General features: G+C 33.9%; 1 protein-coding gene across 1 annotated transcript; it reads right to left on the bottom strand.

Moving 5' to 3' along the window:
- Positions 1 to 27368: 27368 nt before the first annotated feature.
- Cth (Cystathionine gamma-lyase) lies at positions 27369 to 121643 on the bottom strand. Its single transcript, XM_065509899.1, has 6 exons — positions 121424 to 121643; positions 78103 to 78299; positions 77952 to 78042; positions 53895 to 54162; positions 27643 to 27970; positions 27369 to 27577 (listed from the first exon to the last, which is right to left on the bottom strand). The coding sequence occupies exons 1-6, from the start codon at positions 121571 to 121573 to the stop codon at positions 27427 to 27429; spliced, it is 1185 nt and encodes a 394-aa protein (XP_065365971.1). The 5' UTR covers positions 121574 to 121643; the 3' UTR covers positions 27369 to 27426.
- Positions 121644 to 125167: the final 3524 nt, after the last annotated feature.

Here is a 125167-nt window from a genome sequence, read left to right on the forward strand (position 1 = left end):
TTTTCATGACATCAAAGTTTGAATGGACCTACCCCCCACGTTCAAGTTTTTCCAAACATTCTTTGTATGCCATTAGATTCCTTGAGTGTCCGCTTATCGTGCCCGTTCCCAGATATGATGCCCAACGCCTTGTATAATTATGGCAATATATTTTATAATTTTAAATTTTTCATGAAAAATTTGTTCATGACATCAAAGTTTGAATGGACCTACCCCCCACGTTCAAGTTTTTCCAAACATTCTCTGTATGCCATTAGATTCCTACGGGTGTCTACTTATCGTGTCCGTTCCCAGATATGATGCCCAACGCCTTGTATAATTGTGGCAATATATTTTCTAATTTTAAATTTTTCATGAAAAATGTTTATGATATCAAAGTTTGAATGGGCCTACTCCCTACGTTCAAGTTTTTCCAAACATTCTTTGTATGCCATTAGATTCCTATGAGTGTCCGCTTATCATGCCCGTTCCCAGATATGATGCTCAACGCCTTGAATAATTGTGGCAATTTATTTTCTAATTTAAAATTTTTTATGAAAAATGTTTATGACATCAAAGTTTGAATGGACCTACCCCCACGTTCAAGTTTTTCCAAACATTCTTTCTATGCCATTCGATTCCTATGAGTGTCCACTTATCGTGCCCGTTCCCAGATGTGATGCCCAACGCATTGTATAATTGTGGCAATATATTTTCTAATTTTAAATTTTTCATGAAAAATGTTCATGACATCAATGTTTGAATGGACCTACCCCCCAGTTCAAGATTTCCAAACATTCTCTGTATGCCATTAGATTCCTACGGGTGTCCACTTATCGTGCCCGTTCCCAGATATGATGCCCAACGCCTTGTATAATTGTGGCAATATATTTTCTAATTTTAAATTTTTCATGAAAAATTTGTTCATGACATCAATGTTTGAATGGACCTACCCCCCACGTTGAAGTTTTTCCAAACATTCTCTGTATGCCATTAGATTCCTACGGGTGTCCACTTATCGTGCCAGTTCCCAGATGTGATGCCCAACGCCTTGTATAATTGTGGCAATTTTTTTTCTAAATTTTCATGAAAAATTTGTTCATGACATCAAAGTTTGAATGGACCTACCCCCCACGTTCAAGTTTTTCCAAACATTCTTTCTATGCCATTCGATTCCTATGGGTGTCCACTTATAGTGCCCGTTCCCAGATATGATGCCCAACGCCTTGTATAATTGTGGAAATTTTTTTTCTAATTTAAAATTTTTTATGAAATATGTTTATGACATCAAAGTTTGAATGGACCTACCCCCCACGTTCGAGTTTTTCCAAACATTCTCTGTATGCCATTAGATTTCTACGGGTGTCTCCTTATCGTATCCGTTCCCAGATATGATGCCCAACGCCTTGAGTAATTGTGGCAATATATTTTCTAATTTTAAATTTTTCATGAAAAATTTGTTTATCACATCAAAGTTTGAATGGACCTACCCCCCACGTTCAAGTTTTTCCAAACATTCTTTCTATGCCATTCGATTCCTATTGGTGTCCACTTATCGTTCCCGTTCCCAGATATGATGCCCAAGGCCTTATATAATTGTAGCAATATTTTTTCCAATTTAAAACATTTTTTCATAGCATCAAAGTTTGAATGGGCCTGCTCCCTACGTTTAATTTTTTCTAAAAGAAGTTAGTATGCCATTCGATTGCTATGAGTGTCCACTTATCATTTCTGTTTCCCGATATGATGCCCATCGTCTTGTATAAATTTGGCAATTTTTTTTCTGTATATATAAAAGTTATTAAAAATTTTTTTTATGATTATTTTATTTTAAGGTTATGTTGCGGTTTGTTCATGTGTAACAAACTTCATTTTGACATTTTAACAAAGTATTACAATAACAAATTTTATTTTTTATATTCACTACACCAAAACAAATAAAAACATCTTTAGCAACTGTTGTGTATGCGTATGATATAACCCGTCAGTATTATTAAACATATTATTATTAAACATATGGCAACTCCTTATCGACATTTGCTGTCAATACTTTTTTTTTATTTTAACTTTACTTTGAATTACTTCTTTTTATACACGCGCTTATAACCTAATAAAAATGAATTTATTGAATTAATAAAATATAACTTTAATTTCGAAAATATAAAAGCAACAAAAACAATCAGCTGTTTCCGGTTTGTTTTCTCCGGGTTGTTTTGTTCACGGGCGTTAAAAAGCCACAGAGAATCAGATGATGCGCAAAAAACCACCAAACAAGCATCACAAAAATTGCTGATGCATTGTCTGTGCAACAGCATCAGCTGATTTGTATCAGCATCGCAAACTAATCACAGATGCGTATCAAATGCAGTGCAGTGATGCATTTCCGAAAAGGCCCTATGTATAACATAAAATTAAACTGAAATAAAGAAAAATTTAAATTGAAAAAAATACAACAGTATGAATTTTAAATGGTTCCCCATCCGCAATATAAATTTACAATGAAAAATAAAAAATAACAGTAAAAAAGATAACAAACAGTCCAATATGCATGAAATAAAAGTGGATAAGTAGTTAAATATTTAGTAAACAGCAAAATGTAAACATTATTTAAGAAGCATTCTGTCGAAAATGTTCCAGCAATTTAAGCCTAACCTGGCGTTTACACATGCAAGTAACAGTGCAAGTAATTTATACGTTTGCACTAACACAATCACTATGCATGTGTAAATTTACACAATTGTGTTAGTGCAAAAGTATGAATGTGTTGAGTTTTTGAAGCTGTTACTTGCATGTGTAAACGCTAGGTAAAGGTATTAATACAGTGAGAAAAATACGCAATTCACACGGCAACACATTCCAGCAACGTGCAATTTTTACAACAAAAGATCTTTCATAGAATGAATTTGAGAACCTATGAATTAAAATTTGAGGATTTTTATTTTGCTGAAAATATACAATTATTAAAAGAATATTTATTTAATATGTAATTTGTACAAACCTTTTATTTCTTCATAAATATTTTTAAAATGACAATACATTGAAACACATACACAAAGATATTCGAAAAAGATACCTAACAACAATAGTAGAATTAACATAGTTTTTTGTTAAAATGTGTTGTATAAATTAAGTATTGGCATAGGTAATACAACTTATTTTTTTAGTTTCATATAAAAATAATTTAACTTTGCCAGCTAAGGCAATGTTTTTTTGTGTGTAAGATTCGACACAGCCGAATATAGCTCTCTTACTTGTTTTCTTTAGTATGTATAGAGATTGTTTAAAATAGTAAAAACGAAACGCACAACTTTTCTTAAATTCTCGAATTCATTCCTTTAAAAAAAATGTCCCTATCATTTGACAAATCTCTTGGTATTTGTTTATAATTCTTCGGATATTTCAAGGTTTTTGTAAATTTTCCCAAGAAAATAGGACATTTTTTAAATATGCTACTTTTTCATCACCAAAGTCGTAACGATTTTCTAAATAGATAAACGCTGTTTTTAAAAATTTTTTTCAAAATGCTTGGTGCTAAAAATGTGTTATGTATTCTACATTTGAGGCTATTCATAAGTACGGACATTATATGGTGCAACTCTAAAACTATCCATTCTGCATTATGTTGTACATAAAATATAAATATGCTTCTAATAATCCTTCACTTTTTCATACTTCTTCTTTTTCATTGACATGATTATCAGAAAATCCATATGATACGTATTATCATAAAACTTTTTGTCATTTATTTTATCGTTTGTTCAAAAAATGTATACACTATTTTACATAAGTTATTACCAGGGCAACCAAAAATATGCTCTAAAAAAGAGTTTTATGCGCATAAAATATGCACATAAAAATTAAAAATAAGCTCTTAAAATATAAAATTGTGCATTTAAAAATAGTTGGTTGTTTTATTTTAAAGTTGTATTAATAAAATATATAAAAAGTAAAACAAATATTGACTTGGGCATTACACAAAAATAGTTTGGTTCAATTAAGTTTAAACATTTTCAAACTAAATCTTTGTTTTAGATTTCCGTAGTTAATCAATTGATTCGTCTCATCTTTTAAAATGACTAATACTTTTTTTAATAATTAGTAGCATAATATTTTTCATTCTCAATCCATGTGCCCCAATGTTTACAGGATCAGTAGGGAGAGGATGTTCCGTATAAATTTCTCGAGACGTTTCTATTCTACAAAAAGCTTTAAAACCCACTTTTTTAACATTTAAATTATGTTTCAAAAACTCTATGGAGAGCGTGTAATTTTTTATTAAAAAATTACAATGGATTTTGGAGCATTCATCATGTATGTATAGTTTAACAATTAAATAAATTCGTCTTCCAAAATTTAAATAGATATATCAAAAAGTCTTACAATAGTGGAGTGTTTTGTTCTATTTAAGACTGCGGCAAATAAAAAACTTTTTGTTGCAGTTTTATCATTGGGACTCAAACTACCATCACATTTCCTATGGTTCTTCCTTTCTCATCCATTGTTTCGACAATTGATATCCATGTATATTGTTTTTTTAATGATTTCTTAATATCTTCGTTACAATTTTTGTAAATCTATCAAAATGCTTTGAACGCGAGGTTTTCGATGGATCTTAATATTCAGAACCTGTGTTGAATAGTATATTTTTTTTTTTTTAAAAAGAGAAGTAACACTCAGGCAATTAATATGCCTATATATAAATGTGTTACTTTCTTTGGAAAGGGGATAGAGTGTAGAAGAAAAGGTGGTGAAAGGAGGAGAAAAGCTTTTAATTGACAACTCTGCAATTGCGCGTTATGTTTGTTATTAGTGCAGGTTGCAGCGCCTCTGGTGGTGAGATCGCGCCTTAGTCAAGCCAACAACCTTTATTTTATTATTTTACTTAGGTGGCGTTTTAGTGTTATACCACCGAAGGAGGGCGCTGTGATAAATATTAGTTATTAGTAAACTAGTAATTATTATAAACTGATGTTGTTGATTGGCAGCGGCTGGGATTCGAACCCAGGCCACAAATACCATATCATGCTTAATAATCAAACGCGCTAACTAATTAAGCCACAGCACCCACTAAAACATTTTAAATTCTCTTTTGAAACTGCATTCGTGTCCACAAAGTTAAGTTTTTGCTTTTCAGTTATTGACATTTCTGTACAGAACGAATACGAACGAATAAATGTGGATAACACACTCAACAAAAACTTCATGTACATGAAACAGGGTACCCTTTTCCCTTTCATCATCAAACTCAAATGTTTTGCAGCAAATGTTTCACAGTATGGATGGGGACTAATGCCATAACTGCCTCAACCTTACGTATTTTTTATTATTTGTTAAATTTTGATATTTGCGTTTGTATATTTTTAATTTAAATTAAACAAGCAATAAGCACCAAAGCCCCAAAAATTCAAGCAATTGAACATTTTGTTGGAATTTGACTTGACTTGAATGAAAATACAGGTAAGCCTCCATTTATGCTGTACTTTATTTACGCGAATTCGGTATTACACGAACTCAAATTAGCAACCATTTTTTCAAATACGCAATTTTGTTTGCGCGATGTTTATATAACGCGGCAACAAACAACGAGAAACGAAAAAAACACAAGTGAATAACAGATTTCTTTTTTGAAAACTTCGTTAATTTTTATAAATTTTTTGTTATGTTTATGTATTATAATATTTTGTTTTTTTAATTGACATTTTTTCCTTAATTTTCGATAAGAAATATTTTTTTTAGTTGAGTTCTTTTACTTTACTTTTGTTTTAAGTATGTTTTTAAAAGTACAAATAAAATAAGTTTACTTAAAGTATATATCGTCCGGGAGTTCTCAGTCTCCCATCGGACGCGTTCCAGGTGGCGGATAGGGGGAGCAATTGCCTAGTCTAGTGATACTGTTTTGACAACAGGTCATTAGCCATAGGGTAACATAGAGACGAGACGTAATTGTCAAAAACCTAAGTCTGTTGTCAAAAACCTATCTCTAGCAACAACAAAATACATGCTAGTCAATGTATTTTGTTGTTGTATCAAACATATGATTTGTTGTATTTTTGTTTGACAAATCGGAGTGTCTCGTCTCTATGTATAAATTCTCTATGTCATTAGCCTTGACAAATGCTCAAGCGATGTCAATATCTTAAGATACATTTTTAACAAATGGTCTAAACTTCTTGACATAGCTAGGTTAGTAAACGGAACTGCGTTAGCCGACTATCATAATACTGTGATGCATTTTATAACAAATGGTCACAGTAGGATGTAATTGGTGTTAGGATAATGTTATTACTGGTGATACATTTTCGACCCCGAAACTTCCGGTGTTAAGCTGGAAGCTCCGCAGGATATGGTATCTAATATGATGCGTGCCGCAAACCAGGCCAGAACTTCGGTAATTATCGGAGCTGACGCAAATGCTCACCACACAATCTGGGGTAGCTCAGATATAAACGAACGAGGTGAGTACATTCTAGACTTCATATTATACTTTAATCTGGTAGTTGTCAATCGAGGTTCAGAACCTACTTTCGTGGTAGCAAATAGGCAGGAAGTTCTGGACATTACGCTTGTCAGTGCAAGCCACTCGCACCTCATAAGGATTTGGAAGCTTTCAGATGATTGCTCTCTATCGGATCATAGGTATCTGACATTCTTAATAGAATTGGAAGTTGAAAAGGAAAAGCCTTTTCTAAATAGGAGGAATACCAAATGGGATGATAATAGGCGGATCCTTTATAGTTTTCTTCCCTCACGCCCTCTTATAGGTGACACTAGTGACATTGAAAGCGCTGTGGAAAAGCTCACACTTTCTCTCAGTGAGGCCACAAGACGTACATGCACTCCCTCTGCACGCAGAGGAAAGGTAAGACCTCCATGGTGGTCTTTAGACATAGCGAACACTAGACGTAGTTGTCGTAAACTATTCAACGAGGCGAAAAGATCAGGCAACTGGTCAATGTACAAGTCAATATTGAACAGATTTAAGAATCAGGTCAGAAGCGCGAAACGTAAGTCCTGGAGGAATTTCTGCAGCGGCGTCGAAAGTTCCTCTGGGACAAATCGTCTACGCAAGATCTTGTCGAAAACACCAACTGTTCAAGGTAATATTCAGAAATAGGATGGTAGGTGGACTACTGATGGACGTGAGACACTAGAAGTACTCATGGACACTAATTTTCCGGGGAACTTGCCTCCAGACATGACTAGTGCATCCCAACCGAACAATCGGACAACTGCGTCAAATATAATTGACGAACATCTCATAAAATGGGCCAAGTCAAAACTCGTGTCCACAAAGTTAAGTTTTTGCTTTTCAGTTATTGACATTTCTGTACAGAACGAATACGAACGAATAAATGTGGATAACACACTCAACAAAAACTTCATGTACATGAAACAGGGTACCCTTTTCCCTTTCATCATCAAACTCAAATGTTTTGCAGCAAATGTTTCACAGTTTGGATGGGGACTAATGCCATAACTGCCTCAACCTTACGTATTTTTTATTATTTGTTAAATTTTGATATTTGCGTTTGTATATTTTTAATTTAAATTAAATAAGCAATAAGCATCAAAGCCCAAAAAATTCAAGCAATTGAACATTTTGTTGGAACTTGACTTGACTTGAATGCAAATACAGGTAAGCCTCCATTTATGCGGTACTTTATTTACGCGAATTCGGTATTACACGAACTCAAATTAGCAACCATTTTTTCAAATACGCAATTTTGTTTGCGCGATGTTTATATAACGCGGCAACAAACAACAAGAAACGAAAAAAACACAAGTGAATAACAGATTTCTTTTTTGAAAACTTCGTTAATTTTTATAAATTTTTTCTTATGTTTATGTATTGGAATATTTTGTTTTTTTAATTGACATTTTTTCCTTAATTTTCGATAAGAAATATTTTTTTTAGTTGAGTTCTGTTACTTTACTTTTGTTTTAAGTATGTTTTTAAAAGTACAAATAAAATAAGTTTACTTAAAGTATATATCGTCCGGGAGTTCCCAGTCTCCCATCGGACGCGTTCCAGGTGGCGGATAGGGGGAGCAATTGCCTAGTCTAGTGATACTGTTTTGACAACAGGTCATTAGCCATAGGGTAACATAGAGACGAGACGTAATTGTCAAAAACCTAAGTCTGTTGTCAAAAACCTATCTCTTGCAACAACAAAATACATGCTAGTCAATGTATTTTGTTGTTGTATCAAACATATGATTTGTTGTATTTTTGGTTGACAAATCGGAGTGTCTCGTCTCCATGTATAATTCTCTATGTCATTAGCCTTGACAAATGCTCAAGCGATGTCAATATCTAAAGATACATTTTTAACAAATGGTCTAAACTTCTTGACATAGCTAGGTTAGTAAACGGAACTGCGTTAGCCGACTATCATAATACTGTGATGCATTTTATAACAAATGGTCACAGTAGGATGTAATTGGTGTTAGGATAACTGGTGATACATTTTTGACAAATGGTTGCCTAGTGCTAACACTAGTGTTACAACCCGCGTACCAAAACTGTTCTTTTCTATCTCTACTCTTTCTTTCCCCCCCACTTGTAAGGTCAAAGTGATGGTAGCAGTGCCGAAGACCTGAATGGCTATTAAGTGGTTAAAGAAAACTAGTCGCTAACAGTTCCCCTCCGACACCAGGGCACGGGTCGGTTGTAATACAGTTTTTGCCTAATCCATGTACGCCGTCCCTACATGGAGTGTCCATCCCCTTACGCGCTCACTCGTGGGAACAAAATGAATAAAATTACTAAAAACACACAACAAAAACAAACGACAGCAAAAGGTCAGCAAGGGAAACCTATGCTGGCTGATTGCAAACAGTCATCTGTCCAACATTCTGGTGACAATTTGATTTAAAGCAGCGAGGTAGCCTTGGATTTCAAGCCGAGCACCTCTAAAGCTGCATTAGCCCTCGCTGGTAATACACCAGCAACAACCCCTTTGTTGGACACTGTCGAACCAGAAGTCGGGTCCAACCACCGTAGCCCCACCCGCCACTACGGCAGAACCGAACTCCCCCATTCGCAAGGAACCATCTAGGAGGGCTTTCGTGAAAAGGCGTGCCGCCATGCGCATTATCGATCTGCTTGGATCCAAGTCGGCCGATGCGCTTAATATCGACGAATTGTCTAAACTAAGCTGGGCTAAGGCCCAACTGGCTGAGCTGGACAGTTCAAACCCTCCTCCAAGCGCAGATGCAGCGAACCAAGGCGCATCTGCTGGGCCCAAACGGCAACGCGCTGAGGAGGAGCTGCTCCAACAGCAAAATCCACAGCCGAGGACTAAACGTCCGAAGCAAGAGGCTCGTGTGGTAAGAAGTCCTTACAGTGAAGGTGCTCGCAATCCACTTGTAAGGGCGATTATCAACAGGAGTGTTGAGGACGGAGCTATCTCCCAGGAGAAATGGCTGAAAATCCGTCAGGGTATGCTGGGGGTATACTGGAAGATTCTCAAGGAGAATCCCGGTCCATCCCCGCAAAATGATGATGCTGGCTGGTATCAAGGCCATGTAAAACTGCTAGCATGTACCAATGACCGCTCAGCTCTACTGATAAAGTTAGCAATTGCGTCCCAAGGGGAATTGTGGCCTGGCGCGAAACTGTACGTGATCCCGGTAAACGAGATACCTCGCAGACCAAGATCAGTCGCAGTTATTCCGGCGGAACCACATGAACCTGAGGAGATTCTGGAATACATCCAGAGCGGTAATCCCATTCTACCAACCCATAACTGGAAGGTGGTTAAGGTTTCCGCTCCTGAATGTGCGCACAGAAAGATGGTCGTAGTCCTTAATGAGGAATCCTTGGCTGCGCATCTACCGTGGTGACGACAAGCTCGACCCCGAAACTTCCGGTGTTAAGCTGGAAGCTCCGCAGGATATGGTATCTAATATGATGCGTGCCGCAAACCAGGCCAGAACTTCGGTAATTATCGGAGCTGACGCAAATGCTCACCACACAATCTGGGGTAGCTCAGATATAAACGAACGAGGTGAGTACATTCTAGACTTCATATTATACTTTAATCTGGTAGCTGTCAATCGAGGTTCAGAACCTGTGGAAAAGCTCACACTTTCTCTCAGTGAGGCCACAAGACTTACATGCACTCCCTCTGCACGCAGAGGAAAGGTAAGTCCTCCATGGTGGTCTTTAGACATAGCACTAGACGTAGTTGTCGTAAACTATTCAACGAGGCGAAAAGATCAGGCAACTGGTCAATGTACAAGTCTATATTGAACAAATTTAAGAATCAGGTCAGAAGCGCGAAACGTAAGTCCTGGAGGAATTTCTGCAGCGGCGTCGAAAGTTCCTCTGGGAAAAATCGTCTACGAAAACACCAACTGTTCAAGGTAATATTCAGAAATAGGATGGTAGGTGGACTACTGATGGACGTGAGACACTAGAAGTACTCATGGACACTAATTTTCCGGGGAACTTGCCTCCAGACATGACTAGTGCATCCCAACCGAACAATCGGACAACCCCGTCAAATATAATTGACGAACATCTGATAAAATGGGCCAAGTCAAAACTCCGATTTGACTCTTATAAGTCTCCGGGCCCAGATGGCATAATACCCGCTGATCTACAGAATAATATAGATATAGTCACTCCTTGGCTGATAACTATTTATGTCTTGCATGGTCGTACATACCAAAACGGTGGACCGACTGTGACATTCATTCCGAAAGGAGGGAAATTGTCACACACCAAAGCTAAAGATTTCAGACCAATAAGTCTATCACCATTCTTGCTGCAAAACCCTTGAAAGAATCATCGACATCCACACATCCACGTGTCTTTGAAACAAGGATAATTATATCCTTCTCAAAACGCCTACATGAAAGGCAAATCTGTTGAGACAGCACTTCACTCCTTAGTGGATATTTAGAGAAATCCCTTGAATTTGGTAATTTCTCATTAGTGGCCTTTCTGGATATAGAAGGAGCCTTCTATAACGTAGAATCTGCAACTATTGTTTCAGCTCTACAGGATCTTGGTCTAGACCAATCAACTGTAAGGTTCATCACGAACCTTCTACGATACAGGATCATTCGTTCCGAAAAGGGAACGGCAGTGATCACGAGAATGGCCGCCAGGGGTACACCTCAGGGAGGCGTCTTATCACCACTTCTGTGGAATCTGGCCATGGGTTATAAAACTATCGCCTACGTGGATGACGTCGCGGTGGCAGTCTCTGGGATCCACTTGGACACGATATCACAACGCCTGGAACACGCACTCAGTATACTAAGTCGGTGGAGTACGGACAGTGGATTGAGTGTTAACCCAAGCAAAACTGAACTTGTACTGTTCACAAGGAGGCGATTGATTCCTCATTTCTTGCTTCCCCGATTAAATGGTGTTGAACTAACACTATCGGACAATGCAAAATACTTAGGAGTTATTCTGGATAGTAAACTATCCTGGAAACCCAATACCCTTTCAAGGACGCCAAAAGCCTTGACGGCTATGTATGTCTGTAAGAAGGCGATAGGTACGCAGTGGGGTAATAGACCCCAGTTCGTTAACTGGCTATGTGATACGGTCATTAAGCCGACACTATTTTATTCGAGAGAGTTTTAAGAAGAATGGCAATCCTGATAACATGAGCTCTAAGAACGACGACAACAAAGTCGCTCTTTACTATATTGAACTGGATCCCTGTAGATCTAATGGCAAGAAAAATGGCATTTACTTCTGCCTTTAGGCTAAACGCGATTGGGGCTTGGAAACACGCTCCATACGGTCACGCCAGCATAATAGGTAGTATTCATACTCTTCCGGAGAATATCAATTACTGCATTTCTAGGCCCTTCCTACGATACGGAAGCAATGGATGGACCTTTACATGACACAACGGGTCTCTCAGTCTATACGGACGGTTCTGTGAAGGGAGGTCGAGTTGGCGTAGGTGTCTACATTCGGGAATTCGACATTAGGTTATCTTTTAGACTTAAAAATGAATGTATTATTATTCAGGCTGAAATATCAGCCATCAAAAGGGCGGCTAACTGGCTTAGTTATAACAAGATATCAGTCAGGGATATTCGTATATATACTGACAGTCAGGCCGCTATAAAATCTCTGTATACACAACATCTAATTTAGTCCAGGAATGCCGGGCATCCTTAAACAGGATGGCGAGACATTCAACAGACGTACTCAAGTGGGTACGGGGACACGGGGATACTACGGGCAACTGTGTTGCTGATGATCTGGGGATGTGGGATTCCGTTATCCAAATGCAAGCTTCAAATTAGTAACTTCTAATATGAGCTCGCTCAGGCAAGATGGGGTTGTGAACCCACATGCACTATAACCAGGACGATATGGCCCCGACTGAATCGGGGACGAACAACACATCTTCTTGGCTTTACACACTCACAATTGAGTGGTGTAGTGGCGGTCATAACTTGACACTGCACCTTTGGTAACCACGCTAGGTGTAGTGTGCACACATAATTGTTGCACCAAAACCTTTTATATGCCACACACATAGTTATTGATGCATTCTTGTGTAAGTGATCTTTTACTTATCGTAGTTTTACTTTGGAGTTATTGACTTCCAATTTTTGCTAACGTAATGTGTTTTAAAATCAAACAAAGCGGTTGACCAAGAATTAGGTCAACAGCTTAACATTACAATTATGAGTGAAAGAGTTTACAGCTAATTATGCTCCTCCTTTATTTTTACATACTGCACAAGTATGCATGAGTACAATAATAATTGTAAGATAAATGTAAGTATAAGTAATGAGTAGAACATAAGTTAGTGAGTGATTTAGGAATCACTCAAGATTAGCTTTTAAGAATTTTAGTTATAAGAAATAAAATTCAAAAATAAAATTTCAATTATTAATCTGAGTCAGAGAAGACAAAACAAACATTTGTTTTTACTAAAAATTACAAACACTTAACTGTACATGGCGATCCTGCCAACTCCTGGATTGAAAAATATAGAAGATCCTGCCAACACCGATTATTGGATTGAGAACATACATATTCTACACAACATATTCTAAAAAAAAAATAGTAAATATAAATTTAATAAACAAAACATTTGACTAGAAAGTGCATTGGCATGTCTGGCAAATGCTAAATTAAACAAATTTTTGAAGAATTTTGTGCAAATAATTTAAGAAATAAAAATATTTTTTTCTTTCTTTGTTTTATTGTCGATTCAATTTTGCAAGTTATGTGCATAATTTGTTGTTTAGAAAAGTTGAGTCATTACTACACCATTTCCAATTGTATTTCAGAAGTTTCTAATTGTATTTCAGAAATTTCCAATTGAATTTCAGAAATTTCTAATTATATTTCAGAAAATTCCAATTCAATTTCAGAAATTTCCATTTATATTTCAGAAATTTCCATTTATATTTCAGAAATTTCCAATTATATTTCAGAAATTTCTAATTATATTTCAGAATTTTCTAATTATATTTCAGAATATTCCAATTATATTTCAGAACTTTCTAATTGTATTTCAGAATTTTCTAATTGTATTTCAGAATTTTCCAATTGTATTTCAGAAATTTCCATTTGTATTTCAGAATTTTTAATTTATATTTAAAATGTTTCTAATTGTATTTCAGAATTTTCCAATTGTATTTCAGAATTTTCTATTTGTATTTCAGAAATATCCATTGGTGTTGCTATTAGAATTTTCTGAAATTCAAATGGATATTTCTGAAATACAATTGGAAAATTCTGAAATACAATTGGAAACATTTTAAGTATAAAATAAAAATTCTGAAATACAAATGGAAATTTCTGAAATACAATTGGAAAATTCTGAAATACAATTGGAAATTTCTGAAATACAATTAGAAATTTCTGAAATATAAATGGAAAATTCTGAAATATAAATAGAAAATTCTGAAATATAATTAGAAATTTCTGAAATATAATTGGAAATTTCTGAAATATAAATGGAAATTTCTGAAATATAAATGGAAATTTCTGAAATTGAATAGGAATTTTCTGAAATATAATTAGAAATTTCTGAAATTCAATTGGAAATTTCTGAAATACAATTAGAAACTTCTGAAATACAATTGGAAATGGTGTAATATTGAAGTGATCATTGATATATGGAACAACCACTGGAAGAAATATTAGAGGAACTGCATGCTGCAGAGGAAAGATGGTCAAAGTTACTGACACAAGAACAAGATAGTGGAATAGAATCAAAAGTCGGTCCAAAGCCAAGATACATCAAGATAAAACAGAAGAAACCCTATGAACCAAATATACCGAAGATAGAAGTTCCAAAATTTAAAACCAATAGAAGGGATTTTGTAAGCCGCAGAAAGATACAGCTTAATGTATTAAAATCAGAGCTTAGTTACACAATTTGCGAAGGAAGAAAAGAGGCCATCATCAAAGAGATAGGAGAAACCAAGAAACAAATTAAAAAGTTTAAGAAAGAAAAACTAGCAGTAATAAAATATAATAAGAGGATAAATATTTCAAATGAATAATAACAGATATCAATCAGTGCAGAATTAATACCTTCAATATGCGTGGTGGCTACAAAAAAAAAATAATGGTAAAAGATTAAAGAAATAAAGTAGATAAAAACAGCAAATGGCTAGTGTCTTGCAAGATTGATAGGGCTTATGAAAGACAAAGAAGGATAAAAATATTCACATTTGTTTTTGTAATAAATAAAATCTAAAAATAAGAGTAATATATGTATATGTAAAAATATAAAATTTTTTTTATGCACATTTAAATGGTAGGTCCTATTTGGGACAATAAGATTAATTACAATATGGGTAAGCCACAGAGTAAAGTGGAAGTACAAGAAAACATTATAAATAATGGCAACGCCGAAAATACAAAGGACGTTATGCCAGATTATATTAAGACTTTAATTATTGTAGTATTAGTATTATTTATAGCATATAAGATAAACAAATATTTTAAAAACTATGTAATAAAACATAGAAACAATAATAACACCAACAACACTATAAATGAAATATAGATAAAAATAGTATTATAATAACAAATTAAATACATATATATGGGGCATTTCACGTCAAGTGAACCAACTTTTGAAATCGATGTCTTCCGATCGCGATGAAATTTGTACCAATGTTAGTTCTATTGGATAGTAATTCGGACACCATTTTTCAACAAGATCGGTCAAGAACTCTCTGAGTTATAGGAGGTCAAAATTTGACATTTTGGCCAAACAGGTGTTTTTTTTTATCCATATAACTTATTACCTATTGTTCTTAGCAAAATGTGTCCCAAATAGTTTAGATAGCTATTTATGCAATCTTTCGAAAAAAAAAATTAAAAAAATTTAATAAAATATTTTTGATTTTTTTTTTTAAATAAAAAATATTTTTGACTTTTTTTTCAAAATGGGCCCTTTTTATTTTTTTTTAAGAAAGCTTAGGTCTTTTCCTAAGCGACCTATATGGTCGCTTAGTGGGATGCGAGTGGGATATCTATCAAAAAAAATATTTTGTAACTCAAGATTTAAAATTTTTGAATTTTTTTGCAAAATCAAAAACTTTGTTGACTTTTTTTAAAAAAATGGACCCATTTTTTATTTTTTTTTTTTTGCTCAGAAGAAAGCTTATGTGTTTTCCTTTAACACTCTTTTTGTCGCTTAGTGGGATGCGAGTGGGATATCTATAAAAAAATGTTTTGTAACTCAAGACATACAATTTTTTACTTTTTTTTGAAAAATCAAAAACCTTTTTGACTTTTTTTTTCCAAAATGGACTCTTTTTTTATTAATTTTTTTCTCAAAAGAAAGCTTAGATCTTTTCCTTTAAAACCTTTTTGGTCGCTTAGTGGGATGCGAGTGGGATATCTATCAAAATAAATGTTTTGTAACTCAAGACAAAGGTTTTTAAATTTGCACTATTTTAATTTTTTTCATATTTGTGTGTAAACCTTAAAAATTAAACTTACGCAGAGAAACTAGACACATTAGCCTTTCCGATGGTATGTAACATACCCAACTAAAATTTCATAGCCTCGATACTTATACTAAATCTCTAATAACTCAGTTTTATCAGCGAGATGATATGAGTCGCCTGATGCCAGGGATGAAAGACTGGATGTCTGTACGAATCGATGGCAAGAAAGTTCAAATGCAGAAGAGAATGGTTCTCTGTAACCTGAATGAATTATTCGCAACATTTCAATCTGAATACGAGGATGTCAAAATTGGATTCACAAAATTTACACAACTGAGGCCAAAACATTGCGTTTTGGCAGGAAGCAGCGGAACTCACACAGTATGTGTTTGTATTTACCATGAAAATGTTAAATTGATGTTGAAGGAAATCAACTTAAATTACTTAAAAGATGATTCATCAGAAGATTTACACCATTACCGCGATTGCCTTAAATTGACTATGTGCCCTAATGCTACAACTTCTTGCCACTTGGGTGAATGTTCGAATTGCCCGGAAACCACATCCATCAAAGAAAATTTAATCAACTCTTTTGATCGAGAATGTATTGAGGAGTTAAAATTTGAATCTTGGCTTCAGACTGAAAGATGCACACTGAAAACCATAATTTTAAATGTGGATGATTTTGTGGAAGAACTGTGTGGAGGATTGCTAAATTTGAGAACCCATGACTTTTTAGTCAAAGAGCAGTGGTCATTCTTCAAGGACTTGAAAACACATTTGAAGTCTGGTGAATTCATTATTTCATTTGATTTCGCAGAGAACTATAAATATGTTCTTCAGGATTCCATACAAGCATTCCACTTCAATAACGACCAAGCAACTATATTCACAGTAGTTATTTACTACATGAAAGAAGAAAACCTGGAACACAAAAGTATGGCAATCATATCCGACGATTTAAAACATGACACCGTTGCAGTTTATGAGTACCAGAAGATAATACTAAATTATCTAAAATCAAAATTTACAGTAGAAAAGGTATACTACGTTTCGGACGGAGCTCGTCAACATTTTAAAAACAAAAGTAGCTTCGCAAATCTTACAGCTCATGAAAAAGATTTTGGAATGCCAGCTGAGTGGCATTTTCATCCTACTGCTCAGGGTAAAGGAGCATGTGATGGTATTGGAGCAAACCTCAAAAGAAATGCAGCGAAGTATAGCCTCCAGTGCTCTCATCAAGATCGCATCTTAGATGCAAATGCTTTATTCCATTGGGCAAAGAATTATTGTAAAGAAACTAAAATAGTTTTTAGTAGCAAAGAGGATCATGAGGAAACATTGAAAACACTAAAGAGCAGATTCGATGCTGCGGTAACAATCGATGGCACTGCTCAATACCATGCTTTCATACAGCATGTCGATGGAAGACTCAAATTAAAAAAGTTTTCTGCATCTACTCAACGCGATTTCTTTCCAAAGCCAAAAAAGAAGCCAGCAGCGAAATCAGTAGCTGAATCTAATAACGCCAAGAAAGGATTGACAAAAAAAAGCAGCTAATAAAGGTGACAAATAAGGAGGATAAAAGTATGGATATTTGAAAATTTAAAAACTTCATAAATTAAGTGTAAAAATAGTTATTATATAAATTGATCTATTGTGATTAAGATTAAATTTTACTAAATTTTTCATCTTTTTATTATTATTATTATATATTAAATTAATTATTATTACAAATAAATAACAAAATTAAATTATTCAACATTTCCATAGAAAAAAAGTGATTTTTATTCCTGAGGTTAACATATTGTTACGAAATTGTACTTGAATTCAAATATAACGATTTTAACGGCTGATTTAAAAGTAGTATAATGCTTTCAAGTAACAGTGCTGTAAAACTGTAACATATCTGTGGGCATTTTTAAATAAAAGCTTTCAGTTGATTTGATTGTAAGTTGGCAACGCTGTATTCGAGTTCGAATAATCAGTTAAAGAACATTGTAGAAAGTACACCACAGATGGCGTATGATCTAGAATATTCGAACTTTGACAGTTAAAGAGCTTTCTAGATGGTAATGCAGTGTTATAAATAGTGGCAGAGGTTGCAGTCGTGAGTGAGTTGATCAGAGACGCTTTTCGAAGAAACATCATCTAAGTGCCTTAAAGTGTGTTGTGTTTGTTTCAAGTAAATTCGTGTACATTATAAATTGTGTCTGTAATTCTGAGAATTTATAAACGTGTATAAAAAAAACATTGTGTGGCTATTTAATTCTGTTGTTGTTGTACATTTTAAAGAAATAAAGAGTTGTTACAATTTTTAAACTACTAAACGGCTTTTATTTGCAATCAAAAGTATCCGGTTTATTTAAAGGAAATAAACCAGCGTTTTGAAAAGGTTAAAACGTAACAATTGGTGTCAGAAGTGGGATTGCAAATTAATAAACATGAAGTTTGAAGAACTAAAAGTTGAACAACTCAAGAAAGAACTGAGTAAGTTGGAGTTACCAACAGCAGGTAATAAGGCGGAATTGCAGAAGAGGCTCATAGATGAATTTAAGCGCCGTGATATTGACATCGGTGCTTACGAATTCGAGTATAAGGAAGAAATGGAAGTTTCTACACGTTCAACAACAAGCAGCATGGATTTAAGCACAATGTTCGCGGCTATGATGGAAAAAATGGAAACAGCCAACGAGAAACTTCTGTCAGAAGTTAAAGCAGAAGTTCAAGAAACTTCTAAAGTAAACAACGAGAAACTTCTAGCTGACGTTCAAGAAATTTCTAGAGTCAACAACGAGAAACTTCTTGCCGACAATGAGAAACTTCGTGCTGAGGTTAAAGCTGAAGTCAAAGAAACTATCAAACACTTAGCTGAAATGGAAGCGAAACTTCAAGAATCCTCTAGAGCTACAGATGAAAAAATTCAGGAAATGTCTGTGGTTATTAACAGCAGAGTGGATGTCGTTGACAAAAAGGTGTCCGAATTAGAGAGCGGCCTAGAAAAACAATCCCAAGATGTTGATAATAAATTTCTCGATCTGGAAATGAAAATTAATAATCTTCAATGCCAAGACGGACCGGTGCGAATTATTTCAGAAACATCGAGTAGAATAAAGGCTCCTAGTTTTGATGGCAGCACACCATTTAATGTTTTCAAGTTCCAGTTTGATACAGTTGCCAAGAGAAATGTATGGAGTAATGAAGAAAGAGCTATAGAATTGATTTTGGCCTTGAAAGGGAACGCAGCAATAGTTCTTGAAAGCGTACCAGCAAGTAACAGAAATAGCTATGATGACATAATGGATGCTCTACAACGTAAGTATGGTGGAGAACACATGAAAGAAATATACCGAATGGAATTGCGTGGTAGAGTACAAAAACCTAATGAGACGCTACAAGACTTTGCGGCAGAAATCGAACGTTTGATGCAGCTTACATATCCAGACGAAAACCATCCGTTATTGGACCATTTCAAGATTGAGGCATTTGTGAATGGGCTTCGTGACCCTGATGTAAAACATGCGGTTTATGCCACACGGAAGTCAACATTTGCGGAAACCGTTTCATTCGCGCTGGTACAAGAAACATCAAAGATAATTTCAAAACCCCAGGTGTGTAATGTGCGGAAAATCGAGGTTGTCGCTGAAAATGATAGAAGTATGGTCAACGAATTAAAGGAATTAATAGAGGCAGTTTTAGAGGCATTAAGTAAGAGACAAACTAAAGCCAAAGTTAAATGTTATAACTGTGGAAAAATGGGTCACATTCAGCGAAACTGCAGAGCAACAATAAAGCGAATCAGATATGTTTCAGCATCAAGAAATAACCAGCTGGCGAATCATCAAGCATTACAGGAGCCACCTTTAAAGCGAGCTTGCACTGAGGGACAGGATCTGACACCCACACCTGATGGCCTTACCATCTCCATATCAGTACTGCAGCAGGAAAATAACAATCTTACTGCTAGTGGGTACATCAACGGTCGGAAGCACATCCTTACTATGGACACGGGAGCGTCGCAGTCTATCATCAGAACAGATTTAGTAAAGAAATCGATGGAACCAATTTGCAATGTAAGTCTACGCACCGCTACTGGAGAGCCTGCCACTGTCCATGGTAAAGTTAATGCGAAACTAACTATTGGTGGTATTAGCGTAAATCATGTCTTTGTTGTTGCCGATATTGTGGATGAAGTAATCATTGGTGCAGACTTCATGATTAATCACAGCATTACTTTGGATATGGGACAAAAAGTCATGAATTGGCGAAATGTTAAAATACCCCTTGACGTCGGATATGAGAGCAAGTCTTAAGTAAGAAAGTTAGTTTTCGTTGAGCACAAAAGGTTGCCACCGCAGTCAGAGGATTTGGTGTGGGCCCGTGAGGAAGTGGAAGATTGTATAGACAATGGTTTGTTGGTGTTGGAACCAGCGGATGTGAGAAGTGGCCATGTAACAATGGAGGCCCTCGTTGAACAGTGCAACGTCAGAATGGTTCTTGTTGGAGAGATAGGTCTGTCCCGCAGAGAAAAGATCATCAGGCCGGGTTCCAAGATGGGTGAAGGTGCTTCAGCAGAAAAAGAAATGCATGAACTCGTTCGGAGCCGAATTAAAATGATAAATGACCAAATGAAAACCAGATATAGCTCACAAAGTAATAAGGGTTTGTCATCCAAATTAAGGAATCACTGCAAAGGATCACATAGGGCAGTTAAGAAATTGGACGACATGGTTTATAGAATACGGAAATGTGGAAGACTGATATCGGGAATTAAGGTCGTACATCTAGAACGACTAGCTGCATATGGGAGAAGTGAATCTATGCCTATTGTTACTAGTGTTACGAAATTGTACTTGAATTCAAATATAACGATTTTAACGGCTGATTTAAAAGTAGTATAATGCTTTCAAGTAACAGTGCTGTAAAACTGTAACATATCTGTGGGCATTGTTAAATAAAAGCTTTCAGTTGATTTGATTGTAAGTTGGCAACGCTGTATTCGAGTTTGAATAATCAGTTAAAGAACATTGTAGAAAGTACACCACAGATGGCGTATGATCTAGAATATTCGAACTTTGACAGTTAAAGAGCTTTCTAGATGGTAATGCAGTGTTATAAATAGTGGCAGAGGTTGCAGTCGTGAGTGAGTTGATCAGAGACGCTTTTCGAAGAAACATCATCTAAGTGCCTTAAAGTGTGTTGTGTTTGTTTCAAGTAAATTCGTGTACATTATAAATTGTGTCTGTAATTCTGAGAATTTATAAACGTGTATAAAAAAACATTGTGTGACTATTTAATTCTGTTGTTGTTGTACATTTTAAAGAAATAAAGAGTTGTTACAATTTTTAAACTACTAAACGGCTTTTATTTGCAATCAAAAGTATCCGGTTTATTTAAAGGAAATAAACCAGCGTTTTGAAAAGGTTAAAACGTAACAATTGGTGTCAGAAGTGGGATTGCAAATTAATAAGCATGAAGTTTGAAGAACTAAAAGTTGAACAACTCAAGAAAGAACTTAGTAAGTTGGAGTTACCAACAGCAGGTAATAAGGCGGAATTGCAGAAGAGGCTCATAGATGAATTTAAGCGCCGTGATATTGACATCGGTGCTTACGAATTCGAGTATAAGGAAGAAATGGAAGTTTCTACACGTTCAACAACAAGCAGCATGGATTTAAGCACAATGTTCGCGGCTATGATGGAAAAAATGGAAACAGCCAACGAGAAACTTCTGTCAGAAGTTAAAGCAGAAGTTCAAGAAACTTCTAAAGTAAACAACGAGAAACTTCTAGCTGACGTTCAAGAAATTTCTAGAGTCAACAACGAGAAACTTCTTGCCGACAATGAGAAACTTCGTGCTGAGGTTAAAGCTGAAGTCAAAGAAACTATCAAACACTTAGCTGAAATGGAAGCGAAACTTCAAGAATCCTCTAGAGCTACAGATGAAAAAATTCAGGAAATGTCTGTGGTTATTAACAGCAGAGTGGATGTCGTTGACAAAAAGGTGTCCGAATTAGAGAGCGGCCTAGAAAAACAATCCCAAGATGTTGATAATAAATTTCTCGATCTGGAAATGAAAATTAATAATCTTCAATGCCAAGACGGACCGGTGCGAATTATTTCAGAAACATCGAGTAGAATAAAGGCTCCTAGTTTTGATGGCAGCACACCATTTAATGTTTTCAAGTTCCAGTTTGATACAGTTGCCAAGAGAAATGTATGGAGTAATGAAGAAAGAGCTATAGAATTGATTTTGGCCTTGAAAGGGAACGCAGCAATAGTTCTTGAAAGCGTACCAGCAAGTAACAGAAATAGCTATGATGACATAATGGATGCTCTACAACGTAAGTATGGTGGAGAACACATGAAAGAAATATACCGAATGGAATTGCGTGGTAGAGTACAAAAACCTAATGAGACGCTACAAGACTTTGCGGCAGAAATCGAACGTTTGATGCAGCTTACATATCCAGACGAAAACCATCCGTTATTGGACCATTTCAAGATTGAGGCATTTGTGAATGGGCTTCGTGACCCTGATGTAAAACATGCGGTTTATGCCACACGGAAGTCAACATTTGCGGAAACCGTTTCATTCGCGCTGGTACAAGAAACATCAAAGATAATTTCAAAACCCCAGGTGTGTAATGTGCGGAAAATCGAGGTTGTCGCTGAAAATGATAGAAGTATGGTCAACGAATTAAAGGAATTAATAGAGGCAGTTTTAGAGGCATTAAGTAAGAGACAAACTAAAGCCAAAGTTAAATGTTATAACTGTGGAAAAATGGGTCACATTCAGCGAAACTGCAGAGCAACAATAAAGCGAATCAGATATGTTTCAGCATCAAGAAATAACCAGCTGGCGAATCATCAAGCATTACAGGAGCCACCTTTAAAGCGAGCTTGCACTGAGGGACAGGATCTGACACCCACACCTGATGGCCTTACCATCTCCATATCAGTACTGCAGCAGGAAAATAACAATCTTACTGCTAGTGGGTACATCAACGGTCGGAAGCACATCCTTACTATGGACACGGGAGCGTCGCAGTCTATCATCAGAACAGATTTAGTAAAGAAATCGATGGAACCAATTTGCAATGTAAGTCTACGCACCGCTACTGGAGAGCCTGCCACTGTCCATGGTAAAGTTAATGCGAAACTAACTATTGGTGGTATTAGCGTAAATCATGTCTTTGTTGTTGCCGATATTGTGGATGAAGTAATCATTGGTGCAGACTTCATGATTAATCACAGCATTACTTTGGATATGGGACAAAAAGTCATGAATTGGCGAAATGTTAAAATACCCCTTGACGTCGGATATGAGAGCAAGTCTCAAGTAAGAAAGTTAGTTTTCGTTGAGCACAAAAGGTTGCCACCGCAGTCAGAGGATTTGGTGTGGGCCCGTGAGGAAGTGGAAGATTGTATAGACAATGGTTTGTTGGTGTTGGAACCAGCGGATGTGAGAAGTGGCCATGTAACAATGGAGGCCCTCGTTGAACAGTGCAACGTCAGAATGGTTCTTGTTGGAGAGATAGGTCTGTCCCGCAGAGAAAAGATCATCAGGCCGGGTTCCAAGATGGGTGAAGGTGCTTCAGCAGAAAAAGAAATGCATGAACTCGTTCGGAGCCGAATTAAAATGATAAATGACCAAATGAAAACCAGATATAGCTCACAAAGTAATAAGGGTTTGTCATCCAAATTAAGGAATCACTGCAAAGGACCACATAGGGCAGTTAAGAAATTGGACGACATGGTTTATAGAATACGGAAATGTGGAAGACTGATATCGGGAATTAAGGTCGTACATCTAGAACGACTAGCTGCATATGGGAGAAGTGAATCTATGCCTATTGTTACTAGTGTTACGAAATTGTACTTGAATTCAAATATAACGATTTTAACGGCTGATTTAAAAGTAGTATAATGCTTTCAAGTAACAGTGCTGTAAAACTGTAACATATCTGTGGGCATTGTTAAATAAAAGCTTTCAGTTGATTTGATTGTAAGTTGGCAACGCTGTATTCGAGTTCGAATAATCAGTTAAAGAACATTGTAGAAAGTACACCACAGATGGCGTATGATCTAGAATATTCGAACTTTGACAGTTAAAGAGCTTTCTAGATGGTAATGCAGTGTTATAAATAGTGGCAGAGGTTGCAGTCGTGAGTGAGTTGATCAGAGACGCTTTTCGAAGAAACATCATCTAAGTGCCTTAAAGTGTGTTGTGTTTGTTTCAAGTAAATTCGTGTACATAAATTGTGTCTGTAATTCTGAGAATTTATAAACGTGTATAAAAAAACATTGTGTGACTATTTAATTCTGTTGTTGTTGTACATTTTAAAGAAATAAAGAGTTGTTACAATTTTTAAACTACTAAACGGCTTTTATTTGCAATCAAAAGTATCCGGTTTATTTAAAGGAAATAAACCAGCGTTTTGAAAAGGTTAAAACGTAACATATTATGGGTATTACAGTATCGAGGCTATGAAATTTTAGTTGGGTATGTTACATACCATCGGAAAGGCTAATGTGTCTAGTTTCTCTGCGTAAGTTTAATTTTTAAGGTTTACACACAAATATGAAAAAATTAAAATAGTGCAAATTTAAAAACCTTTGTCTTGAGTTACAAAACATTTATTTTGATAGATATCCCACTCGCATACCACTAAGCGACCAAAAAGGTTTTAAAGGAAAAGACCTAAGCTTTCTTTTGAGAAAAATAAATTAATAAAAAAAGTCCATTTTGGAAAAAAAAAAGTCAAAAAGGTTTTTGATTTTTTAAAAAAAAGTAAAAAATTGTATGTCTTGAGTTACAAAACATTTTTTTTATAGATATCCCACTCGCATCCCACTAAGCGACAAAAAGGGTGTTAAAGGAAAACACATAAGCTTTCTTCTGAGCAAAAAATAAAAAATGGGTCCATTTTTTAAAAAAAGTTAACAAAGTTTTTGATTTTGCAAAAAAATTCAAAAATTTTAAATCTTGAGTTACAAAATATTTTTTTTGATAGATATCCCACTCGCATCCCACTAAGCGACCATATAGGTCGCTTAGGAAAAGACCTAAGCTTTCTTAAAAAAAATAAAAAGGGCCCATTTTGAAAAAAAAGTCAAAAATATTTTTGATTTAAAAAAAAAAAATCAAAAATATTTTATTAAATTTTTTTAATTTTTTTTTTCGAAAGATTGCATAAATAGCTATCTAAACTATTTGGGACACATTTTGCTAAGAACAATAGGTAATAAGTTATATGGATAAAAAAAAACACCTGTTTGGCCAAAATGTCAAATTTTGACCTCCTATAACTCAGAGAGTTCTTGACCGATCTTGTTGAAAAATGGTGTCCGAATTACTATCCAATAGAACTAACATTGGTGCAAATTTCATCGCGATCGGAAGATTGATTTCAAAAGTTGGTTCATTTGACGTGAAATGCCCCATATATATTTACTCAAAATAATTGTTTAAATCTTAATTACTTTGGAATTTTGTACGGTTATTTTTTATTAAAGTAAACATCACTGAATTATAAATCAGCTGTTTACTTTGAAGCTGTCTTTAAAAGAATTCAGCGGCTGCCGCACGACTGCAACTTCATGCATTAAACACATTCAAGACAGCTGGCTACCAACTTCAATCTGTCAAAAATAAAATGCACACGTTTATATGGAGACGATTATTTTAACGACAGCACAGCTACATGGCCACACGTCTACTCATGCCGATGTAGCCGAATTAGGCTAAGTTATATTTTTGTCAACTACAAAACAGAAATAGTGTTGCTAATATAATAAAAAAATGTAAATCAAATTAGTGCTTAAAAAAATATATTTTTTTACTTAGTTTCTGATAACCATATTGAAATAAATTAATAACAGGTACATAATTAATTATAACCATATATATATTCTTACTCAAAATAATTGTTTCAATCTTAATTACTTTGGAATTTTGTACGGTTATTTTTTATTAAAGTGGCACCACTGAATTATAAATCAGATGTTTACTTTGTAGCTGTCGTCTTTAAAATAATTCAGTAGCTGCCACATGACTACAACTGTAACCAGCAGAATTTGTGTTCGTGTAGCCTGTTGTCTTGAATGTGTTTAATGCATCACCCAGCAGCATTTGTGTTCGTGAAGTCATGAACAAGGCGAATTCATATAAGGTGTACTCGTCCCAACAATACAAAAACAACATACATTTTTTTTTGCTTTTTACACAATCTTTAACAAGCTAGTGTAATATGTATATTTATTGCTTCATTTCATGTGGAGGATGTTAAAATGTTCGATGATAAGTTCAAACGCATGGAGAAACATAAGAAATTGAATATAAAACAACAGAAAAAAGTGGTCGCATTAAAAACACACAAATACAAACACACACATGTATATGTATATGGCGCGCACCAACACAAACACAAATTTTGACAGTTTGGATAAAACAGCTGATGATCAGCTGGGCTAATGAGGACACCTTATATGAATTCGCCTTGGTCGTGAAGCATGCTGTCTTCAATGTGTTTAATGCCATGGTAGGCGTTCATATTGTTCAGGTTACTAACAAAGAGCACACAAATTAAATGCCTCTATTTGCCTACCAATGGTTTAATGCATCAAGTTGCCTTTTAATCGGGTCTTTTCGCACATAGAATAAGTCACCACTGCCTTGTACAGTGAATGTCACTTAAAATCGTACACCATCGTAGTCAAATTTTATTCATTAGTTTTAGAAAGTTGATGTTTTGGAAATATTTTAAAATGCTATTTTTATATTGTGTGTGCTATTACCTATCAGAAAATTGGGTATAATTTTAATTGCCCTTATCCACAAATAAAAAAATTGGGTAGGACTGTCAGTGCCCAGAATATCAACGCTTCATTTAAAACCGTAAAGGCACTAAAAAATAGCAAATGATACCCTACAAAGTATTAGGATTATTTAATATTAACATTTTTTTTAATTTTTAAAGTTTTAATTATAATTTAATATAATTGTACGAATTTAAGTGAAATAGGAATTTTGTGATGTTCTTTAATTTTCATCAATATTTTTTTAACGAATTGAGGTTTTGTTAACTTTTTTGTTGAAATACATATTTTTTGTTCCAATTAATAAAATGACTTTTAATTTTTTATATAATCACCTATTATTGCCTGTATAATTTCATATTTAAAAAAAAAATATGTTGTACGATTTTGAGTGACACTCACTGTACATCTTTTTTACATAATGATCAAAAACACATAATTCTTATTAATATTTTCATATACAAAAAATATAAACAAACAGAAAGAAAAACAAAAAAGTAAAACAATTTGACAATCTCACAAGTATTTACAAAGGAGAAAAAAATTAACAGCTGATCACTTGCATGTATTTGTATATACTTTGTTCAAAATATATGTTGATAACGAACTGTAAGTTTTAACACTTAACATACAATTATTTCTAGAAATAAATTTCATAAACAGATTTTTAATGTTCCATACATATTATTTATTGCTTGTATTAAATGTTTTATAATATCGTACTAAATGCTTGCTGCTACTGTTAATGCATTTTTAATATCCGCTATTAAATCTTCAGCATCTTCAAGGCCAACAGATAAACGAATCAAAGAATCCGTTATACCAAGTTTTTTTCTATCTTCTACAGGAACAGATGCATGAGTCATAATTGATCTGAAATATAATTAGATATAGTTGTGTAGAATATATCAAATTTTCCATGTCACATTGAAACTTACGGCAACTCAGCTAAACTTTCGTACCCGCCAAGACTTTCAGCCAATGTAAAAATTTTAAGAGCTTTTAGAAACGCTTTTGAGTTTTCTAAATTTCCTTTCAAGTAAAAAGAAAAAACTCCACTATATCCATACGTTTGCTTTAAGGCCATTTGATGTTGAGGGTGTGATGAAAGACCTGGATGCAAAACTTTTTCAACGAAATCTTGACTTTCCAAGAACTTTGCAACAGCAATAGCATTTGCTTGATGTTGCTCCATACGTATTGCAAGTGTTTTAAGAGAACGGTTCACTTGATAACAGTCAAATGGTGAAGGGACAATTCCTACAGCTAAAAATAAATTTGGTTAGGTGAACATAAGTAAATTTTGTTACCCCCATTAACACGAAGTCTGGTTATGCGTTAACTAATTGTTATACTGTCGGTTAAAAATAATTTTGTATGAAATCTGTCAGTATAACTATTAGTTAACACATAACTAGACTTCGTGTTATTGGGGGTTAGTAGAATTATTGATATGTAAAACTGGTTTATGCAACGAATATAAATGTATAGTACATTGTATTTATCACCAATTGCGACGTAGTTATTTATATTTTTTTTTAAAAAAAAGCTAATTATGCACATTTTATTTTCATGTTTTATTGGAACAAATCAAGTTTATGGGCGACAAGGAAATAAAATTAGGTTGTCGACATTCCATATTTTTTTAGTTATATCTTTGACAATTCTTATTGGATCAAAACATTTCGATAGCGAAAATGGCTTTAAAATAATATACATATATATTTTCATATAGTTTTTTTCCTAATGCTTTTCCACCACTTAGGTTTTCGACAAATGAGTTATGTCTTTGACTGCAGTGTTTACGCTCTATGTTGAATACGATTTCGCGTTTGCGTCGACTATTGTCTGCCATTCTATAAAATTGCATACGTTCTAATATTCCAACGTAAGTAAGTCGTATGCTTTTAAGTTCATACGACGCAATTACGTTCCTATGTTTAGTTTGTTTGAACATTTATGTACATTAGAGTGACAATCAGTTGTATGGAAAAAAATGTTTGTTAAAATTTTGAAGAGTGCCGGGTGGAATATTGTGACACTAGGCCTAAATGTTAAGTGCTGAAAATTTGAGCCAAATCGGGCAACGATTTCTGGACGCGCATCGAGGTCAAAGTTCAGACATATGCAAAATTTTACTGTTAATATGGAATAAATAGGTGAAACTCGTTAACTTTCTGCATTGTTTTCTAGAAATATGTAGATTTATTTATATTAATGAATATTACATTAAAAAAAAGTTTTGGAAATTAACCCTGTATCTCCTTTGGTTCAAAATGACCCAAAAACTGTATTATCGCCAAAATTAGAGAAAAATGCAAATTTTTCAGTTTTTGAAAAAAATTTGCTACTAAATAAATACTTTTGCAATTGAATGCAAAAGAATCGAAATATGTACGTAATTATCGTTGTAATGAGATATAAATGACAAAATTTGATTAAAAAATGTTAAAGTTATTACAAATTCGCCAGACCATTACCGTGTTTCAGACCACTTGAACAAAAAATTTTGAAACAAAATTTAGATATTTCTAGAAAAATTAAAATAAAAGCTCATTTTTACTTAAAATATGTCCATATTTACTTGTATATGAGTTTTTGTCTTCGTAGGATACCTCTAACCTATTCGCACGTATGAAAAGATAGCGAAATGTTACATATTTTTGGGCCGATTTTCATGAAACTTGAGGAAAATATATATTGGGGTCTAGCATTTACAACAACAGTGCAAAAATTAATTTTAACCTTTAAGAGGACTTGGGGTCAAAATGGTTGTGTTTTTCTTGATTTTAAAAGTTGAGAATAATTTGGACCCCAAGTGCTGCTAAGGGTTAATTTCCATTTTTGTGCTGTTATTTTAAATTCTGGACTTTATGTTATATTTTCCTCAAGTTTCATGAAAATCGGCCCAAAATATGTAACATTTCGCTATCTTTTCATTAGAAATTCCAAATATTGAAAAATTTGACCTTTGACCTTCACGATTCAAAGGTTATCGTTTTCCGATTTTAGTAAAACTTTCAGAACATATTTAAAATTACAAGGACTATAATATTGTGAATAGGTTTTACTTAAAATTTATAACAGTAAGGAAATTGAACTCATTCGCCTAAATATGGACAAAAAATTAGTTTTTCTTGAAAAACGCAAAATTTAAATCGCAGGTACGGAAAAACTGTAAGAGGTATTGACATAATTTTTTCATATTTTTATTCCCTATTTTGATCTCAATAAACCCCAATGTGATGATCGAAAAAAACTGAAATTTGTTTAACAAAATTTTTAAAAATTTGAAAATGGAGTTTTGAAACAGCCGTTAAAAAAAATCATTTTTTTTGGCCATACCGGCGAATAGGTTAACGGTATCCTACGAAGACAAAAACTCATATACAAGTAAATATGGACATATTTTAAGTAAAAATGAGCTTTTATTTTAATTTTTCTCGAAATATCTAAATTTTTTGTTCAAGTGGTCTGAAACACGGTAATGGTCTGGCGAATTTGTAATAACTTTAACATTTTTTAATCAAATTTTGTCATTTATATCTCATTACAACGATAATTACGTACATATTTCGATTCTTTTGCATTCAATTGCAAAAGTATTTATTTAGTAGCAAATATTTTTCAAAAACTGAAAAATTTGCATTTTTCTCTAATTTTGGCGATAATACAGTTTTTGGGTCATTTTGAACCAAAGGAGATACAGGGTTAATTTCCAAAACTTTTTTTTTAATGTAATATTCATTAATATAAATAAATCTACATATTTCTAGAAAACAATGCAGAAAGCTAACGAGTTTCACCTAGTTATTCCATATTAACAGTACAATTTTGCATATATCTGAACTTTGACCTCGATGCGCGTCCAGAAATCGTTGCCCGATTTGGCTCAAATTTTCAGCACTTAACATTTAGGCCTAGTGTCACAATATTCCACCCGGCACTCTTTGAAATCTAAAAAAAAAAAATCGGCTGTCACTCTAATGTACATATGTTTGTTATTATTTGTTTATTTTGAAAAAATATACAGCCCAATTATGAATAAAAACTTCCGCGGGAGTTTGTTCCCCGGGAGTTTTTTCCCATTGAATTTGAATAGGAAAAATGAAAAAAGGGAAAAAACTCCCGTGGAATTTTTATTCATAATTGGGCTGATAAACTTTTTTTATTTTCAAATTATGATCCCTTAACTAAATTGTTTGTTTTTTTTTCTTTACGTTGCTAAAGTCAATTATGGTAAAGAAAGCTTTAATGATTTAGTTAAAAGTTAGTAATATTTCTGCAACAATTGCTTAACAATAACATCAGCCATTTATTTATTTGATGTGGTTTATCACATAGCAAAATATTTGTTGTTGAATAGTTATAGTATAACCACTTAACTGAATCACTAATTAATTTGTTCTATAAAAGATAATGAATTTTGTAAAGAATACGAGCATAGAGAATTATACATAGAGACGATACACTCCGATTTGTCAAACAAAAATTCAACAAATCATATGTCTGATACAACAACAACATGCATTGACTAGCATGTATTTTGTTGTTGCAAGAGTTAGGTTTTTGATAATTACGTCTCGTCTCTATGTTACCCTATGAATACGAGTATGTATTTCATTTCATATACTCGTATGTATATTAGGGTAGCCTAAACTTATGGATGGTTCCTAACTAAAATGAAAGTTTATCAATTCTAAAATAACAATTCTCAAATAAATAATAAACTAAATTAATATTTTTAAATAAATAAACAATTTTTAAAAATTGTAGTGTTTTTTTTTGTGTTGTTTACAAATATGTTTAAAAATACCAAAATAACCTTTGATATGGTTTTTGAATCAACAAAATCCAACCACAGCTTTACAATGTAAAAATATATAAAAAATACACTCATGTCGAATATTGTCATTGTAAATAAAATCGAGAGTTTTTCAAAATTTTTAATATTTTCCTGAATACCTTTGTCGCTTATGGAATGAGAGTTGGATCTATCAAAATAAATGTTTTGTAACTCAAAACATACAATTTTTGACTTTTTTGCAAATCGCGACACCTCCGGAATCACGGAATGAAGCTGACGTCACCAAAAATTTGTCGATTCAATGCCAAGGCGATTTAAAAAAGTCATTAAAAATATAGGCTACTCCACAAAATATTAAACTATTAAAAAAAAACTATTTTCCTATTAAAAATTAGAAACTGTGTGAACCTTAAAATCGAACTTCGAAACATTATGTATTTATTTTTTCTGAAATGTGCCAACTTATGTTTAGTTTTTCCATATATTTCAATAAGTTATATGTAAATAAATATTTTTTTGAAACCCGTACGAAAGTTGTAGCCTGTGAAAAGTTGGCTACAAAGTTGTAGCTGTGTGAATATTTAAGTCCGGCACTATATGTATATAAGTTAACGTACGCTGTGCATTGGGCACACGTTCGTCTTTAAATTTAAATTCAAAATTCACACATTTATAGTTCTGCATTTATTGCACAAAATTCACACATTGGAAGTACTGCATTTGCATAAATTCTGTACATTAATTTCGGGAGTCTTGTTACAGATCTCCTCATTGTGTGCTTTAATGTGATTGGTTGGTTTAGCAATATTTTTGTGTGCGATATTTTGCAGACTCGGCAAAACGTTTTGGGTCTTTTTTTAAGTAATCAAAATTTTAAGTCAGTCTAAGATCAGATTCAGACCCACATAGTGGTGTCGGCGTAAAAAGCTCGTTTTCAACTACTAAAGATTTATAAATAAAAAAGATACAAACTGTTTATAATAAATTACAGTTAAATACTTACAACTCTTAATAAAAAGATACGAACTGTTTATAATTAATTACAATTAAATACTTACAAGTGTTAATAAAAAGATACAAACTGTTTATTATAATTTACAATTAAATACTTACAACTAAGATAATAAACTGAACCAATATCCTGTTTTATATTGAAAAATTCAAGACCCACATAGTGGTGTTGGCGTAAAAAGCTCGTTTTCAACTACTAAAGATTTATAAATAAAAAAGATCAAACTGTTTATAATAAATTACAGTTAAATACTTATAACTCTTAATAAAATGATACAAACTGTTTATAATTAATTACAATTAAATACTTACAAGTGTTAATAAAAAGATACAAACTGTTTATTATAATTTACAATTAAATACTTACAACTAAGATAATAAACTGAACCAAAATCCTGTTTAATATTGAAAAGTGAAAAAATTAATTTGTTTATAATAATTTAGAATTAAATGCTTACAACTGTTAATAAAAAGATACAACTGTTTTATAAAGGTGTAATTAATAAGATCATAAACTGAAAAATAAAGAAGATAATAAACTGAACAATTATCCTGTTTTATTGAAAGGCGAAAAAATTAATTGGCGCCCAACGTAAAAAAAGAATAATTTAAAAAGAAAAGAAGTCCTCATAGAAGAAGAAAGCTGAGAAAGTGAACGAAGTGGTCCTTAAGATGTCGCAACAAAGTATGCAGTTGGTCATGTAAGCGATTCTTGCCGTTTTAAATGTATCCTGTTATTTATCTTTTAATACGCTTCTAACATTAACAATAAATTAAGTGAAACTAATTATAAATTAAGTAATTATTAACGATAATTGAATAGAAAAGAGCCAAATATCAATTGAATTAGCTTATGAAGTGTGACATTTTTTTTTGTAATCGGATTTGAATGTTGACTCGATTATCTGCCTTGTGAAGCTAGTTTTTAACCTACCGAATACAGTTTGTCTTGACTCGTTTATGATTTCTATTGAGGAATCTATTAGGGAAGCGGAGGACCTCATTGATCGACTAGGAAATCTTAGCATTGAAAGTAGAAACAGTGGCACAATGGATGCTAATACCCTACAGACACTTCTTGCCGCTGCGGTTAGGATGGCGACAGAACAAACCCGCGGTCAGTTTCAGGGAATGGTCGAAGAGCTTAATCGGAAAATTGATGCTCTCCAGGTTGCTCCTGCCGTGGAGGAATATAGGGATATAGAAATTGTTCAGGGGGTTTCATGCGAGGAATCGCTTGACATAGTTAAGTCCGTTCCCGAGTTTAAAGGTGACACTTCTATGTATGTCTCTTGGCGTCAAGCGGCTGTTACGGCCCACAAATTATTTGAACCGTACCAGGGCAGTTCTAGGTATTATCAGGCGGTTGCCATACTTAGAAATAAAATCGTAGGGAGTGCTGACTCTGTTTTGAGCACATACAATACAGTTTTAAATTTTTATGCCATTCTCGCCAGGTTAGATTTTGCATACTCCGATAAGACATCGATATATACGTTGGAACTGGAACTCTCTACTCTAAGGCAGGGCCAAAGGCCAATCATTAACTTTTATGACGACGTCGAGCGTAAATTGACCCTAATTATTAACAAAGTCATAATGTCTCATGAAGGAGATGCTGCATTGATTAAATCTCTGAATCAAAAGTATAGAATGGATGCATTGCGCGTGTTCATATCGGGGCTTAGAAAACCTCTTTGTGACACCCTTTTCTCCTGTAAGCCAACTGACTTACCGTCTGCTTTGGCGTTGGCACAGGAATTAGAAACAAACCAGAATAGGTACAATTTTGCTACAGTTTATAATAACGGACTTGGCAAAGTTCAGCCAAACTATACCTCGCAAACGCATCCGAGATTCACTACTCGCAAAACTGCATTTCCCAATAACCAGCCGTCTGGCAATTATCCAAGACAAGTAACACCAAATTCGCCTTTTAATAATCAAATGCAGCAACCCTCCTACCAGACACAACGATTCTACCCACAGCCTCGTCCGTTCTCCCGGGTAAATGTTCAACCATCAGGTACTCAAGGTTTTGGTTTCCAACCTAACACCCAAATGGTCGATGCAGATGTCAGTATGCGTACGGTCAGATCCAACTTTCAGAGATCCCGCGACTTGAGAGGGGATACTAGATCGGACAGGCAAAATGTTCGTGAAGCGCAGAGAATAAACCACCTTGACCACGAAGAACAGGACCTTGACGCCACCAATAATGATCTTTTACAAGAGGACCATACTTCGGAAAATATACCCTTTGAAGACGAAATTAATTTTTTAGGGGTGGCTCAATTCTCCCCTACATCGAACGAACAATAGGTGACAGAACCATAAAACTTTTGGTGGATACTGGAGCCACTAGAAGTTACATAAGAAATTTCCAGAATCTGAAAGGTATAAAGAAAATTTCAAAACCATTCCTTGCTAAATCTCTGCATGGTGCCAGCAGAGTCGAACACGCGACTCTGGTAAACGTTTTCAACAAAACTGAAACGTTTTTCTTACTTCAAGACCTGAAATTATTCGATGGCATTATCGGTTTTAGCTTCATAAAATCCATTAAAGGTATAATCGACACGGAACAAGACATACTTCATTACGAGGGAGGACATGAAAGGTTAAAGTATTTAAATTTGAATGCAATTAATAATCTGACAGTTGAGGCCATCCCTAGGGAGGTTGAAAACAGGTTTTATGATATTATTCATGCAAATGCAGCTGTTTTTGCTAATCCAAATGAAGCTCTTCCTTACACAACTAATATTTCTGCCACAATCCGAACGAAAGATGAGGAACCTATCTACTCTAGGTACCAATCATATCCTATCAGCATGATTGACTTTGTCAACAAGGAAGTAAAAAAACTTTTAGGGGATGGTATAATTAGGCCATCGCGATCCCCTTACAACAGCCCAGTCTGGGTGGTGGATAAGAAGGGAGTAGATGAAAATGGAAACCAAAATAAGCGTCTTGTGATTGATTTCACTAAATTGAACTCAAAAACTATTTGCGATAAATATCCTATACCAGATCCATCCGTAATTCTGTCAAACCTCGGGAAGGCACGTTATTTCACAACACTTGATTTGAAAAGTGGCTTCCATCAGATTAATTTAAGAGAGCGAGATCGAGAAAAGACAGCATTTAGCATTAATAATGGCAAATACGAATTTTGTCGCTTGCCATTCGGTTTGAGGAATGCGCCTAGTATTTTTCAACGAGCAATAGATGATATATTGCGCGACGAGATAGGGAATTCTTGCCACGTCTATATAGACGACATTATTGTGTTCTCCGACTCTGCGCAGAAACATATTGAGGACGTTGACAGGGTTTTGAGGAAGTTGCTTCATGCGAATATGCGAGTGTCACTCGAAAAATCTAAATTTTTTAGGACCTCCGTCGAGTATTTGGGATTCGTTGTTTCAACTAAGGGCATTAAAACATGTCCAAGTAAAATAGAGGCAATAGTAAAATACGAGACTCCTTCAACCTTAAGGGGTCTAAGATCCTTTTTAGGACTTGCAGGTTACTACAGACGATTCGTGAAGGACTACGCAGCCATCGCGAAGCCGCTGACTAGGTATTTGCGTGGAGAAAATGGACATGTGAGCACCCGACAATCTAAATTGGTGAAAATTCAACTCGATGAAGAGGATTTGGCCGCTTTTGAGAAGTTGAAGAAGCTCCTTGCTTCTGAAGATATTCTTCTTTTGTATCCTAACTTCGAAAAACCGTTCGATCTTACTGCGGATGCATCTTCTCATGCAATTGGCGCCGTTCTTTCGCAAAACGGGCGTCCAATAACAATGATTTCAAGAACATTGACCCCCGCAGAAGAAAACTATGCTACCAATGAGCGGGAATTATTAGCCATTGTATGGGCACTTAAAACTCTCAGACACTATCTGTATGGGGTCACAAATCTTAATATCTTTACAGACCACCAGCCCCTAACTTTTTCTGTTTCCGAAAGAAATCCTAACTCAAAAATAAAACGCTGGAAAGCATTCATAGAAGAGTATTCACCCTCATTTTTTTACAAGCCAGGAAAGATAACGTCGTTGCAGACGCATTATCGAGACAGTTTCTACATGTAACCACAGACTCATCGTCCTCTGATTCTATTCAAGCCTGCGCTAGTGAGCTTTCGCTAACTGAGGTTATCCCAACTGTTGAAAATCCGATCAATGCTTTCAAGAACCAAATTATTCTGGTGCAAGAGAATGGTGTGGAAAAGAAAACTAGGATAATTTTTAGGGATCGCATCCGGCATCGCATTTCATATCAAACTATTGAGGATCTGCTTCATTCAATCGAATCCGCAATTAATCCACGAGTCGTGAATGCAATATATTGTGACCTGCACACTTTGGCGCAAATTCAACATTTTTTGATATCCAATTATCCATCAGTTAAGTTCCGTTACACTACCAAATACGTCACTGACGTTTTTAATCCCAGTGACCAGTTGGATATACTTGTCACTGAACATAATAGGGCACACCGATCCATCAAAGAGAATATCACTCAAATCCTTCAGGATTATTTTTTTCCTGATATGAGAAAACAATTAAAGCAAGTAATAGCTAGTTGCAAAACATGTCGAGAGGCGAAATACTCGAGACACCCCCAGAAGCAACGAATATCTGAAACACCAATACCATGTTCTGTTGGAGAGATATTGCACATAGACATCTACACCACGGATAAAAAGTTTTTTTTGACATGTATAGACAAATTTTCAAAATTCGCTATTGTCATGCCCGTCGCATCAAGGGCAATTATTGACATAAAACCTGCCCTTCTGGGAATATTGAATTTTTTTAAGAACACCAAAATGTTGGTATGTGATAATGAAAAATCTCTAAATTCCGAAACAATAAAATCACTCGCCAAGAATAGTTTCGGTACTGATATTTATGCGATCCCACCACTCCATAGCACATCTAATGGACAAATAGAACGTTTCCACAGCACATTGACGGAAATCGCGAGGTGCCTGAAAATAGACGAAATCGCTATTGATGCAGTTGATCTGGTGTTGCTCGCCACCTCAAAATACAATAGGTCGATCCATTCCACTACCGGAATGAAACCAATTGATGTGGTTTATACAATACCAGAGGATCTGAGGGAAACAATTCGCTTGAGAATCACAAACAAACAGGAATCTGATTTGACTTATCACAATAAAAAGACAGTTTCTAGAACATATAATCCAGGCGATAAGGTCTATGTTAAGGCTAACAAACGATTAGGCAATAAATTTAGCAAAGCCTTCGTAGAAAAAGTGGTTCAGCAGGATTTGGGAACTACACTGAAAATTGATAATAGGATAGTTCATAAAGACAATATTAAATTTCTTGTTGCAGTTTGATGACATTCCTGATGACTTGTCGAGCGTCCACCATCCTCAACTACACGGCTTCCGATTACATTCCTTTACAAGATGGGGATGTTGCCATCTTTAATGACTTTGAGGTTTTGGCTCACATAACAAATTTGACCTCATTTGGTGAACTGACGACGGATACAAGAAGACTTTTGGATTTATTCCCTAAGTCTCACATGAAGAAATTGTTGGAGACTGACCTTGACCAGATTGTGAAAATGATGCACACACTTACCGTTCACCACAGGCATGCACGCAGCATAAACTTAATTGGGAAGGCACTGAAATACATTGCTGGAACTCCTGACTATGATGACTTTAGCGAGGTCAGTAACACTCAGGAGAAATTGATCTTGGCAAATAATAAACAATCAATAATAAACACTGAAATTCAGTCTCAAATTAATAACTTGACACGGACTGTGAACTCCTTACTAAAGGATTATAAAGCCCGTGAAATAGATTCAGGTCATCTTTACGATTTATTGAGTATTCGAAATAGAGCCATTATTAGGGAACTGGACAATGTAGCGTTGTCGGTGGTACTAGCCAGGGCTCAGATAATAAATCCCGTGTTGTTGGATAGCAAAGATGTCGAGTTTGTATTGAAATCCGAAGTAGTCTCTGATGTAAGTATAAGTGATATTGTTGCGAACTCGAAGTTGAAAGTGGTCCAAAATAAGGATATTATAGTTTTTTTTTGATTAAGTTCCCTGTCATTAGATTGCATTGTAAATTACAGAGAATATATCCAGTTGTTCACCAGAACAAGGTCCTATTATTTGAGACAACCAACATCGCTAAGTGCGAAAACGTACCTTTTATGTTGAAGAATTGTAAAAAGAGATCCATTGCGTCATTTTGTCAGATATTAGAGGATGAAGAAAATTCATGTCTCAAGGGTTTGCTAAATAATAACACATCTTCATGCAAAACCATTTCTGCGCATGAAATACCATATCTTGTAACGGTTGATGATGGTATAGTCATTATAAATGATCAACCTTCACGCATAAATATTCAAAGGGAAAATAAAACCCTTTCTAAAGGCACATACCTCATTACATTCGAGGAAGAAGTCATTGTTAATGCATCAAAATTCAGAAATAACCGAAAAATAACTTACTTAAAACCAGAATCACCTATTGCATATACGGTTAATTTTTCAGAACATTTGTCAGTTTTATCGCTTCCATATCTTAAGGAATTGAACATTGAAAACAGAAACGAGATTTCACGTCTGCACTCTGGGGTCAGAGGATCCTTTTACACATCTGCCTCACTTTTCGCGCTGGTGATCGCAATCTGTGTTTTGCTTTTGATAGCCAAAAGACGGAAGGCAGTTGAGATCACTAACGTAATTCGCGAGATCGAACAGACGGGGACGTCTGTATCTTAGGGTGGGAGTAGTTAACGTACGCTGTGCATTGGGCACACGTTCGTCTTTAAATTTAAATTCAAAATTCACACATTTATAGTTCTGCATTTATTGCACAAAATTCACACATTGGAAGTACTGCATTTGCATAAATTCTGTACATTAATTTCGGGAGTCTTGTTACAGATCTCCTCATTGTGTGCTTTAATGTGATTGGTTGGTTTAGCAATATTTTTGTGTGCGATATTTTGCAGACTCGGCAAAACGTTTTGGGTCTTTTTTTAAGTAATCAAAATTTTAAGTCAGTCTAAGATCAGATTCAGACCCACATAGTGGTGTCGGCGTAAAAAGCTCGTTTTCAACTACTAAAGATTTATAAATAAAAAAGATACAAACTGTTTATAATAAATTACAGTTAAATACTTACAACTCTTAATAAAAAGATACAAACTGTTTATAATTAATTACAATTAAATACTTACAAGTGTTAATAAAAAGATACAAACTGTTTATTATAATTTACAATTAAATACTTACAACTAAGATAATAAACTGAACCAATATCCTGTTTTATATTGAAAAATTCAAGACCCACATAGTGGTGTTGGCGTAAAAAGCTCGTTTTCAACTACTAAAGATTTATAAATAAAAAAGATACAAACTGTTTATAATAAATTACAGTTAAATACTTATAACTCTTAATAAAAAGATACAAACTGTTTATAATTAATTACAATTAAATACTTACAAGTGTTAATAAAAAGATACAAACTGTTTATTATAATTTACAATTAAATACTTACAACTAAGATAATAAACTGAACCAAAATCCTGTTTAATATTGAAAAGTGAAAAAATTAATTTGTTTATAATAATTTAGAATTAAATGCTTACAACTGTTAATAAAAAGATACAACTGTTTTATAAAGGTGTAATTAATAAGATCATAAACTGAAAAATAAAGAAGATAATAAACTGAACAATTATCCTGTTTTATTGAAAGGCGAAAAAATTAATTTATATAAGTATTATTAGAAATATAAACAGTAGAGGGACCAACAAACATTTTAGATAAATTAAGAAAGTTCTACGACGAGTTACACAATATGACCCCCAATATGAAATTAAAAAATCTAAAAGCAAATTATAACAAAGCTGAGAATTGGAGAAAGTCTACAGGTGCTGGCTTGCTTGAAGGCGTCACATCAATACAAGGTGGGTAATAGTTTTTAATGTTTATATTTATCGTTAATTAGAATACATATTATTCCATTTCAGATAAATTAAGAAAGATGTGTCGGTTCTACGACGACTTACACAGTATGACCCCTTTCACACTAGGCAATTTAGTTGCGCAAGTCACTTGTATTTGTAGATGCCAGAGTTAATGTAGGGTTAAGGAGAAGAAAATTTTGCATGCTGTTTTGTTGTTGGGCAAGATACTTGCGCAACTAAATTGCCTAGTGTGAAAGGGGTCTATTTTCGGGGAAAAACATCCGAATTCCAATTTTAAATTTTTGTGCGGTTTCAACCAATATTGGGCTTAATAACACTCCAGTTGGTGAAAGTACACTGGATGAGCAAATAAATTTTTGTGGTTTTGGAGACATTGAAGATTACTGCTCAACTCCAGTTATTCAATATGCAAGTTCTGTAACCCTAGAAGATGAATCCGCAGACATACAACCATGATCCTCATGTCATGTAAACACAGATGTTACCATTATTGATGAATCTGTCGCTATAAACCCAAAATCGTCACATACATATGTCTGTAAAATCCATTTCATCAATAGCAATTTTCACCAAAAAGTTTATAATTTTATCATTTTCAGATATTTTAGTAATTTTTTAAATTAAAATTTTTTAATTTCAATTTGGCGGAATAACAAAAATCAGCTGTTTAAATTAATTTACAATAGGCACAAAAAAGCTGCTCACGCTTTGCCGTCAAAATAAGTAGTAAATATAAAAGTGTGTTAAATATACAATCAAGAGTGAAAACCGCTAAAGAAATTAAATTTATGAAACTGTACGTTCAATTTTTGTATTAATGCTTCTAATTTCTCATAAGGACTAAATATTTATCTTAGATAAACTAAAATCCATATAACAACATTCGGTTACCACAATTTTTAGTAACAAAAAGAATAGTAAAATTTATTTTTATATCATGCAGAAGGGTATATAAGTTTGTCATTCCGTTTGTAATTTCCACAATATAATTTCCGACCCTATAAAGTGTATATATTCTGGATCCCTATAGATAGCGGAGTCGATTACGCCATGTCCGTCTGTCTGTTGAAATCATATTTCTAAAGACCCAAGATATCTCTGAGATCCAAATCTTCAATAATTCTGTCAGACATGCTGTTTAAGTACAAATCTATTATTTTCTGTATTTTTTAGCTAAGTGTAAATCCTATTGGTTTACTACATTAGTTTACACCATTGTTGGAAACTATTTTCAACGAGTAAACCGTTAACGGTATTTAAACTTTGTTTGTCACCAACTACTTAAAAATAAGTTTATGCTTCAATCGTCTTTTGGAAGCCCTTTATTGCACTTCGTGCTTAATACATAGAAAAAAGGTAAAATTTGATTTTTAATAAAGGAAAGAGATTCTGCTCTTTTATCTTGAATTTAACCATTTATTAATTCTTGTGTTTTTATTTTTATTGATTTGAAACGGATATACGCCGAAACATTGGTCCTTCTCCCACGTATAAAACACAAAAGAATTTCATCCTACAACCAAAAAAAGGAAGTCTCCTTGACAAGGAATTTTTGTGCCCTTAATTTGGAATTTATAGAACCAGCTTTTGAAAAATAAAGGTTAGTAAATTGATATAAATAAAATGATAGTGTTCAAAATAAAGAAACTACATAAGCATACATAAAAGTGTGTGTGTGTTTGCCAAAAAGAATAAAGAAAACAACAAGTAGTTATAGTCAAAATAAAAAGGAAATTTATTACTTTGTGAATTAATTATATTATTGTGCATTGATTTTATCAAATAGTGTATTAATTTATACAGTACTTTTGACATTTTGCGATGGGTACCATTTTAATCTAGGCTGAGTTTGTTTACTTGGATGGACAGCCATAATTAATAATTAAATTTTTTGTGCTTTTACCAAGTAAATTAAATAAACAAAATAAAACTTCCCGCAGTTTAAATAAAAAAAATATTTAGAAAGAAAAAAACTAATTAATTTGATGTGGATAAATATATTGTGCATATTTTGTTTTGTGTGCTATTACGGCAAGTGGTTATATGCACATAATTTAAATTATTGTGATGTTATTTATTGCAAAATACATATCTATCTTTGTTTCATTAATTTAAAATTTATTTTTCCTTTAGACCATATTAGTTTGATGCACTTTACGGTGATTTTGTTGAATTTTATTAATATTATTTTGTGTCGGTAATTGCTTTGTGAGATTCATATATTCTTCTTCCTTCTTTTTCTTATGCTTCAATAGTCACTCTATGGACGGTCGATTTGACTATTACGATTTTTTATTATAAAATTAATATAAATTTGCATTTTTTTTGTAAATTTTAAACTTCGCATCATTGTTTGTGTGTTTGTTCACTCTTTTACTGATATTCTATTTGAGAATTTGAAAATGCCATTGACACCTCTTGAACATTTTATACGCGCATCAGACGCTGTTATTAAATTTGATGCAAATTTTAGTACAATTCGCGAAGAGGAACATCACGTCTACTATATAGAAGTTGTATATAGTGAATTGAAATTACTATGGGAAAAAGTGAAGATTACTTTCGAAAAGTGTTTGGATGATCTTGAATCATCTGATGCCGCAGAGCCAGAGGACATTCAAGCGGCTGAAAGTAAATATCAGAGTACCCTTAATATTTTTGCGCGGAGTTCAAAGACAATGAAGATCAATATTGATGAGTTAGAGGCTAAGTCGAAACCCAAAGATTCCTCTGCCGAAAATAGTGAATTAAAATTCGATAACGTCTGTCATAATTTACCGTTTCCGTGTGATACGGACATCTTTAGTGGTGATTATCTTTCATGGCCTACATTTAGGGATATTTTTACTGCTTTGTATATTAACAACAGCCGCCTCAGTAATATTGAGAGATTATGTTATTTGGTAAAAAGAACTGCTGATGAGGCAAGAGAGATTGTATTTAAATGTCCGTTGACTAATGCAGGTTTCGATATCACATGGAGAAATTTAAGGGAGGTGTACGAAAATCCACGAATGTGAGTTAATAATCAATTGAAGTGTTTGTTTGGTTTGGATATGGTAACTACGGAAACTATTTCATCACTCAAAAAGTAACAGCGCGGAATAAATGGTTTCTTAACTGCTATGTCAGTTTATGAGTTTCCACTCAAAATTGTGATGCGAAAATAGTTTTTATTTGTATACAGCGACTACCCTCTCAGACAGTTACACTTTGGGAACAAAGTATTAAGGATAAGACTGTCTTATCTTTATGGAAAGATCTGGACATGTTTTTAACAGAAATAATTCAAACTTTAGATTGCATTCGCATTCCGAAACTGACATAAAAGGCAATGAACGGAAGGTAAAGGCTCATGTTTCAAATACAAGTACATCGAATACTTGTATTTTATGTAATATCCAGGGTCATTTATTACGTTTTTGTCGTCAGTTTAAATGAATGTCTCTCTCTGAGATTTGCTACAGTCAAAAAGTTTCACTGTTGCGTTAATTGTCTCGCGAGGACACACGAAGTTAAGGATTGTAGGAGTGAACTTCGATGAACCCTACTTCATCGTGAAACGGTAGATAATAATTCGTCACCAGTTAATAATTCTGCACCATCGTTCCCAGCTAATAATACTACATCGATACCAGTTGTTCGATCGACTGAATTGACATCATAGATGTCAACTACTTCCGCTCTATGTAATGTGAATCGCCAAGTCTTTCATATATCACAGAATTCGTCTGTGTTATTGGGAACTGCTATGGTTTCCATTATTTGCAATGATACCACGTATCCGGCAAGGGCCTTAATCGACCCAGCTTCAGAAGCATCTTTCATTTCGGAACATTTGCGAAATCAACTGCGACTTCCGTCACATTCTACGAATGTAACGATTTCCGGTGTTCATGAGGAAGCTTCTACAACTTCGAGAAATATTTGTACTATTCGTGTTGGTTCTCCTTTAGATAGAAGTATTAATTTGGAGACTTCTGTTATCGTTTTACGTGCGTTCGCGCCGCGGATGTTCGCACATCAAATGGTGTCGTTTATCTACCAATAACCAAACTTGTTGTTTTGTATGCTTAATTCACTTATCACTTTTATATCAATTTTCTTTTACTAACCTTTCTTTTTACTAGAAAATGGACGCTGGTACTAAACCTATGGATGTTGCTACCGATTTGTTTGATGGTGGTCTTTTGGACTACGATGATGCGATGGATGTCGTCAATACCGCATCGATTCAATAAAAGTAGCAACGCTAGATAACACAAAGCCTATGCCAACTCCGTCCATTTCGGAAGCAAACGTCACATCATTGATAGCAATACGACAACTATAATAGTTGAAATGGAACCATCCATAGTTCCACCTACAAACCATCCCATTCTTTGAACAATCGAATAAATCGCAAATGTCTCATTTGCAATAAGAACCATCCTCTTCGATTTTGCTACAAATTCAGGGACATGAGTATGGAACGCAAGCTACGAACTGTAGCGTTACATAGAATGTGCTCCCGCTGTTTGTCAAGCGGATATACAAGCCAAAATTGCAAGAGTATTGCCTCCTGAAAATATTGTAAAAATAACCATAATTCCTTACTCCATTCTCATACCACCTCGAAGACTCAAAAGCGACCGATTTCCAATTTAAATCAGATGCCAATACGTCAGGCCGTTTCATTTTCGCCGACTTTGCAAGTCAAGCTATGTTTGGAAAAATCTAAAGTTGTATTACGTTCTGTTTTAGACTTATGCTGTCAAAACATATGTGCTGAAATGACAGCCAAACTTCACTTACCGATGATTAAAATTGATAGTAATGAGTACCGTAGGTTGGAAATCGAGTCACTTCATGACTCATCTCAACGCCCCTATATAAAGGCTAAAGTTCAGAGAATGAACCGCATCAAGACTCCTCCAGTATCAGTGCCGGATTCGATATTGGAATCGTTCCAAAGGTTTCAATTAGCTGATCCAACATTTAATCACTCGGGCTCCGCTTATTTTAAAAGGGAAAATACATACGAGCCCTGGGCTTCCACTTGCTCAATACACCATTTTTGGATGAATTATTTCGGGATTATCCACATATTAATTTAAGTAACGATCTCTTTGATCGCAACAGGAGTCCTTAATGGCTCAAAATTTAATAAAACAACAGAAGTCCTTAATGACTCACATTTATTTGAAAAAAAATATATATATACATTTACTACAGTCCACAGGAGTCCTTAATGGCTCAATCGTCGAATTTATTTCAATAGGAGTCCTTAATGGCTCAAATTAGTTATTATTTAATTACAACACTCTTATGTGTTGCAAGGTGGCCGGCAATGTTTAAGTACAAATCTATTATTTTCGGTATTTTTTTGCTAAGTGTAAATCCTATTTGTTTACTACTTAAGTTTACACCATTATTGGAAACTATTTTCAACGAGTTAACCGTTAACGGTATTTAAACTTTGTTTGTCACCAACTACTTAGAAATAAGTTTATGCTTCAATCATCTTTTAGAAGCCCTTTATTGCACTTCGTGATTAATACATAGAAAAAAGGTAAAATTTTATTTTTAATAAAGGAAAGAGATTCTGCTCTTTTATTTTGAATTTAACCATTTAATAATTCTTGTGTTTTTAGTTTTATTGATTTGAAACGGATATACGCCGAAACATATGCTTTTGAGAAGTTTCCTATTCAAAATCATCAAAATCCGTCCATAAATAAAGGAGATATGAGCAAAACTCCGAGACAATTTCATCAAAAAAAGTCAATTTATTGCATGCTTTGATAAAAAAGCAACAAAACGTATGTTTGGATGTGTGTTGGTTTCATTGCTTTGCGTATTTTGTTTCTTTTATTTGTGTTTTGTTTCGCTTGGCGTTGTTGTTTTTATACACTTCACCTTCGTCATTTCGTTTGTAACTTCTACAATTTTTAAAAGTGTTCTTGATATATTTAGGATGCTATACAAGATCGGTTCAGAACTCTCTGAGTTAGAGGGGGTCCAAAATTTTACATTTTGGCCAAACGGGTGGTTTTTCTCATTCATGTAACTTATAACCTATTGTTCTTAGAAAAATTTGTCCCAAATAGTGTCTAAATTACCAATAGGTCTAACCATGGTGTAAATTTCATCCCGATCGGAAGCCATCGGTTTCAAACGTTGGTTCACTTGATGTCAAATCTCCCACACATATTACTTAGTTTTTCTTTTGAATGCGCTTTAAAGATCTTAGTTATTTACATGTTCATGAGTATTTATTTTATTTTAATATCTTTTTTCGTACTGTTACAACCCATATACAAAACAAAACCACAAACCTGTTGTTGTAAAAAAAGAGGCTCTCTCTTTTTCTACAACAACAACCTCTCTCTCTTCTCACATACAAGTAGTATGTGAATTCAACACACTTTCAAAACTTTTTATTGAAAATTGCAATTCTAACACACACTTTCACAAACACATACAAATTTTTAATTTTTTTGCCGCATTTAAACCATTAAATTAACCGAAACATGCTTAATTGCACACACGAAATATATATTTTTTAATTTTTTTTGACATTAGACTTTTGGGTGTTGAAATTAAAACTGAAAAAAACACATATGTAAAATTTCGTATTGAAAATTAATACAAATTAGTTTAATTTTTGCAGATATTATTGAATAAAAAGATGAAAAATCTATTTATAAAACCTTTCCATGTCAAATATAAAATAAATAATTTGAGAATTGTTGCAATTTTTAAATTTAATTGTAATAAAATTTTGTTATAATTTTTAAGGTCGCTTTTTTACAACTATGTGTGTTTGAAGAGTGTGGTGAAAGTGTTTTTTTCACCAATACATATAAACAATATATTACATTCATATAATTAGGTTTTTTCTGACAACCGACTTAGGTTTTTTTGACGACAAGCTCGACCCCGAAACTTCCGGTGTTAAACTGGAAGCTCCGCAGGATATGGACTGCAAAGACAAACTGGATGACCCCGCTAGCTCTGAGGAAAAAATGGAGACCCAATCACACTCCAGTATGGTTTGGGACCTATTCTGCACTCTGGGCGATGTGGAGGATGAAGATGTTCTTCTGGAATCAGACCCAGAAGACGTCGACGTTACGGTCATATACGATCCAGACCATGGCGAAGGCGATCCAAGTGAACCTTCACCACTCTAAAGCAGCTTCGACTGCCCTGCTCCTCCACATTGCTAAATATGGGGACGACATTGCGTTGGTCCAGGAGCCGTGGATACACAATGGCGAAATACGTGGACTCAACGCCAAAGAGTACAAACTTGTGTACATAAGACGCATATGTAAAATAAGATCTTGTATTTTGGCTAAGAACCATCTTAATATCATCATTCTTCCTGACTATAGCGATGAAGATACAGTAGCTGCTGCTTGAGAGACAGGTGCAGGTAAGGTGTGGCTGCTCTCAAGTTATATGGCGCACGACCAGGTTGAACCACCACCAAACAAGCTGGTATCTAATATGATGCGTGCTGCAAACCGGGCCAGAACTTCGGTAATTATCGGAGCTGACGCAAATGCTCACCACACAATCTGGGGTAGCTCAGATATAAACGAACGAGGTTCAGAACATACTTTCGTGGTAGCAAATAGGCAGGAAGTTCTGGACATTACGCTTGTCAGTGCAAGCCACTCGCAACTCATAAGGAATTGGAAGGTTTCAGATGATTGCTCTCTGTCGGATCATAGGTATCTGACATTCTTAATAGAATTGGAAGTTGAAAAGGAAAAGCCTTTTCTAAATAGGAGGAAAACCAAATGGGATGATCATAGGCGGATCCTTTATGGTTTACTTCCCTCACCCCCTCTTATAGGTGACACTAGGGACATTGAAACCGCTGTGGAAAAGCTCACACTTTCTCTCACTCCCTCTGCACGCAGAGGAAAGGTAAGACCTCCATGGTGGTCTTTAGACATATCGAACACTAGGCGTAGTTGTCGTAAACTATTCAACGAGGCGAAAAGATCAGGCAACTGGTCAATGTACAAGTCTATGTTGAACAAATTTAAGAATCAGGTAGAAGCGCGAAACGTAAGTCCTGGAGGAATTTCTGCAGCGGCGTCGAAAGTTCCATCTTGCCGAAAACACCAACTGTTCAAGGTTATATTCAGAAACAGGATGGTAGGTGGACTACTGATGGACGTGAGACACTAGACGTACTCATGGACACTCATTTTCTGGGGAATTTGCCTCCAGACATGGCTAGTGCATCCCAACCGAACAATCGGACAACTCCGTCAAATATAATTGACGAACATTTGATAAAATGAGCCATACGGAGTTTTGACTCTTATAAGTCTCCGGGCCCAGATGATATAATACCCGCTGATCTACAGAATAATATAGATCTAGTCACTCCTTGGCTGATAACTATTTATCATGCCTGTCTTGCATGATCGTACATACCAAAACGGTGGACCGAATGCACTGTGACATTCATTCCGAAAGGAGGGAAAGTGTCACACACTAAAGCAAACGATTTCAGACCAATAAGTCTATCATCATTCTTGCTGAAAACCCTTGAAAGAATCATCACAAAGTATACATAGGCGACACGGCAAAAAAAATATATTTGTCTCTTTCGCTCGAAACAATTTCAACTGGTTTGGTTTTGTGCTTATTTATATAGTTGTTTGTTTTAACGCACTATCTGTATTAAAACGCAAATTTTTTTTCTCTTTCTATCGAAACAATTTCAATAAAAGCTGATTTTATTGTTTTTGAACTGTCAAATTTGACGCCTCTGTATACTTTGTGCTATTCAGTCGAGCTAGCAGTTTTTGTTACGCTGCGTAGTACGAAAAACAAAACTCGAAACTGACAATGCGTAAGCAGCACACATAGTAATGTTTTTGCTGCTGAAGTCGTGTAATCAGCACAAAGTATACAGAGGCGACACGACAAAAAAAAATATATTTGTCTCTTTCGCTCGAAACAATTTCAACTGGTTTGGTTTTGTGCTTATTTATATAGTTGTTTGTTTTAACGCACTATCTGTATTAAAACGCAAATTTTTTATCTCTTTCTATCGATTTGAACTGTTTTTTTGAACTGTTAGTGTTTTTGAACTGTCAAATTTGACGCCTCTGTATACTTTGTGGAATCATCGACATTTCTCACTAGTGGCCTTTCTGGATATAGAAGGAGCCTTCAATAACGTAGAATCTGCAACTATTGTTTCAGCTCTACAGGATCTTGTTCTAGACCAGAGCCCGGCAACACATGCGATTGGTCAGTTGTTGCAAGAGCGAAAAATAAGAAAAGAGAAAAATTTATACTCTCATATTCACTACAACACAGGCATGGAAATTTTAATTTTGAAATGGTGGTACTTTAATTAAAACTAATATTTTCAAATTTCTGTTAGACATCTTTACTTATATCGATTTAAGAAAGCATTTTAGATTAAAATTCGTTAAAAATAAGTTTATTTAGCAAAAGTTTATAATTCTAAAAACGTACACCATACGTTGATGTTAAAAATATTAAGTTTTTCATCCCTGCATTAGTAATCTTCATGTACAAAAGCAAGAAACATGCGACAACACAACCTTCTTCAATGAACGCTCAAACGAGACTGAATGAGTTTTTAATATGTGTGAGTACGTTGTTGTAAATTTAGTAATGGCCGAAAAGCACGCGTGCATACGAAATGCCTAGCTCTGTTCTAGACCAATCAACTGTAAGGTTCATCACGAACCTTCTACGATACAGGATCATTCGTTCCTAAAAGGGAACGGCAGGGAGGCGTCTTATCACCACTTCTGTGGAATCTGGCCATAAATTGTCGGCTCAGGAAATTGGATCTCTTGGGTTATAAAACTGTCGCCTACGCGGATGCCGTCGCGGTGGCAGTCTCTGGGATCCACTTGGACACGATATCACAACGCCTGGAACACGCACTCAGTATACTAAGTCGGTGGAGTACGGACAGTGGATTGAGTGTTAACCCAAGCAAAACTGAACTTGTACTGTTCACAAGAAGGTACATGATTCCTCATTTCTCGCTTCCCCGATTAAATGGTGTTGAACTAACACTATCGGACAATGCAAAATACTTAGGAGTTATTCTGGATAGTAATCTATCCTGGAAACCCAATAACCTTTCAAGGACGTCAAAAGCATTGACGGCTATGTATGTCTGTAAGAAGGCGTTAGGTACGCAGTGGGGTATTAGACCCCAATTCGTTAACTGGCTATGTGATACGGTCATTAAGCCGACACTATTTTATGGAGTTTCTGTCTGGTGGAAGGCATTAGACAATGGCTCGACGTGCATGCTATTCGAGAGAGTTTTAAGAAGAATGGCAATCCTGATAACAGGAGCTCTAAGAACGACGGCAACAAAGTAGCTCTTTACTATATTGAACTGGATCCCTTTGGATCTAATGGCAAGAAAAATAGCATTTACTTCTGCCTTTATGCTAAACGCGATTGGGGCTTGGAAACACGCTCCATACGGTCACGCCAGCATAATAGGTAGTATTCAGACTCTTCCGGAGAATACCGATTACTGCATTTCTAGTCCCTTCATAGCGAGGAATTTCGATTTCTCAATTCCGTACGATACTGAAGCAATGGACGGACCTTCACATGACACAACGGGTCTCTCAGTCTATACGGACGGTTCTGTGAAGGGAGATCGAGTTGGCGTAGGTGTCTACATTCGGGAACTCGACATTAGGTTATCTTTTAGACTTCCAAATGAATGTAGCATTATTCAGGCTGAAATATCAGCCATCAAAAGGGCGGCTAACTGGCTTAGTTATAACAAGATATCATACAGGTATATTCGTATATATACTGACAGTCAGGCCGCTATAAAATCCCTAACAGGTGTATACACAACATCTAATTTAGTCCAGGAATGTCGGGCATCCTTAAACAGGATGGCGAGACATTCAACAGTCGTACTCAAGTGGGTACGGGGACACGGGGATACTACGGGCAACTGTGTTGATGATTATCTGGCGAAAAAAGGCGCCGTGTTACCTGACGGAGACATAGATTTCCTATGTGGGATTCCGTTATCCAAATGCAAGCTACAAATTAGTAACTTCTACTATGAGCTCGCTCAGGCAAGATGGGATTGTGAACCCACATGCACTATAACCAGGACGATATGGCCTCGACTAAATCGGGGACGAACAACACATCTTCATGGATTTACACGCTCACAATTGAGTGATGTAGTGGCGGTCATAATTGGACACTGCACCTTTGGTAACCACGCTAGGAGACTTGGTTTGCCATACCACGACTTCTGCAGAAGTTGTCAAAACGAGGAGGAGGATGAGACTATTTTTCATCTTCTTTGTCATTGTCCGGCATTAGGAGATCTACGCCTAAGGTTTCTGAGACATCGTTCCCTAAATAGTCTTTCTGAGCTATCGAATATGAGGCTTGAGGGCATTTAATGCCTTTATAGGAAGTAGTAATTGGTCAAAAAGACCAGACACGGGATCTCTTTAGAGTGACCTAATACTCCGCCGACTCATTGGCACGTAACTTTTAAGATCTCCTCCCTCTCTCTTCAGACATCTCCATCTTAACTTTTTCAATCTTCTCCTTCTCTATTTTCACTTATATCTGTCCCTCTTTCATCTGTTTTCTTCTACTTTCAGGTAACACAAAGGGACCATTGCTTGGACCCATGTGAGCTGCTCTTCTTTTTCTTCATTTCGTGGCTGCCTGGAAACCTTACCTTTAACCCATAGGGTACAACTAAAGGCGCAGCGTACTTGTGATATGTGAATTCAACATACTTGTGAGAGAAATTAACACATCAAAATACTTGAAATTTTACCTTTGATTTTCCGACTAAATGCAGACCGAACCACTTTATTACACTTCTATACACTATTTTATGATTTTTTTAACAATTTACAGTACACTTTTATTTCCGAACCACGTTAATTTTGCTCAAATGAAAAAAAAAATATATAAATTTTTGACACTTAATTTTATTTGTGGTAGAATTTAATTTATAGAACATAGTTTAAATTTTTGGTATTGAAAATAGAAGAAAGTTTAAATAAATTAAAATTTAAACATTTGAATAGAACTCTGTGTGTCTGGTGAAAATTAAAAAGGCACCAGTACAACCTCGAAACTTTGTACTAATACATTCTCAAAGAATAACAAGAAGGAAAGCCTCTCATTTTTTCTACAACAACAACATCTCTCTCTTCTCACATACAAGTAGTGTGTGAATTCAACACACTTGAGAGAGATTTAGCTTCAAAACTTTTTCTTGAAAATTGCACAAAATTGCAATTCTAACACACACTTTCACCATCACATAATATTTTTGTTATTTTTTCCACACATTTAAACCATTTAAATAACGAAACGTGTATATTTAACACAAACGAAAAAAATATTTTTTTAATTTTTTTGACATTAATTTTTTAAGGGTTGAAATAAAATCTAAAAACAACACATTTGTAAAATTTCGTATTGGAAATTAATAAAAAAAAATTCAAATAAACTTAATTTTTACAGAAATTATGGAATAAAAAGCGCAAAAATCTATTTATAAAACCTTTTCAGATCAAATTATTTGAATTATATTTAATCTGGAAAGGTAATAAAATTTTGTTATAATTTTTAAGGTCGCTTTTTTACAACTCTGTGTGTTTGAGGAGTGTGGTGAAAGTGGTTTGAAAACCAATACATATAAGGGGGATTCACGTCAAGTAGTGGTATCCCACTACGAGACCAAAAAGCTCTTAAAGGAATAGATCTATGCTTTCTTTTGAGCAAAAAAAATAAAAAAGGACCCCTTTTGAAAAAAGTTCGATTTTGCAAAAAAAAAATCTTTGGAACACATTTTGCTAAGAACAATAGGTAATAAGTTACATGGATGAGAAAAATCACATGTTTGGTCAAAATGTCAAATTTTGACCCCCTCTAACTCAGAGAGTTCTGGACCGATCTTGTTGAAAAATTGTGTCTGAATTACTATTCAGACACAGACACTTCCCGATCGGAAGACATCGATTTTAAAAGTTGGTTCACTTGACGTGAAATTCCCCATAAATAAAATGATACCAATACATTCTTATAGTTAGGTTTTTTTGACAACCGACTTAGGTTTTTTTGGCAGCGTTTCACTTCTTGTTATTATTCTTTGTACATTCTCACGTTTTTTGACAACAGACTTAGAATTTTTCCCTCTCAGTACCGATTCTATGGATATATGACCTAACCTATATACGAAACTTTTCCGGTCTTTGTTTTTAACGCATTCCAATTGAAGAAACATTATATTTCATTGATTAGTGTAGTATTATTGTGAAATAAAAAAAAATAATGAAAATATTACCATTTTGAAGAAATTTCAACCTTTGGTATAAGTCTTCAGAATTCATAGTTACAGCTCCCATAACGACATCTGTGTGACCATTCATATATTTTGTTAAAGAATAACATACCATATCTGCACCTAATTCCAGTGGCCGTTGGAAATAGGATGTTAAAAATGTATTATCAACGGCAAATATTATATCTCCGGATTCATGTATTATTTTGCTTAGAGCTTGTATATCACAAACTTTGGTCAATGGATTCGTCGGCGTTTCCACCCAAACTAGCTGAAAAAAGCATATATTAATTTATTTAAACAAATAATTAAGATAATTGTTTGATTTTGTTTGAGCCGATAGATTTTACTATATATTGAATGTAATAGTTAAGTTTTAAAAGTACCTAGCTATAGATTATCTCTTATAGTTTACGATATATTCGCATTTTTAAATTAAAATTTAATTATTTTTACATGCTCTAGTCTGGTTTTCGAAGTAGTGAACAAATGTTATAAACGATGTGGTAAAAAAATTTAGAGCAGGAGAAAACACTTGCTCTAATGCATTTCCGAGACAGTTTTATAGTTCCAAATAATGGGGTTTTTACGCTGCGTTTACACATGCAAGTAAAAGTTAATTTTGTAAATGTTAGCGAAGGAGAATGATGTCTTCAATATGCCACAAATATAAAAAAATTACAGCTAATTTGATAAATAAACCTTTTATCAGCATTTGTTATTTTTAAGTCCATTTGCGGCTTGAAACCAAATTTTATTATTTTTATTGATACCATGATATTCAAATACAAACATTTCTGGGGAAAATGTTAGGTTAACAATTTTTATAGATATTAGTAACAATTTTATTTATAAAAACGAATGAAATTGCTATTTTTACAAAAACGATAAGCATTAGTGGCCATTTGTACTATTTTCTTTTACAAAAATACATAAAATAAGTTAAAAATATACTTATTATTTTACCACCTTCTGGTAAATTTTTCAATCACTTGTATGAAAGTGTCGAAAATCACTGTCCACCTAAATTCAGTAGGCAGTGAGCTGCAGGTGGCTGCATGTGTGAAAACGTATGGAAGATGTTGAAAACATGAAACATTTGTTCACACTTGTAACATCTAGCATCATCTAAATTGCCATTGTTTTCAATTTTACACGACAACTTTAAACTGGTTTTATTTTTTACAATAAAAATTAAAACTATTTAATATGTAAAAAAAAATTTAATTCTAAAAGACACTCTAAATCTTTTAGAATTAAATTTTTTGAAATGTTGAAACGGTACCCCCTGAAAACTTTCGTAATGACATAAAATTCTACCAAAAAAAATTTTAGCTTGTTCTAAGAAGGGCAACTGAAAAAAATTCATTTTTCCCCTTGTAAATGCACCTCAAAACTAAATCGCTAAGTCGGCACGGGTTGTCCTTCTTAGAACAAGCTAAAATTTTTTTGGTAGTATTTTATGTCATTACGAAAGGTTTCAGGGGGTACCGTCTCAACATTTCAAAAAATTTAATTCTAAGGGACACTCAATATACTTACATACATACACAGATGGACAAAAGTCGCCATCTGTGTATTTCAAACAAATAAAATGTCGTCCTCATTTTCATATTTCATAAATATTTGTTATATTTTGTTTTTAATTTCATTGACATTTTTTTATTGAAAATTGTGATAAAATTCCAATTCTAACACTCACTTTCACGAACACATACAATTTTTTAATTTTTTTCTACACATTTAAACCATTAAATTAACCTTGTTATACTTTGACTGAAAAAAACACATTTGTAAAATTTCGTATTGAAAATTAATACAAAATTCAAATAAGTTCAATTTTTGCAGAAATTTTTGAATAAAAAGATGAAAAATCTATTTAAAAACCCTTTTTAGGTCAAATATAAAAGAAATAATTTGAGAATTGTTCGAATTTTTAAATTTAATTGTAATAAAATTTTGTTATAATTTTTAAGGTCGCTTTTTTACAACTATGTGTGTTTGAGGAATGTGGTGAAAGTTGTTTTTTCACCAATACATATAAACAATTTTTTGACAACCGACTTAGGTTTTTTTCTTGATATTATTCTTTGGTGGTGACTGTGTAATTCTTATGGGAATATGTTAACAAAGAATAACAAGAAGGGAAGCCTCTCATTTTTTCTACAACAACAACTTCTCTCTCTTCTCACATACAAGTACTATGTGAATTCAACACACTTGAGAGAGAGATTTAACTTCAAAACTTTTTCTAGAAAATTGCACTTCTAACACACACTTTCGTCATCACATATTTTTATAATTTTTTCCACACATTTAAACCATTTAAATAACCGAATCGTGTATATTTTGTACAAACGAAAAAAATATTTTTTAATTGGTTTGACATTATTTTTTTGGGGGTTGAAATCAAAGTATTACAAGTAGTCCAACTCTTTGACAGCAGTACCTAACTCTATACATGTGTTAGTGAAAAAGTACCTAAGTCTAAATATGTGTTAGTAACAAAAATGTATATGTGTTGGTGCCTTTTGAATTTTCACTAGACACATAGAGTTCTAAAAAAATTTTTAAATTTTTATTCATTTAAATTTTGTTCTATTTTCAATACCAAAAATTGAAACTCTGTTCTATATTTTAAAACCTACCACAAACAAAATAAAACGTCAAAATTAATAAAAAAAAATATTTTTTAGTTTGTGCGAAATGGACGTGCTGCTAATGTGTGTTAGTGAATTTACACGTATCAAACTATATTTATTGGACAATTTATAGTTAAAATTTCGCGACTTTTGATGTGTATAATTATCTCACAAGGGTGTTGAATTTACACAGTATCCGTATATGTGAGAGAGTAAATTTATAAAATAGAGAGTTGGACTACTTGGTATACTTTGGTTGAAATAAATACTAAAAAAAACATATTTGTAAAATTTCGTATCGGAAATTAATAAAAAAAATTCAAATAAACTTAATTTTTGCAGAAATTATGGAATAAAAAGCGGAAAAATCTATTTATAAAACCTTTCCAGATCAAATATAATTCAAATAATTTGAGAATTGTTTGAATTTTTAAATTTAATTGTAATAAAATTTTATTATAATTTTTGAGGTCGCTTTTTTACAACCCTGTGAGTTTGAGGAGTGTGGTGAAAGTGGTTTGAAAACCAATACATATAAATAAAATGATACCAATACATTCAAGGCGAATTCATACAAGGTGGTGTCAGTTCTACAAAAACAACGATTGGTCTTAACAAATGTCAAAAAACCAAAATGAAAAATTTAACAAATAAGTATTTTAACTTAATATAGTGTAGATAATTGAATAGTGAGGGCTTTAATTATTTATGTAAACAATAAATATTTTGTTAATAAGCTTAGAATATGTAGATATTTAAATATAAAAACAAGCTTTGACAGTTGTTAGAACCAAAAAGAAAAGAAAAAATTATCAGCTGTTTGACTCCACCTTGTATAAATTCGCCTTGAATACATTCTTATAGTTTCTTTTTTTTGACAACCGACTTAGGTTTTTTTTTGACAGCGTTTCACTTCTTGTTATTATTCTTTGAACTTATTTGCAAATTGATGTTAGATGTGCCCTAGTGTGAAAAGGATATAAGGCTACATTTTCCTATGCTATCTTTTTTTTTACTCTGTATAATTTGTCATTCAAAACCAGACGTTTAAGGATTTAGAATTTTAACAAAAATATTACACAAATTAAAAATAGAGAGACTGCAGAAACTACAAAAGCTATGAGCCCAATAATTAAATGCAATAGATTTAAATCAATTCAATTTATGCTAGATACATTAAGAGCTAGTTTCTGGGATAAAGATAATCTACATTCTTCGTTTAAACCTAAATTAAACTAAAAATTGTGTTTCTCACTTAGTCGCCGTTTACACATGCAGATTTTCCTCGCATAAAAGTTTACTTTATAGGCAAGAGAGGCAAGAGGCATAGAAACACTCTGATGTACTTGCAATTCGTTTTGTGTTTTCGTTCGTAATACCTAATACACACAATAAAAATCTTTGTATGTAAACGCGAATGCAAGTTTAAAGAAGAATAATAAAATCTTATGCGCGAAAAATCTTACAGTGTAAATGGGGAATTATTGTTTATTTACTATATAATCTCGGTTTTACTGAGCATCATTGGTGAGTTAAACCTAAGTATAAAATGCCAAAGCACAAACAGATGAAAAATAAATAAAAGCACAGCAGCTTTTTGTTTTGATTTGCTTTATTAAAATCAATATAATATATACGTTAATGTCACTTTTTTTACAAAGTTAAAACAAGGCGCATTAATCAGGTGAGAGCGTCTCGGCAACAAAGACAATATTTGTTATTTGCCAAGAGATTGAAAATGTCAAAAAATATATAAAAACAAACAATTAAAAAATAAATAAATTTTAAGTTTTTATATGAAAAATATTAAAAACAAACAAATAAAAAATCAATTATTTGTAGTTTGCTCTAACACTGTTTTTTTTTTTTGAAGATTTATGTGCTGTTTTTATATAGCGAACGAGTACTTTGAGTGGAAATTTAACATGTGTTTTGTTATTGTAAGAAAAACAAAATACATGTAAAACGTCCCCTCAAAACGCTCATTCGCTATACAAAAACAGCACATTAATATTAAAAACGGCGAGCGGGGTTAAAAGCTAGGTGATTCCATTAATGTATGTCCGTCTGTTTGTCCTAAATACAAAACCACGTCCAAAATACACAACCAAATTCTTCTGAGTTTGGTATTGAAATTCAGCAAAAGCTATAAATGTGATGCATTTTTACCAAACAATTTGCAATATCGCTTATTTTGTTTCTGCAAATATTATTGTTTTTGTTTGCTTGAACAAATTTATTTAAACAATTTTAAGTTTTTTATTATTTTCATTTTAAATATTTCGAATGTCAACAACAGTTAACAAATTTTTGACACTTTCAAACACAACACCTTATTGAATACACCTTGAGTTAAAATTTTTAACAAAAATAAGTTATGTACGCGGTTGCTTTTTCTTATAAAATTTTAAGTACTGCCATATTTATATGAAAAACTTTTAGGAATGCACATGTGATTTGACTGAAAAGTATGGCAATGCTAACAAAATTAATCCATTAGTGAGAAACACAATCATTGGTTAAATCCCGGCTAAATATGTTTCAGGTTTTATATAACAGGGTGTTAAGCTGAGTTTAACTGTTTTAACTGGATTAATTTTGTTAGCATTGCCATACTTTTCAGTCAAATCACATGTTTATTCCTCAAAATTTTTCATATAAATATGGCAATACTTTAAATTTTATAAGAAAAAGTCCCCTTTTACAATGCAGAAGTTGAAAGGCAGACATACGAAGTTTGTAGGCTAGGGGTTGAAGAGACAGAGTGTGTAGTACACGACCATCTGTACTAGACATTTTTTGTATCTCTTTTCCAATTTTTCTCACATCAATGTTTAAATGCATTTGACATACGCATCAAGAACGAAAAAAGGTAACGAAAAATTTCTGTTTAGGCAAGTTTAAAAGAGAATGAGAAAAATGTCTGCCTTTCAATTTCTGCATTGTAAAAGGGGACAAAGCAACCGCGTACATAATTTTGTTTGTAAAAGAAAAAGTGACATTAAAGTATGTAGATTAGAGTGGGTCAATTTTTTTCTCGACAAAGCGGTTATCAAAATCGTAATCTACGATGAATTCTAAGAATGTTTGCCGAAGAAAAAATGGGTCTAAAATCAAAATGGAGCTTCCCATTTTTAACGCGAAAATTGTCCTTTCGTATTTTATATTTTTGTTTAAATATGCTAACATTTTATGGAGCATTTTAAGAAACTTGACTATGTTTGGGCTTTTTTAAAAGGAAAGAAAGGCAAAAAAGATGAATCTTTGCAAATGCGGAAGATTAGCAATAAACTTCACCCGAGGATGGTTACAAAATCTCATATTGTGGTTGTGCGAGAACCTAAAACCGATCTTTTGGGTCACAGTGGGGGAAATGAAAAATAAAAAAGGTGCAAATAAATTTGTAAGTTCTAAACCGATAATCCGATTTTAATAAAATTTCTCAAGGCTATAGAGGAGTTGTTACTGAACTTATGTTTTAAATTCAGGCTTTCAACATTAAGGTGGGGCGGAGCCTCAAGGCCCCAAATTGGTGTGTCTCGGGTATATTAAAAATTAAAAATGATGCCAAATTTTTGTTCTCTATCCGATTTGAAAGATTTGTACATATGTAGAATCTACAAGACGAGAGTTACAAAACATACTACTACAACTAAATTTTATATTTTATAGTTTACGAGATATTCACCATTGAAATTTAAAATTTTATATTTTTACCTACCTTGGTCTGTATTTTTGCAAATAGCGGATCCAAATCTCTCCCGATTTTTTTCAAATATATATTTTTTAATTAACAACTAATTTATTAGTATTATAAGGAAAGAATTATTTCAAAGTCGATACCAAGTCAAAAGTTATGTACACTTAAATTAAAAAAAATTAAAAAGAATTTTTTTTCGCGATTTTTTAAAAAATCCCAAAAATAGCTTTTTTTAGATTTTTGACTCCGTTGACGGGACTGAGATGCGGGCTATAAATTGATTTTGCAAAATATTTAAGAACATATTGGGGCTTACAAAAGAGGATTTAATTTTTTGAAAGCAGCTATGCGATAGGAGAAAATTTGGCATAAATTTAAAATTTAGATAAAAAATAGGTCTACTTTGGAAGGCTCTTGACCACGCACTTATACAAATATTGAAATTATTTTTCTTCTATAGTACTTCCCAAAATCTTACCGTTGAGAAAAATATAAACGCATTATTTATTTGGTTTTTATTTTCTGTATAACTAAAAATTAATATAAGTACTTTTTCCGAAAAAAATCGCGAAAAAACAATTTACAATATTTTTATTTTTTTTAATTTAAGTGCTCATAACTTTTGACTTGGTATCGATTTTGAAGTAATTCTTTCCTTATAATACTAATAAATTTATTGTTAATAAAAGGATATATATTTCAAAAAATCGGGAGAGATTTGGATCCGTATTTTGCAAAAATACAGACCAAGGTAAGTAAAAAACATAAAATTTTAATTTTCAATGGTGAATAACTCGTAAACTATTAAAGATAAAATAATGTAATGATAATATTTTTTGTAGCTTCTAGTAGATTCCAAATATATACAAATATTTCAAATCATTTTTAATTTGTAATATACCCGAGACACCCCAATTTGGGTTCTTGAGACTCCACCCCAACTTAGTGTTGAAAGTCCAAATTCAAAACATAGGCCTAACAACACCTCCTCTATAGTCGTGGGAAATTTTATTAAAATCGGATTATCGGTTTAGAACTTAAAAATTTATTTGCACCTTTTTATATTTTTCATTTCCCCCACTGTGACCCAAAATATCGGTTTTAGGTTATCGTACCACAATATGAGATTTTGTAACCATCCTCGGATGTAGTTTATTGATAATCTCCTCCATTTGCAAAGATTCGTCTTTTTTCCATTCTTTCCTTTCGAACAATCCCAAACATAGTCAAGTTTCTTAAAAGGCTTAATAAAATGTTAGCATATTTAAACAAAAGGGGCATTTCACGTCAAGTGAACCAACTTTTGAAATCGATGTCTTCCGATCGCGATGAAATTTGCACCAATGTTAGTTCTATTGGATAGTAATTCGGACACCATTTTTCAACAAGATCGGTCAAGAACTCTCTGAGTTATAGGAGGTCAAAATTTGACATTTCGGCCAAACAGGTGTTTTTTTTATCCATATAACTTATTACCTATTGTTCTTAGCAAAATGTGTCCCAAATAGTTTAGATAGCTATTTATGCAATCTTTCGAAAAAAAAAATTAAAAAAATTTAATAAAATATTTTTTTTTAAATCAAAAATATTTTTGACTTTTTTTTTCAAAATGGGCCCTTTTTTTTTTTATTTTTTTTTATGAAAGCTTAGGTCTTTTCCTAAGCGACCTATATGGTCGCTTAGTGGGATGCGAGTGGGATATCTATCAAAAAAAATATTTTGTAACTCAAGATTTAAAATTTTTGAATTTTTTTCAAAATCAAAAACTTTGTTGACTTTTTTTAAAAAAATGGACCCATTTTTTAATTTTTTTTTTTGCTCAGAAGAAAGCTTATGTGTTTTCCTTTAACACCCTTTTTGTCGCTTAGTGGGATGCGAGTGGGATATCTATAAAAAAAAATGTTTTGTAACTCAAGACATACAATTTTTTACTTTTTTTTGAAAAATCAAAAACCTTTTTGGCTTTTTTTTCCAAAATGGACTCTTTTTTTATTAATTTTTTTTCTCAAAAGAAAGCTTAGGTCTTTTCCTTTAAAACCTTTTTGGTCGCTTAGTGGGATGCGAGTGGGATATCTATCAAAATAAATGTTTTGTAACTCAAGACAAAGGTTTTTAAATTTGCACTATTTTAATTTTTTTCATATTTGTGTGTAAACCTTAAAAATTAAACTTACGCAGAGAAACTAGACACATTAGCCTTTCCGATGGTATGTAACATACCCAACTAAAATTTCATAGCCTCGATACTGTAATACCCATAATATGTTAACCTCAGGAATAAAAATCACTTTTTTTCTATGGAAATGTTGAATAATTTAATTTTGTTATTTATTTGTAATAATAATTAATTTAATATATAATAATAATAAAAAGATGAATAATTTAGTAAAATTTAATCTTAATCACAATAGATCAATTTATATAATAACTATTTTTACACTTAATTTATGAAGTTTTTAAATTTTCAAATATCCATACTTTTATCCTCCTTATTTGTCACCTTTATTAGCTGCTTTTTTTTTGTCAATCCTTTCTTGGCGTTATTAGATTCAGCTACTGATTTCGCTGCTGGCTTCTTTTTTGGCTTTGGAAAGAAATCGCATTGAGTAGATGCAGAAAACTTTTTTAATTTGAGTCTTCCATCGACAAGCGGTATGAAAGCATGGTATTGAGCAGTGCCATCGATTGTTACCGCAGCATCGAATCTGCTCTTTAGTGTTTTCAATGTTTCCTCATGATCCTCTTTGCTACTAAAAACTATTTTAGTTTCTTTACAATAATTCTTTGCCCAATGGAATAAAGCAGTCGCATCTAAGATGCGATCTTGATGAGAGCACTGGAGGCTATACTTCGCTGCATTTCTTTTGAGGTTTGCTCCAATACCATCACATGCTCCTTTACCATGAGCAGTAGGATTAAAATGCCACTCAGCTGGCATTCCAAAATCTTTTTCATGAGCTGTAAGATTTGCGAAGCTACTTTTGTTTTTAAAATGTTGACGAGCTCCGTCCGAAACGTAGTATACCTTTTCTACTGTAAATTTTGATTTTAGATAATTTAGTATTATCTTCTGGTACTCATAAACTGCAACGGTGTCATGTTTTAAATCGTCGGATATGATTGCCATACTTTTGTGTTCCAGGTTTTCTTCTTTCATGTAGTAAATAACTACTGTGAATATAGTTGCTTGGTCGTTATTGAAGTGGAATGCTTGTATGGAATCCTGAAGAACATATTTATAGTTCTCTGCGAAATCAAATGAAATAATGAATTCACCAGACTTCAAATGTGTTTTCAAGTCCTTGAAGAATGACCACTGCTCTTTGACTAAAAAGTCATGGGTTCTCAAATTTAGCAATCCTCCACACAGTTCTTCCACAAAATCATCCACATTTAAAATTATGGTATTCAGTGTGCATCTTTCAGTCTGAAGCCAAGATTCAAATTTTAACTCCTCAATACATTCTCGATCAAAAGAGTTGATTAAATTTTCTTTGATGGATGTGGTTTCCGGGCAATTCGAACATTCACCTAAGTGGCAAGAAGTTGTAGCATTAGGGCACATAGTCAATTTAAGGCAATCGCGGTAATGGTGTAAATCTTCTGATGAATCATCTTTTAAGTAATTTAAGTTGATTTCCTTCAACATCAATTTAACATTTTCATGGTAAATACAAACACATACTGTGTGAGTTCCGCTGCTTCCTGCCAAAACGCAATGTTTTGGCCTCAGTTGTGTAAATTTTGTGAATCCAATTTTGACATCCTCGTATTCAGATTGAAATGTTGCGAATAATTCATTCAGGTTACAGAGAACCATTCTCTTCTGCATTTGAACTTTCTTGCCATCGATTCGTACAGACATCCAGTCTTTCATCCCTGGCATCAGGCGACTCATATCATCTCGCTGATAAAACTGAGTTATTAGAGATTTAGTATAAGTATCGAGGCTATGAAATTTTAGTTGGGTATGTTACATACCATCGGAAAGGCTAATGTGTCTAGTTTCTCTGCGTAAGTTTAATTTTTAAGGTTTACACACAAATATGAAAAAAATTAAAATAGTGCAAATTTAAAAACCTTTGTCTTGAGTTACAAAACATTTATTTTGATAGATATCCCACTCGCATCCCACTAAGCGACCAAAAAGGTTTTAAAGGAAAAGACCTAAGCTTTCTTTTGAGAAAAAAATTAATAAAAAAAGAGTCCATTTTGGAAAAAAAAGTCAAAAAGGTTTTTGATTTTTCAAAAAAAAGTAAAAAATTGTATGTCTTGAGTTACAAAACATTTTTTTATAGATATCCCACTCGCATCCCACTAAGCGACAAAAAGGGTGTTAAAGGAAAACACATAAGCTTTCTTCTGAGCAAAAAAAAAAGTCAACAAAGTTTTTGATTTTGCAAAAAAATTCAAAAATTTTAAATCTTGAGTTACAAAATATTTTTTTTGATAGATATCCCACTCGCATCCCACTAAGCGACCATATAGGTCGCTTAGGAAAAGACCTAAGCTTTCTTAAAAAAAAATAAAAAGGGCCCATTTTGAAAAAAAAGTCAAAAATATTTTTGATTTAAAAAAAAAATCAAAAATATTTTATTTAATTTTTTTAATTTTTTTTTTCGAAAGATTGCATAAATAGCTATCTAAACTATTTGGGACACATTTTGCTAAGAACAATAGGTAATAAGTTATATGGATAAAAAAAACACCTGTTTGGCCAAAATGTCAAATTTTGACCTCCTATAACTCAGAGAGTTCTTGACCGATCTTGTTGAAAAATGGTCGGAATGATCGGAAGACATCGATTTCAAAAGTTGGTTCACTTGACGTGAAATGCCCCAAAAATATAAAATACGAAAGGAAAATTTTCGCGTTAAAAATGGGAAGCTCCATTTTGATTTTAGACCCATGGTTTCTTCGGCAAACATTCTTAGAATTCATCGTAGATTACGATTTTGATAACCGCTTGTTGCATTTTTTTGGCTCCATACAAATTGACCCACTCTAATGTAGATGTATATTAAAAATTATATTGATGCTAATAAAGCAAATCAAAACAAAGAGCTGTTGCTGTGCTGATTTGTTTATTTTTCATCTGTTTGTGCTTTGGCATTTTATACTTAGGTTTAACACACCAATGATGCTCAGTTAAACCGAGATTATATAGTAAATAAACAATAGGTGTTTATTTTTTTTAAGTTTAATTTTAAGTTTAATTTAGGTTTAAACGAAGAATGTAGATTATCTTTATCCCAGAAACTAGCTCTAAGATATTCAGATATGAACGGATTTATAATCATTACTTATTTTTACCATTTTCCATTATTCAATGTAAAAAATTTAAGTTTTAAAAGCCATATTAATGTTCCCAAGTGAATTCACAATTTTTCTAATTCAGTCCAATTATGAATAAAAATTCCCCGGGAGTTTTTCCCTTTTCCTCATTTTTTCTATTCAAATTCAATGGCAACAATCTGCCAGGGAATTTTTATTCATAACTAGCTGACCCGACAGACGTTGTCCTGTCCAAATTAAAAAAAGTTTGTGAATTTGTGAGAAGCTGTTTAAAATGTGTAAAAATAGTTAAAAAAAAGATGATACACGACATTTTTTGTTGTTGTCTGGCACGTAAACAAATAATGCTTATGTGGAGCCATAGGGATTCGTGGTGGCAAAACGTCTTGTTCTTTGTACTTTCTTTAAGTATTGTTGCTTCGATAACGTTATGCATCAGGTTTTTTATCGCAAGTCGGGTGCCATTACAAAGACTATAAGTTGGATATTGTGAGGCGGTAATCCTGGTAATTCCAGCGAGTTGGATAGTTGACGACATCATCTTGGGAAGTAACAGAATCCACCGATTTGTATGTCATCATTCGACACATGCGACAGCAATATCACTTTAAATCTTAAAATCATGATTTTTCTAATTTTGTGCAATGTTTGGAAACACATTTCGGATGAGTTCGGATTTTGATTCGGTGAACTGGCAGAAAGCGATGGGAAATTAAATGTCAATCGGGATTTTTCCGTTGCCAATGTCCAGCAATTGTTTGGAAAATACTTCTCCAGATTGATCGTTCTGCAGCCGACGACTTCAAACATGCATTAAGTTCATCGGTTTGCGTTGACCGTGGAATCATTGGCAATGTTAGCCGAAAATCACCTGCAAACAGAATCATCGCACCTGAAAACCCGCTTTCATTGTTTAATAAATATTGCAACGTTTTGTCTAATGCCACCTCAAAGACTTTTTATACACCATTGTACACTCATCCCAAACGAACACTTTGCTTGCTGAAAACTTTGATCATCGCACTGTTCTACACTCATTGTACACTCATCCCAAACGATCAGTTTGCTTGCATCGCACTGTTCTTGGAAATGTTGCATGTTGGATTTTCATTGAGATGTATATTCAATGGTAACTTGAGTGCTGAATGAGCAGTTCGATAGCCTTCCAACAACATTAACGCCATCAAAAATTTTTCCAGTTCAACCGGGAGCGTGCAAAAAAAATCCTTACAGTTCCATCTTTCACAACTTTCATAAGAGTGTCGTACGCATATTTTTGTTGACGATTCAACAGTGGAACGATTGTTCGAACTGATTCCCTTAAGGCATCGCAATCTTACTGTTTTTCGCGTCGCAACTATTGATTAAATGCGTCGTGCATCGGACGATTGGGAGCTCTCATTCCTAACTCAGATAATACCTTTTTCGACATCATCAATCACATGTCCTCAATTAATATCAAAGCCTCGTAGAAAAATTTCCTCGCCCAGTTGCAAATTTGTATTTGATGTTCTAATACGCTTCTGATGCAAGATATCATCACACATGGCATATTTGTACTTATTTCACAAATCATTCGGTTTATCTCAACATGCTTTCCATATGTTGAGATGTTCGTATTTGATGAGCATTTGACGAAAGCACTGCATCTCCGAGGGAGTATTTCCAATGAGTGTCATTATCTAACAATCGCAAGCGTTGACACGTTTCTCTATACGTTACACAATTCAACATTTATAGTTCGTAAATCTCGGAAGGATGTTGGGCCACGAACGTTGACTAATAGCAAACGCAAATAGAAACACTCATCGTTGCTTGGATGGGCTTTGTAAATGAGACTCCTTGTTTCCGCCATTGAAATTTCTTTGTCGAATGATTCCAAGTAATATCTTGGCATTTCGAAGTATAGCAGCGTTCGGGCAAATTCATCATTTCAGCATATTTCTAAACATCTGGTCAATGTTGTAGATGGCGTTCGATCAACAGGTTCAGTTAAGTACACATTTTGGCCATTTTGCAGATGTACGGCTTAATGAACAACTCAGCCAAGTCACTGCCTTTGGTTACATATTTTCAGATGTATTTGATAAGTGGGCGTGGACAATTTTTCTTTCTGTTGAGAACATTTAAACAAAAAATTACCCAAATCCGTCCAGGCGTTCTGCGATTTTAGATATATCAAAAAAGTGGGCGTCGTCAATTTTTGTTTTAGAAAAACTTAAATTGGATTACTACGATTAAAAGTAGGAGTGGTCAATTTTTCTTTCAGTAGAAACTTAAGTTGGATTATTACGAATATTTAAAAAAAATTTAGCCATATCGGTGCAGCCGTTACCAACTGATGCAATTACCAGCGAACGACATTTGATTTTTATTAATATAGATAGATTGGGCTGATTATGTATTTTGCAAATAACATTTTATATAAAACCATACTTCTTAAAATGTAAAAAAAATATTCAGCGTTTTTGCCAACAAAATATAATGTTTATGGAAAAGTTTACATTTCATTACAAAGGAAGTGATTGTCCCCATTATTTTTTCCAAGGGCTAGATCTGGTGATGACCAGCCCACCTCGTCAACGAAGAAGGTGAAGAAGTCCTTAAGTCAGGATGTATACATTCAGGCGGATATAATTGATCGGAATGATCCGGATGGGAAGATCAGTACAGATCAATGGCAGCTGCTTGAAGGTAGACTCTTGGACGAGATCGCCATATATAATGGTAACTCGGAGGATGTATCCTTCAAAGGTGATGACTTTAAGAACCGCAGTTGGGAAACTTGGCGTCCTTAATCCAGCCTTAAAACTGTGAGTGATACGCGCCTCGGAGCTACCATTAAGGTGTCAGTATGGATTCCTCCACCCGTAAGACCGGTGGAAACCATTCTAAAAAACAGAACATTAATCTCCCTATAGACCAGTGGTGCTCAAACACATACCATCAAAGCTTTGGTTGTGTTGGTAAAATCACGACCTCAATTGGTAGCGTCTGTTCCCTTAGTTAGGGCGGCTACAAATTTCCTGTCTGCATTTTTGATGTCGGTCTGGGACTGTGGTTGGGTTACCTAGGCAACATAACCGTACCATCTGGCGTCTGTTCCCTATGTTAAGGGCGGCTGGAAAGTACGATCTGGTTCTGTCAGTCCGAATGATTTTGGTAAAAAATTCAAATCCAGAATGCGTCTGACTCACATTGAGCGGCATCATGGTCTGCGTCTGACTCCTGTGGAGCGGCAGTGTCTTTTTTCTTACCTATGGTAGAGGTATAAACTGCCAAAATCCCCCCCCCCATGAAATGTCAAAAAATAAAGACGGCCCTTGGTCCTTGGTCGAGGGTGCTAAAATCTCCAAGGGTAACGTGAATACTCAGGCGGAAGCCACAGGTCTGAGTGCCACTGGAGCTACTGTGACTGCGACGAATCAGACGAATATCCCGGGTCTGGTAGTCGGTGATGCTACTGGGATTAACGACAGACCGAACAGTTTTTTGACAAGACAGGAAAGAGTGACTTTGGACGACAGTGACGACAACCTCTCAGGTCTGAAAGGATTAAACCTTTATGAGACTGATGAGGAGGACTTACTCATGGTGTCCTCCGTACACAATCCGGAGGCCCATGACCCTGCAAAGGGAGACACAGAACAGAAAAACAAGAAACAGGACTCAGAACAGTACGAACGGAAAAGGTTGGCGGGCTACAAACGCTCTCTCCGGTATGTCAGGACGTTGGACTCACGAGATCCCGCGTCCTTGACCACCAGGGAAAAGCGTTTACGGGGTAAACATACCTACCACATACAGAAGTATGAGGCTATGCTAAATACTACTGTTGTGGAGGTCAGGCCAGTCAAGACTACGACCGATTCAAACCAGAGCAGGCAGGTGATCACATCTAAACATGTGCCCCATGCCAGCACTGGACCGAACACGATCACCGTCTCGGAGGATCTTGACGTACGCCCATCTACATCAAAGAGGGCCACGTCGGGACCAAAGAGAGGTGATGACCAATGCGGCACGACGAAGTCTACTAGCACAACACCCAAGGTGCTGTCCGCAATCTCCTCTACTCGAGGAATCGCGACGGTTGCCAAAGGTCCAGCTAGCAGGCCTAGTATTAAGCGGCAAAGGTCAGGTGAAACGCAGGTGTCTGAGGGTAAGCGGCTGAAACCATCAACTAGCTTATCATCAGCACCTGAGCTACAAGTAACCATCATTGATCGTAGTCAACCTGATGGGAAAATGACTACGGACAGATGGCTGCTTCTGGAGAAGATCTTGCGGGCACTAGTTGACGAACTCGCATGCAGTGAGGATGATTCCTTCACTGCATTCGACGGCGCCAAATGGTTAAAGGGTGTCAAGATCATCGGGTGCGGTAACAAGAAGGCTCTAGGCTTTCTCAGAAACTGTATCCGAGGAGTTGGCGAACTCTGGCCCAATGCAAGAATCGAAATCGTCCCACTGGATCAAGTACCTTTTCGACGACGGTGAGAGTGTGGGTTCCTCCTCCTCTTTTGGAGGACGAAGCCACGCTAACACTTATAAAGCGTCAGAACAAGGAACTTGGCACAGAGGACTGGACGATCAAACGAGGACGCTCGAGGGACAAAGGAGAAGGCAAGTATCTCTGGATCAAAATCGGTTCAGATTCCCTCCGACTCCTGCGTTCTTTGCAAGGCGTGAAAATTAAAAAAGTGAATTCATTATTTATAGAATTTATTTCTTATTGAATCATTCTAATTTCTTTAAATTTCTTCTTCAAATCCGTAACAAAATAGCTTCAAAAATTTATTAAATGATTAAATTTTTCTTCATTCAAATCTAGTACAATTTTTTCAACTAATTTTGTAGATGATTTGATTTAACAACAATTTAATCATTCAAAGTTTGACTAAATTCTGTTATTAATTAACTTTAAAATTAATGAAATTAAATATTAGGAATGGATTTATGGAATGAAAGGCTGACATTCTTTAATTGCGGATTAATATTTTAGTGAATTAAGCTCAAATTTTATTAATTAATTCGAAGCTCTGATATTTAATAATTATAACACTAAGTTTTTATATGAAATTTGGCTAAAATATTCCTAATTTACAGTATCATTATATATTTCGGGAATAGCCGAGTACCCGGGAATGTAGAAAAAAATTTCCCGATTACCGGGAATCAAAAAAAGTTGGGAAATTAAAAACCCTAAATAGGGGTAATAGACCAACGTTCTTCAATAGGATCAGGGAGCAGGTCATTGATATTACTTTGGTAGGGAACACTGACTCAGTTAGAATTCTTGATTGGAGAGTTTCAGTCGAGTGCTCATTCTCCGATCACCACAGGATAGTTTTTACGATACAGCTTACACTGGATAGGGAAAAACCCTTTAGAAATCCTAGGAAAACCGACTGGGTCAAATTCAGTAATCTTAGTGACACCATACCACCTCCAGCAATGGATGGACTAAGTGGTACACTTGACTTGGACGACTCGGTAGAGTTTCTATCCAGGTCATTAAGGGAAGCCTACTATGCTAGCCTGGAAACATGATACATTCCTAAAGAATGGAGAGAGGTTACAGTGGTATTTATCCCCAAAGCGGGAAAGGTAAACCACAGTACCGCCAAGGACTATAGACCGATCAGTCTGTCATCGTTTTTATTGAAAACACTGGAAAGATTGGTCGATATCCATGTGAGGAACATCCTCTCCCCTGATAATTTCTGTAGGTCACAGCACGCATACCTTAAAGGGAGGTCGGTGGAGACTGCCTTGCACGACGTTGTCGGAACTATAGAGGGGACACTTGACAAAAAGGAGTATGTTATGGCATCTTTCTTGGATATAGAGGGTGCGTTTAATAATGTGAACATATCCGCAATAGTTGATGCATTGGGTGACCTAGGTGTTGATCAGCGGATAAGAAATTGGACAGAAAATATGCTTAGGAGCAGGGCCATTAACTCTAATATGGGCATTGGTAGGACAAGGAAAGTTGTGACAAGAGGCACACCACATGGTGGTGTCATCTCTCCACTTCTGTGGAATCTTGTCGTAAATAAAATCCTTTTCAGGCTCAGCAGGATAGGTACCAAAGTAGTCGCATATGCTGACGACGTTGTGCTTCTTATTCAGGGTAAGTTTCTTCCCATAATAAGTGAACTCATGGAATCAGCTCTCAGCGTTCTGAGCGTTCATGGGCCAAGGAAAACGGTCTAGGTGTTAATCCTGCCAAGACCGAACTGGTTCTTTTCACCAGAAGATATAAAACTCCAGAATTCAGACCTCCACGACTGGATGGTACTTTTCTGAAGTTTTCAAGCGAAGCCAAATATCTTGGCGTAATTTTGGACTCTAAGCTCTCGTGGAAACGTAATGCTGAGAGTCGAATGAAGAAGGCTTTATGTGTCTTCTATATATGAAAGAAAACCTTTGGGAAGAGATGGGGTCTTAAACCATACATTGTACACTGGATATACACCGCGGTCATAAGACCTATTTTGACCTATGGAGCTCTTGTTTGGTGAAGATTGGTAGACACTAAGACTCACCTTTCTATTCTAAACAAGGTACAAAGATTAGCATGTCTTGCAATTACTGGCTCTATGAATTCTACCCCTCAGGCCAGTCTAGAGACGATGCTAAATATAACTCCCCTTGATATATATATCAAATGCATTTCTGCTAAGTCTGCTCTACGACTTAAACAGTCGAGCGGACTAAAGCATGATCGTATTGGTCATGGCACCTTCCTACAAAAGATAGGCAGGCCAATCATAGGGCGGGAAACGGATTACATAATACCTACACCGAATTTTGACAGAACTTTTAAGACCAGAATACCGACAAGGGATGATTGGGCCGCGAACTCTGTCCTAAGAGATGACGTGATCTCAATCTACACTGATGGTTCAAAGACAGAAAGAGGCACGGGCTAGGGAATCTTTTCAGATGAACTGGACCTTCTGATGTCTATTCGATTACCCGATACCTGCACGGTTTTCCAGGCAGAGATTTATGCCATCGATACAGCCGCGAGAAGAATCCGGGAACTGAATCTCGAAAATTCGACTATACATATCTAGTTGGACAGCCTTGCATCAATCAAGGCTCTTAACTCCAATGTGATCAGGTCGAAATGTCTTCTCAATTGTATCAAATCACTGGCACAACTGACACAACATCACGTCGAGTTGATATGGGTTCCAGGACACGAGGGCATCCGGGGAAATGAAGTATCTGATGAGTGCGCAACCAACGGGTCGTCCCTGGACGTATCTCTAGCGCAAAGGGATATTTACACTCCCCTGGTGACAGTATCGAGATTGATAGATGAATGGGCTTTGAGTGTAGAATATCAAGAATGCTCTGGCCCAATCTGACAGAGGATAGAACTAGGACTCTTTTGTATCTTAGCAGGAATTCGATCAGGCTTCTTACGGGTATAATTACTGGGCACTGTATGATTGGACATATGTCGGAACGTATGGGTTACCCACGTTATAGCTACTGTAGAAGTTGTTTAGATGAAGAGGAGGAGGAATCGGTACAGCACCTTCTATGTGAATGCCCAGCCTTACAAGAGCATAGACTACTACAACTTGGTAGAGCTCTTTTCCATGATCTGGACTGTCTCAGAGATGTGTCACTAGTAAATATGATCAGATTTATTAGAAGTACCGGTTGGTTCCCACGGGGATCACAGGAATCACATAGTCAACGAAATTAGGGAGGGAAACTATTCTCACTTTATGTACGAATTTTCAGCATAAGAGAATAGTATTTCTAAGGGTATCACAATGGGCCACAAGGCCTCCGAGTGAACTCGCTAAATTGCGAGCAACCCACGCGTGCTAGGGAATTGTGATATTGAGCGACACTGCTATAGACCAATGGAAGTCTCTAGCCTCGATGGTGTGTAAGGAGAATAACGGGAGGGATTTTCGGTTCGCAGTGGATTGTAAATCTCTCGAATCTTTGGATAAGTTGAAAGGGGTTGTCAATTTTGGATTTGGCACTGTCAGGTTTTGGTACTCGAAACATGACACTACCAAAGAGGCTGCTAGTGGTGCAGAATTGTGAAGCGGCCTAGACAGAATTGACAACCTTTTTCACCAAATCCCAAACTGACGTGGCCCTGATCAGAGAAACTTGGATTAATCAAAATAAGGTTTACGGATTGGGGATACACGTTGTATATCCCGTCCACTGAGGACAAGGTGAGAACGTGTATCCTGGCAAATAGAGAGCTTAAATTATTAATTTATCATTATTTTAGGTGCGGTAACATCACTGTTGTCAACAGAGAAACCAGAGGTGAGCGTACGCTGGCATTTGCTTCGATGTATATGCCATATGAGGTAGCAGATCCACCAGGCAATGTGCTGGAGCTGACGGCATATGCAAAAAGGAAAGGTGCTATCCTGGTGATGGGATGTGATGCAAATGCCCATCACAGCCTGTGGGGCAGTGCTGATATAAACAAAGATGTTAGTGCATCTTTGATTTTATAACTGTCAATAATCTAGTAATTTTTTTATTTTTTTTAAATAAAATTTAAAGTTCTTGCCGATTTTCATAATGGAAGAATGTTCTGCATCACTTTTATTGCACGTTCCGAGCAAATGTTGCAACATGATATAATTCCGAATCCACAGTACTTGTAAAATCCTTCCCACTGCCATCTCATTATTTTATTATTTAAGTATAAATTTCTTTAAAATATGTATAAACTTCATTGGACTTTTTTTTTGAGGGATACTTCCCTTATTTGAAATTATCTTTTGAAGTATGTCCGCAGTTATTAATTATAAAAGCAGCGTAACGAAGGAATAAAATGTATTGTATTTCAAAATAATTGAAAACATTTAATGAAAAACTTTATTGCGTTTGGTGTGTGAACTTTTCTAACAACCGCGAAAAAAATAAGCCCGTGGTTTTTCATATTTTTTATGCTCTATTCCAATTTGCATATTTGCAAAAATTGTCAATAGTTATAGCCCTAATGCCCATGTTTAGGAACAAAGATAGGCAGGCGGTTATAAACATGACATTGACGAACCACAATGATAATTTCTTTAGAGATTGGAGGGTATCCGCGGACTGCTTCTTTTCGGATTACCTTCACCTTGGACTTCAATTCGTCTGCTAGGGCACCATTTAGGTATCCTAGGCGGACAAATTGAGGAACATTTCATGACAAGGTTCGTATTGGGATGGAGCAGTCAACTCCACGTGAACTGCTACCATCCAATTTGGAATATACGGTGAACAATTTCACTCGTTTACTCAATGAGAGCTTTGAATCATCATGTCCAATAACATTTTCAGGCGTAAACAGCCTAAATGGTGGACTAAGGAACTTCGCGTACAGAGGTCGACAGGAAATCATTTAACAGGAAGCTCACTGGATTACAAAGAGACTGGAACAACTATAAGGTGTGCTTCAATAAATACAAGGGAGATCTGAAAAGAGCAAAGCCGAGTTCATGGAGGAATTACTGTGAATCCGTTGATAGCGTCAATGAGCTGTCAAGGTTTCGGCGAATTTTAACCAAACCCCCACCGGTCATAGTGTATATTCAAAGAGATGACAATTCATGGACGGAATCCAGCTCGGAAACACTCTCCCTGCTCATGGAAACACACTTTCCTGGGCCGAATTACCGCATTCGTGATCGAATGAACTATCGTATCGAAAAATAATTTCGATATCGTAATTATAACAAAATGTACGAATTCCGTAATCTCAAATAAGAAAATTACGATTGAATTTACTCGATATCGAATGCGGTAATTCTGCCCCTGGTTGTGAAGGTATAGGCACTAGGGATGACTACCAGCGGGTTAATATACCTGTGTGTATTAGTCACGACTCTAGACAAATTGAGGAAATAGTCACTAGGGAAAAACTAGCCTGGGCGGTGAAAACTTTCGACCCGTATATATCACCAGGTCCGGATGGAGTATTTCCGTCGATGCTATGTAATATCTCGGATACTGCGCTATTTATTTTGGCAGATATCTTCAAGAGTTGTCTCAGTAGTAGGTATCTACCGAGCGGGTGGAGGGAGGTCAAGGTTGTCTTCATACCTAAGGCCGGTAAGGCCAGCCACTCGAAACCAAAGGATTTCAGACCTATTAGCCTAATGTCTTTTCTTCTGAAGACATTAAAACGACTGATAGATCTACATCTAAGAAGCAATATAGATACTCATTAGCAACGCTCAACGTGCCTACCTCAAGGGTAAGTCTGTTGAGAGTGCGCTTCATGAGGTGGTCGGTTGTATAGAGTCTGAAGAATAGGGACATAGAAGGCGCCTTTAATAAAACTTAGGGTTAACGACTTCCTGGTGAGCTGGATAATCTTAATGCTGGAAAGCAGGATTATCAACTCAACCCTAGGGGACGATGTGATTAGAAGACGGATTACCAGGCGCACACCACAAGGTGGAGTTCCCTCTCCTCTTTTGTGGCTTCTGGCGGTAAACTTTATTCTTTGAATCTAAGGGTAGGAAGATAGTCGCATATGCAGATGACCTGGTGATACTGATCAAGGGAAAGTTTCACTCCACTATCAGTGACATCATGCAGGAATCGCTTGGCGACTTCTCGTCCTGGGCAAATACGAACGGGTTGGGTGTAAACCCATCAAAGACAGAATTGGTATTATTTACCAGGAAATATAAGGTAGAGAGCTTCAATTTGCCCAAATTAGACGGCGTTGAGCTGAGTTTATCAGAGGGAACCAAGTATTTAGGAACATTCCTTGACAATAAATTGTCATGGAAAATCAATACTCAGGAAATATTAAAGAAGCGTCTCAATTAGAATATCCAAAGCCGAAACCGAAAACCGGTCAACCGGTTTTTTCATCTTTATAAACTCCACCGGTTTCGGTTTTTTTAACTTTTCGATTTTTTGACAAACCGGTTTTTGTAAGACGTTCTACCGGTTTTAATGAAATATGTTTTCTAAAGCTCAATCAAACATATTTATGAAAAACTTTGATACCATTTTTAAAAATATTGAATAATTGCAGAAAGATAGAGCTTTAAAAATTCAAAAATGCTAAATTTCCGAAGATTTAGTACACAATTCTTAACACATTTCCTATTAGCGTCCACAAATAAAAATAAATTTAAGGAGACCTTTTTCATATTAAATAAAAATATAATATAAACAGATTTTTTTAAAGACAAAACCGAAACCGTTTTACCGGTTTTTTTAAAAGACAATAATCAAAACCGGTGTTTATGTTGCATCCTTTTGGTAATAACTACATTAAACGTATTATACTATTTTTAACAACGTTAGAATTTATTGTTGCTTCCTTTTTTATGCAACTTTGCTGGAAGTATTTCACTAGATTCTAGCGAGTAAACCGTTAACGGGTCCTTAAATATTGTTTGCCACCAAATTATGCTTGTTATTTTAGCATTAAAAAACACTTGTCAAATTGTCTTCGACATAAGCACTACGTGCATTTCACTAAGAAATTGCGTTTTCTCCTTCTACGAGGTAATATTTATTAACAATAAAAAGAGATCTTCGTCTCTAATTTAAACTTGAAATTTGTTTTATTTTTATAACAATTTTGGAAAACTTGGATTGATGCCAAACAACCGGTTTTTTCAAAAACACATTATTTCGGTTAAACCGGAAACCGGGTTTTCAAATTTGCCGTTTTTTTGGACACTCTAGCCTCAATGCCGACTATACATGCAGGAACTCAATTGGCAAAAACTGGAGCTTGCGACCAAGTATGGTTAACTGGATCTACACATCTGTTGTTAGACCTATTATTACTTATGGTTGCACAGTGTGGTGGGAGGCAATAAGGAAACGTAGTTACAGGGTTATACTCAATAAAGCTCAAAGGTGTACATGTCTGGGCATCACAGGTGCCTTTGGCAGCCTCCCGCAGGCATCCTTGGATATAATCCTAAACTTTCAGCAAGGGATTTACTCAGACTATCAGAGTCTTCTTTGGTAAAAACCTTGCGGGCAAGTCATACTAGGATACTGTATGACCTGCCCGCAGTACAATATACTGGTAGGTATCAATTGGAGTCTTCAAGGGTAAATGGGATAATGGCACAAAGGATACAGGGTCACAGACTTAAACGGCTAGGAAATATATTTCTGGACGAAATTGGTAATGTTGCTGGCTGTAAACTGAGCAACATACTAGGTTTCATTAAGGGTATAGGGTGGCTATTTAAGGGACGTTCCAAATCCATAACGAACTCTTTCCATATTTTTCTTTTTACCAGGCGGTTTTGGACTCTTCTTTTATTCTTTCTATTGAAGGGAATCACAATGGATCACAAGATCTCCGAGAGGAAGTGCGCATAGTGTACACCCCTTCCAAAATTAAACTAAATAACCACAGATTGAGAAAATGGAGCATAAACTTACTTTTGTATTGGGTCTTATTGCTGATTTGAATTCTTCTAAATTAGTTGAGTCCGCAAAGGTTGCCTCTATACCTAATCTAGAGGCAACTTGTCTAAAAATAAATATATAATGAGTACGATTTAATGTATTCTTAAGTATTATTTAAAATTACCTGATCAAACGGTTTGTGCCTCCATATACATCATCACCAACAACTATATGATCTCCACAAGAAAGCATTGTTAGTACAGCAGTAGAAGCTCCCAATCCTGAAGAAAACGTCAGTCCATATTTAGCATTGTCTAATGAAGCCAAACATTGTTCTAGTACATTACGTGTTGGATTTCCACTTCGAGAATATTCAAACCCCTAAAAGGATAAGAAATTTACATTTAGTATTCCAATTTTATTCATATTGCTCACAAAAATATCATTTTATCTAATTTCTTTATTCGAAAATTCTCCTAAAAAATTGATTAGATAATTGCCTAATGTGAAACGCGTCTTAGCAAAGTTAATTCATATTTAAATTTTTGGTAAATCATCGATAAAATAAATCTAACGAAAGTATTATTTCTTTTCTATTATACAGTTGTATTAATAACAATATAATTGTGTTAAATAGTGTGTAATCTTATATATAAATAGGCCACACGTTTTTTTGTGATACACTTTTAAGTATGTTATTGTCCACCAATATTGATGAAACCTATATGGTTTAAAAGATTATTTTCTCTAAATGTGCACAATATAATTTTTTTTAAAATTCTTTCCATAAAAGTGTTAAAAAGCGTTCTAAATTTGTTTGAAAAACAACAACAACATGTGTATGCACATCTAAATACACGTGTATTTGTACACAAACGTGAAAAATATTTTTGCGTATACTCAAAGTAACTGTATAATTTTGTTATTAGTGGTCAATTTTGACCACCAGGCGATCCTAGTATATATTAATAGGCAAGTTGATTTTAAGGTCACAGTAACATTTAATTTGGGTAAACATATACCATTATAAAGGTATTTATTCACAGATGTGCACAATATATATAGTTTTTACCATAGAGAATTATACATAGAGACGAGATACTCCGATTTGTCAAGCAAAAATACAACAAATCATATGACTGATACAACAACAAAATACATTGAATTACATGTATTTTGTTGTTGCAAGAGATAGGTTTTTGACAATTACATCTCGTCTCTATGTTACCCTATGGTTTTTACCTTTGTGTTTGTCCAATTTGTTGTTGTAAATAAATAAGAGTAACAATTATACAGCATTGCTTTTGCTTTCTTTTAAGTGAGAGTTGTTATAGAAATTAAATTAGATAAAAGTGAAAGTAATTTAATAACACTGTGCGACAGCCAATATCGGCGGGGTTCTGCTTTACTACAATCATATATGTATATGATTGCTGCAATTATGTGAATGGTAACTTAAACATATGGTTACGCAATAATTATAAATAATAATAATTACAATCATACACATATCGTAGTCCTTGGGTTTAAGTGCTCCATATGCCATTTTGACAAATTTTTCAAATCTGCAATCCGTTTTCGGCTATCGTCATTCAATGAAGTATCTGTACAAAATCATGAAATTGATTACTGCTGGACATTTTGCTCTACGTGCAATTTATATTGATGAATACTAATATTTTTCTGTGATAAAGAATTATTAAGAGTTCTTCCTTTTATATATGATGCAATTCTCACTTTATAAGAATTATAATTAAATTTTTCGATTATTCCATTTACTAAAACAAAAGTTCTTCAATATATTCCAAATAAAATTAAAAACTCAATTTTGCAGCCTCATTTCCAAACAGAAAATGTTTATAATAAAAAAAGGTTGGCTGAACCAATTAGCAACACCTTTAAGTTTCGGTATGAGAAAATTCAAAATGAAAAAATCATTTTGATATAGTTAGTCCAAAATAACTTTCATTTTTATTTTCGGTTTTTTAGTCACAGTCTTCGACTAACTCTTGCGTCGTGCGGTTCTTTGCTTAAACATTCCTAAATTTTACAATTATTTTATTTTTTGCTTACATTTTAAAAACGGTGAACACCAAAAGTTTTCTTGCATATAGTAATTAACTAAAATATCATCATAATATAGTGATCATGTCAGGTCCAAACAATATGGGGGATGCCCCCGCGCGAAAAAAAAAACTGTGCTTTACCCCCTCATATACCAGCTGAGTGTAGGCGAACTTTATGCGTTAACTGTTCTGAAGAACATCTTCTTCTGCTAAAGAATGCGAAATGTTCAAACAACAAAAAAAAATTTTTAAAATAAAAACCTAAGTAAAATGCTCTTTAAAGATCGCCAAAGAAAAATACCAAGCATAAACATTGAATAAGCCACTAGAACAGTCGTACGCTAAAAACTCAAAAACAACAAAAATATAAAAAATACAAGCATTAAGAAAACAAATGAAGCACCAAATGCAGAAAAAAATAATTTAAATAAAACAACAACTTTACAGCCTACAAACAACTCAGAAAACTCCAAAAATATTACAGAAACATCTATTATTACAAAAACAATTTCAGCAGATTCTAAAACACAAAAATCCAACATCAAGAAACACAAAACCAATACCAACAGTATTAACACGTTCAATGACTAAAGCCCATGCAAACAACAACCAACTTAAAGAACAAAAGAAACTCTCAACTTATCACAAAATAAGAACTTAACTTTACCCAAACAATCAACAAATCAAAATAATCCCTCTTATAATGAACACGATGAAATAATTTTATTATTTTAGTAGTATTTTAAATACTTTATTATATAACATTTGATTCAAATTATTTTAATTTTTAAAGGCTCTGGTATAATTTTGCACAAAAAATACATAATTTATTTTAAATATATTAAAAATTTGTTAGATTGGTTCCAAGAAGCTATTTCGAAGTTAATATATGTGTCCTTGTTATTGATGTAGTGAGGAATAAAAATATATGTAAATATTACCAAAGAACTAGTTCCTTAAAAACTCTTTATAAAAAATGTTATAGAATCACAACAATGTTTCTTGAAAAGGTTCCAGAAGTAATGGTGACATCACTAGTTCCAAGGTTGCTGTTCAAGAATCTAAACTGTATCTGTTAGATCTACTTAATTTATAACAATTCTTAAATTTTTCCGGAACATATACACATTTTCTTTGAAAATTGGAAACTATTTTTCTTAGTGTTTTTTTACTAGAAATAAGTGTTTTTTTCATGAATTTGGTGCTTTTTGTAATTTTAAAGTTTGGTTTGTATATGTTTTCTGGGTTGAGTTTTATGCGATGTTCACTGTTCTGATAATAGCATGTGATATTGATCTAAATTCATTGATGATATTGCAGCAGTTTTCTTCCTTATTTGATAATTGTTTAGCAACTTCCAATATGATGTAAGGGTTGATTTGGTTGTGTTGAGTGAATGTATTGTAGATTGCAAGTAGTTGGTTATGTCATTGTAATGAACTTGTGAGTTGAATTTTCATTGCCTCAAATATTTTCTTTATATTGATAAAGACAGATAACATTTCATTGATATCTATTGCACATAAGAGTTTTTATCGTATGGTTTGTGGAAATTTCATTAATGTTTTTTTAAACTCAGATTGATTATAGAGAGGGAATGGTCTTGATCATCAGGACGGCACTCTTAATAATGTCATTCCCATCTGCTATCTCTGGATTTGGTTGTGTTGAGTGAATGTATTGTAGATTGCAAGTAGTTGGTTATGTCATTGTAATGAACTTGTGAGTTGAATTTTCATTGCCTCAAATATTTTCTTTATATTGATAAAGACAGATAACATTTCATTGATATGGTATGGTTTGTTGAAATTTCATTAATGTTTTTTTTAAACTCAGATTGATTATAGAGAGGGAATGGTCTTGATCATCAGGACGGCACTCTTAATAATGTCATTCCCATCTGCTATCTCATTCTTAAGTTTTTGATGGGCTAATCTTAATATTGTTCTTTTCTTTGTTCATAGTCATGTCATTTGCTTTGTTTTCTTGTAATTTATTCAGCTTGTTTTCTTTTCCGTCAGGTTGTCTTTCAGTTATTTTTGCTAATATGTTGATATATTCTGCAGATATTAACTCTGATTTGGCAATGATAAAGTTTTGGTTATCATTGATCCTCTTATGCTTTTTGACTACTATCAATCGTGGTTCTTTATGGGGTAGTTGATGTATGCATTGTTAATGGATTTTTTTTATTATCATATGATTTTCTGCATTCTTAGTCATTGTCATGTTAATTTATTTCCATTCCGTTGTTGTGGATTTTATGAGACTGTCTTGACTGTGTTATGTTTGTGAATTCATGAAGTGTTGTTTAGTAAGCTGTCGTGGTGTTTGAATTACATTTAGTGTTTGATTTACGTGTTGCACTAGTGCAGTTGGTTGAGGCGCCAAAATAGTATAAATAGTAAAAATAGTATTGAAGTTTAATTTGCGGATAGTGTGTAGACATTGATTTGTGGACTGTGATAATTACCTTTCCGGTGAATTTAATATATATATATATGAATTTAATATATATATATATGAATTTAATATATATATATCTGAAGGTGGTATCAACTAATAGACATTCAGTGACTAATATTTATATATACATATATTTGGCCCTTATAGTTTCTAGGTTGTACTGAGTACCTTGATTTCTCTTTTATTTGGTTGATTATTTCTGTTACACATATACCTACTTATCAAATTTCTTTTTTTCTAGTGGAAACTAGTTTTTCTTATCAAGTTGCTAATTAACTGACATCAATTAAAGAATCATTATCTAATAATGATGTTGTATAATGTAATACATATGTTGGAGTTTAAATTTTGACTTTGTTCAATTTTATTTATAATATTTATTTAATTTATATCATAATTATTTAATTTATTTTATACTAAAATTTTTTAATGTAAACTATTTTTTTAAGTAGAAATTTATAACCGGTTATGGCCAATAGGCTAGGTTGTTGAAAATAAATAATAATAAAAAAAAAAAGTTAACAACGCTGGTATTGTGGCATTAAACCAGATTTAAGGGCTAATTAGTTTGTACGTTACGTTCTGTTACGAAACCGAATCTGTTGAAAACAGAATCTTGTCCGCAACGTTAAGTGACAGCTAAAACAGCTGATATCATATTCAGACCAAAATGCTAACAATGCCAACATTTTTTGAAAGGGAAATACTTTTTTTTTACAAAAGAATAAAAACATTGAATATTTTATAAAATAAACTAATACCCCGGTTTGCGTCGCTAATTGGGCCTGAAGAAACGCGACGCAAACCGAAACGACGTAAAACGGAACACGATTTTCCATACATTTGTATTGATTTTCATTTAATTGGTTCCTAGATTCATAATTTTTGCTTAAAAAATAGATTTTTCAATACAAACATTTTCATATTAACGACGCAAATCGAAGTACTAACGACGCAACTTCGAAGCCATGCGACGTAAACTGAAACAAAAACTATGCAAATCGAAGCACTAACGACGCAACTAAAAATTTTACATAAAATTAATAATATATATATAGTAGGCATAGAAATTAAAAAAAAATTAATTAAGAAGAAACATATGAAAAAAAAAATATATTCAATAAAAAAATTTGTAGTATAACTTAAAGTATAATAATTGTATATAAGTTTTAGGTAATATGCAATGGGGAGAATTAATAAAATCATAGAAACAAAATTACAAACTTTGTTCAAACTATTGTTTCAGTCTACGCTTAGGCCCTAGTTGTGTAAATCACTTGCGTTCAACGCTTCACCAACGCTGTTGTGAACGCGTTACAAAAAATATAAAATTTTATAAATCACTACGGCATTGCGTTTAGTCAACGCCGAAATATTACGATGTCACTTCTATTGTCAAATCTCTACGTAGCCGTGGTTGCCATTGTATAAGTTGATAAAATTTAAAATAAAAACATACAAAAAGATGTACTTATATCGTGTTGGCAATGCTGTAAGCCAAACCGCTGTATGGCGTTTATTTACTTTTGAATCCATAAAATATTTGTTCAAAGAAGACACAAAAATATAACAAAATAAATATTAAAAACATAAAAGTGAAGTTTTCTGCTGGGGTAGAGAACGATACTTGTGGAATCTCAGTACCGGAATTCTGTAACTTTTTAACGATAAAATTTTGTCGTTAAGAGATACTCCGAATTGAATTATACGGATTCTTTGAAAGTACGATTGGTCAACCTTTTTGTGTTCGTTAGATACAGACTGATTTGAGTTTTAAATATACAAATTAACTTGCCTTAATTATCATTTGCTTTTAAAAAATAGTATTCGAATTTTAAGAGCAACTTTTATATGGGGCATAATATCCTTTTTTAATACATTTCTGGAGTGTATAATGTTTATACCTATATTCAAATTTCCTAATGAGCAATTTATTTAGCGATGTGATACGAGTATAAACTTATAAAATGCTAAAAAATCGTTTTTAAGACCGTTTTCTTAGAAGGAAATTCATCCGAATTTTTCGACGGTCCTTATAACAACAAATATCTAAATTCTGAATCAATGATGTGTGGCATAGACATATGGATTACACTGGGTTACTTTGATTTTTAGAAAAAAAAACTCTTGTTCTTCTGTTTTCAGTAGGATTCGCGAATATATGTATTTGGGGGAGCTGGTGTTTGATTTTTAAATATAAATGCGATTATTTATTCACATGACTACAATTTTATCTACCAACACGAAAATACAGTGAACATTTTAATAAATAAAAATGATTTTTTTAATTTTAAAAATATTGAAATTTATATTTTTAACTATATTCGTCGTTAATATGTATTACCGAGGGAAGTCGTTAACTTCAAATACTGAATATTAAATTCGTCAGAGCAACCGACATTTTTCGTTACTTAATGACATCGGTAGGAATATATAAAAACTTACAGAATTGCGGTACTTGGCAGACATTTGATGCTAGTCCAAACCTAAAGTAGTTACATAAGTATGTTTATTTCAGAAACAATTATATTTAAAAATGTTTAAATATTTGTTATTTTTTTTAAGAATACTTGACCACTTTTTAAACTAACGCCAAGAAAATTGAAGCGTTAAATTTGACAATCAAAGTGACAAAAAAAAGTAAGCGTTGTATAAAATGTACAATTTCAAACAACTGCAATCACAATAACGTAAGAATCAGATGTTACAACGCGAGCAGTCACTTGCTTGAACGCAGTGATTTGCAAACTGTAATTTAATGCAACGCAAAGAAAATGGAGGCGTTGCGTTTTATGAAATTAGGGCCTTAATGTTTGATTCGAAAAAGAAAATAATTTTTATTTTATTGGAAGATTCTCACATGAAGTGATCTTTCATAAATGGAAGAAGCTATACGGTGACACACTATCTGTGGGTTTCTACTAGATCGCGAAAATGGGAAACTATATATTATTTCAAAAACAGCTGATACGTTCCTACGGAAAAACTAACTACAAAATATCAGCCTACAGAACGGCACAGAACAGAACGCAAAGACTAATGTCAACATATTATTGTGGACATTTTTATCAATACATACATATATTGTTATTAAATTTCAATGTTTTTTGAAAATATTATATTTTTTATTCTATTGTTAATAATAAATATTTCCTTTTCAAAAATGTTGGCACCACTGCTTTCATATTGTTAGCATTTTTGTGTTTATATGATATCAGCTGTTTTAGCTGTCACTTAAGGTTGCGGACAAAATTATGTTGTCAACAGATTCATCCGCAACAGAACGGCAACGTTACAGAAAAACTAACGACATACACAACTTTCCCTAAGGTAAAAACAAAACAGCTGAATCGTTACGGAACTGAATGTACAAACTAATTAGGCCTTAATGGAGCCTTTAACCAAACCAAACTCACACAACAATATATTTGCTTCGTACAGGAAAGAAGTCTACATACACCCTTTGATTTAGGGTTTTTAGAGAGTTTGTGAAGAAAATTAAAAAAATGTTTAGGTCAATATATAAGGCATTAATAAATAAGATTATTTATAAAATAAAAAAGTAATTAATTTACATAATAAAATCAATAACTACAAAAACATTAAAAATTCATAGGAAAAAAGTCTACATACAGCTAAAAAAAATATTATTTCAAAATTATATATAAAATTTAGTAAAAAAAAATAACTTTTAATATTTGGTTGGTCCATCTTGTACATCAATAACTGCTTGAAGTCGAGGGGGCATTGATTTCACCAAATTCACTGTAATAGGTGTTATTTCGGCCCATGCACGAATAAGAGCGGTTTTTAATGTTTCTAATATAATATTTTCGAACAAAGTTTTCCAAAACGTCCCATATGTGCTCTATTGGCTTTAAGTCTGGTGACTGGGGTGGTGAATTTAGTTGTCTTGGGGCATAGTAAAGAAGCCAGTCTCGAAAAACGTGCCCAGTATCAGTAATCTATTGATTTCCCAGGCCCATGCTATCAACAGATGCCTTGAGATTTTATTCAATATGTTTTTATACTGATAGCCTCCACCATGTTTGACTGTATGTATAATATTTTTTGGAGCAAGTGCAGTGTTCAGTTTTCTCCAAACTTTGGATTGGACATCACTTCCAAAAATATTATACTTACATTCGTCGGTTAATGTGTTCCGCCAATTTTGGGGCGCTTTTTTCGGAATCTAGCTTCATTTATTTTATTTACTACTATATTTCGAACTAAAATATGCATTTTTTTCGATTTTTCAAGGATATATGTATATAAAAAAATATTTAATTATCAATTTTTCAACTTAAACAATTGTAATACTTGTAAATTTAAATAAATCAACAAAGTTAATGGTTATTTTCCTCTCTTTGTTTTTAATCACCCTTATCGTAGTTGGCGTTTTTGTGTCGTTTATTGAGGGTTTTTATAAAATGGTATCGTGGTTGGCGGAAACGCCAATAAATACGACTCTGTATACAAATCTATTACAAACTTCCCGTTAAAACGGTATCGTGTTTGGCGTATTTGCCTGTCAAAACAGAAAAAAACTGTCGTTAGAAAATTTAATCACGACAAGAGTAGAAAAAGTGATAAAAAAAGTAATAAATTTTACTTAAACATTTTTTTCAGATGATTTTCAAACTTTTTAGATTAAAAATTACGACGCTAGCACAATATTTTAAGTTGGTTAAAACAATTGAAAAGAAAACGTATTTGGCTAGAGGCTTTAATAAAGGTTTAAATAAAATAAACATAAAAAAGAGTGGAATGAAATCGCAGACGACATAAATTGTATTGGACCACCATTCCGTATTTGATTCTGAAGCACCTGGTGAGGGTTGATTGAAGGTATGAGTGGACTTAAAATTTAAATTTAAAAAAACTGGCGCACAAAGCCGAAAGTCATGCAACAGGTGGTGGAAATTTGAAACAGTTTATGTTATCACCATTAGAAGAGGCTGCAGTAAATTTATTGGATATGCACACTATTGTACAACACAAAGAACCTTTCGGTCTTAAGCGACCGTTATGTGTTTCTCCAAAGCAAAATATCTCGGTTATTATTTTAATCGAAAACGATTAAAGGCTAAAAGGCTTAAAATAAGTTCTAGTGTTACTGGTAATAAAAATCGTCATCTTTTATTTAAAAAAAAATATAAATAAAATTTATTTATGCCGCGGTAATAAAATTTAAATGAATTTTTGTAAACAGCTGTGGTTTTTGACAGTTGTTATAACAGGCTGCTTCAGAATCAAATAAAATTAGGCAATCTGTTACAATATGATTCTTTTACTTTGCTGGTTTAGTCGAAAATTTTTCACGATACAATTGAATTTTAAATATGCCTACAAATACGACAGTCGTCTAAATACGCCAACAACGATAAGGGTGAATATTCTATTTGATGTAGGAAGATGCCACATTGTATGTAGACTTTTTTCCCGCTAATTATTCACCCTTATGCCATGTTTCCATGGCAGTCTGAATTACTTAATTCGCGTTTGGAATTACGATTGCGAATCAACCTGTTTACACGACAACATTCGTAATTCATTTTGACATTTATTTATTTCTTCTTCTTGTTGTTTTTTTCTTCTGTTTACATGTTTTGTTTATTTTGTTTGTTTGCTGCGAATTTTAAATTTGTAATTTGGCAATGGATAAAAAGGTAAGTAAAAACATAAAATTGTAGCATTATTAATTAAACAAATATAATTTAATTATTATTTTCATTATTAGAAAAAAGAGAAAGTGCAAGCAAGTGGGACCTGGGCAGCGAGCGGGCTTTATTAGAGGTGTGGGCTGAAAGAATGGCAGAGCTGCGTGGCTTTTCTTTATTTTGTTTTGACATTTTTGTTTGGACAGCTGATTTTGATACATAAATAATCGATAAAAATTAGAGATGACAGTCATTCGTTCGTAATTCATAAGGTAATTCAAACTGAATTACGTACGAACAAGGTAATTCGCACTTTAAAATTTTGTATGGCGAATCATGTAATTCAGTTCGTAATTGGGGGTTGAATGACGAATGAGAGCGTGAATGACGAATAATGCCGTCGTGTGAATATGGTATTATCGTAGTTGGCGTTTTTGTGTCGTTTATTGAGCGTTTTTATAAAATAGTATCGTGGTTGTCGAAAACGCCAATAAATACGACTTTGTATACAAATCTATTACAAACTACCCGTTAAAACGGTATCGTGTTTGGCGTATTTGCCTGTCAAAACAGAAAATACTGTCGTTAGAACATTTACTCACGACAAGAGTAGAAACAAGTAATAAATTTTACATACAATTTTTTTCAGATGATTTTCAAACGTTTAGATTAAAAATTACGACGCAAGCACAATATTTTAAGTTGGCTAGATGCATTAATAAAGGTTTAAATAAAATAAACATAAAAAAGAGTGGATTGAAATCGCAGACGACCTAAATTGTATTGGACCATCATTCCGTACAGGGAGGTTTGGTTGAAGGTATGGGCGGACTTCAAATTTAAATTAAAAAACTGGCGCACAAGGCCGAAAGTCATGCAACAGGTAGTGGAAATTTGAAACAGTCTCACCATTAGAAAAGGCTGCAGTAAATTTATTTAATATGCGCACTATTTTACAACACAAAGAACCTTTCGGTCTTAAGCGACCGTTATGTGTTTCTCCAAAGCAAAATATCTCGGTTGAACAAATGTTTGATATTATTTTAATCGAAGAAAACGATGAAACTGCTGCTAAAAGGCGTAAATTAAGTTCTAGTGTTACCTTTAAAAAATCGTCATCTTCTTCTGAATAAAAGCGCACACTCAATATATTAATTTAAACAAGTAAGAGTGCTATATTCGGCTATGCCGAATCTTATATACCCTTCACCTTTGTTGTGGATGCATTATTATTTTTTATAATTAGTATATATGTATGTACATTGCCCACTTTCAGCGTACAGCATCATAAATTTATCAAGAACACAAAAACAACAACAACGCCAAACGAAACAAAACACCAAAAGAAAAAAACAAAATACGCAAGCCAATGAAACCAACACACATCCAAACATACGTTTTATTGTATAAAAAACAACAACGCCAAAAGAAACAAAACACAAAAGAAAAACAAAATACTCAAAGCATGCACATCCAAACATACGATTTATTTCTTTTTTGTCAAAAAAACATACACACAACCAAACAAACGTTTAGTTGTATAAAAAACAACAACAACGCCAAAAGAAACAAAACACAAAAAAAACAAAATACGCAAAGCATGCACATCCAAGCATACGTTTTGTTGCTTTTTTGTCAAAAAAAACCAACACACAACCAAACAAACGTATAGTTGTATAAAAAACAACAACAACGCCAAAAGAAACAAAACACAAAAAAAAACAAAATACGCAAAGCATGCACATCCAAAAACATACGTTTTGTTGCTTTTTTGTCAAAGCATGCAATACATTGTGTTTTTTGATGAAATTTTCAGAGGTTGTCTCGGATTTTTGCTCATATCTCCGTTATTTATGGACGGATTTTGCTGATTTTAAATAGCAATAGCAATTCTCGAAAGTATGTCTGACAGAATTGTTGAAGATTTGGATCCCGGAGATATCTGGGGCCTTCAGAAAATTGATTTCAACAGACAGACAGACAGACGGACACGGCTTAATCGACTCCGCTATCTATAAGGATCCAGAATATATATACTTTATAGGGTCGGAAATGAAAAATGCAGAAATTACAAACGGAATGACAAACTTATATATACCCTTCTCACGAAGGTGAAGGGTATAAAAATTAATTAATTTTTATTTATGCCGCATTAATAAAATTAAATGAATTTTTGTAAACAGCTGTGATTTTTGACAGTTGTTATAACAGGCTGCTTCAGAATCTGTTACAATATGATTCTTTTACTTTGCTGGCGTAGTCGAAAATTTTTCACGATACATTTTTTTTTTTATTTCATATTTTATTTATTGTATCTTCACAAAATAATGTGAACTATCAATAATTTGTTCAAATCTTAAATCTAAATATTATTTTTTATTTACGTCCCACCACAGTTGGACGAAAAATTATGTTTAATTTATAGATCCTATCATCAGCGCAGGTCTGTTGGATTCCTTCTTCTTAGTCGGATGTTGCCATTTCTTCTCATTAATGTTCGTGCAAGTGGGTTTGGGTGAACTTCTAACTTTTTCAAATATGACTCCGCTTGTTTTTTTATTTCATTTTTCACCAGGGAGACACCTAGGTCCTTATGAATGTTAATATTTCTCACATACCAAGGCGCTGCTGTTATCATTCGTAATATTTTATTTTGGAATCTTTGAATTTTTTCAATATTAGAAGCTGAGGCCGTGCCCCATAATTGAATTCCATAGCACCATATGGGTTGACTCGTTTGGGGAAACTACATTCTTTAGATGACTAACAAACAGGTTTCCTTTTTCAGTATCGTTTCTCGCCCAGCCTCCACTAGAATTACGTAGAGGAGGTCTGCTCATAATAGAGAGTAAATTGAGTAATGGGTGGCATCTAAGTTCTCCAGATATTTATTAATTGAGTCAGTTTTGCGTTTGTGAAGAAGCATACTGAGGCGTTTGCGACATTTTCTAAGCTCCGTTTTAAGTTGAGGGGATCTGTAGAGTTGCCACTCTCGACGAACTCTTCTTTTTTCAGCTAATAACTGTTCAATGTCTGCAGAATAGAGTCTATTGTATCTTATTTGTTGGGTTATTTGAGTGGCGTGTTCAACAGCAAGTTTAAAGTTTTGTTCAAAATTTTTGAGTGAGATATTGATATCTCACGATATATTTTCTGTACTGTGTGTGCTAATATATTTTCTATATTTCAACCAATTTATTTTCGTGCTTGATATTGCAGAGTGACCAGTCGGGGATACTGTTTCTAGGGGGTTCAATAGAGTAACAAAGGTGGGTGAGTGATCCGAGGATAATTCTAATGAAGTTTAACCTGCATTAGTTCCATTGGTAAATTTTTTGTAACTGCAAAATCAATGACATCGAGTATTTTGCTTGGGTCGGTAGGCCAGTTTGTTGGTGCTCCGCTCGACAGCACATTCAAATTCAATTTAGAAATTGTATTAAACAAATCGCGACCTTTCGGGGTTACAAGTCTTGATACCCAGTGAGTATGCTTAGCATTATAATCGCCAGCTGCCAGGAATCGGGGTCCTAGTGATTCGTAAAAATGTTCATATTTGTTTTCAGTAATCGAAAACCTTGGAGGTGAATATATCGACGAAATTAATAGGTTTCTGTAGCAATCATCCAAACAGATTGTGGTAGCTTGAAGATAATCTTCACAAATATCACACATTGAATGGTGTTTGATACGGCTTTTAATTAAAATTCCAGAGCCTCCACATGCTCTATCTCTTGGATCATTTGTGCCATAAAAAACATATCCATTTATCTTAAATAAACTTCTAGACATCAAATGGGTTTCAGAAAATACTCGAGTTCGTTTTTATGTTGGCGAATGCCGTTAGCGTTCCAAAAACATATTCTTAGGCAGTTCATGGTCTGTTAAGCACAGCCTGCAATAACATTGATTGCATCTTAAGCATTTCTTGTATCATGTTACTCATTGAGTTTGTAAAGTTATTTACCGATTGCACAAGAGTTTCTATTGTAGATTCTAGTCTGGTAAAATTGAAAATTGGCGTTTGCTCTCTAACCTCTGGGTTCATATTTTGGTTTTGTGGTTGCCGGACTTGCGTCTGAGTTTGGTTGTTTCTTAGTACATTTGCATATGTTTCTTTGTTGTCATATGTCTGTTGCAACGGGGGGTAGTCAAAATTGATGTTATTTAATGGCTGTGCGGGGAAAATCTTCGGTTTATGGCTTTGTGATTTTTTAACAATTGCTGTTTGGTTACATCCGCAATTGCTGCTTTTTTCATTTTAGGATCATCCTTGGATTTGTTACATTGGGATGTGTTATGCAACTCTCCACAAATAACACATACGGGTGGCAATTTGCAATATACCTTGGTGTGTCCATATTATTGGCAATTCATACATTGGACGGGGCCAAATCGTTTATGTGGTTCTTCTACCGAAATTTTACGATGAAATAAGTACTGCAGGTTATATATGGGATATGTGTTTCATTTTTTTTCAAGTTTATGTCACCGGGTTCAAGTTCAACACGGAAGAGTTGTTGGGGTTTTTTTCGCGATTTCTAATGTTTATCACATTTTTTGTCTTAAAACCTTTATCTTCTAAGCTTTGCTTTATTTCGAGTGGTTCAACATTACAGTCAATACCCTTTATTACAACTTGTAGACCCTTGCTTCCTTTCAGCTGATAAGTGTAAAAACTTTTCTTTTGAGTTTCAAAATCTGTTACAACCTTTCTATAATCGTTTTCACTATTGACCTGTATTTTAGTTTCATGAATCGTGCCTTTCTTGATTGGGATAACGTAAAAAGAGTTCTCACCTATTAATGAGATCAGGCTCTGATCCAGTGAGTTTGAATTATTTTCTCTCAAGTAAATAGGGGGTGGTTTTGTAGAGGCAATTTTATTTACTGGTTCATCTGTTTCACATTCCAGAATAGAAAAACGATTTTCATTTTACAATACAATTGAATTTTAAATACGCCTACAAATACGAAAGTCGTCTAAATACGCCTACGCCAACCAAAATAAGGGTGATTATGTTTTTCCCCAATAGTTTCTATGTTATATTTTTTTCATATTATTTTTTAATTCTAACAGTCTTAATTTTAAATACCTGAAACATAGCTATAACATTTTTATAAATTTTCTACACCAATTCTCTAAAACTTCAAAATCGTAGGGTGTATGTAGACTTTTTTCTTTGACTGTATTCTAGTGTTGCGATGTGCGTACACTGAACCAAATTTCTTATGGAAATATCCGTTGATGATATTTTTCAATAACAAAAATTTTTTTGCACATTTGTTTTGCTCAGTGCAAAGAGAATAAAATTTGTGTGAAAAAAAAACCCGCACAGTAGTATAAATATGGGGTTTCTGGCGTGATTTAGAGAAATTTTTTTCCTCTAAACTGGCAGTGAAGAGGAATATTGAAAAGTTGTTATGAGGAATATTGAAGAGCATTTTCTGAAATTAAGGCAGCTACAATTTGATGACGAGGAATTGTTGGCAGAGAAAAAGGTAGCGACAATTTGATGACGAGGAATTGTTGACAGAGAAAAAGGCATCGAAAATTTGATGACGAGGAATTTTTGGCAGAGAAAAAGGCAGCGACAATTTGTAAATTTTTGTTTTCTTGCTTCAGGTAATTTTAGTAATGTATACAAATGCTTTGTGTGTTGTATTGTGTGGAATTGATTTTGTTTTTTTTTATTTCATTATTTTTGTTGTACTATTGTGTAGAGGCTTTTAATGCAGTTTTAATAGGAGGGTTTATTTTCTTTTAATTAGTCTACATTAGGGTACACAATTTTTAATCGGATAATTTTTTTGTTTTTATTCACATTTAACATATTCATATCTAGAATACTTTTAAAATTAGTATATGGCTCAATATTTACACAACGAACGTAAATTAACATTCTTCTCAATTTGAAATTACAAAATGAAAATAGAATTTTAAAGCATACGCCACTTAAATTGTACATCATAATGGCAAATATAACCACAAAAATTAAAAATCTCCTCAGTATAACATAAAATCTAAACAATTTTCATAGAAGCAAATATAACCACGAAAAATCTCTTTATTCAAATAAAAATTTAAATAACTATAACAGGTCTCACTAAGCCTTTAATTCACAAGTCTCCACTAAATACCAAATTTTAAGAAAAAAATATGAATTACCTACTTAAAACAATATAAAATAAATCCCTACACCAGTTTTACAAATTTCAAACATTTTAATTTCAGAACAAGGTCTCAGATTTCAGTCTTTATTTGGGAATTGAACTTTCAACCTCCTAATTGATAGATTAGCTCATTACCAAATAGCCTGTCGAGTCATCTCAACTATATAATAATAACTTAATAAAATTCTGGTTATTGAAATTACTTTTTAAACCCTAAACAACAATACTAGATGTATAACAAGGTCTCATTAAAAATAATTACAAGTCTCCACTTATTATAACTCCACTAAAACATAATTTTAACAATCAATGAAATCCCCTATAAAGTAAATAAAATTATCAATTAATGAAATGAAGAATAATAAAAATAGATTAATAATTTTTAATTCAAAATCAAATAAAGATTTCAAAATACAAAAATATAAATTTTAATATTAAACTACCTCAAGAGCATTAATGATCGAAATAATAATAAGGATTCAAAAAGAATTTTCCAGAATTTTCAACACAACATCTATTATAAAATTCTCAACTCAAACCTAACTTTGTCAAACAAATTTTAATCTCACATTTCTAATAAAATTTATCATTTTTAAAACATAAAATTAAATCAACAACAAATTTAACCACAACTTCAAAAATCCAATATTTTCAAAGTTTACATCAAGTCTACATAAAATAATATGGTCTACAAAATATTTCAAACTATAAATATTAAAAATTTCTACAACTAATGAATAATATATTCAATTCAATTTTAAAAATTTTCTACTTTTTACATTTCTACATTTATAATTTTTTACATTTCTACTTTTCTACTTTTTTACATTTCTACTTTTATAATTTTTTGCTTTTCTACTTTTTTTACTTTTATAATTTTTTACTTTTTACTTTTTTCTTTTCTACTTTTTATAATTTTTTGCTTTTCTACTTTTTTTACATTTCTACTTTTATAATTTTTTGCTTTTCTACTTTTTTTTAATTTTCTACTTCTACTTTTATAATTTTTACTTTTTACATTTTTACTGTTATAATTTTTTACATTTCTACTTTTATAATTTTTTGCTTTTCTACTTTTTACTTTTCTTACATTTCTACTTTTATAATTTTTAGTTACATTTTTACTTTTACAATTTTTTACTTTTTACATTTCTACTTTTATAATTTTTTGCTTTTCTACTTTTTTACATTTCTACTTTTATAATTTTTTGCTTTTCAACTTTTTTTTACATTTCTACTTCTACTTTTATAATTTTTACTTTTATAATTTTTTACATTTCTACTTTTATAATTTTTTAATTTTCTACTTTTTTACATTTCTACTTTTATAATTTTTTGCTTTTCTACTTTTCTACTTTTTTACTTTTATAATTTTTTACTTTTCTACTTATTTTTACTTTTCTACTTTTATAATTTTTACTTTTTTCTTTTCTACTTTTTTACATTTCTACTTTTATAATTTTTTGCTTTTCTACTTTTTACATTTCTACTTTTATATTTTTTTACTTTTCTACTTTTTTTACATTTTTACTTTTATAATTTTTTACATTTCTACTTTTATAATTTTTTGCTTTTCTACCCGACCATATAATACCATACACTAAGTAAATGACCAAAAAAATTGGGTAACATGACTTCCGTATATATAAAACTTATTTGTAGAGAAATTTGTGTTTGTTTACAAATTGTAAACATACGGTGTCGAAAAAAAGTTACACCGTATGGTGTCATAATGACACCAACCGTTGTCGATTTTGCAACGTCGTTTTTCCCTCAGTGCAGTGTACCACACATGTCTACCATACACACACATAGTAGTGTACCTCACATGTGTGCACTATGCAGATACATTTGGGCAATCATAAATGAATGCAAGTATTGAACACAATTGAGTGGTGTCAAATATACAATGCAGACTTGACACTGTATAACACATATAAAAATGCACTCAATTCTGAGTGACTTATATTTGAGTGAAGTTAAATGATCCCGATACATTCTGATTGGCCAAATGAAATGAAATAAGAGAAACTTAAGCTATTATCCATGGAACCGAAAGAGATAATTATATAATTATAATAATTAGTATATAAGCTGAAGAAAAATAAAAGAATTCATTCAGAATTTTAGAAAATCAAAGAGCATTTTAATGCTCGGCAGAAGTTCTCAGACAATACTTAAAAACAACCTCTAACACTACTGTATCATTGCAATGGTTGTTTTGCCGTTCGAATTTTATAAGATGTTTAATAGGTTTGGTAAGGGCATAAGATGTGGGTTTAATATCATTTTTCTTTTTTTACTGGAATGATTCTGTAACAAGTTCCATTGTAATGTAATATTGGTTGCCGTTGGATTTGTTTTAATTGGATGTAATGTTAATTGCAGGTTATTGGCATTGACTCAGTAATTGGGTTGGGACTGGAGCTGTCAATGCAACAAACTCTTACATTGAACATTTATATTGTATCTATTGTGCTAAGGGAGTTTTCATTGTTTGTTATATGTTAATTTCTTTAATGCTTTATTATACCTCAGGATGATTATGTGGAGGTAATTGTTTTAGTCATTAGAACTAGCATTCTTGATATTGTCATTATTTTTTCTATCCCAAGCTTATTTTTAACATACAGATTTTAATATTGCACTTGTTCTTTGTTTATTGTACATGAGCTCTTTTCTTTGCTTCTTATCTTGTCTAACATATTTGCTTATCTGATAGGGTAGCCTTCAGTAATTTCAGTCTTATCTTATTTACTGTAGTCAAGATATCTGATTGGTTTTGATATTTGATTAAAGATCATTGATTCTCTAACATTTGGGTTGTTTATTGTTTTTTTTTGTGGGCTTTTAAATTTAAATATTTCTGATAGATTTTTGGAAACTTAATGTTTTTCTGCACCGCTGGTTTTTCGTGCCAATTAATTTCTGTTCTAATTCTATAGATTTTAAGATACTATATTGGCAATATTATGATCATAAATATTTGTAGAGTTGTGCTGTGAGTTGTTGTGACATTTTAGGAGACATGGAGCTGATGGAGTGTCGTATTGTATAAAGACATCTGGTGGATGCACCATTTTATATATTCGCGTGGAAGAGAATTTGCGGACAGTGTGTGGTCATTGATTTGGAATAGGAGGTTGGTTCTTTTTAAATGTTTCTTTTTCTTTGAGACTTGTTGTACTTGACATAGTTATTGTTAAGCTTGCTTCTAATATTAGTGTTTGAGTATTGATTAGTTGTTTGGATATTTACTACCTTGATGACTTGAATTTCCCTTGCAGGACTGTTCTATCTATGTTTTTCGCATCTCTGTGAATGACATTGACTAATGTACACTTTTTAACCCTTTCATTAACACCTATGTATACTATCTTGTTCTCGTTGTGCTCATACATACATATGGCTGCACTGCTATTTATGCAACTTGGGTGATTGTATCTGCTATATGCTTATCTGGACCATTGTTTTTGTAACACTGGTGGAAGATTTTTTTGTTGTGTTTATCATGTTAAATGTACTGAAATTAGTTATATGTATTCCTAATGTCCATATGTTTCCATTTCTAGAGTCGTTGCTGGAATTTTATCCATTCCACATTCGTCTGTAGAGTATTTTTTTTTTTTTTTTTTTTTTGTATAATAAATATTTTATTTATTTTTCTTCAATTTATATAACCAAGCCTTAGGGGCCATTAATGGCTAATAAAAGCTACTAAATAAAATAATTAAATATATTAACTTTTAACAAAAATAGTATAAATAAAAATAGTTAAAAACAAGTAATTACAAAATTATTAACATTTTTTTTCTTTTATGCAAACATTTAAATAAATATAAATGTATATATAATTTAATAAAAAAAATAAAAAATATAGTTATCAGACCCTTTTTTTAAATTATTATATAATAATAAAACAAAAAAATTATAATGCATGAAAGTGCATATCTTTTAAATTTTGAGGAATAGTTAAAGAGAAGGAGAAAAAATTATAAATCATGTGTAATTACATAATTCATTAGTTTTCTTCGAAAGGCATAAGGCGAAGATGAGAAACATCTTAGATCCCTAGGTAGTGTATTCCATATTCTTGATAATCTTATCTGGAATGATCTTTCAAATATTGCGGAATGAAAAAGTGGATATAAAAATTGAGGGTTCCTATCAGAGTTTATCAAATGAAAGTTGTCTACTATATAATCAGGGAAACCGCTTACAAAAATCTTGTAAAAAAATATTAATAACCTTATAGCTACATAATTATGAAATGAACATCGAAGGAATCTGTCCACAAAGGGAGTTACATGGTGACGTATTCCCAAATGAAAAACAAATCTCACGATTCTATTGAAAATTATTTTAAATGTAGCAAATTCACGACCCGTAGTACCAGAAAATACTTCTATACAATACAAAATATGTGGCATCAATAAAGCATTAGCGACACGCATTCTAATAGAAAATGGAAGATATATATCAAGTGAATATAACCTTCTCAATAAAAATGATATTCTGGAAGAAATGCTGTTAATATGAGCTTTAAAATTTAAGTGATCATCAATCAAGACACCGAGACATTTCATCCTATTTACAAATTCAATACATGTGCCATCAAGTGTAATATCCATATCATCAGTTCGGAAACCAAATCCCATTAATTTAGTCTTTCTTGAATTAAGTTTAAATCCATTTTCAGAAGACCAAGTTAAAACTCTACTAATAATGTAATTAACTCCTTCCTTTAAGACATCAGGAAACTGTGAGTCTGCATAGTAAAGAAACTGAACGTCATCTGCATAGACAAAAGGCCTACAAGGCAGACCATTTCCTATATTCAGAAGGTCATTCAAGTACAACATAAATAGTAATGGCCCAATAACAGAGCCTTGGGGTACACCACTTACTACACGAAGTATTGGGGAGTTGGAGTCTCCAATCGAGACATACTGGCTTCTACCACATAAATAAGAATATATAAGCCAAAAACGAAAAATCAAAATGCCGCAATAATTTTACCACAAGTCTTGAATGTATAACCCTCTCAAATGCTTTCGATAAATCAAGAGAGATAAGAACAACATTCTTGCCTTTATCTACAAAATTTCGTATTGAATCCTTTAAACCAACAAGAAGTGCACTGGAACTATAGCCACATCGAAACCCAGATTGGGCAGAATGTAACAATGAGTTACCATCAAGATGAAGCAACATTTGTTTCATAAAAATATGTTCAACAACTTTAGACAGAATCGGAAGGACAGATATCGGACGCAAATTATTAAAAGAAACAGAATCACCTTCTTTCCTTATAGGAACTACTCTAGCCATTTTCCATTCTACGGGAAATACCGATGTAGTAATGATTGTGTTAACTAAATGAAGTATATGGGAAGAAAGAAATGGAAAAATAATTTTTAAGAATTTCGACTTAATTTTTCCAAAAGCTATATACAGATCCTCAAGATCCACACAATGGAATGAGAAAGCTCCTACAGTGTTATCATTTAGAGAGTCAAGTGAGAAAGGTACATCTTCATTTTGACATGAAACAAAATATTCATTAACTTCACTAGGATTTACAGTAATGAGATCATCTCGAGTCTCTAAACAACCATTATTCCTTAAGAAATTCCACATTTTCTTCGGACCAAAGTTCTGAAACATAGTTGAATAGGCACGCTCCTTAGCTACTTTAATTACTCTCTTAGCTCGATTTCTATATTCACAATATATTGTCCAATTTCTATGATTCCTATTTCGGAGATAATATTTATAGGCTATATCCCGTAACGAGATATGATATAATATATTAGGCGACTTAAACCAATTATCAGTTTTAAAACAAATCTTACGCCGCACAATTGGTACCAAGGAGTGCAAAATATCAACATTCGACATAAAAACTGATAATTGAATATTTACGTCCGCAGTCGAGTACATACCACAAAAATCTAACGAATCCACAGTATGTTCCAATGCTTCCATATTTAGTGCATTATAATCGGGATATGAGACATATTTTGTGAATGATTGAGTAGGAATATCAAGAGAAATATAAATAAAAGAGTGATGAGAAATACCTGGACATTGCATTTGACCAGATGTACCAACAACAAGAGAATATCAAAATATTGTTACGAAATTGTACTTGAATTCAAATATAACGATTTTAAGGGCTGATTTAAAAGTAGCATAATGCTTTCAAATAACAGTGCTGTAATAGCAAAGTGTAACATATCTGTGGGTACTATTAAATAAAAGCTTTCAGTTGATTTGATCGTAAGTTGGCAACGCTGTATTCGAATATTCAGTTAAAGAACATTGTAGAAAACACACCACAGATGGCGTATGTATTAGTAAGATCTAGAATATTCGTGCAGATGGCAGTGTTATAAATAGTGGCAGAGGTTGCAGTCGTGAGTCAGTGTATCAGAGACGCTTTTCGAATAAACATCAACTAAGTGCCTTAAAGTGTGTTGTGTTTTTTTCAAGTAAACTCGTGTACATTATAAATTGTGTCTGTATTTCTGCGAATTTACAAACGTGTATAAAAAAACATTTAGTGACTATTTAATTCTGTTGTTGTTGTACATTTGAATAAAGAGTTGTTTTTTTTCAAGTCTCCGATTTATTTAAGGAAATAAACCAAGCGTTTTAAAAAGGTTAAAACGTAACACTTGGTGTCAGAAGCGTGAAGTTTGAAGAACTGAAAGTTGAACAACTCAAGAAAGTTGGAGCTACCAACAGCAGGTAACAAGGCAGAATTTCAAAAAAGGCTAATAGTTGAATTCAAGAGGCGTGATATTGACATCGGTACTTACGAATTTGAGTACAAAGAAGAAGCTGAGATATGTACCCGTTCAACAACGAGCAACATGGACTTAAACACAATGTTTGCCGCCATTATGGAGAAATTGAACGAAAATTCTAGAACCATCCAAGAAACTTCTAAAGCTACAGACGAGAAACTCCAAGAACTTTGTGTGGTTATAAACAGCAGAGTATATAACCTTGAAATGCAAGTATCCAAATTTGACAAAAAGGTGTCCGAATTAGAGAATGGCCTAGAAAAACAATCCCAAAAAGTTGATAATAAATTTCTCGATCTGGAAAGGAAAATAATAATCTTCAATGCCAAGACGGACCGGTGCGAGTTATTTCAGAAGGTTAGGTTAGGTTCCATGGGTAGCCACTCTTCAAGCAGCTCACTTGGGTCCATTCAAAACTGATCCCATTGTGATACCCAAGGGGTAAACATCTTGGTATTAATTATACGTCCGTTGTTTCCAGGCTAAACCAACCAGATTCTCTGATGAAAGAGTAGATTCGTCTAAGACTTATCCTTGATAGCTCATCTAAGCATGATAGGAATGGTGTTCCGAAGATACGTTCCCTCAGATTTATCAGAGCCGGGCATTGACAGAAAAGGTGTGACACCGTCTCATCCTCTTCTTCATTATGGCAGCTCCTACAGTAGTCATTATACCGTAGGCCCAATCTCCTAGCATGTGTCCCAATTATACAGTGTCCTGTAATGAAGGAGACAATTAGCCTTATTTGCTCACGACGAAATTCCATAAGTAGATTCGTCCTGCTGGCATCATATACGGGCCAAGTAGACCTCGTTGTAACACAGGAAGACTCATTGGTCCACCTGCTTTGTGCAGATTCATATAGTGTCCGCTGAACAGCCATCTTGCATATAGCAAGGGAAATACCAGAAAAGGGGTCGATCTCATCATCATCCATCATCGCCCCCATTTTGGCCAGTTCGTCAGCTATACAATTACCCTGATTACCATCGTGGCCAGGGACCCATATAAGCGTTATCCTAGAATGTCTCGCTATCTCATTAAGGGATACCCGGCATTCCTCGGTTAACCTAGATGTCGTAAAGACACCCGCTATTCCTTTAACGGCAGCCTTGCTATCGGTAAATATACATATATCACCAGATATTTGATAAAACCTCAGCCAGTTGGATGCACGTTTAATGGCCGTAATTTCCGCCTGAAGAGCCGTACAGAAGTTAGGTAGCCTGAAATAGGATTTAATCCCATAGTTCTCAATAAAGAAACCACCACCGACCCTATTGCCCATCTTTGAGCCATCAGTGAATACCCTTATGACATCATCAGGGGGTAAGAGTCCGCGCTGCCATGAATCCCTATTCGGGATCTTAATATGGAAATGCATATCGAAAAATGGTTTTGCGATGCAGTAATCGACATTACTATGTAAGTACCCATAGTAGTTCAGTATCTTAGAGTGCCCATGATCTTTACCATACCACGAACATCCAGCATTTAGTCTCACAGCAGAGTTGGGAGCCATTTGTATCACCATCAAATCAACTGGTAACCAGTTCAGGATAGTAAAAAGTGCCTTAGAGGAGGTAGTCCTTATAGCGCCTGTAATCAGTATCGCAATAGTCCTGAGAACTCGTTCCACAGCCTTACGGTGAGTAGCATTATCCAAGGCGTGCCACCACACCAACACTCCATAGAACAAGATGGGTTTAACAACTGCTTTGAAGATCCAACTGATACCCTTCGGCATAATACCCCAGTTTGTACCAATTGCCTTCTTACAGGAGTAGATGGCTACATAAGCCTTGTTAATCCTGTTTTGAATATTCAAATTCCAGGACAATCTTTTATCTAGAATGATGCCAAGATACTTCGCATTATCTCTAATCTCAAGACTGATTCCATTCAGTCTAGGTGGTCTGAAGTCATCGATCTTATACCTCCTAGTGAAGAGAACCAGTTCCGTTTTTTGTGGGTTCACACTAAGTCCACATGAAATACTCCACTCACTCAGTGTACTTAATGCTGATTCCATACAACTGGATATTGTATCCAGAAATTTACCAGATATAAAAACTGCAACATCGTCAGCATATGCGACTGTCTTGATCCTTCTGTTGTCCATCCTGATCAACAGGGAATTCATAGCCAAATTCCACAGAAGTGGTGATAAAACACCCCCCTGCGGGGTTCCACGATTGGCCACTTTTAAAACACTTACACCACCTAAAGTAGCACAAATGACTCTATAACCGAGTATCTTTTCGACTAGTCGGCGAACACATAGATCAATTCCCAGTTCATCCATCGCAGATAGGATGGCATCGGGCCTGACATTATTAAAAGCTCCTTCAATATCGAGAAAGGCAACAAGTGAATACTCCTTATGTATTAGCGACTCCTCAATGGAGCCAACTAGCGAATGTAGAGCTGTTTCCACAGATCTGCCTTTGGTGTAGGCATGTTGGGATTTAGAGATGAGTTCCGACGGAATGGTCATTCTCAGATATACGTCAATCACCCTTTCTAGGGTTTTCAGCAGGAAGGATGCAAGGCTAATTGGCCTATAATCCTTTGGTTTAGTGTGAGTCGCCTTACCACCTTTAGGAATGAAGACTACTCTGCATCTCGTCCACCATGTGGGGATATAGGTCCATCTAATACACGCTGTGTATATGCTAATGAGCCATGGTACAACTATTTCTTCGTTCTTTTGAAGATCAGCAGGAATAATGCCATCCGGCCCAGGAGATTTAAACGGGTCGAAGCTTTTGATTGCCCATTGGATTCTATCCCTGTTTATCGGAACAGAGTTATCACCCGGAGCAACAGAATCGGCAGCCCCATTCATAGTCTCATCATCGACTGGAAGGCAACCTGGAAAATGAGTATCTAATAGGACCTCAAGTGTTTCCTTACTATTCAGAGTCCATCTACCACAGGGTTTCTGGATATAGCTCGGTACAACCGGTGAAGTTGATAGAATTTTACGTAATCGGTTAGTCTCAGAGGATCCTTCCACGCCGCTACAGAAGTCCCTCCAGGCTTTCCTTTTCGCATTCCTCGTAAGGTTATTTCAGAAACATCGAGTAGAATAAAGGCTCCTAGTTTTGATGGCACCACACCATTTAATGTGTTCAAGTTCCAGTTTAATACGGTTGCCATTAGAAACATGTGGAAATACGAAGAAAAAGCTATCGAATTGATTTTGGCCTTAAAAGGAAATGCAGCGGTAGTTCTTGAAAGCGTGCCAGTGAGCAACATAAATTGTTATGACGACATAATGGAGGCGCTACAACGTAAGTACGGTGGCGAACATAAAAAATAATTATACCGAATGGAATTGCGTGGTAGAGTGCAGAAACCCAATGAGACGCTACAAGATTTTGCGTTGGAAATCGAGCGTTTGCTACAGCTCACTTATCCAGGGGAAAACAATCCAGTTTTGGACCATATCAAGATAGAGGCATTCGCGATCCTGAAATAAAACATGCGGTTTGTGCTACACCTAAACCATCATTTGCAGAGAAAACGAACCAGTACTGCGATTCACTAACTTTTATAACGATAATCGTATCGTTAAAATAAATATAACGAAAATTTATCGAATTTGCTATTCAGTAACATTTTTAACGACATTCGCTGTCGATTGAAGTCAGCTGTTACTTAAAGCAGTTTTTTTTTCGTTATGTTAGCGACAATAATTTAAGTTGTGTTTAATTAATCGATAAAGTGTATTTGCAATTTTTTCTTCGTCATCTTCATCTTTTGTAGCTGGAACTATGGTAAAAAAAAACACAATTTTGTTTACTTAACTTATTAATATTTACAATAAAATATAAAAAAATAAGCTGAAAAATAGGGGAATTTGAATATTATACTACTAATTATTCACCTGAAAGAAGTATTTATTTTTGTTCGCGATGTCCCAAAAGTAATCCTTCACATTTTGGACGGAAATAAGTTTTTTTGTTAGTAGAATTATTTATAAAATTATGTATTTACTAAAAAAAATAAATAAAAAAAAGTAAGTCGCAGCCAAGTGTCGAACCAACAACCTTCCGATTGCTAGTCAACGTTGTACTCACTACACCAATGGTTAATTATTTCATTGTGTGTCAAATAATGGTTTTCTACTTTTCGCTTATTTTGATATTTTGTAGACAGAGATGTCATATCTAAAACAATCGTTAAAAACAAATTACTGAATCACACTATCGTTACTGCAAGCGATTATTTATGTCGATAAACATTACGATTGTCGGTTCGTTAAAAGTTAGTGAATCGCACTACAGATCTGTTTCGCATCCAAGAAACAACCAGCCGTCAAATCATCAATCGTCACAAGAATCACCTTTAAACTAAAACGAGCTAGTACTATGGGGCAAGAGCTAGCTCCCACATCTGAGGGCCCCACAATCTCCATATCAGTAATGCAGCAGAAAAATAGCAATCTTAAGGCTAGTGGATACATCAACGGTCAGAAGCACATTTTTACTATAGACACAGGAGCGTCGCACGCAGTCCATCGTCAAGCCCGATTTAGTCAAAAACACAATTGAACCATTACGTGGGGTAAGTCTGCGCACAGCTACTGGGGAGCCAGCCACTGTCTATGGTAAAGTAAATGTGAAAGTAACCATTGCCAATGTTAGCGTCAATCATGTATTTATTGTTGCCGATATTGTGGACGAAGTAATCATTGGTGCTGATTTCATGATTACTCACGGCATTACTTTTGATATGGGACAAAAAGATATGATTTGGCGAAATGTGGAAATACCCCTTGACGTCGGATATGAAAATAGGACTCAAGTAAGAAAGCTAGTTACCGTCGAGCATCAGAGACTACCACCACAGTCAGAAACTTTAGTGTGGGCTCGTATGGAGGGAGATTGTGAGGACAACAGTTTGTTGGTGGTAGAACCAATGGAAATAAAATGTGATCTTATAACAGCAAAAGCCCTCGTAAAGCCCTGCAACAACAGAATAGTTCCGGTAAGAGTGCTTAACCTGTCTAGCTCTGAAAAAGTCGTTAAGCCAAATTCCGAAATAGGTCGATGCACTTCAGCAGAGGCAGTAATCAATTGCGAGAAAAACCAGGAACCTGCCAATAAATCCACCAAGGAACCTGGGTAGGAGGATTAGCGCCGCCTGATAGAAATAAGGCTAAACAGCTTCTGAAGAAACATACCTCGGTCTTCGCCTTAAAAAGTCAAAGCCAAGGTAGAACGGCAATAGTAAAGCATCAAATAAATACTGGCGAAGCGAGGCCCATAAAGCAGGCGCCCAGAAGCATTCCTCTAGCAAAACGAAGTGAGGTGAAGGAGTTGGTTAAAGAAATGGAGCGGGATGGAGTAATCGAACCATCTTCAAGTCCTTGGAGCTCGCCTGTTGTGTTAGTTAAAAAGAAAGACGGCAGCACTAGATTTTGCGTCGATTATACCAAGAAAGACAGCTTCCCGCTAACAAGAATTGACGACACCCTGGACACATTAGCTGACAAAATGGTTCTCCACATTGGACTTGCAAAGTGGTTATTGGCAGGTAGAGATTGCAGAAAAAGACAAAGAGAAAACTGCGTTTAGTGCTAGTGATGGATTATGGCAGTTTAATGTGATGCCCTTTGGACTCTGCAATGCTCCAGCCACATTCGAGCGTTAAATGGAACATGCTTGGTGTACCTCGATGACATAATTGTCATGGGGAAGTCTTTCGATGAACACTTGAAAAACCTTGAAGAAGTCCTTAAACGAATAGCAGCGGCTGGACTAAAACTTAGCGTAAAGAAATGTGCATTGTTCCAGAAAGAAGTTAAGTATTTAGGGCATCGCGTAACAGCAGACGGCATATCAACAGATGAGGATAAAATACGAGCCATAAAGGACTGTCCTCGTCCGAGAAATCTTCACGAATTGCGCAGTTTTCTAGGCCTTTGCACGTACTACCGACGATTTGTACCGAATTTTGCCAGTGTTGCCGCAAGCCTACATGAGCTAACGCAGAAGTCGCGAGCGTTGCTGTGGAGTGAATCTCAAGAACAGGCATTCCTTCAGTTAAAGGAATTGTTGTGTACAGCACCAATTTTGGCATATCCCATCCCAGGGGCGAAGTTTGTGCTAGACAGCGATGCGAGTGGATACGGAATAGGCGGTGTGCTTTCGCATGTGATCAACGGGACGGAAAAGGTCATAGGCTACTACAGCCGAATACTTTCCAAGCCTGAGAGAAATTACTGCGTAACGCGACGTGAACTCCTAGCAGTATTAGAGTGTGTGAAGCATTTCCACAAGTATTTGTATGGTCAGCACTTCCAACTGAGAACCGATCATTCTGACCTCAGGTGGTTGTTGCAATTTAAACAACCTGAAGGTCAACTGGCTCGTTGGATTGAGCGGCTTCAGAGCTATGACTTTAGCATCGAGCACCGGAAGGGTTTGAAACACGGCAATGTGGACGCGCTCTCAAGACGGCCTTGCAACTTGGAATGCAAGCATTGCGCAAAAGCCGAGAGAAAGGAATGTGTCATTGACGTTCGACTAATGCATATAGAGTCCAGTGCAGAGTGGTCTGTATCGCAGAGAAATGACCCCATACTGTCAAAAATAATATCGGCAAAAGAAGAAGGAATGAAATATCGGCCGAAAGTCCTCTGATGAAATCATATTGGGCCCTATGGAATAGTCTACAATTGTTAAATGGCTGCTTATACCGCATATGGGAAAGTGCTGACGGTAAAACAGTGACAAATCTAATTGTTGTACCATCCTCTAAAATAAACTAAGTAATGAAAGAGTTTCATGACGGGACCAGTGGTGGTCATCTTGGTGTGACAAAAACCTTAGAGAAGCTAAAACAACGTTTTTATTGGGTGGGTTGTCAGCAAGCAGTAGCCGATTGGGTAGCCAATTGTCCACAATGCATAGCAGCGAATTGCCCAGTAAGAAGAAGTCGTGGACAACTTCAGCAGTATAACTCAGGTGCGCCATTCGAGCGGATTTCGATGGATGTAGCAGGCCCTTTCCCTATTAGTGATGTTGGAAACCGTTACGTTCTAGTGGTTATGGATTATTTCAGTAAATGGCCAGAGGTATATGCAATACCCAATCAGGAAGCTAAAACGATTATAAGCGTATTTGTGAACAACTGGTCGGTATGTGTCGGTATGGTGTTCCACTGGAGTTGCACTCGGATCAGGGTAGAAATTTTGAATCCGCCGTATTCAAGGAAATGTGCGATTTATACGGAATAAGAAAAACCAGAACAACGCCACTGCTTCCTCAATCTGATGGCATGGTCGAAAGATTCAAGATTCACCCTGAAGGAATATTTAAGAAAAGTGGTCAGTGCACACCAGAAGGACTGGGATGAACACATACCAAAATTTCTATTGGCATACAGGTCAGCTGTTCATGACTCGACCTCTCGAACACCTGCAAAAATTGTCTTCGGGACAGAACTCAAGTTGCCTGGCGATTTAGAATTCGGTATTAAGCCTTCATCAAATAATGAAAACACTTCCCAAGAGCAAGATGACCTTAACGAACTTCACGAATTCGTACGCAGACGAATAAAAATGACCAGCGACAAAATGAAAGCCAGATACGATCGAGCAGCGAATTCTGAGGGATTTAATGAAGGCCAACTTGTACTGCTGTATAACCCACAACGCAAGAAAGGACTGTCTCCCAAACTACAAACCCATTGGGATGGACCATACAAGGTGATTAAGAAATTAAACGACGTGGTGTACAGAATACAGAAAGAAAAGAGCCCGAGATCTAAAATGAAGGTCGTACATCTAGAACGACTAGCCGCTTATGGGAGAAGTGAATCTTTGCCTATTCGGGACGAAAAGGCTTAAGCGGGGGGCAGTGTTACGAAATTGTACTTGAATTCAAATATAACGATTTTAAGGGCTGATTTAAAAGTAGCATAATGCTTTCAAATAGCAAACTGTAACATATATGTCGGCACTATTAAATAAAAGCTTTCAGTTGATTTGATTGTAAGTTGGCAACGCTGTATTCGAATATTCAGTTAAAGAACATTGTAGAAAGTACACCACAGATGGCGTATGTATTAGTAAGATCTAGAATATTCGAGTGCAGATGGCAGTGTTATAAATATTGGTAGAGGTTGCAGTCGTGAGTCAGTTTATCAGAGACGCTTTTCGAATAAACATCAACTGAGTGCCTTAAAGTGTTTTGTGTTTTTTTCAAGTAAACTCGTGTACATTATAAATTGTGTCTATATTTCTGCGAATTTACAAACGTGTATAAAAAAACATTGAGTGACTATTTAATTCTGTTGTTGTTGTACATTTGAATAAATAAAGAGTTGTTACCATTTTCAAACTACTAAACGGCTTTTATTTGCAATCTAAAGTATCCGGTTTATTTAAGGAAATAAACCAAGCGTTTTAAATAGGTTAAAACGTAACAATGTAATAAAAACTAAGGAAAGAAAGAAACTGTAGTCTATGTATGCCAACATTATCAAGTCTCGTACAGGCAAACGATTGGTTAAGATCGACAAATTTATTACAAATAGGTTATTAACTAATGAAATAAGTGCCCGATTTTGATCTCATATATTTATATAACATTTTTATTTTATTTAGTAATAAATAGCCAATTTGTTTATTTGGGTTTTAAGATTTTTAGCTGCGATAGTATGAAAAAATAAGTAAGAGAGTTATATTCAGCAGTGCCGAATCTTATATACCCTTATATACCAAATTATACTTTAAGTTGAAGTTTATATTATTTCTTTTAATATATTAATAATGTTTACATTTGTCTTGTATATATTAAAGAGTTTAGAAACTTTGTTTCTTTTCTGCTTAGTAGTTAAATTTGAATTTTGTGAGCTTTTAGTAATTATTTAATATACAAAAGGAAGGAAAAAAAATTATAAAAACCTTTCTGAAACAGTGGTTTTAGTATAAAATGTTATACTAGAGTATATTGAGTATAGGACCATGGTAGGCGTTCATATTGTTCATGTTACGATGATTTTCGTCAAACAACCCGAATGTGAACAAAAGAGCGTAATAGAGCGTAAAAATACACACAATTCATTCAGTTTCTTGATGTTGTTGTGGATATTTTATTTTTTACATAAAAGAGCACACAAATTAAATGCCTCTTTTTGCCTACCAATGGTATAGGATTATGACTGGAGTTCATTTATGTATAAATATTGAGTGTATTGACATCTTCTGTTGAAATTTAGTGTTAATCTGTTTATTTTATCTTGAACGAGTTCAATGCCAGACAATGTGTGGGGTCGTTGCGTAGAATAGTGCCAAGGAAGGTTATATAACATCTTTAGAAGTTTGTTTTGGGCTATTTGAAGTTTTTTAAGATGGCATTTAGCAGAAGTGGCCCAGACTGGAGCACAGTAAAACATTAGAGGGTGAAATATGGATTTTAGGATTAATTTTTTTGTTATCGACACAAAGAAAACTTTTTCTGTATATAAGCGGGTACATTTACAAATTAACTTGTTGATCTTATCTAATAGATGTGATATATAATTTTTAAAATTTAGTTTTCGATCCAGTTTATTCCCAAATATTTGATGTTGTTTTCCCAACTAATATCGTGATCCATGAATCGAATTGGGTTTTGTGGTAAGAAACATGACTTCCGCCTTATTGTAAAATATATTGCCTTTGTTTTCTCAGAATTTATCATAATGTTCCACTTTTTGAAGTAGGATTGTATAGCTTCCAGAGCCGATTCTAAGTTTGAAATTATGTTCGCTGCATATACATCAGAGCTAAGAATTGCACAGTATGAAAAAATAGGAATGTCTCCTGTAAAAATATTATAAAGGACTGGAGAAAGACAAGATCCTTGTGGGCATCCAGCTGTTATGATGATTTTCTGGGTTTTCGTTGTATTAATATGTACAGGAAAATATCTGTCGTATAAAAAATGTTGTATAATTTTTATAAGCTCAACTGGAAAATTTAGTCTTTTCAACTTATAAATAGGCTGCTGTTCCATACAGAATCGAATGCTGATTTTATATCTAAAAGAATCATTCCTGTAAATTTGGCATTTTGAAAGTTTTGTTTTACCAATTTTCTTATTTTTATTAAAGGTTGTGAAGTATTATGTTCTTTGCGGAAACCATACTGTTGTGGAGGAAAAATATTATGCAAATCAATAAAACTGTTTAAAACTTTTTCAAGAAATTTACTACTGGAAGGCAGTAAGCTAATGGGCCTATATGATTGTGGTGATTCTAGTGGTTTGCTAGGTTTTAGAATGGGGATTGTTTTAGATATTTTCCAGTATTTGGGAAAGTAACTCAATTTTATGCAGGTATTAAACACGTTTGTGAGGTATTTTATGTCTTTATTAGAAAGATTTTTTAAATATTTGTTATTTATTTTGTCAACTTTCTTGTTTTTTAGTGTTTTGATAATTTGTTTAATTTTTTGGCAATTTACAAAATAGTTGTCTGGTGGATTTACATTGCCACTTCGAATTTGGTTTGCTACATTATCAACCTTATCCATAGTGTTTGCATCACTTAGGCGCGATGAAATGTTGTAGTTTGACATAAAACATTTGGCTAACGCATCTGCTTTCACTTGCTGTGTAAAACTCACTTCATTATTTTCTTTCAAAATAGGGATATTATTTATTTTTCGTTTTAAAACTTTAGAAACCTTCCAAAAAGGTGATAAAGACTTTTCCAGTGTAGTTAGCATACTATTCCATGTCAGACTTCTGAAATTATTTATTTCAATACTCATTTCTTTGTTTAACCGCGTCATTTGGCGATGATCATTAATATCTATGTACCGTTTCCAATTTCGTCGATATATATTTCTAAATTAAATCATTATTTTTATGAAATTTGGCAAACCTTTAACAACTGGGTTTATTCATAGCTTGGGTGTACTTTCATCAATTCCCTTCTTAACGTTAAAAATTTCGATCATTTCATCAATTTGGTTTGTATTTGTTATTTCTATCATATCAATAGTACTAGAGAGGCTTCTATGTATTGATGTTTGAAACCGATGCCAATTTGTTTTCTTATGGCGTTTTCTTTTCAGGCACAAAATGTTGCCAACATACTTTGTACCATTTATTAAAGGTTACCCTTACATCTTTAACGATCACAATAGAAAAACACCATTACCATTTATGCAATTTTTTTTTGTACCTTCTAAATGTTGTGAAACTATACATTTTGCGGTTTAAAAACTGCTGCATTTCTAACCCTTTGATAAATTTGTGGGTGAAACGTGTAGCATATCTTCGGGGTTTTAGGGCAACATTATTTGAAAAGAACACGTTATACCCTTAACAAACTAAATTTCTTTTAGAAAAGAACACAGAAAAGAGTAAAAGGTAGAATAAAGGCATCATTAATGCCAGAAAAGATAACGCCATTATATACGTATTGCATGTTGTTTACGATATCTACTCTATGTTTTATAACACTAGAGATTGGAAGATGATCAGAACTGAGCTCATTTATTACTTTTACAGCTGCTAAGTTATGTGCTACATTTGTTAAGAAAAAGTCAAACGTGCTTTCATGAGGAAAATCTATTTGAGTATGATTCAGTTGTAGTTTGTTATAAAGGATATTTCCCCAACAGTTACTTCTTTGGCACCCCCAATAATTGTGTATCGAATTAAAATCGCCACCTAATATATATTTGTTACTGGATGATGTTAGTTTTCCAATATCTGATGCGAATAATTTTTAACGCGAGGAATCACTTCCTGCGGTTCCGCCAGGAAAGTAGCACGAGTAAATATCAATGAAATCGTTGGTAGTATGCACTCTAATACCAATATTTCCAATTAAAAATGTGTTTATAGGGTTTATTAATTCGTGACGAATGTTCTTTTTTGATAAATATTGCTAAACCTCCACCAATTCCTTCTTGGCGATCATTTCTGTAGCAGTAGTAATTTTGCTGTTTTATTGATATTTTAGCCAGGTTTCACAAATAAGGCAGATGTCGACATTAGTTTTAACCAGAAATTGGAAAAATTCGTCTCTTGTATTTCGAATGCTACGTGCGTTCCATTGTATTATATGAATATTTGTGTTCATAAAAATTTATAAGCGAGGTTTGTTACAACTTCAAACTGCTGTTCACGGGAGTTACATTTTCTTAAATTAGAAATTAGTTCCAATGTTAGATTTTTTAATTCCTCAAAAGAAAAAAGATTTTCATTATTTGTAGTTTGATTAAAATGTTGGCTATATCTCATATTAGATGAATTTGGCAATTATTTTGATTTAATGAATTGGGAAAGTTAGCACTGTAGTTTGGATTTGGTGAGAACTTTGTCTAATTTTGTTATAAGATTCCCTACTAGGGCAATCGGGGGACATAGCTTTATGGGCTCCATTACAGTTTGCATCTCGAAAGACGCATTACAATCGGCGGTTTTATGATTACCAGCGCAATGGGCACAAAATGTGTTGACCATACATCTGCTAGAACCGTGTCCAAACATTTGGCAGTTATAATAACATTGGGTTACTTTAGTTTTATTGGGTTTTTGGTATTGCCATCTAACTTTAATGTAATTTTGTCTTAACTCCTTTAAAGTTATTGATTTCCTTTCGAAATATTTTTTTTTTTTTTTATTTATTTATTTCAAACAGTAATATTAAAAGCCTCTTAAGGCCAATAACTTACATATATTACAAAGATATACTCCTGAATAATAAATAACAATTCAAAGAATAATTATAGTTTACATAAAATTTAATCTTACTGGTTCCCAAACCTAAAAAAGTAAAAGTTAGATGAAAGAGTTTTTGCAAAATGATCCCAAAACAGCGTAAAGGCAAATTAAATAGAAATAAATATATATATAAAATCAATATCCGAATCATAATTTGACTATATATTAGATAGAATTAGAAAATTGACTACAAATTAGAAAGAATTTGAGACAACTTAAGACGAAAAGCATTGTTAGAGTGAGAAAACACACGGAGTTCCAAGGGCAAATAGTTTCACCGACGAGCCATTCTTACAACAAATGATCTTTCAAAGAAGGAGTTATTAATCCTCGGTATACAAATCTGTGGGTTTCTAGACGAATGCAAAAAATTAAATCTTGAGCAAAATTGTTGTGGGACCCCTCTTCTAATGGCCCTGTAGAAAAAAAGCAAATTACACAAACGCACAAAATTATCAAAAGTACAGCCAAGAAATCGTTGCACATACCACGATTATGGTCACGTCTACGAATAACATAAACATATCGTACAATCATGTTTACAATGCGATTCAATCTCAATGCCATATAAAATCTGCGGCATCAACACAGTACGTGCCAAAAGTGTTCTAACACGACAAGGCAAGTAAATGCTCGTTGAATAAATTCTACGCAAAATACCAGAAATACGGAAACTAATATGATCAACATGATCAGCAAAATTTGAATGCCCGTCATCCTATTAACAAGATCAATGATAGTTCCCCCAATAGAAATATCAAAGCCATGAAAATATCTCTCAGAATCTCCAAACAAAATAGCTTTAGTCTTAGAAGAATTAACCGAAAGACAATTCCCCGTTGACCATAATAAAAATCGTTCAAGAGTATGGTTAATACCAGATCGAAATATGCTATAAAAAGGATTAGTTCATTATTATCTCTGGTTTTAGTGACAATTTTAACGGCAGTACACTTTAGACCCAGACTAGTGAGACGATTTTTAATGATAGATGGATCGGTTTTATCCAAACCAAGTAAAATCGCTTTAAACGGCTTTTCATTTTTAGAGGCATATGTAAAGTGTTCTAACTTGAAATTGTTAATGCCACACGAACTTTATCAAAATCATTCTTATTAGAATATTCTTTTACTTCCATTATTCTACACATTTCATGTAATTGTTCAGTTACCATAACAGCTGTTTCAAAGATAACTTCATCCTCAATATCGCTGTCATCGATTGTTTGTAAAGGTGTATAATAGTTATGGTTGTCAGTTCTCTGAGAACCGTTTATTATTTGTTTTTTATTCATGTTCTGCCTAGAAGAGGCAACAACATTATCAACTCTTTTACATTTAATTTTGTTGTTTTTTTTTTTTAAATTTATTTTTGAATTTAGCTGTTAAATCACAGAAAAAGTAACCGGTAACTTGTTAGTATTGGATTTTAAAGAAACACGGTAAATCACATCTTTACACATAAAGTAGTAGTGAAAGAATGGCAAATTATACTAAAATTTTAGGTAAACAAAACTAACATTTTTTTCCAGTTGTTTTTTAAATTTTAAATTTTTTTTAGTTCTTAAAAAAAAAATGTTAATATTTAGTGAAATAAAATCGGGTTATAAAATATTTTTTCCGATTTTGACCCATTGTTGGTGCAACTTACTATGTTCTTATTTATATACGTCGTTGCAAAGGTCTTTGAAATATCTATCATTAGATATCCATATTGTCTATATTAATGACTTAGAGCTAGTTCCTGGGCTAAAGATAAGCTAAAAATTGTGTTTCTCACTTATTATTTATATGATATATAATCTAGGTTTAACTGAGCATCATTGGTGAGTTAAACCTAAGTATAAAATGCCAAAGCACAAACAGATGAAAAACAAGTAAGAGAGCTATATTCGGCTGTGCCGAATCTTATATACCCTTCACCAAATTATACTTTAAAATAAATTTGTTTAAATATTTTTAGGTAAACAAAATTAAATTTTTTTTCAAAATTTATTTTTTTTTAAATTTTTTTTAAAAATTTTTTTTCCAATTTTTTTTTTTTTGTTAAAAAAAAAGTGTATGACAAAAAAAATTCGGGTTAAAAAATATTTTTCCCGATTTTGACCCATTGTAGGTCCAACTTACTATAGCCTTATCTACATCGTTGCAATGGACTTTGAAATATCTATCATTAGATATCCATATTGTCTATATTAATGACTTAGTAATCCAGATATAGATCAAAAATAGGTAAAAAATCGATGTTGTCCCGGTTTTTTGCTCATATCTCCGTTATTTATGGACCGATTTTGCTGATTTTAAATAGCAAACTTCTCGAAAGCATGTCTGACAGAATTATTGAAGATTTGGATCCCGAAGATATCTGCGGTCTTCAGAAAATTGATTTCAACAGACAGACGGACATGGCTTAATCGACTCCGCTATCTATAAGGATCCAGAATATATATACTTTATAGGGTCGGAAATGAAAATTGTAGAAATTACAAACGGAATGACAAACTTATATATACCCTTCTCACGAAGGTGAAGGGTATAATAAAATAAACAATTCAGCACAGCAGCTCTTTGTTTTGATTTACTTTATTATCAATATAATTTTTAATATACATTTTATACTTTAATGTCACTTTTTCTTTTACAAAGTTTAAAATTACAAAAAAGTTATGCTTTTTCTTATAATATTTAAAGTATTGCCATATTTATATGAAAAATTTTGAGGAATAAACATGTGATTTGACTGAAAAGTAAGGCAATGCTAACAAAATTAATCCACTAGTGAGAAACACAATCATTGGTTAAATCCCGGCAAAATATGTATCAGGTTTAATATAACAGCGTGTTAAGCTAAGTGTAACTGACAAGTAAGAAACTAGCTCTTAGTAATCCCGATATAGGTCAAAAATCGAGGTTGTTGCAGTTTTGTTTGAAATCTATTTTTATTGCTATGCACCAAAAAAAATGTTGTTGCAATGTAAACTTGCAAAACTAAAAAACAATAAAAAAAACATTGACAAAAGTCTACATACGACCACAGCATGTCCTGGGTTTTTTTTAATACTAACAGATAAGCATGCAATTTATTAAGTCTACAGTTCAAACAATATTCAGTAACTTTAAAAAACAATAAAAAAAACATTGACAAAAGTCTACATACGACCACAGCATGTCCTGGGTTTTTTTTAATACTTCAGCACAGCAGCTCTTTGTTTTGATTTACTTTATTATCAATATAATTTTTAATATACATTTTATACTTTAATGTCACTTTTTCTTTTACAAAGTTTAAAATTACAAAAAAGTTATGCTTTTTCTTATAATATTTAAAGTATTGCCATATTTATATGAAAAATTTTGAGGAATAAACATGTGATTTGACTGAAAAGTAAGGCAATGCTAACAAAATTAATCCACTAGTGAGAAACACAATCATTGGTTAAATCCCGGCAAAATATGTATCAGGTTTAATATAACAGCGTGTTAAGCTAAGTGTAACTGACAAGTAAGAAACTAGCTCTTAGTAATCCCGATATAGGTCAAAAATCGAGGTTGTTGCAGTTTTGTTTGAAATCTATTTTTATTGCTATGCACCAAAAAAAATGTTGTTGCAATGTAAACTTGCAAAACTAAAAAACAATAAAAAAAACATTGACAAAAGTCTACATACGACCACAGCATGTCCTGGGTTTTTTTTAATACTAACAGATAAGCATGCAATTTATTAAGTCTACAGTTCAAACAATATTCAGTAACTTTAAAAAACAATAAAAAAAACATTGACAAAAGTCTACATACGACCACAGCATGTCCTGGGTTTTTTTTAATACTAACAGATAAGCATGCAATTTATTAAGTCTACAGTTCAAACAATATTCAGTAACTTTGAAAACACTGGTAGAGTTAAAAACAAGCTGCGAAGTGGTCGCCCAAAGAAACTACATCGTAGAGATGTAATCTTCATTTTAAAAGAACTCAACAAAAACTCAAAAGTAAATACCACAAAATTGACCAAAGAACTCGCAACAAGATCAGAAGTTGTTGTTCATCCACGAACAATTCAAATAACCTTAAATAATAATAGTAATTAAAGCAGAACTCCTCGTAAATTAGCGAACGGATCGCAAACTTCGTTTGGAATTCGCCCAAAAGCGAGTTTTGTTCACTGGTGAGTTGAAGTATAACATATTTGGAAGTGATGGGATAAAGAATTGCGCAAAACAAATACAGCAATGGATCCGAAAAACTTACTCGCTATAGTTAAGCATGGTGTTGGCAGTGTGATGGTTTGGGGTACTGCCGCTGCTTCTGGATTGGGAAAGTTAGTGTTTATTGAGGATAATATGGATCGTTATCAGTACAAATCTATTTTGGAACAAAATTTGAGAGCATCCGTTGATATTTTAACTCTTGGTTAAAGTTGGATTTTTCAGCAAGATAACGATCCGAAACATTGGTCTCAAATTGTCAAAGATTGGCTACTCTACCATGCCCCATGACAATTGTACACACCACCACAAAGCCCGGACTTAAATGTTATTGAGCACGTGTGGGAAATTCTACAACGGAAGATCCGAAAACATCTTATTACTTGTGCACCTATGTTAAAAGAGAACCTTCCAGAAGAATGGCAAAATATAACGTCCGCAGAACTGGAAAATTTAGTTGCTTCGATGCCCAGACGCTTGTAGTTGCCCGTGGTGGCCAAACGAAATATTGAATTTAATGAAAATTTGTATGTTTAAAAATGTTTATTTAGTGTACAGATCGTATGTAGACTTTTGTCAACATATTTTTTTTAATTTTTTGTGAATAAAAGTTAAATTAATTATAAATTTAGCTATATTTTTTTGTTATATTATTAAAAATGCATTTGAAATAAAACTGCATCATTACTTTTACTTATTATGGTTTAGAAGTCCGCGAGTTACGAAAATAATGGTCGTATGTAGACTTTTGTCGGTCACTGTATACCCTTGCCACTCATAGTGAAGGGTATAAAAAGCCAACTTGGTACAAAATTTAAACCCCCATTACATTAAACCCCCATAACATTCCCGTACATAACTATGAATTAAAAGTATGTTCAAAACTGAGAAAGAACGATATTAAAAATATCTGTTACTTGCTATACATATTCAGTAACAGTTGTTAGCAGTGCAAGTTGAAAAATATAAACGATATTTAGTTGAAATGTGAGAAAGAACGACATTAAAATCCAGTTGTACCACTGATTTTTTAAAAACGTTACCAGCAATTGTTGAAAAATATAAAAGAACAACATTTAACAGTATGTTGAAAAATATGAAATACGACTTAAGTGTACCTATTACTTGTTATATTCAGTAACAGCTGTTACCAGTAATTTTTCAATCACGGTGATTAAATCGCTCATTTCTAATGGTGAATAGTATAAAAATAAGAAAATAAAAATTAATGTAAATTCTGCCAAATTTCAAAAATTTGTTTTTGTTTTCAATACAAATAAAAAGTTAAATCAACGCCAGAATTTGATGGAGTTGTTTTGCCTTATAATCATAATAAAATTTCTATGGACAAAAATATTTTTATATTTAGTTTTTCATATAAAACTATCACATTAGATAATTACGCCATAAGTACTTTAAAAATATTTTGCAACATGTCAAATAAATCTGATGATATACATATGTACAAGGTGGCGCAAAAGTAATCCCCTATCAGAAAATGCTATAAATTTTGCGATTGGCCCCTAATGTCAGTTCTGTTTTGACATTTGTGTAGTAAAAGACTGCTCCAGAACGCGGAATATTGCTGACTATTTATTTAACCAATAGGAAGATGATTTTTCATCAAATATAATGAGTGATGAGGCCCATTTCCATCTTAGCGGGTTCGTAAATAAGCAAAATTTACGATTCTGAGGCACTGAAAATCCGCGTGTAACCCACGAAGAGTCATTACACCCGCTCAAAGTCACTGTATGGTGTGCTGTTTTCGCTGGAGGAGTCATCAGACCTTTTTTCTTCGAAGACGTCGCGGGCCAAACGGTTACTGTGAATGGTGAGCGCTACAGAGCAATGATCAACGAGTTATTTTTGCCGCAACTTGATGAATTGGGATTGGAAAACATGTGGTTCCAACAGGACGGTGCAACGGCACAAACTGCACGTCCACAACCGATATGCTGAAGGATGCATTTTCCGGGCGTCTAATCTCCCGTTTTGGCGATTTGCACTGGCCAGCAAGATCGCCTGATTTGACCGCTCCAGACTTCTTTTTGAAGTCGCAAGTCTATGTCAACAAGCCTCAGACTCTTGCAGCTCTTAAAAACAATATCCGTCAAGAATGTGAGGACCTATCGCCGGAAATTTTGGCCAAAGTGATGAAAATGCCATAAAAAGGGCTCAAATGACAATCAACTGTGGCGGCGTCCATTTACATGACATCATATTCTCGATGTAAAAAAAATTAAAATACCAAATAAAAATAATCCACAAGAATCAGTTTTTAATTACAGCCAAAAAACATCGGAAGTTTACTTTTGCGCCACCTTGTATGTATGTTTATATATCATATCCGTTCTTTGTTGTCAAGCATGTCTTCTGCTATATTTATACTGACACTTGTGTATTTATTAAATTGATAAGAAATTAAAGCAATTAATCGCCATACAAAAACAAAATACATCCGACTGCAATATATTTGGTCAGTAAGGCTTCTGCTCGCAAAACATTCTGAATTTATTGTTTAAATTTAAGGTTAGACATTTTAATGCCAATACAATCTCAGATTAGATTAAAAGCAATGTAACTAAAATTTTTAAAAGTTTACAAAAGAAGCAAAAACGTTATGTGTTTTTGCTTCTTTTTTTAATTTGTTATATCGTTATCCGGAATACAGAACGACATAACTAACAAACAGTTGAAATCGTATTTTACCAAAATCCTCATTTCGCCAAATTTCAGAATATTGTGAACAAATTATCAAAAGTGACAAACACTACTAATATGCTGTTTTTCAATAGCGAACGAGTGATTTGAGTGGAAATTTAACACGTGTTTTGTTATTGTAACAACAACAAAATACATGTAAAACGTCCACTCAAATCACTCGTTCGCTATTGAAAAACAGCACATTAGTAGTGTTTGTCACTTTTGATAATTTGTTCACAATATTCTGAAATTTGGCGAAATGAGGATTTTGGTAAAATACGATTTCAACTGTTTGTTAGTTATGTCGTTCTGTATTCCGGATAACGATATAACAAATTAAAATATGATTTCATTTCCTATAAATAATTGTTTGACCAAGTCATCTAATATTTTGCATACACTACATATGTAACTTTGTGATATACTTTTCATACCATCGGACTTTAGATGAAATATGTACTCTATTTAGGAAGTTAGGTTGTAATACAAATTTAGCTATTCCAAGAGATTCTGGATAATTTAGGTTAGTACTAATTTTAAGGCTAACAAATTCAACATTTAATTACATTTTAATTAAACATTAAAAACTTTTTGAATTCTTATAAGCATTGCAAAGTGATTACGTTGTATATATAAATTTGTATACACCACATGCCTACTTCGACAATAATTCTTACCCTATGTTCTCCAGGACCATCTTGTTTATATGTTGTGCTCATACATATTGGTGGAATTACACACAGGCTTTTCCACTGTTCGGGTTTCTGACCCACATGAATAGCCTTCGTAGCAAAACCTTTTGGTTGTTTTTTAAACTCTGCACTCATTTTTAAATTTGGTTATAATAGCAGAAGATTACAATCAACAAGTACCAACTATAGTGTCACAACAAGACAAGGGAACACTGAACAATAGATCTGTGGATTAGTGCTGCAAAAGTATTTGGGTACTCAGTACTCGATACTGTATATTTTTCTAAGTACTCAATACAGTGGTGTTAGGTGTGACGATTTTACGTCATTTTGACGATTTTTTAGAGTAAATTTAGTGATTTGACGATTTTTTTTGTAAAATTACTAATATGCCGACGATTTTTCCACATAAATTTTATTATTAAAATAAATACGTATATGAAATAATATTGAGTATTTAGAGAATAATATAAAAATTACTCCTTAATATTTAATAAATTTTATAAATTTTTTTTTAAATAACTAAGCAGTTTGGAATATGTAAAATATATTTTACTTAGCAGTTTGTAATATGTAAAATATATTTTACTTAGCTTATTGAATAAACCAAAAAAAACGAAATTCCGCAATAAAATTGTCTTTAAGTAAGACTGAAACTTTTTATTTATTTTTTTATTTTATTTATTCAAGATTGTAATACAAAGCCATTCTAGGCCAAAATATAAATATGTATTACATAGTAATAAAAATCCTGAGATATAAACTATACTTAGTAAATAACAATTAAATAAATGGTCCTATTACATTCATACAAACAAATTTAGCTCCCCAGCCAAATATATGAGAAAAAGTAAAATATTTAGAAAAATATATAAGAAAATACAGTCCCAATTAGCGGAAATTCCTGCTTAAACCAAAACCAAAGAAATATATGGTCAATAAGTTTAAATAGGTAAGTAAGAAGTCATAAAGTAATTAATCTAGGGTACCAAAGTAATTCAGAAGTTTAAGACGAAAAACATTGTTGGATTGTGAAAATATGCGAAGCTCATAAGGCAAGCAGTTCCAGCAGCGAGCAATCCTAACTAAAAAGGATCTCTCAAAAATCTGCCTAAAGATTCTAGGAATAAAAACCTGAGGATTTCTAGCAGATCTCAAAAAGACAAATTTATTACATAAGGTGGAAGGAAAACTCCTACTAATAACATTATGAAACAACGCTAAATTTCTATATTTAATAAAATTAAAAAATGAGCAACCAAGAAATTTGTGTACATGAGAAGAAATATGATCCCTAATCCGAACGTTGTAAGCAAACCTCACAATTGTATGAACAATTCGTCGCAACCTATTTAAGATAAAACCTGAAGACCCAGATACCACCTCAAGACAATACAAAATCTGAGGCATTAAAAGAGCATGGGCCAATCTCACCCTGATGCGTAAAGGTAAATACATATTAGTTGAGTAAATTCTTCGAAGTGTACCCCAGATCCTACCAGAAATCAAGTCAACATGACTCCCAAACAAAAGGCCACTATCAATAACAACACCCAAACACTTATGCCGGCAAACAAACTCAATAGGACTATCACCAAGATAAAAGTTTAAATTAGTAGAAAAATCTTCTCTAGAGCCAAACACAATCGCCTTGGTCTTAGAGGAGTTTATTGTAAGCCTATTAGCATAAGTCCACTGCAATACACGTTCAAGACCATCATTAACATCCTCTTCAAATAACTCATAAGACATACGATCACCAGAAAATAATAAGAATACATCATCAGCAAACAGATATGTCTTACAATTCATAGAATTAGAACATAAGTAAATATCATTTACATACAGAATAAATAAGAGTGGTCCCAAAACTGATCCCTGAGGAACACCAGAATGAAGAGAAAGTAGACTCGATCTTATATTTTTAAAATCAACAAATTGTGATCTTCCACTTAAATATGACATAATCAGCTTACACGCAGTGTTTGAGAATTTGAACTCATCCTTAAGTTTCCTTACTAGATTCAGATGACAAATAGTATTAAAAGCTTTAGATAAGTCAAGAGAAACTAAGGCACACAATCTACCAATATTTTGATCCTCTCTAATAGAATCAGTAAGGGTAAGCAATAAGGATGTAGTACTATAACCTTGACGGAAAGCATACTGCGACTCATAAATACTCGACATTACTGACTCAAGTATCTGGTCTTTAATAAGGTGTTCAACAACCTTTGACAGAGCCGGAAGTATCGAAATAGGTCTAAGGTCATCAGGATCACTAACCACTTTAGATTTAGGGATAGGCACAACACGAGCAGTTTTCCAAGCTATTGGAAAGACAGAGGACGAAAAAATAAAATTAATCAGGTCAAGGATCAAGGTAGAGATATATGGAAATATTAGTTTAATGAACCTAATAGGAATGTTATCAATACCTAAAGATTTAGATTTTACTTTGTTAAGCGCCACTATAACCTCTGCTTCATCTACACAACGAAAAGTAAAGCTACCCCTAGGACTAACAAAATTTTCAAATTCGTCACGACCTCCAGCAAGATCATCACCAACAAAAAAGCTATTTAGCACTTCAACATCACCATTCCAAGTAGTATTGTTACAATCTCTAGAACATCCATAATTACGAATAACTCTCCACATATCAGCAGAATCCAATCCCCAAAAAAGTCTCGAAAAATGTTCTCTTCTCTTTAGACGTATAACATTTTTAGCTTTGTTACGAAATTTGCAGTACATCTTCCAATTTTCCGAAGAACGGTCTGACCGGTACGTAGAATAAGCCATATCTCTTAAGGATCTAGCAAAAGAGACATCCCTTGAGTTCATCCAAGCATTATTATCCTTCCGTACTCTTTTCTTAACAACAGGGACATATGAAAAAAGATTTTCAATAAGAGAGGAAACAGCAGCACATTTAGTATCAACGTCAACAGAATCATAAACAAGGCCACAATCAAAATCAGATAAATACGCAAATAACCCATGCCAATCAATATTCTCGTAATCACGATACTCAATAAATGTCTGTACTTGTACAGAACTGAAATTAAGACAGGCAAAAATAAGAGCATGATCGGAAATCGTTGGACATTGTACTTGATCAGAAAAGGCAATCAAAGATACATCACTTACCAAAAAAAAGTCCAATAAGGAGGTGGAGTTGTTGGCCAAATCGTAATGTGAAGGCATAGAGTTGTGAACAATCGACAAATTTAGTGTCATACACAGTGACCTCATAAGGCTAGATTTCGAAGAATTAAAAAGGTTACAATTAAAGTCACCGACAACGACAATCTGAGTATACTCAGCTAAAATATGACAATGCTGCTCCTCAAAGGCAACTAAATTACCATTTGGAAGATACACTACACCAAATAAAACCTTAACACCACCAAAAACTAGTTCTAAAAACAGAGACTCACAAAGCGCAGCCAGACATATGCTGAAAACTGATCTGAACTTAACTCCATTAGATAGAAAAATCCCCACTCCACCACCTCTTGAAGGACGGTCACTTCGACAGAACACATATCCAGGAATACAAATAGAAAGGTCAGAAACAGATTCGTTAAGCCATGTTTCTGAAACCGCAAATATGTCAAACGTGTTATCTTTTAAAATACTACTAATCTCGTCAAACTTCACCGAATTTGAAGAAGGCCTCATACTCCTGCAGTTTATATGACCCACCTTCAGCATATTCTGACC

Source organism: Calliphora vicina, chromosome 4 (genome assembly GCF_958450345.1).
Source record: "Calliphora vicina chromosome 4, idCalVici1.1, whole genome shotgun sequence".
Classification (NCBI taxonomy): domain Eukaryota; kingdom Metazoa; phylum Arthropoda; class Insecta; order Diptera; family Calliphoridae; genus Calliphora; species Calliphora vicina.

Bases quoted from the DNA above. Each gene is read 5' to 3' on its own strand.
- Cth (XM_065509899.1), bottom strand. From the start codon at position 121,573: ATGAGTGCAGAGTTTAAAAAACAACCAAAAGGTTTTGCTACGAAGGCT. The intron at 54,163-77,951 runs GTAAGTTTATGC...TGCTTTTTTCAG, and splicing joins CAATAAGACCCAATACAAAA to CTAGTTTGGGTGGAAACGCC. The intron at 27,971-53,894 runs GTAATATTTTCA...ATTTATTTTTAG, and splicing joins GTTGAAATTTCTTCAAAATG to CTGTAGGAATTGTCCCTTCA.